The 142,374-nt window shown below is 39.1% G+C and overlaps 5 protein-coding genes and 2 long non-coding RNA genes across 13 annotated transcripts; 4 read left to right on the top strand and 3 right to left on the bottom strand.

Moving 5' to 3' along the window:
- The first annotated feature begins 13,079 nt into the window (after positions 1-13,079).
- On the top strand, positions 13,080-36,049 carry tmod4 (tropomodulin 4 (muscle)). The gene is made up of 10 exons (XM_042425221.1): positions 13,080-13,162; positions 25,429-25,605; positions 26,572-26,728; positions 27,802-27,921; positions 32,708-32,800; positions 33,374-33,504; positions 33,771-33,878; positions 33,974-34,117; positions 34,417-34,561; positions 34,674-36,049. The coding sequence occupies exons 2-10, from the start codon at positions 25,504-25,506 to the stop codon at positions 34,694-34,696; spliced, it is 1,023 nt and encodes a 340-aa protein (XP_042281155.1). The 5' UTR covers positions 13,080-13,162; positions 25,429-25,503; the 3' UTR covers positions 34,697-36,049.
- Positions 36,050-37,376: 1,327 nt separating this feature from the next.
- On the bottom strand, positions 37,377-40,235 carry scnm1 (sodium channel modifier 1). 3 transcript variants are annotated; one of them, XM_042424433.1, is made up of 8 exons: positions 40,073-40,235; positions 39,825-39,895; positions 39,605-39,693; positions 38,755-38,849; positions 38,318-38,418; positions 38,083-38,231; positions 37,865-37,952; positions 37,377-37,730 (listed from the first exon to the last, which is right to left on the bottom strand). In XM_042424433.1, exons 1-8 carry the CDS (start codon positions 40,121-40,123, stop codon positions 37,619-37,621), a joined length of 756 nt encoding a protein of 251 aa, XP_042280367.1. In that variant the 5' UTR covers positions 40,124-40,235; the 3' UTR covers positions 37,377-37,618. The 3 variants fall into 3 exon arrangements, with proteins under 3 accessions (XP_042280367.1, XP_042280366.1, XP_042280364.1); XM_042424432.1 differs by having other exon boundaries at positions 37,865-37,976; XM_042424430.1 differs by having other exon boundaries at positions 37,865-37,985.
- A 1,006-nt stretch (positions 40,236-41,241) lies between these two features.
- On the top strand, positions 41,242-44,654 carry lysmd1 (LysM, putative peptidoglycan-binding, domain containing 1). The gene is made up of 4 exons (XM_042422772.1): positions 41,242-41,378; positions 41,647-41,876; positions 42,482-42,798; positions 43,790-44,654. Exons 2-4 carry the CDS (start codon positions 41,697-41,699, stop codon positions 43,971-43,973), a joined length of 681 nt encoding a protein of 226 aa, XP_042278706.1. The 5' UTR covers positions 41,242-41,378; positions 41,647-41,696; the 3' UTR covers positions 43,974-44,654.
- A 130-nt stretch (positions 44,655-44,784) lies between these two features.
- Positions 44,785-51,550, bottom strand: tnfaip8l2b (tumor necrosis factor, alpha-induced protein 8-like 2b). The gene is made up of 3 exons (XM_042422773.1): positions 51,135-51,550; positions 46,193-46,516; positions 44,785-45,897 (listed from the first exon to the last, which is right to left on the bottom strand). Exons 2-3 carry the CDS (start codon positions 46,508-46,510, stop codon positions 45,655-45,657), a joined length of 561 nt encoding a protein of 186 aa, XP_042278707.1. The 5' UTR covers positions 46,511-46,516; positions 51,135-51,550; the 3' UTR covers positions 44,785-45,654.
- Positions 51,551-54,753: 3,203 nt separating this feature from the next.
- On the bottom strand, positions 54,754-73,486 carry LOC121904940 (soluble guanylate cyclase 88E-like). 3 transcript variants are annotated; one of them, XM_042422769.1, is made up of 18 exons: positions 71,140-73,486; positions 70,785-70,841; positions 70,443-70,620; positions 69,762-69,894; positions 69,279-69,453; positions 67,136-67,227; positions 65,692-65,949; positions 65,388-65,532; positions 64,543-64,668; positions 64,169-64,289; positions 62,111-62,240; positions 61,565-61,711; positions 60,421-60,567; positions 59,680-59,836; positions 57,808-57,917; positions 57,233-57,322; positions 56,724-56,842; positions 54,754-55,983 (listed from the first exon to the last, which is right to left on the bottom strand). In XM_042422769.1, exons 3-18 carry the CDS (start codon positions 70,568-70,570, stop codon positions 55,614-55,616), a joined length of 2,448 nt encoding a protein of 815 aa, XP_042278703.1. In that variant the 5' UTR covers positions 70,571-70,620; positions 70,785-70,841; positions 71,140-73,486; the 3' UTR covers positions 54,754-55,613. The 3 variants fall into 3 exon arrangements, with proteins under 3 accessions (XP_042278703.1, XP_042278702.1, XP_042278704.1); XM_042422768.1 differs by having other exon boundaries at positions 70,443-70,660; XM_042422770.1 differs by lacking the exon at positions 71,140-73,486 and having other exon boundaries at positions 70,785-71,120.
- Positions 73,487-77,629: 4,143 nt separating this feature from the next.
- On the top strand, positions 77,630-80,281 carry LOC121904944. 2 transcript variants are annotated; one of them, XR_006098319.1, is made up of 4 exons: positions 77,630-77,746; positions 79,072-79,123; positions 79,300-79,552; positions 79,709-80,281. It is a non-coding gene; the product is annotated as an uncharacterized LOC121904944 (long non-coding RNA). The 2 variants fall into 2 exon arrangements; XR_006098318.1 differs by having other exon boundaries at positions 79,300-80,281.
- A 28,652-nt stretch (positions 80,282-108,933) lies between these two features.
- LOC121904943 lies at positions 108,934-118,627 on the top strand. Of its 2 annotated transcripts, XR_006098317.1 has the most exons (5): positions 108,934-110,086; positions 110,158-111,899; positions 113,876-114,898; positions 115,383-115,700; positions 115,968-118,627. It is a non-coding gene; the product is annotated as an uncharacterized LOC121904943 (long non-coding RNA). The 2 variants fall into 2 exon arrangements; XR_006098316.1 differs by having other exon boundaries at positions 108,934-111,899.
- The last annotated feature ends 23,747 nt before the right edge of the window (positions 118,628-142,374 follow it).

Consider the following 142,374-nt stretch of genomic DNA (forward strand, 5'->3'; position numbering starts at 1 on the left):
ATAACTGAAGATAGAGGATCTTCCCAACTGTCATCTACCAACTTTAATAGTTCTAATGTTTTCACTGACATATTTTAAAATGGAAGTCATAAAATATGTTTGTGAGGCTGAAGGTTTATTCTGTTGTTCATCTTTATGTCAAACTGAAGGTTTAAACTAACCACAGACACAGGAGGTCAGGCTGATGAGCAGAAGGATCCTGCAGATCATCTTCTCCCTGTGAGAGGAGACAGAGGAGAGGAGTCATCAACACATGAGGTCAAAGTTCAGTCATCACACTTGTGAAAAGATAAGTCAGGTTTCATTCATGCATCACAACATGTGCTCATGTTCATCTTCCTTATTCTACATGACTGAGCAAAGGACTTTTAGTCAGATCTCAGTCAGTCTACAGTTTGTTCTTCTATGAATTCAGTTCAAGTAACATGTTTTTAAAAGCCTTTCTCAGGTGTCTGTGTGCAGTAATGTAACTGTGCTACAAGATGCTGCAGGTTAAGTTGATTACAATATCTGAAGGTGCAGTTAATATTTCAGGGTTCTTCATGTGGTAGGGAGCACTAGGAAACACTTCCCCCAAACTGATGTTGAACGCAGCCCTTGTCTGTTCACTTGCCCATCCCTTCCTATCAATCAGGTTCTGATTATTGTTGATTGTTGATTATTGTTTTAGCTTCCTTGCTAGTGCTCCCTGAGTCTTACCTTTGCATACCACAGTGGTAAGTAGGGCCTGGACAACTATTGATTATATTGTGTATGAACAGGGCTGTACAGAGACCTTTAGAGGGGCAGGTGCTCAAACACCAAACCACCAACATAATTTACAGCATGATCTGCTGAATTATAGCAACACATATTCAAACAGAATGTAACATGAAATCTTACAACAAACCAAATCAAACTACATCATTGTTCCCCACCTGATGAAATCAGAGGGGAGACTATGATTTGCTCTGTGGTGTGTGTGTGTGTGTGTGTGTGTGTGTGTGTGTGTGTGTGTGTGTGTGTGTGTGTGTGTGTGTGTGCGTGTGCTGTTGTCACCTAATAAACATCACACAGCCAAAAGCAACATTCTCTGCAGGCTGGATGATATATATATGTTCAGACGCAGCGCTAGAGCAGATCAATAGACGGGATATTTGTTCATCTTGTTATTGAACGAGTGGAACACAGCTTTGGACCCCCGGTCCTCCCGCCGATTAAAAACAACAACACATTTGGTCTTTGCAAACAGAAATTATGTACGTGTTTATTTGCATATAAAGCGGAGAAGTGAGATCCGATCACAAGCAGTCACTCAAGACGCATGTCAATGCCAGGTGTAAACTGTTTCTTTCTCTCCTTAAACTTTTTCTTTTTCTTGTTTCTTTAACCACTAATTTTCTTTTCAGACACATTTACCAGTTGTTTTATTTGATTTAATACTGTAGTTGTTGGGGGTAGATGGACGGAGTTCCCAGCATGTGAGACATTGTGTTTACGGACATAAGTTTAGGTAAATTGTGTTCTAAATCACCACAGATGTTATCTGGTACACAGTGATTAGTGTTACTGTTCTCCACACTAACTCTACGATGTTTCTAGTATTTAACAGTTTGCTGTTATGGAATAAAGCTTCTTCAACCATGAGTGAAGTTGTGCGCCCGGTTAGTTACTTTCCCCGAGACTTCCCCTTTCTCATGCAAGTTCCACCCTTTGTATGTCCTGTGATTGTTGACTTGAGAGTGAATATGTCTTGTGTAACAAATGTAATGACTCACCACGAGAATCTTACCATACGTCATAGCGTTGACATGTACAAAATTCCTAATATCAAGGCTGACATGTATTCCAACTAACAATACAATTAATTCTAATATAATATCTCATTCACGATGAGAATCTCTTCAAAAATATAAACAAATCCTATAGAAGTGTAATACCGTGGTGGAGATGCATATAGTAAACAAACACGGCTCCCATGAGAGAAAGAGCAGCGACGATACACTGCAGAGTGTACTTTATACACCAGATCTCTCAATATTAACGCTCATCGTTAAGTTGAGACATGAAAACATCACCCATTGGAAAAAGTGAAATCAAACGTGCCTTACCCGAGAGTTTTTCCTCACGTTTCTGTGCAAATAATCCAACACTTAATTAAAATCCAGGAATTGACGGGATTACTCCATGAAACATCACCGTGTTGGGATATTCTCTACTCTACTCCTGTGTATTCGGTAAAGTACCGGTATGGACCTCCTGAATGACAGCTGTGGTACTATAATGCAGTCTGCGAAGACCCGCCCCTACTCTGCTTCCGATTGGCTCTGACTCTGATATTCTTACCACATGACTCACATGGGTGGAGGAGAACAGGATAACATGAGCCAATTTTTAAATTTGATGAGTTTACTGCGAAATAAAAGTGTATTTGTTTCAAATAATATTTAATATATATACCTCAGGTTGTTGTGTATCCATGGAAATGAAAACAAGTTATCTAATTATTATGATTTTAGATCAATCACCCATCAAAAAAGTTAGTCCAATAACACAATTTACCCTAAGGTAAGGGTAAAATGAGCGCTCTAGTGGTAATTAGTGCCACCATTAAATACTGATATAAAAATGACACAAAATCAAACAATTTTGAGATAATCTTGAACTTTATTAGTGCCATCAATTTAACAAAGGCAAAAAGTCATAGTTTTAAGTAAATGTTTGTGTCCTGTTGTTCAAAATGTTACCTAAACATTTTCAGTAAAGATTAAACTGTGATCTTTGTGTGTTACTGTAGATACAGAAAGAATGTGTGTGTAAATGTGCTTTTGTGTCTACAGACAGGTGACAAATTAAAGGAAAAACTGGTCCAGGTCTGAATGCTTGACCCCCACAGTGGGGGGGTCTGGTAGCTCTGTTATGCTGTTGGGGGCATTTTGCTGGCATGGTTTGGGTCCACTTGACCCCTTAGAGGGAAGAATCACTGCTAATCAATACAAAGTTGTTGTGAGTGATCACCTTTATCCTATGATGAAACATTTCTATCCTGATGGGAGTGGTCTCTTCCAGGATGTCCCCATCCATAGGACATGAGGGGTCACTGAATGGTCTGATGAGTATGAAGATGATGTGAATCATATGCTATGACCTTCACAGTCACCAGATCTCAAACCAATTGAAACCTATGAGAGATTTTGGACTGAGGTGTTAGACAGCGCTCTCCACCACTATCATCAAAACACCACATGAGGGAATATCTTTTTGAAGAATAGTGTTCATCGCTCCAGAAGAGTTTCAGAGACTTGTAGAATCAATGCCAAGGTGTATTGAAGCTGTTCTGGTGACACATGGTGGCCCAACACCTTACTAAAACACTTTATGTTGGTTTTTCCTTTAATCTGTCACCCGTCTGTATGTACAGCATGTTTGTGTTTGAACTTAACATTAGTCAACAATTAGGTATTTATTCATCAACATTGTAGCACTTGGCGACGCATGGTGTCTTGTATCGCAAGATAGTCAGTTATAACTCTCAAATTAAGCCTTACCTGGTATTTTGCAATTAAATTGTTCTCTCTGAGTTTAGACTCTAAATAGACAGTGACTTTTGTTACTTGTGTGTGTTTATATGTTTTTTTTTTTTGTGTCTTTCTAAGCTGGTGAATGGAGGAGAGTGTAAGTGAGAGAATGAGACAGAGACAGAAGCTGCGGATGTGGTCATGTTGAAATATAAAGGTAAAGTGTGTGTTTACCTTTTTATCATCTACAGGATGATAGGGGCAATCCGGGGGGACCATATAATAAAGAGAGTGTTCCCAAGTTACCAGAGGGTTACATAGACTCAGACTCCTTCAGGAAGTGGTTCTCTCTATTCATTCCCTTAACACTCATCTAATTTTCATTTTTTCTTACGTCCAACATTGCCTGTAAAAAGTCCAAAACCATCTAATGCGTTTCCAACACTCACCAGCTTCTACTATTTCTTCTCTTCCCTGTTTTCCTTACGTTCAGGGAGTCATTGGATCCTGTTTTCTGAATATATTCATAACTGCTCAGAGAAATATTGCTGCCTTGACTAGCATAATCCATAAATGTGATCAGGACATGTATCACATTTATTGATAAGGTCACTTTATAATGCAGCAAGTATTTGTTTAATAGGAGCTGTTTTCACTTTATAATTACTGCACTTTTTGACAGCAGGTGGCAGTAAAGAGGCAAAACAAAATCCTATGATTTCCCCCTAAACACAAATGATTTCTTCACACTAAAATGTAGACTGGTCAACATGGAACAATATCAAACAGGTCCACCACAAATACTTTTCCCAAACTGATATAACACATTAATTATGTCTCTAGTCTCTACTTGCATGTACACAGTCCTTTCTATTGCTCTGACTGTGTGTTGTAGAGCTCTGGTCAGGGTGGACAGAGAGCAGTTGCTGGCTGAAAACAGCAAGATCCTGCAGCAACAGCCAGGACCCAAACAGCAAGGTCCCCAGTCACCTCCTGAACCTCACATGGAGGCTCTCTCCCTCCCCAGCCACAGAGGACTGTCCCCCATAGCTGCTCCTACCACCAACTCCCCTCCATCATCTGTCTCTCAGCTCCCTCTTCACCCTCCCACAGTCGGCTGCCTGCCTGCACACACTCCCCTGTCAAAGTATTCATATAGACAGTAAAGTTATAGATATTTTTTATATTCCACCCTTGCATTACATGGATTTATTTATTTATATATATTTAGAAATACAGCTAAGTGTTTAAGGATACAAGAGTATAAAAAGGTAATGCATGATGCCAATAATTAATACAATCTAATCAATAACTGAAGATAGAGGATCTTCCCAACTGTCATCTACCAGCTTTAATAGTTCTAATGTTTTCACTGACATATTTTAAAATGGAAGTCATAAAATATGTTTGTGAGGCTGAACGTTTATTCTGTCGTTCATCTTTATGTCAAACTGAAGGTTTAAACTAACCACAGACACAGGAGGTCAGGCTGATGAGCAGAAGGATCCTGCAGATCATCTTCTCCCTGTGAGAGGAGACAGAGGAGAGGAGTCATCAACACATGAGGTCAAAGTTCAGTCATCACACTTGTGAAAAGATAAGTCAGGTTTCATTCATGCATCACAACATGTGCTCATGTTCATCTTCCTTATTCTACATGACTGAGCAAAGGACTTTTAGTCAGATCTCAGTCAGTCTACAGTTTGTTCTTCTATGAATTCAGTTCAAGTAACATGTTTTTAAAAGCCTTTCTCAGGTGTCTGTGTGCAGTAATGTAACTGTGCTACAAGATGCTGCAGGTTAAGTTGATTACAATATCTGAAGGTGCAGTTAATATTTCAGGGTTCTTCGTGTGGTAGGGAGCACTAGGAAACATTATTATAGCAACACATATTCAAACAGAATGTAACAAGAAATCTTACAACAAACCAAATCAAACTACATCATTGTTCCCCACCCGATGAAATCAGAGGGGAGACTATGATTTGCTCTGTGGTGTGTGTGTGTGTGTGTGTGAGTGTGTGATTGTGTGTGTGTGTGTGTGTGTGTATGGTTATGTGTGTGTGAGAGAGAGTGTGTGTGTGTGTGTGTGTTCAATAGACGGGATATTTGTTCATCTTGTTATTGAACAAGTGGAACACAGCTTTGGACCCCCGGGACCTCCTCTTACTCACACAAATTCCACTTGTGGGCGTTATGCTTAAAGTAAAAAGCGCCTGATTGCTGAATGTTGTTAAAGCTGCTTAGCAGCCCTGCGAACGATACAGCGTTGACATGTATGATATATACATTACTGCATACAGACACCTGAGAAAGGCTTTTAAAAACATGTTACGTGAACTGAATTCATAGAAGAACAAACTGTAGACTGACTGAGATCTGACTAAAAGTCCTTTGCTCAGTCATGTAGAATAAGGAAGATGAACATGAGCACATGTTGTGATGCATGAATGAAACCTGACTTATCTTTTCACAAGTGTGATGACTGAACTTTGACCTCATGTGTTGATGATTCCTCTCCTCTGTCTTCTCTCACAGGGAGAAGATGATCTGCAGGATCCTTCTGCTCATCAGCCTGACCTCCTGTGTCTGTGGTTAGTTTAAACCTTCAGTTTGACATAAAGATGAACAACAGAATAAACCTTCAGCCTCACAAACATATTTTATGACTTCCATTTTAAAATATGTCAGTGAAAACATTAGAACTATTAAAGTTGGTAGATGACAGTTGGGAAGATCCTCTATCTTCAGTTATTGATTAGATTGTATTAATTATCGGCATCATGCATTACCTTTTTATACTCTTGTATCTTTAAACACTTAGCTGTATTTCTAAATATATATAGGTGGAGTTTAAGTGTTCAAATGTTAAAGTTCTTAGTTTGTCTGGTCCTCACTTTCCCTCTCTGTCTCCTCAACAGGAACATTTGTATTGAACGTGACAGAGACCTCCTACCAGGCAGAGGAGAACCACAACATCACACTGGAATGGATGTTTACAACCAAAACTGACAGTTCCTCCACCTCACTTAACATCTACTGTGAACTGTTAACTGATGTTAAACCCTTGGTCCTGTATTATCTATATGAGGGTGTTGAGGTCTCAGAGTTTCAGGATGGACAGTTTGCAGGACGAGTTCAGTGTGACAAAGACGCCCTCAGAGAAGGACGAATCAGACTTCATGTGTCCAGAATCAGGACTGATGACTCGGGTCTGTACGTGTGTGAAGTGAGAACAAATTATGGTGGGAACACAGGAAAAGGCCGGCTCAATGTCACTGGTAAGATGATTCAGTAAAACTCAGCAGAACTATGAAATATGTTCCAACTTAATGTGTTGTGGTTATTTAGTTTTCTTTAGTGAAATGTTGTTTCTTCACATGAATGACACAGATGTGTTTGGTGTCTTTACAGCAGCGAGGGATTGGCCTGAACCTGAGAGACCAAACACAGCGAGTCGGGAAAGGATCGGCCTCTACTGTGTACTGGGACTGACGGCAGCAGCTATATCTGTACTGGCTGTTTATTCATTCACTCTCTGCCTGTTAAACAAGATTTATACTCGGTCCAGTGGTGGATTTCAGAAAACTTACAGCTCAGCAGATGGATCAGAGGAAACAGTTTGATTCAATTTTATACCAAAGACACAGAACATACTAGTTTCCCATTGGCTGTCAGGTAACCATAGCAACAACACTGACGCTTCGCGCACTTACAAACTGTAAAAACTAACTTCTCAACATTGATCTTTGTTGTTTTATTGTAATGTGCATTTATTTAAATATTATTTATGTCTTTTTTTTTGTTACATTTTTTTTTTTTTTTTTTTGACATTTTTTGTTGTTACAATACGCCCGCAAGAGGGGCATGTAAACACATGAAGCAGGAGAAGTAAAAAAAACTTAGAAGTTGTTAAGTTCAAGAAGAGCAACATTGTTGCATTGTTGAAGATTTATGTTTCTGTTTCAAGAAAGATATTTTATGAAAGACTATATTTTTGTTTCTCAAGATTTTATTTGGTCAAGTGGACTCATTCCCTCTCGGTTGTGTGCAGCCAGCGAGGTTTGTTTGTTTACATGTTGTGTTGCGTCAAGCAGATGAATTTGCAGTCTGTGTGTGATGAGAATGTGTCTTTATTCTGTACAAATGTTTATTTGAACAGTTCGAGGGTGGCTCATAGCGATTTATGGTGGTGATGAGGAGGAGAAATAAAGCCATCTATAACTGAAGAACCGTGGTCCCGTGTATTTCCTGGAGAGAGTGATAGTGTAATTGACACTGAGATTTACTGTTGTTTACTGTTGTTACTGTTTTTAATCCTGCTTGTAAACCTTTGAACTGGAAACACTGGTATTAAGGATAAAGACCAGCAGAGGGAGCTCTTCACTGGAAGTCAGCTCATCTTGTTTAGAGATCCTCACCTGGCTGCAGGTTACAGCTGTGTGCTCATTTACACCTTTAGGCTCATTGAAACATAACAGATGTATGACAGAGATCTGCTGCTGTTATGTGTTTTATCTGTGATATTTGCTTACAATTTATGCTTCAGTGTGATCTGACTTATGATCTTGCAGATTATTTTTTTGAATATAAAATGTTACTTGTGTATTTATATGTATTGCAACATATTAAAATAATAAATTCAGATGTACAAATTGAGGAATGCACTGTTGTTTTAAGTTTTTTCCAACTTTAAGAAATTAAAGTAAATTCTCTTTATCAATAGTGCAACACTTAACGTTAATCACCAAACAGCAACAAAAAGGTGAGTTAACATTATGATTAAGTGTTAACTGACTTACAACTGGTCTACAGCTACAGCTAGTGAAAAATAACAACGGTGACATCGAGTGGTGAAACCGTTAACTACAGCATAGGGTAACATAACGGTACACTGTTTGAGATGAAATTGTGATGTAACACACACATAATGATAGCCCACACTGGCAAAAACTGTTATAAATTAGTAGCTGTTAATTAGAAAGTTATCTAACCCTGTATATTTGCTCGCCAACACTATAACGTCAATCTTTCAAGTTCAGTGCTAGTGCTATCACATAGTGTAATAAATTACTATGTTGACATTACTTTGTGTACTGTTTCAGGGATTTGGCCATGTCTGATCGTACACCAAGAAAAAAAAACTTCACACATGAAGAAATAATCATCCTGCTCTCAAAATATGAACAAAACAAAGAATGTGAAAGAAGTGAGGAAGAAGTGGAGCGACCTTAAAATGCAGGCAGTTGAGGATTTCTATGACATGTCCTAACAGGAGGTGGACCAAAGCCAGATATGGGGCCATACTCTTCACTGGTTTTGGACACTGTTGGAGAGGACTCCCCCTCAGTAATTGGGATTTCATTTGGGATTGAAAGCGGCACAGCAGAAGAAGCTCCAGAGCCTTTCAGAAGCATCTCTCCCACCAGCAGCAACAGCAGCACCACCCTTCCTTCATGCTCCTGAACAACCCCCACCCACCCCCACCTGCAGAAGCATGTCTACCACCATCCCACCAACCTCCAGAGCCCACCTTTACTGGACTGGATGCAGACAGTCAGCCTACACAGTCCCCTGAGGATCGGTCCTGCAGCCACCCACCACCTGTTTTCATATAGATGCGAACTTCCTCCCATGTTATTATAGGGCTGTTATATTAAATTGCAAGACACGCTCTGCATAGCATTCAAGCACTAGGATTGGCCAGGCGTCCATGCTATGTACTATTTGTATGTTCAATACTGTATTATGTACAGCTTTGAGGTAGTTCATTGAGTATTTCCATTTTATTTGACAGTGAAACTCGCTTTTGTTTTTACATCACAACATTTATTTGACAGCATATTGACTTAGTCAGATTAGGATTTTACTTACAAACACAAATGATTAGTCAATAACATATGATAGATTAATCTACCCAACAGTATGTAAAGTTATTATTATTATTTTATTTTGACACAGAGAATATTTTGTGGGTAATTATTTGCCAATGTGCCACTTTCTATCCAAAGCGTCACAAGGAAAAAAATGTATTATTATAAGTCAGACATTAGCATTTTTTTAAATAAATACATAAAATTGACAAATAAAATCATAACATAACAGATAAACTGATCACAAGGCCGCTTCCATATTTCAAAAGCAGTTAAGTTGGACTTCCAGCCTTGTTCAGGATAATAAATTTGTGATATACCAGAGAGACTTTGTAGATTAGTGTCCAGAAATTATTCACAGCCAAGGAATGTCATCATACAGATCACAATGTTGGGACAAGGTGTGGTAATTCTCAGCCAGAGCACCATGAGAAACTGAAGCAAAAGAGTTGTCAGTTCAAAGAGTATCCAGCTATACCTAAAGGAGTAGTTCGACATTTTTTTTTTTGGAACTATTCTTATTTGCTTTCTTGCCCAGAGTCAGATAAGAAGAGCCATACCACTCTCATAAAGATGTGAAGCTACGATCAGCAGCAGAAGATTAGCCTAGCTTAGCATGGAAAGACTGGAAACAGAGGGAAACAGCTAGCTAAAGGTTTACATAAATGGTTTTGCTGGTTGCATTGCAACCTCATGGTGACAACAAGACTCCAGGATGTCACTGCTCCCAAAATGTTTCTTGAAGTACATTTTGCTGATAAAACTTTGTACTTTTACTTAAGTATAAGTTTGCATACAGAACTTCCTCTTGTAATTGAGTAATTATGCATTCTAGTATTACTTCTTTTGCTTAAAGATCCCCTCCAGACAATATGTACAAATACTCTGCTTGGGACAATGATGGGTGTCTGATATGGTTATTCCACAAAAAAGTATAATTACCACTTTAAATGTCCCCTTCATTAAAAATCCAGAATATATGAATATGCATGTATATTTCATTTTGGAAGTTTAACTGTTGGACATAAGATGTCTCCTACTTCACTGAAAAGTCCATTCCTGTCTTTCCACATCACACTTGTAAGTGTAAACTAATTGTGATGTCACAAATCACAATCGTAGGCCCACCCCTACAAATCAGGTTTTCATGAGCCAAGAGAAAATTTCCACTTTCAGCAGACAAATGTGAAAACAGCCTTCAAGTGTCAAACTCTGGATATATGTACACCGATCTGCACAGTGAAGCTCAAACATCTAACTGTAAGACCAAGAAGAAAAACATATTTTTGAGTGGAGGTGGACTGTTCCCACCGCTTCAACTACAACATTTACTTGTGCCAGCTTGCACTTGTACCTCATCATTAGATTAACAGTTGCCTGTTTGAGGGCAATGATTTGAAGAACTTCAGAGCTTCTGCATTTACATTGTTCGTGTCTACATGCTGCCATCTAGTGGCGGCAGGGGAGAGTGGTTTGTGTAGATGTAAACAACATACATCTACAAGTATATAAAATGACTCAAACATTTGTGATTTGGAAATGTAAGATGATGTATTGTATACAAATGTCCTAACCCAGAAATTTAAATTAGGATATACTTAAACAAAGCTTTGAGACTGCAACTTACAATGCTCTTATCAAAGGGTTATTCAGGGAAAACAGTGGAATTACAATGTTACAAAGTTTTGGTAAAGTGAAATAGTCTCTCATTTTACTCTCACAGATGAATTCATCATCTTGTGCTAGTTCTCAAATGACAAGCCTGTAAATTACTGTAAGTACTTTTGCTTCTGTAAAATGATAAAAGAGATTTGACAGTTGTATATCTGAGCTCAAAAAACGAGTAGGCTCAATAAAATTGTAAAGTGGTGAATAAAAGACTTGTAGATGTTATGAGAGAGGAAAGTAGACATACACGTGTCAAACCAACAACTTAACCACAGCATTGTATTCAAAAGTGAAATGACAAGAGAGGAGATATTAGGTGGGGAAGCTTTTACTGAGACTGTTAAACATTAAATACAAGGAAGGTGTCAAGAACGAGGAAACAGTGAAAGAACTCCAAGAGAAGAAACTCGGAAAGCACCAACAAAAAGAAGATTTCAAAGTTGACCATTGAGCAAAAATATTATGAATGTTAAAAAATGAAAGGATGAAAAGATGAAACTGAAATATGACCCAGGATTAGGTTGTGACAACTATTCCTAAATTTATTACTTACTAAGTTTGTGTGTAAAATCCTTCCTTCAACTACTAGTTTTAAACTAGTGATGTCAGACTGCATCATTAAAACGTAGCTATAATGTCTTAGCTAGTAAAGAGTTTAGTATGCTAATATGTAAATCTAATGCTAGGAAACATCTGTAGCCATCCAATCAAAAGCAATGAATTATAAACTATAACTATAAAATCGCATCATGAGCTGTAACATCACTTCCAAAAATAACAGTTTTAGGGGAGCAAAACAGTATATTAATTACAAATCCCCAGAATGAGAGGGACATATGCTAACGATGTGCTAACCGAACAACAGATGTTACTTGGCATTTGTAATTGGAGGTATACTGTGTCCTTTTTGTACAAAGTAGTTTAAAAAGTAATTTAAAAACTTCCCAGTTAATATAACCTAATTACTAAACAGCATTTCAATCAAGTGTCAGCTATGTCAACCATAAACTTCTTTTATGCTTCATTGTAAGCTAACGTTAGTTTTGTTAGTTATCTATGTGACAGTTACATCTGGCAGTTATTGGATGTAAGTATTCAGTACCTCTAACGTTACACATGAGCTAGTTTGTGTCTTGCAACCTATTTTAATTTAGTGATGTGTAAATCCCCATTTAGTAAACAAATTATAACTTAGGCTAAGTTTGAACTTACTGGTGCAAAATACTACAACTACTGCAATGGTCTTTTATTGTAAAGCATGTTGTGATATCTACTCTAGAAATTTGCGACAACTTTTACCTCAAGGAAAATTTGGGAAATACACTTATTCAATTTCTTGCTGAGAGTGAGATAACAAGATTGTCTGTACTGTAAATATGAAGCTACAGCCAGCAGCCTTTTAGCTTAGCTTAGTATAACAACTGAAAGCAGGGGGAAACAGCTAGCCTGGCGCTGATGGAAGGTAAATCCGCCTAACAGCACCTATAAAGCTGACTAACATTATTATATCTTGATGCGTTATCTGTCCAATAAAGCAAAATGTAAAAAGTTAATCCACAAATATGGTAGCATTGTTCTCATTTAACTCTAAAAAAGTGTTCCCAAAATGTTGTTCCTTAAAAGGCTTCTGTTAGCATGAGATTAGAGTAAAAGAAACCCAAAAACTTTGAGAAGGGAATCACACTCGTGCAGAGGAGTTAAAAAGTGTCTCATTCTTATGGTGCAACTCAACTAAAAACCACTAGATGTCAGCCCTTCTCTTTATGTCTTCACTAAGTTTTAATTGAATGACTGACGAGCACATGCTCCACTTCTCCTTCCCTCTCTCTCTCTCTCTCTCTCCCCCTCCCTATGCAACTCTCTACCACCCCCCTCCAATCTCTCTCAGCCAAAATAATAAAATGCTGACATCTCAAAGTGCCGTCTGTGTGCCTGTCTCAGCGCAGCAGAGCTGAGAGCTGAAGCCTGACACAGAGAGAGAGAGAGAGAGAGAGACAGAGAGAGAGAGAGAGAGAGGAGGGGGGGTGTTGGGAGGTGGAGTGGGGGGTGGGGGTACAACTCTCTCCGATCTCTAACTGTAGGTTCTGCCTTGCCGAGGGGCTTCAGCACTGCGCTTCTGTGAAGGTAGGTGTGAGGCTGCTTCCTTCTTTCTCTGTCGCTGTGTGTGTGTTTTGGGGGGATCTCGCCAGCACGCCGGGGTTGACCAACACTTTAATCTTTCCCTCTGGCTTGCCTGTTTGGGGGGCTTCATTTCTTCAAGCCAGAGCTTCTTGTGAGATTCTGGGTTTGTGGAATAGGACAAAGTTGCAGCATGAATGTGGGACATATGAGTTAATTGCTGTCCAAAACTCAAGTCTTTCTGTGCAGAAGTTTGGTGACTTGATAGTGAACTTTTCAGGCTGAAATGATCAATTTATGTCACTTTATGGAAGGCTTTTTTTCCCAGCTGCAGCTTCTGCAAAGGGCCAGCCAAAAGAACGAAATACTGTCACTCAAATGAAGCTATCAGTATGGTATGTGGAGGGGTTAAGCTTTCAAATAGCTGTCCATCGTTGTGCAGTTAATTCGTCACAGGGGATTTGGAGATGTTGTCTCAGTGGGCTGTAGAGTTTAGAGACCGGGAGGGTTAAGTTTGCCCTCTGCCTGTACATCCCCTCCAGCTAAGACCCATTAGTGCCTGACATTTGTATATCTGAATTGATCAAATTGTCTTTTTGTGGTACAAAAATAAGGTGGGTGGCCTTGTGACAATGTGACAAATATGTCTCTGTGTCTTAAAAAACATTTCCACGTATTGCCTCTTTTGAGTATTTGCATCAGGGGCTTGCAGGAGGTGCAAACTGGCGCTGTCTTTTGTTAAAATATTATGAAATCAAACTTGTAAACTTCTCGTTGGGTGCAAAGTCTATGCAGTCAAGATGTTCACGGGGGCCTCAAAATGGTTCCTCTGACACAATCTGAAGGAACCTAAGGCGGGGAGGATTCACACGGCTGGAAGTAGCTGACTTGTGAAGCTAAAATTAAGCTGAGGGCTGATATGGAATGTTACACTTGGGCGGTAAGACGTGGAGAAGGCGACCTGTGGATGGTGACAAATCTGGTGGCAGGAAGAAGACTTGGTCTGGTCATTTAAAAAGCCTCTCCACCCCTGCTACTATTACAGAAGAAATACACCTCTGCCCAAAGAAAAAAAAAAGAAAGAGCAGTAAAACTAAGAGGGATGACTTCAAAGTTTATTTTCTGCCCTAGTTAATACAAATGCCCTGGAACAGGAGCCGAGTGTAAATCATTTTAGAGCATTTATGAGAGTATAACCTTTGTCACTGTGAAATCTAAACTCTTGTAATGGTCTTGGTCTACTTATTAAACTAAAGGGTAAATCCTCACTGTTGCTCGCCTCAATGCAGTGCTTTTCAAATGGAGTTACCCAATCTCCTTCCCATTAATGTTTAATGGATGAGAACAATACAAAACTATACAAGCTCACATGCCCTTAATCATGGTTTTACTGCACGAATCTCCAAAATAAGTCCCCCTTTTTCCCAGACTTCCACCCATCTTTGCTAAAAATAAAAAAAAATAACTGTCAGCGTGTTCTTCAAATGACTTTGTTAACTGACAAACTGAATCAAACTGAGGCACTAAGCCATGAAATAATTTTGTAACTTTACCCTTTACCCTATCAACAGATTGTTGAGAATGGAAAACCAATAATGGTTGCAATAATCATGCCATGTTAGTTGTAATTTTTGACAACGCAATCCACACCTCATGCAGTTAAAGTGTGATTACATTAGCCCTCTTTTGAACTAAATTGCCTCTTCATTCATTACAAATACTGTGCACTGACAATATAACACTATATTCATTAAATGGAGGTTTAATCTGCTTGAATGATGGACTTTGGCTGATGTGAGACGTCCCTATTTGCTTGACTTCCAGACCCTTCCGTATTATGAAGTGCCAAGTCGGATATGTTGGAGCTTCCTTTGGAAAAAATGAAGTGAAAATGTTCTATAGTCTATCTGGCCACTTGAGCTTTAGTTCTTTGGATATCCGTCTTGATTTTAGTTTTTATATGACATTATTAATCATTTTTAAAAGTTTGGCTCATTGTCTCGGTCGTTCAGACAAAAAAAAAAAAAAAGATTAAAGGATGACCTCTTGTCCTACTTTCAGAAATTGTATACACTAAACAAATAATCCTCTCACCAAAAAAAAGCAAAACCTACAAAGATATAAAAAAATATATATTTGAAAGGATTTATATTATATTCAATAGACTCAGATTTGATCAAATGCAACTGAACTTCAGCCTCACATGGAAGTGTAAATTATAAAGAAGCTCAATGTAAACTTTATATCTTAAAGCTGTGGTCACACCAGACTTTTATTTTCTGCATTTTCTGCAAATTCACTAATCTGTTTTTATACATACATATCCCTTACTCACCAATATGTGAAACATAAACCGCTCCGTTGTCAGTATTCTATTCTAAAGTCGTGACTGTTATGTGAGCCACTGAAGCGCTCAGCCTGTTTGCAAGAAAAAGTGGATGAAGATTTCAACAACAAAGAGAGATTATACTTTATTTATACTTTATTATAATTTATTTTGAAGGAGACGGAGGTCATATGACAAAAACAAGATGACGAGGAATTAATACATTTGTGCATCAACTGTACTGAGATAAACCATCGTGTCTAATCATCCAGTAAATTAAAAGACAGTACTTAAATTCAATTAAATTCATTTTCAGTTGTTGTTCACATTGTCAGACAGGTGATAATTCTACTTATTTATTACTGAGGTTGTAGTGGGTGGTAGTGGTGCGCTGGAGTGCATTATATTGGAAAGAGTTTCTAATATTAGGTTTAAATAAAGACGTAGCAGTGCATAAAGAAAATAAATGACTATGAGCTTAATCTTTCCTCTTCACTTTGATGGTGTGAACAGCGTAGGAATTATAGCTTTAGTTGTTACTTGTGACTAAAGGTCTCCAATTTTAGTGGATCAAAGATCATTTGACCAAATAAAACAAACTTTAGTAATGATATATAATATTTGGTGTCAAACTGTTTTCAGTCATTGATTGATTGATCCCAGAGGACACTTATATCTCTCCTGGTGATTCTATGCCAGACCTGAACTGGAAACTGGACTTTTGCCTTTGGTCTGATTTTCGGTGAGTGACACACCTGCTCAGCTGGACTGAGGTCAGGTGAATGACATTGCCAGTGGAGAACATCCCACTGCTGGGTCATAAAAAAACTCCCTGGCAGCATTTGCAGTACATTTAGGATAATCCTCCTCCTGCATTGTCCTAAAATGACCTAAAAAGGGGGGCTACAGTTGCTTCACTGTTTACCCAGTATGGATGTGAACACAAAACTACTTAAAACCAAGTCAGCACTCTCAGTTTCAGTCATTGTTTTATTTCAAATGAAACATGCTGGTGCCAAAACAACATAAATGTGTCACTGTCTAAATGATGGACTCTACTCTCTATTTGCCATCTGATAGTTTCCCCCTGGCTGTTTACAGGTTATCCTGGTGCAGTCAGAGGGTGAGTTTATGCATCAACCTACCAATGGAGGTCTCACACCTGTCAAATAGGGACACATGACATCCATTACATTATTTAGAACATTTCTTTACTTTGTAGTCTGCATGCACAAACCCATTGCTGGTAATATAAACATTTGTGAACACACAGACCACACTAGATCTTAATAAACCAACAATGCATGTCAAAACACCTCTAATTCTTACATATATGACTGAAGAGGGTCCAGTTAACTCACTTATACCATGAATGTAAACACAATACAACATAGCATTAAATCTACCTTGAAGACAAGCAATTGCACCATAAATTGAAGTCTCTAGTGACACAAAGTTTAGCTAACAAGTAAGCCTGACTAGCTAACGTTAGCTGCTTCCACGCTAGCCTCAAACTGAAAGGTTGGTTTTGGAGTGAAAAGCACAAAAATACAATGTTACACGACGAAAGCTGTGAAACATCCAATGCACAACACAATATAGCATTAAATCTACCTTTGAATCTAGATAAATTGGACTTTCTTGGCAGATGCCGTTGCCGTTGAAATGTTCCATGCATGAAGGTCCTTCTTCTCTGAAGAAAAGCGTTTCTTGTCCGAAGGACAAATCTGTGGGCACATTTTACAAATCCGTGTGCATGGTTTACAAATCTGTGGGCACGAATAATGAATCCGAGAGCACGGTTCATAAAATGTGCGCACAGATTTACGCTTGGATCTTTTTTTTTCCCCAGCAAACCCCAGGGGGGCTCTGTAGTATTCAGTATTAATTTTATTCACTGCATTTTCGTCACAGCTTTAGCTCTCAGGTTTTGTATGAATTGAGGCTTCTCATTAAATCTGAGTTGTCTGTCTCTCTGTCCCTTCTTGTTCCTCACTGTCCTGGATAGTTGTGATTATGACATTAATCTCAGGAGAATAACATTTGCTCATTGTTGGAGTAATGAAGAGAAATTCTAATCTGACTTGTTAAGGAGTCACATGTAGGTTGAATGTCTCCGACTGTACAACTTGTTCCAGGTCAGAACTTGTTTGTTTGTTCTTGTCAGACCCGACATCAGACCTGTGTCACATGTGAGGAACTAGCATACTTTCAGTTACAGTTTGAACATAGTAAAAGTGGTTGAGATGCAATAAGCTGTCGTTAATCAAAACTCAATAAAAGTTAGACATACCAGGCTCAACTCATGTCACCGCTTCCATAAAGAGAGCAGCTGCAGGTGCAGGAGATGGTTGAGATTTTGACTGGAAAAAGAAGCATTCAGAGCCAGCTGGCAGCGGCAGGTGACAGCCACCACCATCCTCCACTCCCAGTTTGTTTTGGTTCATATAGAATTCCCACTGGGACTGCTGGGGACAGATGCACATTCAGTCCAGTCTGTTTCCAGTGTGGTCGGAGGCTTCCTGGAATGTGCCAAATTAAATGTCAAAACAAATGAAAACACAAAGTTCACTCTTGCTGTTCAGTTTTCAAGAGTGTATTATCTGCTAGTCTTTGTATTTGTTCATGTCTTACCTATTGTATATTTCAAAGCTGACAACAAATATTCCCCAGGACTGTAAATATGTAAAATATTGATTTAATTTGGATTCATACCTCTCTGTAAAATTCTAAAACAGGAAATATAATTTCATGGAATCCCAAATCAAAGTCAACATGAACCTTTGATAAAACTGTGTATAAAAGTATTAAGCTTTTCGAGTCTTTAACTGGCAGGCTGATATGCAGTCTGTAGCCCTCACTGTAAGCTCAGAACAATGAGCGAGGCTCAAAGGATTGTCTGCGGGCAAACCACAGACTGTTCTTTGCATTAAAGCTTCTATATGTAAGAATCAGAAATTCCTTCTCATTAGTGACACCGGTGACTGAGCTGCAGTCAGCATCTTGTTGCTCACGCTTGTGCTTACTCTGAGAGCCAATCCGCACCACCCAACCTGCAAAAATATGTGTTAATCAACCACCTGAACCTGACCCAACCCGCAAACCGCCAACTTTTTTTTACCAACTGTGTTTACCAAACACCGGTAAACCGGTAGACTCACTCCCGGCCAATCCAAAATGGGCAAATAGGTGAGCCAAATGGCTGAAACAGGCCACCAAGCAGCTGGCGGACCTGTCACTCAAAGCAGCCATGTCCATCATTATGCATAACTTTACAGCTCAATAAAATTTAAACGGGTGAGTTATAAAAAAATTCACCCCCTGTACAGTTGTCATGAAAAATTAGCTATAGAGACCAAAACCATTTTTTGTACCAGGCTGTAAACATGTTTATTTCTGCTGTAAAGTTAGGCATTTTAACATGGGGGTCTATGGGGATTGACTCACTTTTTGAGCCTCAAGTGGCCATTCAAGGAACTGCAGTTTTTGGCACTTCCGCATTGGCTTCATTTTTCAGCCCCAGAGGTTGCTGCTTGGTGGTGATTTACGGAGGCAGCTAGCTGTCTCATTAGCTGGAGAACTAATATCTGCAGGGTGTTTCTAGTCAGATAGGACCATTTTTGTTGTGTTGTGTTTTGTCGTTATGCTGGTTGTTTGTTGATGTTAGTGGGAGAGAGGTAAGGCTCACAGAAAACCGTCCTTCACACAGAAATCAGTCCACAGGCTGTTACAGACAACAAAGAAAGTAGGGGAAGGTATTACTCATTGGCAATAAAAAAAAGATTAATACATGTAAATTGATTCACAATTCTTATATATAGGACCTTTAAATGAAGTATAAACACTGAGAAACTATAAAAGGAAAGGTTTAGGTTATGGCTGATATTAATTATTACTCATTTTCAACATTTAAATGCCAAAACTAGATTTGGGATAGAGAATTCCAGACAAATGTTTCTGCAATACTAGCTCAAATCTGCGAAAACAATGGCATCTAGTGTCAGGGAGAAAACTCCAATATACTGACAGTGATAAGAGATAAAGATAAACAAAGAGAGAGAGATAAACAAAAAAATTATATAGTATTGGTCCGATTGAAAAAGGTTTGTTTTTAACTTGTCTCATGATATATGACTAGAGTCTCCTCTTTCTTTAAGGTCACTTATGAAACCAGTTTGGAAATCACAAATTACTGCAGGCACAAGAGGTATCTGTTCTGCTCTTTTCATTTATCCTAATGGACACAAGACTATCACAGTTTGACTGATGCCACTTCAAAATAACCTTGTAAAAATATAGTATAATGTATGATTGACAACCAGTGTTGGGCAGTAATGCATTACTTTGTAACATGTTCCAGTAATGTTATTACTTTTTTCAGTAATGAGTACTGTAAAGCCCATGGCACATCAATCAAACATTCTCCAACAACAGGGAACATTCTAATGTTGGCAGTTGTCTAAAATGTTTCTTTGAAAACTAGCTGCTCATGGCACCCTGATCGAACAAAACAAACAAAACAGTTGACCAAACTTAACAGGTCAAACAGTTAACAAAAAGTCAAAATGGAAAGTGAAGAGGACATCTACTGTAATTTAGAGCAAGACATATTGGAAGAAGATCTGGAGCAGGACAACACAAGGGAGCTTTTCATCTTTGTCGTGAGCTGGAAAATGAAGACGGATTTTGTTTTGTAATCTTCTCTTGATTCGCACCAGAGCAGTACTACAGGCTGTTGGAAATGGTTACACCACTTATAAGATGTCAAAATACTAATCACAGGGACTTCATCTGTACAGGGAAGCAACTGATGGTCACTTTGAGGTTTTTGGCAACAGGTGAGTACCAACTAGGCTAGCTTAATCGCGGCGCTGTGGCGGCAGTGTGTTTTCAGCTTAAGAGTCTTCCAGCTTGAAAATGGTGGTAAAACCTTTCATCCCGCACAAAAAGTGAGTTGAGTCTACATAGATTTATCCTCCACCTTGTCCTGAGCCTCCTTCAGGCCATAACCACCACAAAACAGTGCGTGTCAAAACACCTGCCCCTATTCTCTATCTACAACCCCCACACCGGCGGCTAGGCACACATTGATGTGCTGCCCCCTAAAAAAACATATTTTTTTTCCACAGAAAAAGCTGTTTTATACTTCAATACAATGTTGGCCAAACTACAGTGGTTACTAGTTGGTTGCTTGCTTTTCACTGTAGTTTAAACTATTACATGGATGTAGGAATGCTACACGACCATTGTTTGGTTCACAGAGCGTATTCAGTGTATACGACTGCATGCACTGAACCGTAACGTCCGTACCATGATGGTTCGGGACAAATACACATAACATTACACCCCTACAACTCACCCATTGGCATTTCATTGTCCTGTGCTGTACTCATAGAACTTGAGTTACATCTAGGTAACTACTATATTGACCAGCTGCAGCGTGATGCTTCTTATTGGTGCCAGGGGTGGCACTTGATGTGTTGAGGTGGTGTGTTTTCAGCTTCCCCTCATCCTTTAAATCTCCTCCATCTTCCTCAACACTCAGTGTGATCCCGTGTTTGTGTCATTGGCTTTACACATTAGAGCCACACAGAGCAGATAAGAAGCTGTTAGGCATTAAGGAACATGTTTTTAACAGGTGTTTTTTTATAGTTTTAGTTCTTACTGTAGTTAAATAAGGAGTTTGCATTCTCTTTTTATATCTCTGCCAAGCTTTGCATTTCTGTCATTCATATTAGTTGGTTTGTATTCCAGCAAATAAAGTTAAAAGAAGCCCTGATACAGGAATACTTTTTTCTCTGCTAATGTGATCAAAGATGTTTAGAATTTAAATCAACTGGAGCGTTGCTGAAAGCTGAAACATGATGCTGCCCTTTTGTGTCCATATTCTAATCTAGAGTGAGTATCTACTACTGTACTGGATAGGAAAAGTTGAGCATCTTATTATAATTTATTTCTAACAAAGAAACTGCCTTGAACTGTAGACTTGTTACTTGACAACAGTACAGATGCTTGGTCGCCATGGAAAATGATTCCAGTACCTGTAATGACCTTGCAGTTACTAAACATAACATGATTTTTGTAATTTTCGGACATTTTTATACTGTAATACTGTTGAATGTCTATGTTAAACATGGTCAAAATTCTTGAGGTGAGAATATGTAGAATTTAGCCTTCAAATCAAAATCCAGGGCTTCAGTTTGCTATGAACGCTATGTTAGCAAAGTTACCTCTACTTCCCCAGTCTTTGTTGCTAAGGTTATTCATGTTCTCCACTCACATATTTTGGATCAGATTCGAGTTTGAACATGTACAGATGTATTTGAGAAGTTTATTTCAAGTACAGAAAGAGAAAAAGAAGCAAAATCCGACTACTATTGTTTAATTTCGTAGCCTCTGGAGCTGGTGGAAGTTTCCTGAAGCTGACCAATCAGAACAGAGTGTGCTCATCGGGATGGGGGGGGGGTCTTAAAGAGACAGGAGCTAAAAACTGCTTTTTTGAACTGTAAATAATGATGAAAGATATTCCAGTAGAGCCCCAGAGTAAAAATACCTGGAACCTGACCTGGAAATGAGCATGATGTGTCCTCTTTAAAAGTGTTTCTCTGATATAAATTCAGAGTACACGTCTCAAAATTTTAGGCTCAGAGAAAAATACTGCATATCTTAAATATCCACATGATTCATTGAAGGTATTGTTTCACCAGCCATACAGTGTTAAGCATGTGAGTACAGACAGTCATGGGGAGTATCTACATTATGCATGTGTGTGTGTGTCTGTGTGTGTCCTCTCTAATATAATGTAATCTGATCTGTGAATCCAACCAAACAGACGTTACCTTAAAACGAACAAGGTTATGATTACATGGTGTTTGTGTCACTGGAGCAAAGCAATGCAAGGTACACAGAACAGAACAGAGTAGAATAGAATAGAGTGTCCAAGCCTAGCATGTCTGATAACATTCATTAATTGCAGGGTTATCATAGGTCCTGGAATCGTTTTGGAGTACCATTCCCATGGCGACCGAGCTTCTGTACTGTTGTCAAGGAAACCTGATCATTTGGTTGTGGTATGTCAGGACCTTATGCTCTACTGTATAAGTCTTTGACTTGATCTGTTGACACCACAACCTCAAAGTAACAACACCTGCTGTCTTGATTCACTTTTACTTTACATTCAGTTTTTCATTTGAAGGGCCACAGACAGGACACAGAAATTTCAGTATTAGTATAATATATCTGCAGGGGGGATAATTGCCAGGTTTGCGGTCATACCAGTTACTCCTTGATTACTATATCAGATGCTGAAATTTGCTCTTTATATAATAAAGCAGCATTCATGTGGAAAGCTGAGAGACTGACAGCAGAGAGACAGGTTGTAGTTCTGATTCACATCTGGAAGACCTACATTCAAATTAACTTAATTTGAATGGAAAATCTCAAACAAAACTTCTGACTCACATGGCCGACCTCTAAGTCAATGTCAGTGGAGCTGATGATGCTCTCATATCTGGCTAAGAGATTTTATTCATGTCCATATACATCCATAACTCTACTGTGCAGAGTCACTGGAATAGCACAAAATAAATTCTGTTGCAGTGGAAATTCCAATATTTTGGAAAGTTTTCAGTAGCTTTAAGACAGCTGTGTATTACCATTTCATGAGACACTTTTCTGGGCTTTCTGTCCTGATGAGAATAGCTCTCTCCTCTTTATTGAGAATTGCCTCTTCAATACTAAATCCAGTTACTAGATAATATTATTGAGGTTGTTGTAGGGGCTGGCGGAGGTAACAAATGTTTATGTAGTAGAAGAAAAGTTGTACTGATGGAATTCCTACTTGTTGTACACATTAAACATGACTCAAAATCCCTTTAATCAATCCAATATACGCATGATTATATACTGATGCAGAAAGCCATCTTCTGTAAAGTTCTTGAACTCTTGTTGCCATCACAGATGTTAACTGTTACTGACATTGTACAAGCAGATTGGCTGCATGAAACCACATTCTGACCCGGACCGTGATGGGTTTTCTTCTCTGGCCAAGTTGGGATGAAATTTGGACTGAAAATGAAAACATTGGACCTCAAACCTGATAGCTGCATTACTCATACTTTGACCCAGAGGTATATGTATGCTATCGTTGTGGTATTTCCTCATTTGAGGGCCCTGCGGTGTAGTTTGAACTCGCTGCTCTTTGCTGTATCAAGAGACTGTTTTTATATTTGTCTTTAGGTGTTTGTGGCTTTTCATCACTGGGTGTAGATAAGCTTCGGGTGGGTCCACTACTGTATGAACGAGTGTCCGTCAATGATAAATAAGGGATCGCACTTTCCACCCTTCTCTTCTCTCATTCTGCTATTCTTAGTTGCTGTGTGGTGAGCTAAGGGTTTAGAGTTACAAAGACCTTGCTCTCTCTCTCTCTCGCTCTCTCTCCTTCACTTTCTTCACTTCTCCGCCTCTTCGCCTTTCAAACCGCAGGGCATCAGCGGTTTGTTGTTCACCTCTCATGTGTTTTTAAGATGAAAATAAGGCTCACGTAAGCATGTGATGGAAGCTGCTGCAGCATGTTTATACAGACTTTCTCCTTCTGAGTTTTGCAGATGTATTATTGGAAATGCATCTATTATTATCGTCACCACATTATTGAAGTGCTCTGGATAGAGCAGCTGATAAGCTCAATAAAACTATTTGGCAAGGACGGCGATTCACAGTCAGGGAGCCCCAGTGGTCCATGAGAGGATTCCAGGGGGTTCCCAGGTAAAATATCATTGAGTGTGCATAAAAAGGTTTGGTTTTTGAATATTCTAATCGGAGGTTTCATGTTTTCCATCTGCTGTGTTATCTGTTTACTAGAAATTTCCTAGGACTGTGTGTTATCAAGCAGCAGTCTGTTGCTCAAACTTCTTCTATTTACGATACGATACAAACTTGATATGATATGATATGATGTGATACGATACAGTACGATGCTGTACATTAAGCATAGAAACAATAACATACGGTATAATATAATATGACACAAGATTATACGACAAGATATTGTGTGTTCTGTTATGATGTGATATACAATATGAAACAACTGTGATAGGAAATTAAATGAAACAATATGATACAATATGATAAAATACTGTATGTAACAATACAATATAATACAATACAGAAAATACAAAACAATACAATACGAAATAATCCAATATGATGCTGTACAAAAAATGCAATAAAATATGTACAATATCATAAATGATAAACACGATAAGATATCATATAACATGATTCTGTACAATGTGATGTGATTACATATAATACTTTATGATATGGTACAAGATAATATTGTTATGTAATGATACAATATACAATATTATACAATAAAATAGTGTACATTATCATACAATGCGATTTAAAAAATGGTATGAAACAAATATTATACAGTACTATACCTTTCAGTACAATACAAAACAATACTGTACATTACGAGGCAATTTTATACTGCAGAATATGGTATATGATGCTCATATGGTATGAAATGAAACAAAACAATACTGTACAATACAATGTGAAGTGCTACAATATGTAGATATGTCAGCTTTTTGTCTTGCATCAACAGGTGCCACAGTTTGTCTAAAGCAAATATACTGTTAATGTATGAAATGTATAAAATATCACTATAATTACATTAAATTGTTCCAAATACATTCAAACTTTAGGGGTTTTTGACATGAAAAAAAAAATACAGCAACTCACTAGTCACAAGTCATGATGAATTTTGATACATGAACAGAGGTTAGGGTGCAGATTCAGTTCAGTCCTTAAGTACTAAATGATCAGGGATGTTTTGGATGTCACACCAAGAACACAAGAAGAAAGAAAGAAACAAACAAACAAAAAATCATTCTCATTTTGAATCACCCCTCCTCTCTGTCTCCCCTGTCTTCTCTCACAGTGCCATCCCACCCAAGGGTGCGTAGCAGTGTGTATGAGTGAGTGTGTGTGTATGTGAGCCAGAGCCTCACGAGCCATGTCGGATCCCAGGGATATTGACGAGGATGCCATCCTCAAGGGCCTCAGCGCCGAGGAGCTGGATCAGCTGGAGTATGAGCTGCAGGAGATGGACCCCGAGGTACGGTGGAGTGCTCGATTAGTCTTAACCTGCCAGGCAGTTGACTTGTGATCACTTTCTCTAATGCCACAAGGCCTTAGTGGTCAGATCAGATGCCTGAGGTCCTTAAATCCTTCATGTTTTTGTTCCTCCAGGTGGTCAATCAGTCTGTTCTGCAGCTACTTGATACTACTGTCTGAGGAACAAAAACCTGCAGGATACAGAAAATCAAAAACAAGAAGTTTCAGTTAGACTTTCCTGCAATGATGTCTTCCTTTCAGTGAACCCACCAGTGATTACATTTGTAATGGACACAAGAAGTGAGCAAAGAAAGGCCCCTGCAGCCAGTAAAAGGAAGTGTTGCCACTACAAACTTTCTGTAATTAAAATAATGAAAGAAAGTGCTTCAGGCCTTTCTTCCTTTCAACGACAACCTGTCCAGCAGAAGTTCTTCAATTACATCTTAGATTTCAGTGTTTTTAATTCTGAAACTTAAAAATCAGCTCACATTTGTCGCCAGTGTTCTCGCAAAGTGCACCTACAGCGTGTGACCTATGTGATGTAATGTTGCTGTGCATTGTGGGACACTCAGACTATGTCTGATTACTCTGGGAAACCAAGTGCCACAGAGAGCTGGGAGAGAAACCAAAACTTATTGTGTATAATATGCACATAACGAAATGAAAAACCACAGATTTAAAAAATTACCTCACAGTTATGTACATAGCTTAAACTGGTATACCCACTGCAGAGTGGTGTTACTTGGTTATTGCAGTCAAATAAAAACTAATTTCAGTAATCAAAGAAATTATTGCCAAAGTGTTTTCCATCTTCTAATGATAGATGAAAAGATCTGGATGTGGCAACACTTTGCTCACTTTCTACTCTCATTTAATCCACCCGGGCACTAAAACGATGATCCCGTCTCTCCCTGTTCTCCAGTCTTAATGCCACATCAACATAACATTTGACCTCCTGTTCTCCCAGAATGCCATGCTGCCAGCTGGTCTGCGGCAGCGTGACCAGACGAAGAAGAGCCCGACGGGGCCATATGACCGTGACGCTCTGACCCAGTACCTGGAGAAGGAGGCCCTGGAGCACCCGGACAGGGAAGACCTGGTGCCCTTCACTGGGGAGAAGAAAGGTGGGAAGAACTGTCACATAATATTTAACATAGCAAATTTAATTTTGCATTAATTCTTCTTGAAGGCAGGATTTTTATGAGTAACACATACAGAAATATAAACCACATGATCCTGTAATGGTGGAAAAAACAATTTTGTACTTTTTGTGCACAAGCAGACAACATTAGAGGCATGTTATTAAAGAATTACAGTATATATGTATTGAATGGTCACAATAGCTGTTGACCTGTTTACATAAATCTCCACAGGTCTTTTCTTTGTCATCAGATAGCTGTTACAGTATTGCACTTTGCGATGCACCGCTGCACAGCTGCACTGGCTCCTAGTTTCAGATCTGTGCAGGGTTTTTGCAGCTCATTGAGTTTTGAGGCCATTTCCATCATAGTCGCACAGGCTGACATGTCCGATCTATACCAGGAAAATGACTTAATTGAGAATATTTGTACTGCAGTTCCTGTGCAACTCATCTAATGAATGGAAACTGATAATAATAGAACGGGCATATGTAGGTTCTGTCTAAAATTAGGGTTTTTCAGAACAAAAACTTTGAAGATGAATGAGCACAGCACAAAGAAAAAAAAAAAGATAAGAAAGCACAATCTGGCTCCAGTGGAAAATTAAGTTTATTAGAGTTGCTCCACAAATCCGTGATAAGCCCGGGCTTACTCGTGTTTTGGGAAACATGATCCGAACAGAGCTTTTACCAAAACAGAGACAAATTTATGGCTTGAGACTTTCAGCTTGCAGAAATCCCATTAAGATCTTTAATTCTATGTCAGATGTCACTTTCGGAAATTTTGGTTTGCAGACTACACATGAATACAAACATCAAAAATGTCAATCATCACTGCAAAATTACTTTTTTTTAAAATACTGGAACAACAAACTAAATCCTCTCTTCTCTCACTCTGTCTGGCTTTTTCAAATGCTTATTTCTATCCAGCTCTCACTTCTCTCCATCATCTATTTACAACAAAACTTCTCTTCCTTCCTGTCTCATTCCTGATCGTCTCTGTCTGTTTTGCCCTACTTTTCATCTCTTTACTCATCTGTTCTTTATTTCTATCTCCAGGAAAAACCTTTGTGCCCAAGGCAGCGGCGGAGATCCCTGAGCATGAGCAGGTGACACTGGAGCCGGAGCTCGAGGAGGCTCTGAAAAACGCCACAGACGCAGAGATGTGTGATATCGCAGGTTAGACAACCACCATAACTACTAGTAATAGTAATAGCAGCGGTGGTAGTTCTCCGTTCATCTAGTCATTTCACTTTTTCAGATTCACTCAGTGCCCCATTGCCACATCAGACACATTCTAAATATCAAAAAGCCTATATCTTGCTTTGGAGTTTATTTGCACACAAGAAACATGCAGTTCATGTTCTCAGTAATGTTATTTCATTCAACTTGTATTTGATGCTCATAGGTACAAATTTTAAACTCTCGCCACTTTCAGCAGACTAATGCAAAAACAGCTTTCTAGATTCAAGATTCAAGCTTTGTCATTTTCTTGTGTACTTGCATACACACACAAAAACCAAAATACTGTTCCTTCCAGGCCACAGCAGTGCAAAAACAACAAAAAGGATTAAAATATGTATCTAAAAAATCCCTTAAAAATGATAAAAACATATAAATCCCAAGAGTGAAAAAGAAAGAACAGTTAGCAGCACAGTGCATTTAGAGAGAAAGTGCATGTTTTAGTTCGATGTTGACAGCTGCTGCATGTGAATGACCAGCACTGATAGTAGGGTTATATAATCCATTTTGCTGTCTAGAGAACAAACATTAGCCAGCATGATTGTTGGAACTGCTGGTTTGTATGGATTAGCAGTTTTTAGCCTAGCTCGCCCCGCTTCCGCATCCTGTCGCACTGCTTTTGGTGTTTCCTCTCTGGCGCAGCTCGGCCGTGGTCTCCTTTGGGCCCACAGGGCGTAGCAGACCAAGCTCACTCAACTGATTTAGCTCTCCAAGCTACTATTTTGGCCACTCTTCATTTTGGAGTGGTTATTAGAGATTGGAGAGTAGACTCTCAAAGGGCTAAGCCCCCAAGTGGAAGTGGAGTCACCCACCAGATTGACTCACTGCCACAATGGCCATCAGCGATGTAACGATGATATTCAAGCTGAAATGAAGACCAGGTTTCATTGTCACACTGGGATTTGATTGACTCTTCTTCCTGTCATCTGTTTGTCCTCATGCTGCTTCACAGCAACAGGTGCTTATTAACCCATTATGACATACACTGCATAGTGTGACCTCAGTGACTCTGTGACCCAGATAATTCTATTTTACAGAAGTTATACAGTCTCTCTGCTGTTAGCTTCACATTGTTTGCCTCAACACTGAGACAGCTCAGTAGTCCCAGGCTAACAGACATGGTCAGACATGCGATGGGCTCCAATTCCCCACGCTCAGCAACACAAAAATAAATAAGCCTGGACTGAGGCCACCAAAGGAAGGGTGGAGTGGACGTGGGGATGGCGGGGGCAAAGATACAGTATCTGTTTGTAACAGACAAGTGGGCAGCAACTTTGTTCACAGATAGAAAAGCCACAGCTTTTCATGTTTCCTGAACCTGAAAATCATATTACTGACGCTTAGAATCAACAGTGTGATGAGAGAAGCATCTTGTTTGGAGTCATTTGGAAACAGTTCTTTATTGAAACGTCATTTAATCAATACAGGAGGTGTAGATTTGACAATTTATTCATGTACTGGAGCTGATCTTTAAGTAGTACGCGCTATAGTAGAATAATTCCTTGATCACAAGTATTACAAGCAAACATTAAATTACATTACAGGGTGTTGTCTGCCCATCAACTGTACATGACAATTTGCCATTTGGCTAAATCAGACACAATTACATCATAATTATGGTAATTAAAGTGCCTTTTCCCATATATTTCCCCTATGTATTTAGCTACGACAGCTAATCCAGGGGGCGTAAGTCTGTGTTGGATTAAAAATTATTTCTTTAAAACTGAAGTTTATTTGCAAAGCTTTAGGAGGCGTATGTTGCTTGTTCCAGTAAACACAATGTTTGGATTTTGTCTGTCTTTCCTGAATCTCCACATTAGAGGTGATGAGCACAAAGTAAGAATGAACTATACTCAGAATGGACACAATTATAAGAGTGAGACCTAGTTTGAAAAAAATAACTTAATTTCCCTTTAAGTTACAGTAACTGATGTATCAGACTTACTGATTCACCTGAAAGCCATAAATATTATGAAACCTTCTACATGTGTATAATCGTTACGCTGAATAAATGCTAATGATATTATAATTGAGATTCAATTGAATCATAAACCATGTTTTCTTTATTGAGTGTGATCCTTTGACCACCCTGAAAACCCGGCCACACTCCTCTGACAAGCCAAACAGGCAGGCAGGCATCCGGAAAGGCAGAGTAGGGGAGCCTGTTTGTCCGGCTCCATCAGCCTGTCAAAGAGACCGTTCTAACCCTGGACAGAGTCCAGATGAAGATTAAACCTCAGTTAGCCTGTGTCAGTCTTTTGTTTGGGCTTTTTGGCAAACAGACTAAAAGGGGATGAATAGCTTGGCCGACCTGCTCCATGAGGCCAGAGAGAGAGAGTTAAGTCACCGTGAAGACTTAATTTTCACGTTTTATTCATGATATTAACACGTTGCTATATTGGGCTTTCTAGTTATCTGCAGTCTAGTTTGTGCTGCAAAGCTACTGTGGGTTATTCTCAGGGCCAAACTGATGACGTGAGGGTGTTCATGGCCAGTAACGCCCATCTGAGCAGGCAGCTGTCTCACTGGCCTCCCTCTCCTCACAAGGCCCTTCCCATGGTTCCCCACACCGGGTCAGGAGGCTGGTGGGTGGGAAGGTGGAGGGGTGGCTCCTGTCACGGCAGTTGGTGTGTGACACAGTTTGGTGCCGGCGGGTTACAACAAGAGCATGAAAAGAATCAGCATGTCTGCCTCCTCGTGGTCATAAACAGTAAAAACAGGAGAAATCTCAACATTACCAGTTTAGTGAACGTAATGTGGAAAATATTCACTCATTCATTCATTCTGGGTTTAAGTGTAAAAATGTAGGAGACATTTTGAAGAAATTATTCTGTTTTCTTTCAACATATGTTAACACTAATTAGTCTACTACTAATAAATCAAATTTCAAATTTTAAATAAAGTTAAAATACTTAAAATAGTGAAAATAAATCAGCTAGTTGGTTGAAAGTAAAATATGATACCAGTGGTAGAAAGTACCTTCTTTACTACATTTGGGAGATAATACTGTTTATTTACAGATTTAGATTTTACATATTCAGTTTATATAATATAATGCTATAGATTGAACTACCCAATAGTATACTGAATAAAATCATATAAATTGGCGCCATTTTGACCAATTTTGGCATCAAAATGCATCATTAATTCAATGAAATAATTTAGCACTCTGAAAGGGGCCATTCTGCTTAATAACTACTCTTACTTTTGATACTTAAAGCTACTGTAATCAATATTTATATATTAATAATGGATCAAGTGACTACCTGTATGTGAATGGGGTCGTCATCACTCGACACTGCGGTTCCCTACAACTCTGTCAAGCTTTTTAGCGTCCTTTAGCTCACTGTTTTGGTTTTTACAAACTGCAAACTTTCTGTTTTGGATCACTTTCCAGACGCAGCTGTTTTCAGTTCAAAAAAGCCTCGATAAACCCTCTGTGTGCTTCCTGTCAAGCACTAAACAGCAGACAAAGTTAGCATTTAGCGGCTCTAGAAACACATATTTCTCCAAGGGGTTGGTGGACACCAAAACGGAGAAAAATTTAGAGTAAATATTACACTTTTATCCACCAGGTGGCACATGACTTCAAATCAATATCAATGTTCCTTTGTGTCTGTTAAGTGTGTAGATAAGCCACTTTGTTCTAGCGAGTTCACCAAATCAACTTAAGAGGTGATAATATATCAGACTTGTGTTTACAGCTTGTTGTGCTGCCCCCAAGTGGCCAAAAATTAGTTAATGCACGTAACTTTACTTGAGCAAAATTTTTAAATCAGAACTTTTACTTGCAATGGAATATTTTTACACCGTGGTATTAATACTGCGTGATTAATTACCTTGCTACCTTGTGCTTTTAGTGTGTTTTTGTAGTTTAGGATCTTTTTAACTTGTGTAAAGCGTCTTTGAGTATCTTTAAAAACACTCTGTAAATTAAATATATTATTATTAGTATTAGTATTAGCTAATAACCAAAGGATATGAATAGATTCTCCACTATGGCCAATTCTATGACAGAATGACGCATTGAGAGGATTTTTTTCTACTGTGTATTTTAAGAGCAGTTACAAAGTAAGAATTCAACATAGTGTATAAAGTTCATATTCTATCTCAGATAAGAAATAGTTTTGTATTGTATGTCATGAAAAATGCACCAAAAATGTACAGAAAGTCTCTGAGACTTAAGGGTCAAATCTATCTTCCCAGTTCATTCTCTATAGACCAACGCTGACTCTTCTTTCTCCAAACTGTGTGTGGTCTTTAAACATGAACATGATATCAACAGATGATATCACAGAGAAAGTTATTTCCACCCTCTCAGCCAGAAACATGTGTATTAAGTATGTAAATATGTGGTATCATTATTTCCTCCGGGCCCCTGGAAACTGTGCGATCACAGCCTGTGACCGAGTTTCCTGCTGAGCTCAGACAACAACAATATCCTTATCTCGTCAAACAGACACACAGAGTTGAGCCACACATGAGCTGAGGGAACACCTAACTCTTTTTGTTCAAAATCTCTTTTTTTTGTCAAAGTCAGAAAGTTGCAAATGCAGCAATGGAGATGATGCATAAATCGGTGCTGCCGCACAGCAACGGCACAGATTGGAAAAACAAACATGACAATTAAGAGTACAACCCGGGACATACAGTATAATCTCACTCAAGCATCACAGATATTTTTATCTTGTCTTCATAGTGACTGTTTTTCTTGTACTTGCAGCTATCCTTGGAATGTACACCCTGATGAGCAACAAGCAGTACTACGACGCTTTGGGCACCCAAGGAACCATCGCCAACACAGAGGGCATCAACAGTACGTATGACCCGGTTTTATAAACATTTTTCCTTTTTTTTTTTTAATGGCAAAGATATTTTATGATCTACTATTGACACTGATAAGATGATAAGTTAAAAAGTTCACCACTGGTCAGATTCTTCATCTTGTTTACTTATTATTTGATCACAAAATGTCCTTATTTCAATCATCATTTCGCTTATTTTACTGTACTTAACATTACAAAGTCCTTGCACATCTGTTTTATTTGAAGACTATATTAAACACATGCATTTGTGCACACAATAAGACATTGGAAAAAAAGCATTGTTTTGTAATCGGTACTGAAACTCAGGTATGGTATTAAATGGCTTTAAATGTTCTGGACAGTAAGTGATTGGAAGTTGTTGTATATAAACTATGTGAAGAAAAAGAAAAAACTAAATATCAAAGGAAAATTTCATTGTCATTTCAATGAAGGATGGAATGCATCCGTTGAACTCGATTACAGGCCGATCACGATCCATGAAAAAACATTCAGATATAGTATAGTGACCATAACATTGCACTACAGTTTGTCACTCTGTAGCCTAAGCTGTTACGCTGTGTTAGGTGTCGTGAAGGCGGATCCGTTCAAAGTCTTCCCCGATGAGCCGCCCAACACCACCAATGTGGAGGAAACCTTGGAGAGAATCCACAGTAACGACAGCAGCTTGACTGAAGTCAACCTCAACAACATCAAGGTCAGCCCAGCAAGAAGAAACGGATCAAATGACCAGTGTGTCTTGTGTTCCCAAATCGCTTTTTAGACCCACACAGTTTTACTTTTTGCCGTTCACAAACTCTGAAAGTGACAATCATGCTTCCTGATTAACAAATATTTAAAAAAGAGTAAAGGGTTTAATCAGTGAAATAAGCTGCTGTAGCGATCAGTTGATTGGTAAAACCTGCAGATCTGTGAGCCTCAGCCAAAGCTCGTAAAGGTGAAGCCCCTTTGTTTGTGTTGCAGGACATTCCCATCCCAACGCTGAAAGAGATCTTTGAGGCGATGAAGGGAAACTCTCTCGTGGAGTCTCTTAGCATCGCCGCAACCCGTAGCAACGACCCTGTGGCCTACGTGAGTACATCGTTTTGTACGACAGCCGACGAACACTATTTATCGTCATTGTTTTGTTCTTTATAGCCTATATTTTCTATGTCTCTGTGTGTCAGGCATGTGCTGAGATGCTGCAGGAGAACACCAGCTTGCAGAGTCTTAATATCGAATCCAACTTCATCACTTCAGACGGCATGATGGCGATCATCAAGGCCATGGCCAACAATGCCACACTGGTGGAGCTCAAGATCGACAACCAGGTATGAAATAAAACATTACAACTGCACACGTTCTGCACAGTAACTAATGCGGTGACACATAAATAATAAATATGTCAGATTTAATGTATTTTGAGGTGTAATCACCTTGTGTTAGTCAAGCATTATGAGCATGTGTGCAAAACTGAAAATCATCACTTTCATCTTGAAAAATGTTTAATAATTGATTTTTATCCAATTATACATTCATACGATGTAGCCAAAGTAATTTTTTATGCACTTTCCTGATATGGTTGACACTCTTTTTGAATGAGCTGCTTCTCGTCTTCTCTCCGGTGCAGAGGCAGAAGTTGGGAGACTCAGTTGAGATGGAGATCGCCTCCATGTTGGAGAACAACTCCAGCATCCTCAAGTTCGGCTATCACTTCACCCAGCAGGGTCCCCGCGCCAGAGCCGCCATGGCCATCACACGAAACAACGACATGAGTAAGAAACGGATCTTCTTGCCTGCTTAGAAAATCAATTTTTAATGTGCATGTAGAGTTCTGGAAAGATAGAGGTAAATATTTATTTAATCTGATCTTTCTTCTCTCTGCAGTTCGCCAGCAGAGATTAAGATGAAAGCAACAAAGAGCGAACAGAAGAACAACCCCTTCAAGCGCCTGGAGCCTGCAAACAGACCGCCGTCGACAACCTTCTGCTAGCTTGTCAGTGTGGAGCACAAGAGCTGAATGAACTGCCAAACATCCATTTCATTTCATTTCATTTCATTTCATTTCATTTACCGCAGCCAGCTTTGTGTAGACTGCTGAATTCATCATAAAGGAATGTATAGGTCACAAGCAAAATGTGAAGTGTCTTTTTTTGTGCTTTTTAGTTTTGTGCGTCGCCTAAAAAATCATCCAAAACAAAAGGTTAACCCTTTTCATTCACGAAAACATTTTCAATATGGTGCTATCTGTGGGAAGAAAACTGTAAATACTTTAAATAAAATATATATTCAAATATTTTTTGTAAATGTTTGGCAAGTTTAATTTCATTGTTTCTACACCTTATTTTGACATGAGTATTTTATATTGGATATATGAGTATTACTCTTAACCGAAGCAGCACATACTTTGGTGCATTTCAGTGTCTGCTGCTACAACTAGACATAATTGTTTAGCAGAAGCTCACAACAGGTGATCTTCTAATTCTTCACCATAATTAATCTGTATTAGATCCAGATGATGTGTCTAGTGAATAATAAACATTAAATGATGATATTCCCCAAGACTGATGTATACTGCAGCATTTTAAGGATGAACTCTTCATGTTAAGAAATGCAGCGCTTTAATCCCTTAATGTCTCTCCTGATCCTCTGACTTCCCCCAAGCACCTGAGCTATTTTTACCACCCCAACCCCGATGTGAAACATAACCTAGTCCACTGGTCTTGAGTTACCTTGTTCCAAATATAAGAACCAACTTTAAGAGGGTCGGACGAATGGTAGAGGAGGGGGGGCACCCGTGTGCGCCCGTAGAGATTTATGAACAGAAACAGCTGCTAACCTCTGAGGATTTTGACAGCATTGCTTAGGTTCCTGCCTTCCCTCCGTCCCTTATTTTTTAAAACTTATTTCTTCATTTCTTTAAAACACTCTGACTTAATGTCAAGTCTGACATGACCAAGTAATAAACAAAAGGTCATGTTCAAAGCCAAGCAGGCTTCACGGACATTTGGTACCTTATAATGATTTAAAGTCAGCGTCACAGTCTATTCTGGGGGTTTTCCTTTTTGATCATTGTTTGGCAGTAAAACACAAGTGTATTTTTGGATTGTAATGCTGGGTGCCATGCATGCTGTGACAGATGTGTTTACCATATTGTGTTCCTTTATTTTCCTTTATTTGTCATATTTGCATCAGAGGACTATGTAAGTTGTAATGCTGTAAGAGCAAATATGATATTAAAAGGTAAAAAAAAAAAAAGATTATTTTGACTTCAAAAGATTGTACTTCTCTCATCATAACAAGTGTTTACACGCATACTGCCAAGTCTCCATGACGTGTGGGAAAGATCTTCAACATATCAAGAGCCTCCCCATGAGGCGGTGATGCTGTGAGCCCCAAAATAATGAAGTGAGCTTGCTTTAGACACGCATTAGTGGTGTCATCAGAAAGTAACCCATGCTAAGTCCTTCTGCCCCCTTTCACTAACCCTGACGGTGTTATCCAATTTATACCAACTCTACAGGAAGAGGCACCGAACGAACACCCTGTGAAGAACACTAACCGGTGGCTTCACTACCCAAATTAGCACCAATACCGCCCATCTGCTGCTGATTTACGGTTAAGCTGACTAAGGATTAGTCCTACCAGAAAGAGGTGATGGAACTAAATTGAAAGGCACGAGACAGGAAATAAAGGGGGATGAAAATAGTCTCACCCCTTCTATAGGTGACGAGAGTCAAGGGTTTGTTCAGTTTTCATTTCTGCTTTTCTGTTCCTGAGGGGTCCATGAACAAGACATATTGACGCTGATGCTGGTGAGGTTAACATACTCAAGTCTGTAACACTGTGTAAAGTCACAAGAGAGCAGCGTTCAAGTGACATCTTGCCTCCAAGGTGGAACAATTTTTAATTATACAGCCAAATGTCACAATTTTGCTTCAGGGGGTTTACAAGCTGACAAGCATATCACATCCTCTATCCTAAGGCCCTTCAAGTGATTATAAAAATTATAGTGATAATAAAAATTGGTGTTGCTTTAAAGCACCAGTGTGTGAGATTTAGTGGCATCTAGCGGTGAGTTTGTAGATTGCAACCAAATGAATACCCCTCCCCTCACATTCACCTTCCAAGTGTGTAGGAGAACCTACAGTGACCACAAACCTTGCGAAAAAGGCGAAAGTGTGTGGTTTGTCCATTCTGGGCTACTATAGAACTATGGCGGTGCAACATGACGGGCTCCGTGGAGGGGGAGCTGCTCCCTACGTAGATATAAAGGGCTCATTCTAAGGTAACAAAAGCACCATGATTCTTATTTTTGTGGGATTAAACACTAATTAAAACGTACTTATGAATATTATATTCCATTTCTGCAAAGTGTGTTCTGTTAGATGCCACTAAATTCTACACACTGCACCTTTAATGTGCTGAAAGCGAAAGCGGCACAAGTGTCTTTTCTGATAGTGTCAGTGTGAGGTCTCTGTTGGGATTTTTGAAGTTCTACACATAGTGGCTTTAAAATAATGGGAATTTGATCTAAAAGCATACAAGCATAAAAATCATTTTCTGAGCTAAGAAAGTAAAAAAAGTCACTTTTCATGTAATTGTGAATTTAATAGCACAGTAAAAGGACCAACAGATGCCACTGATGATCAGTGGTGACTAACAGGATTCTCTTACAACTTATCAGCAAAGTGAAAGATTTCTGGATTGTAAAAATCTGTTAAAAAAAACAGTCCTTGCACATGCAGCTGTTTCAAAACAGCGCTGTGGCCTCTAAACGTACCACTGTGGTACAAGTTAATCTGTGTTTTTCCGCACATTTCTCAGTCCTCTCAGTGACTTGCAGGTGGAGGGGCGAGCGAAGGAGGCTCCTCCTCATCTGAATCAAACTCCACATTCTCATCTTTAACCCACTGGCCGCTTCGGTCTTGCAGCCATCCGTCACTACAAAAGCACAAAGCACGATAAAATGCACTGAGAATTATGAGACTGACATTGAACTGACATCCAATAGTGAGAATGTACAACTTTAGCCATCGTTGCTACGTTTCAGGTCAAATAAGACAACAGTCCTGTACCTTTTCAATTTGAGGTAATGCTCCAGCTCTCTTCTCCTCTGGGGTGTTATAGGCTCTGCCTCCTGTGTCGCTGCAGGCTGAGATCCTTCTGTGTGTTTTGATGGATACGACTCTTTATTGGCTACGGAAGACAAACCGTGTCCAGACTTAAAGCACGACCAGTCCTTGATCTTTGTCAACACAAAGTTAACTAAAAGATTTCCTGTGACAGACTTTACCTGCTGTGCAGCTACTAGAACTGCTTGGTGATAAGTTGTTTGAAACTTCAGTTGTCCGACATGCTTTTTCTTGTGCAGATGGTGTTTTGCCGCAAGCGCCCCCACTGGGATCTGAGCCGATGCTCGCTGGTCCTTTTTCAGGTTTTGTACTTAAAAAGAATGATAGAATTTTATTATGTGTTTTTCCTTTTCTAAGATTTAAAATATACGTGGACGTGTACAACATCTCACTCACCTGGTTTTTCTATGGCAGCTATTATATGGTACAGTCTTCAGTAAAGCATGATGGGTGAGCTTCCGTGTTTGTTCCAGTAAAGGGGCTGAAGTGGAGGGCTCCTATAAAAAACAACAAGCTGTATATGGACTTGTAGAAGTGTCTCGATGACTAATGAACACTCACTTAGTATTAGTACTCGCTCAAGTGTTGTTTCTCTGACATAAACCCCACAACAAACAGTTGGCAGGATATAAAATGTCAGAGTCATACGGTAGTCACAAGGGCACCACCCAAAGCCTTTGACGCAAGATAACAACACGGATCAACAGCCTCAGTTAGTCAAAGAGCTAAGACCAAGTTCATTTTGCTGAATTATCTGACTAACTCTGTCTGTCTGTTGTTACTGTTTTCCAGAAGCAACTTTTCTGTACATGTATCATCATGTTCTTACCAACCTCTTTCCTGTCTTCAGCTTGGACAAAGTTTTCCTGTTGCCTTTTTGTTATTTCATTCTTCAGCCGTGCTTTCTTGCCATAGAATGACTTTAATCCTGAAAAAACAGAACGTATAAAAAGTTTATTTTCATAGTCATGCATAATTACTTTAATTTTATGAATTTGTCAACCTCAGAGATTTTGGCATTATACCATGGTAGCTATCGTTGTTATATGGCTGGGAGTATTATGCCACTGTGGGTAATTTAAATGGTTTTGCACCATTGAGATTAAGTGACTAAATTAATCAGATATTCAATTTATTTGTTGAATTAGCCAAAAACAGACTCTCTTGTTATTTTATGCATACACAGTCTCTCAATTGATGTATCTCAGTCATGATGTAGACATAATGGTTCAGTTGAAACTTGTATAAATAATAAGGAACACAGTACTTTTAACAGTAAAAATACATCTTATAACTCAACAACTATGCTGAACATCAGCTATTACTGGTGAACTGCAAACTTGGGTTAATTTTGATGGTTGTCAGTATGTTTTTTATACTTCTACAGTCCACATACTTCATACAGTAAAACTATAATTTTACTTGGAAATAAAACAGTGATCTAAATCATTCATACTGCTAAACATCAATTCTCTAGAGCAGCATTTTAACACTCAGACCAGATACAGAGATACATTTTACACCTAAAGTAGACCAGAATACAATGCTACTACACGACAGGCTGCACAGTGAGAAAGTTGCAATATCGGTAATCTTAGGAAAGATGTGATATTACGAATTAAAACAATAACTCTCTCACCAACATTTGAGTCTGATTTGATATCATAGCGTTTAATGTGTCACCTTCTAGATGCCTTTTCCCGTTCCGGTGGACTGTCAGCATGTCAACGGTATCAAACACCGGCCGGTAGGAGCACACAAGACAAGTGTATCTACAGAGTGAATTAACAGATAAAAATGTAACTTAATGCCCTCAATTATTTATGTGTTTAACAACCTCAAGTTACACGAGTGCCCACCCAAACGTGGCGTTATACAATCTTTGTTTTTAAGTTCAATTCACCTTCCATTTTTCATAAGTGCTGCTTCATCTTCTGGAATAAAGTTAGACAGAAGATCGGCAACACGACGTTTCTGAAACAAACGACAACAACTCTGAGTAACAAACCACAGGACAAGAGGTTATAATTCAGTTTCAAACAAGCATCACTCGTTCATTCAGGTAGCTGGTCAGCTAACAAGATGCTAACAACAACAATAGGCATAATCTCAGCTATAAAAGGAGATTTAAGCTATAAAATAAAGATTTACCTTCAGGATGTTTAACTGACTCTTGTCATCACCTTCCCTTTTAAAAGACATTATTATGAATGATCATCTGAAAAAGAAATGTCAGTAAAGATTTAGCTAACTAGCTAGCTACTTCACGACTATGTGCGAGCTACTTTTCTCATAGCAATGATGCCTTTATGTAAAAGGGAAAAAATGGGAAGAACGAGTTTCCTATTTGAAAATACCGTTCAGCCCAGCTTTCCGGTGGTGAATTGTTTTTTGACCTCAAACAGTTGTCACCTGTTTTTACTTGTTTGCTTAATTTAATTTGGAAAGTCCACATAACCGTTAAAACGTCATGATAAGGAACAGCCACTTGTGTATTTTGCATTTCTTTGGTTTGGAGATGTTCGTTGTACATTAGCTACAATATACGTTCAGAAAATTGTACAATAGGAAGTCATGATGTTGCAATGGACTCAGTGGAAGAAGAAGCATTCAGATCCATCATGTAAATAAAAGTACCATTACAGCAATGTAAAAATACTCCATTACAAGTAAAAGTCCTGCATGAAAAATCCAACTTAAGTAAACATACATAAGTATTAGCGACAAAATGTAGTTACAGTCTTACATTAAAAGTACTGGTTTGGTCCCTCTCACTGATATATTATTATATATGACACCATTAGATTATTAATACTGAAGCATCAGTGTGTAAGCAGCCTGTTACTGTTGTAGCTGCTAGAGGTGGACCTAGTTTGAACTACTTTATATACAGTTGGCTAGTTTAGTCCAGTGATTCCCAACCTAGGGCTCGGGCCCCTCCAAAGGGTCACCAGATAAATCTGAGAAGGTTGTGAGATGATTAATGGGAGAGGAAAGAAGAAAAAACAAAGTTCTGATACAGAAATTTGTTATATTATCCATTGTGTCAGATCTTCATCTGAGAAGTAACTAAAGCTGTCAAATAAATGTAGTGGAGTAGAAAGTACAATATTTCCCTCTGAAATGTAATGGAGTGGAAGCATGAAGTAATTAAATTGAATGGAAATACTCAAGCAAAGTACAAATACCTGAAAATTGTACTTAAGTACAGTACTACTACTGAGTTACTTTCCATCACTGAATGGATTTGACAATTTAATTTCAAATCAGACAGCCTCAAAGTAGTGCTGGTTATTCCGGGGGTCATGAAAGCAGCACCTGTGAGGGATCATGGGACTCGTCACTGAACACGGCAGCCATGGCAACATATGGCAGCGGAGCAGACAGCTGACCACCGCGGAAACATACACATCACAACTTTGACAACGAGTCATCAGGTGTTTGTTTGAGGGGTAAGGTAGGTTAAATTTGTAGTTAAGTAAATAAGTAATTGTCACCAGCTGTGACAAAGTTTCGTCAGGCAACGCTAACAAGATAAAGTCACAGTTTGACACGCGAGAAAAAGAGCGAGCGTCAACGTTAATTAACGCTAAATTGATCTTTAGCTCGCAGGCTAACTAAGCTGCTAGTTTGATAACTAAAACTCACATGTAATTTAGGGTGAGTTAGCTGCATTGCCATGACGTGAACAATATTAACATTTGCTGGTAACCGCAATTTACCAGCGTTTGGTCGGTTGACAACGTTATAAACACCAGCGAAGTGGTTCAGGGCCATGTCCGGGGAGCGGGCTCCTTTACCGGCCGGTAGGAACGGCCTGCTCCGCGGGGGCCGGACGAGGTCTTACGGCAGTTTGGTCCGGTCTCCGCTCTCTCCGGTTCGCCAGAGACAAATTGAACACAAAATACAGCCAGGAGACACACTTCAAGGCCTGTCCCTGAAATATGGAGTGTCTGTAAGTATGAACCAGCTACTTATTAACAATTACCACTGAATTTATTATTCGTCAGTTAATTTTAAACTGCCTGAAATATCACTTTTGCCTACTGGTATGCACAAAACAAGCATATTTAATTATTTACAGTTTGACTATGACTTCATAAAGTAAAATAATATGTTTTAGTAATGCTAGTTTTCCTCATTGTTGTATTTATTTTGTGTTATTTGTTTTATAAATCAGGTTATGGTATTCATTTGTACAATTTTGAACTGTAATATCATTTTACTAACTCAATGTTCCAGTGTAATTAAGTTGATAGTGAATGAACACGCTCAACTCCTCTATATGTAATAGGGTGCTCAATCCTCAAAAGCTAAAATAAAAAAAAATCACAAACAGATTAGCAGTGGAATTAAATTGTTTGTTGAGTTTGCACGCTGAGGAAGGGCGTCTGCCCAAACTGTCCGTGCATGAAGTAACAACATAATTGGAGTCCTGCTAATGGTTTCAGTGAAGTAAAGCAAAAAGTGTGAACTAACTTTTTAGAATTAAAATAGACTAGCTTCAGTCAACCTTAAATTAAGTCTATAAAAGGCTCACAAGGTAATCCTCTATTACAGATGGAGCAAATTAAAAGAGCGAACAGACTGTACACCAATGACTCGATATTCCTGAAGAAGTCCTTGTCCATTCCTGTGCTGTCAGACTTAGACGACTGCAGTAACGGTGTAGATTTGGCAGAAGAGGACTCAGAAGAGGGTGCTGGCGGTGCTTCTGGTCAAAATGGGCACACGGCAAGGTCTTCTCAGATGAAGCAAGACGATGGAAAAGAAAGGGCGTCAGACCTTACTCCAGTGGATTTTTTGAAAAGGTTGGATGGTTTGATAAACCAGTCCAAGCAGGCTGCTGTCAAAGGATGCCGGGAAGCAGAGAAAAGGTATGATTGATTTTTTTTTTTTTTTTCTTTCATGGTTCCCACTGAAGGCATGTTTATACTGGTTGTTCAGACACAATCATGTTTGTGTTGTGACAAACATGGAGTCTTAAAGCCTTACTTTTTGTTGTGTTAGTCATCTCTGTATCCCCCATCTGTAAATTTTATGTCACTCCCAAAGACCCACCTGGTTACGGACATTTTTTTCACCTGGCTGACCAATAAAAGTATTGGTGTACTGTAAGTATATAAGCCTACCTTCTTAGACATCAATGTGCAATCTCCACTATGCATCAAGACCTTTTAACTTTTGTGTTGTCTTCTTCTTTTGTTTGCATGAACAACACATACAGCTATATCACCTTTTACACTATTATATTTTACACCTCTTTGTATTTGTTTACCAGAGTTTTTCTCATAAATGTTTTTTTCTCACCTTTTTGACCTACCACATCTTTTCAGTTGTGGCACATTATGTTTATATGCACTTTGCATTACAGAAATACATTTTTGGGGTAATGTCACCTAGATTACATTTTTTTTATTTCCATCGGATAGAAAGTTCACATTCTAAATTGTATCTGCACAATGTATACTGGCATGTATTTTGCAAATACTGTGTGTTCAGGTTGGTTCACTTGGTGAGGTGTAGAAAAAGATTGTGGTCATGCTGAAATAATATAAATTTTGATGCTGATTTCTGGTATGAGAGGCTACATGAACCTGACTCTCAAAGTCAAACATTTTATAAACCCTTCCACCTCCCTGGCCTCCTCACACATATTTATCACTTCCTACTTTGGCACTAAATATTGCCATTGAAAGTAGAAGTGTTAATGCATAATATTTGTTTGTGAGTGTACTTCATGTGAGACTTATTCTCTCATAGCAACAGTCAGTCTCTTAAAATATGACCAAAAGCTGTCGGGGATAAATGCAGACTGATTGTGTGACTTCAGACTCGCTGTATCTTCTCATCTCTTTTTACTCACAGGGTTGCCGATCTAGAAGCGGCTTGCACCAGCAGGACATCAGACTGGCGGCCGCTCACAAGGTCGCAGAGTGTCATTACATCTTCCAGGATGCAGCAGCAGGCAGCACATGGGGCAGTACCCCTCACTATCACCAAATTCACCAAGAAACTGAGAGACAGAGAAGATGAGATCTTCGAGCTGTGACACGTTGTTTCTGCTTTCTCACTCTGATCATTAAAGAAACTTTCCCAGAACTCCATGTCGCAGGGTTTGACCTCCAGGATAATGGAGCATTACTGATAAAGGAATATTTCTCAATATCCCCCAGCTGCTGTATGGACTTGAAACTATGACAAGAAGTGTCATACTGCCATTTAATTTAGACCTTTACAATGGGATGGTTTAAAAAAATATTTACACATATTGCATTTTGTAGCCTTGTTATTTATTTGTTGAGACAGATTGTAGATTATGAAAAAGCTTTCATATAGCCCATAGCTGTGTTTGGCTTGCTTTCACATGCAGAAAATAGGCAGTCACATGTTACTTTAGTCATGTGAGTGTTCAGATGGTCAACTCAGCCAGTGATTTGTGTGTAATGCTACCTCACATCCTGATTATGCAAAGCTGGCCAAGGTTTCTGACTAGAACATTTAGCCATCGCATATAAAGTATATAAATCATTTTCACTGTAATATTAAGAACACAAAATGACTTGGAAATGCGTCTCTTGTCAGTTACTGCTGAATAATTAGATCTCTAATGTAGCCAAAGGTCGTGTGTTTTAGAATATATTTTTTACAGCAATTTTTTTTTGTTGTTGTTTAGTATGGGTATGTTTTTGATTAAGTTTTGTATAGTTCATTAAAAAATGTTTTAATACCATTTGTGCAGGTCTGAATATTCTCCTGGCCCTCATAAAGGGAACTGCAGAAAGTCACTTGATATCTAAAAACCACTTTCTGTAATTTAAGAGCTTAATGGACTTCATCTTTTCTCCAAGTTAATGCCTACAAGAAGAAGTCAAAGTTTTAGTACTTAGTTGCTGAATCGCAGTATTTGACTACTATATGAGGTGGAGTGTCCCGTCAGGATGATATCTGGTGTCTTTATGATGTAAAACCAAGAATAGCACCTGTTTTAATATCAGCTAGCTACTATGAGCCAATTCTCAGAAAAAAACATGAATTATAGGATTAACATTCAAGCTTGTGCATTCAACATCATTTAAGAGTCAGTCTTTTTGTTGATGTTTCTAACCATGTTTTGAAGCAGAGACTACAAAGTGTCGGTACGAGTAATTGTCCACTGTGGGGTTATTTGCTTTATTATTAGCTGCATTGTCTTGTGGACACTTCTGTTGATACAGTGTGTTGAGCTGCTGAAGCATCATCTTGACCACTAGATGGCAGTCTTGTATTACAGCATTGTTCCCTGTCTGCTCTCTTTATGCATTCTGTCCAGCTGTTTTGACTCCTCCTCTCCAGAATACATGACATCAGTAGTTCTAAATGAAACATTTCAAGGTCTCAAATATTAAACATTTGGATGACATTTCAAATACTAATAAAACCGCCGATTTAGTATGAACCAGTTTATATTCAAGTCTGGTTTCTGTGATCTTTGCCTTTGTAGACAAGCATATATCACAATTATACAGTATATACCACCTCTAAACATTAAAAACTTGAGGAAGGACTCAAACAACCTATTAGCCCACATGTTTTTTGAGAACTATGAGGCAACGGTTGTGCTCTCAAATCAAGTCTTACAGTGCCAGTCCTCAACAGCAGTAAGACTAATTTGTCCAACAATTCTGAGTCTTAGGTGAGTCTGCCTGTTGATCTCCCAGTGTCTGTCGGATACTTTTTCTATTACTTCTGCATCATATTGTCCCATCCTCAACCAGTTTGTTGAGTCCTTTGCAGATCTTGGTGAGATTGGGTCGGAATGCGCCGCTGGGTTCATACAGTTTGGTCAGGAGCTCAGGGTTGGAGTAATGGTTGAAGACGTGGTTGATGCGACCGTGGGATTTAGGGGTCAGGTGGGTGTTGACCAACTTCAGCAGCAGATCCCTGCAGCTGGTCAAGAGGTCTTCCATCACTCCCTTGTCAAAGGTGAAGTCCACCTGCGTCAGTCAGGAGATACATTTATGTTAGAAAATTGACTAGAGTGTGATACAATAAATGAGCAAAGTCCAGAGGCAAAATCATGTATCATGGACTAATGAAGTCCTGGATCAGGCTATTTCTTTTTAAGTCCTTAAAAAGAAAAATAAATAAGATATTAAATACACTTAAATACAAGTGCATGATGTTTATAGAGGTAAGGCATTTTTTATCTAGTAATGAGCCACATACAATACAAGTTGACTCTTGAATAAAAAAAATAGAAGTACTATATACTGATATGTGGAAATGTACCTCATAGAAGCTGATGGCCGTCATGGCGCCCTGGTGCAGCTTCTTCTTAAACTCTTGGGCCACTGCCAGCTCTTCTGTGCTGAAACGGTTGTTTCTGAACAGCACGCCAATCTTCACAGCAATCTTGACCAGGTCTTTGATCACCTTTTGGGCCTCACTTTTATTACCCGAGTACTCTTTGGAGACGCGGTAGAGTTCATCCAAGATCTCACTAGAGGTGTCGTCAATGAACATTTGCACCGAGCTCTTGGTGGCCATGCTGCTGAGGATCTTCTTCTGTGCCTTTAAGGCCATGTCCTTGGAGCTGAAGGCGTCCATGGTTGCCTGAATTGTCGGGAAAAAGTATATTTCACATTAATTACAATGTTGATGAATTCAAATGTTGGTATTCTAATAAACATGTTACTGCTCACAAAATTCTCACATTGTGCCCAGAGACTAACAGTCAATTGATTAAAACATGGTAACTGTGTAACTAATTGTTCCAAATTAGTGGCCTTTAACAGTGATGACAACTAAAACATTGGATTTTATGCCCATAAATCCTCCACCATGACACCAGTAGACTACACATAATACTCCCAATCACAAAGATAAAAAGATCAAACTTTGTCCATTTTTCCCTGAGTGGTTTGATTTCTCACAGATGTTTGTATTTCACACAAGAGTTAGGATTATCACTTTTCTGTGTCCATAATGTCCATAATTGAAAACAGATTACAAACAATTGAATAAAGAATAGGAATGGTTACACACTCCCTTCTCTCCATTACACGAATAAGAAGAAAAGTGCTAAATGTAAGAGGAGTTCCCACTCTACTAAAAATAAATAAGATATTTATAGATGCAAGAGGAAGTACAAGTTCATCCTTGCACCTGGTTGCCACTCGGCACAACTTCAGTCGTTTACTTCCAGACAACGAGCAGCTCCAGTGGAGTAGTTTGAGGTTAAGTGCCATGTTCAAGGGTAAACGGTTTGTTGTTATGGAGACTGGAGAGGCCAACACATGTTCACCTCTCCCTTCCAAATTTCCCAGATCATCTGGGGATTTTGGACTGGCGACTCTCCAGTCATTACTTTGACTCTCTACCCTTCATATTGTCCTCCATCCTGACACTTCTAAACGCACATCATCGAGGTCCATGTCGGCATCACCATTGCAATCTATTTAAGTTCAGATATTACACTATTTTTAGAATTAAATGTAAACATGTATCACCACAATGCTAAATTAACAAACACTGAATACACAGTGTCAAATTTGAAATGTGCTTTTATGCAATGTTAGTTCCAGTGTTTGTTTTTGTATCCAACATGCACATATGAAGCCAAAAGGGAAATGCACCATGGAAGAGACTCCACTGAGGCTTTTAATTTCTCCACTGAGGTTTCAACCATACCTAGCGTCATCCATCACAGAGAACCCCCCGAGAGGTCATCAGCATGCATACAGCACACCATGACACAACCACAAAATCCACTGTTTGTTTTTGATTGTCAACACAGTTTGAATTAAGTCCTTTTTAATTCCATTTAATGATTCCTTAATCTCTAACATGAAAGGAGGCAGATTCGGAGTGGATAATTCACAGAGGGAAAGGTCCATTTACATTTTAGCTATTTAGCTGATGTCGGTATTAGAGAAGTGTAGAGAGACTGGGCAAGCAAAAATAAGGTTAAATTCCCACATCAACAAAATAACAAAAAAATGAAAAGATCAGAATAACATGATTTACAATAGATTAAGCAAATGTGTGTCCTTGTAAAAATACTTATGCTTGGTAGATAAGTCCTAGATACATGCCCAGTTCCACAAACACACACAAAGAAATACTTGAGTCCTATCTAAATGCTTTACTCTCAATTCATCTTTATTCGAAAGTATTTGTGATGATTGAAACAGAATCAGCAAAGACATACAGTATCTCTAGCAGGCGTTGGTGCTACGAGACCGCTGTATATCCTCTCCTACTTCCTGTGTCATTTGGCCTTATATTCACAAATTTACAGAACCTGATTGTGCAAACAGGCCTGAAATTTGAAGAACAGCCACTGAGTATGTTTCAGTGTATTTTTCCGCACTGAATCCCACTTGTGGCCTGTGCAGACAAGCATTTGAGGTAAGCAGGTAGGCTGCATAGCTTAGGCAGGTCCATGCCTGCTGTTTCCAGATTGCATCGTTGCTGGGGCCACAACAGAGAATGAGCACTCTGAACTCAATAGCTACCTTAATTACTGGCCTAGAATCTGCCTTTCATCACTGACTCTATTATTACAACATCCTGCGCATTAACAGCTACATCTGACATGTTGTTCATAAACATGTCAGTTGAATGTCTGCCTGATTTGTGGTATTTTCATGCCTATTTGTGCATATTAGACAGAATTATTCAAATGACGATGTTCTCATTGTCAGACACCAATGATGCACAGTCAGCACTGTGAGCAAACGACTGCACAGCTCACTAATAAACGAAAAAGTGATCCAGTCGCATTAACGATCATATAATGCAAAACGGCAGCGCTCGCTGTGATTCTCCCCATCCCTGCCGTGCACGCCGATCCCAGCTGCAACATCCATAATAAGCAAACAGTCACTTTTATAGGATATCTCACTAGGTCCATTTACATGCACAACCATTCATTTTGAGTGTGTCACATTTCTAATAGCCCGCTTCGTTACAAAAGCTTCGGGTTCCCTGTGGGGAATTAAAGAACATTCATTAGATTAATTTCCCTTAACAGTGATAATGGAAGTGGAACAGCGTGATAGCTATTTCAGATTCATGCTTCAATCTCATTTATTTGCTAAAAAGACTACAGGGATTTGAGGGACGTCCACAGTGTGTAGTCATCAGCCGGTATTCCACATAGTGAAATGTAACTCCACAGCTGGAGACTGCTCGCTGCTTGGCTTTTTGTGTGTCTATATTGTTTATTTTATGCTGATCTACCAGGGGGTTCAGACTGTTAGGAGAGCGTTGAAACATTTCTATGTTGCAGCATATTGCCATGAATCCACTTATATGTAATGGACGTCGTTTCGGTGGGTCACATCAAGGACACTTTCACTGTTGAGCATCCATTTTTCTGGTACAGATGGATTGAAGAGGGCCTTTAAGCGTTAGTTTGTTGTTGACATCCACCAGGGAGTGACAGTGTTGCACGTTCAAGTGTTTGTTCTCTCCCAAATGGCTGCTTGAATTGACAACACCTGTACACTGTGGGGGATCTAATACCGTCAGGAGGGGAAAAAAAAAAAAAAAGGAAAAGTAACGCAGAGCAGACGGGGTACTATCACAGTACAGAGTTACCGTAACGGCCAGGTGGTGAGGAACCTTTAAACGGTTAATGGACAGACAAACAGAGAGTGCTGATTGGTGGAGCCACCCAGGCAGGCAGGAGAGGTAAATATTTAGCATTCCTCAGATGACTTCAGCATGGAGTGTTTGTGTACATGTATGAACTTGTGTGCATGTGGATGCGCATTTTTGAGTAGAAGTGGTTTCCGGTTGGTTTTGTTTTGAGGTATTTTTGCAAATAAAAGAATGTGTTGGATTTTGAATGTGTATTTTTGTGCTGTTGTCATTGCTCAATCTGCATGTGCTACTGTGTGTGTGTGTGTGAGTGTGTGAGTATGGATATAAATCCTCTCACAGGGCTTTGAAAGGGGATGCATGAAGCCCCCTTTTGACTCATCTGATCAAAACGAGCCTTGTACTGTTATTAGAGTGGAGCGGGGCCTTGTTACTCTGAGCTCGGCAGATAGACATCCTCACTGATTTTCATCACCAGGCCTGGGGTTGTGTAGACTGAGTTGTAGCTGGTGAGACTGAGAGGAGGGGTTAGGTCTCTTTTAGCTGTCCGCTGCCTTTGATCAGATTGAACAATGAGAATGTTCCAGAAAAAAAACACACAGAAAAGCCATGCCAGTCAATCAGATGAAAACAAGGAGGCCATTGTAGAAAGGTCATCACTGAGCTTCAAGGCTTGTTTTGAATTGAACTAGAATTTTTTTTTTTTTTCTCTCCTGGTGATGATTCAGAGACAATAAACAATACCAGTAAAACTACAGTACAGTAATTATGTGTCTCTACACAGCAACTTTCTGCAAGATGAGTATTGCAGCAGGATGAAATGTCACTTCCGTTGTGTGTTTTGAAAGGGTGGCAGTAGTACTGTTGTAAGATGATTTAATTGTAAGATCTTGTTTTTAACTTTTTAACTTATCACTACTGATTGCATAATAAATTCTAAGATATAAGTCTGTCTCTTATTTATTTTACTAACTGCCTTCTTCATTTAATAAATCCTTTATTTCCACAAAATTTCCCCTTAAAATTTTTAGTTATAGACGAGAAAGCCTTTTGAAATTCTCAAAAAGTACATATTGCAGTTTCTGTTTCAACATTGCACAACTCTTATGAATTGCTGTTGCTCAAGCCTGCCACCCATCTGCGATGCCTCAAAAGGGAAGCGAAACAGACAGCAGTTGGGTCTGTAGAGGGGATTCGTCTGCAAAGGCCCACAACTTGTATTTGTCCCTTGACATCACGACCTTTCACTGTCTTTGGCTCTGACTTTACATACTTCATATCAAGTGCAGGAGGGAAAGTCCACTGCCTTGAGATTTGAGTTGAGCAACTCCCAGTCTGTGCAAACAAAAGTGTGAGCTCTACATCTGTGCATGTCACTGTACTTGTTCCAGCATGATCGAGCATACATGCATATCTCCCGACTCGCGCTCAAGATGGGGAAGTGGAGAGAAGTCACACAATTTGTTCCAATCATCCCTCAACTGAGCTTCCCTCTGCTGGGCGCCAACAACAGATACTCTTAATTTTTTCCAAGAACAAAAAAAAAAGGGGACATAACACTAATCTGGGTCCAGAGGATCTTTTTTTAAAATGGCACATGAACATGGCAGATTGTGTGTCTTACCTGTGGGTGCTCTGTCCCCCTCCCTCCTCGTCTGTGTGTCAGATATCTCTCTCTCTCTCCCTTTGCTCTGTGTCTCACGTTGACAGCAAAGGCCGCTTGATTTAATGAGATCCCTTCATCTTCACCACGAGTAGAACCAAAACACAAAAAAACAGCCCTCCTGCTGCGCTTCTGTCAGTGCTTGCCACCCTGTCTTAAGATAATGTTGAGTTGTACTTCCTTGAGGAACTAAATTGCTATGACACACCCCTCAGCGTGTGAGTGTGTCTCTCTCTCTCTCTCCCTCCCTCTCTCTCTCTCTCTCTAGCCTATCTTCTATTTCCCCCTGAAATTCAAATTCAAACCCTTCAAAAACAACTGTATTTTCTCTCTTGCCCTCACTCATCACACTTTGGCACTCTCTCTGAATCTCTCCGCCTCTCTCACTGCTCTTCTCTGTATTGCTGACGTTGTGCCTCTGCTTGTTCTGACAAGTGAAAACCCCAGAAAGAATTTAGCAATAATCCAGTGATGCAGCCGGTTGAAAGGGGAGCGGCTTAACCCTTTTTTTTGTGTTCACCTTCGCTGGAATGCGGCTCCTGTCAGTGCTGAGCGTGACATCCCTCCCCGTGTGTCTCTTATTGAAGGTAGAATCAAAACAATGAGTAGCCAGAAGTGTCTCAGTCTGACACACGTGCACACAATCACAGCTCACCAACTACTGAAACTTAACACATGTAGCAATCAATAGAATATTTGATATAAAGTTTAGGAACAAACAGCAATGCTAACATGGTATGTGACAATACAAAAGTCTTTTATTTGCCTCATTTGCCTGTTGAATGTAGTCTCCTCAGTTGTTTTAAAGTTACATAATTGTCATATGTGCTTAGTTAATTTTTTTTGTAAGACTGACTGTTATTTATCTTTATGTATCTTAAAGTTTTTAAACCCTGGTGCTGTGATTTGTTGTCCTTTAAATGACAAATAAACTCAGCTGAAGATTAAAACTAGCCACATGGCTAAATCTGGCACATTGACATAATAATGGTGTAACTTAGTGCACTTTGTCCCTGGTGAATAATCAGTCACGGTGAGAAATAAACTTCATAAAGGAATTTCCCCCAGAGTGGCGAGTTTAATTGTAGTAGCAAAGGCTAATAAAACCTGAGGGCTTGCTCTCTTATGAATTATGCTTTGTTTGAGGCGGTTGCCATAAAGCTTGTCAACCTTTTAGAACCTTATCTTGAATGAGTTAGATATAAATACACATGAGACAGGATACAACCCACCCAGGATACAACCCAGTGTAACTAATATTTAGCCTGGATTTGTTCACAACAGAATAATCAGTCTTTGGGAGTACAGCGAACATGTCTGCAGCTCTTAAGTCATGAATCCAACGATTCATTTAGAATGAGGAAGTCCCCTGATGCTAAAGCTGTGTGTTTATCTGTAGGTTTTATCTGAATGGTAACCAGCTGTGCTGAAGGGCAGTTGGCTAAAGCTCAGGCCATTCAGAAACAACCGTCCAATGAACACTCATAAATTTTAATTGTTGTCAGATGTCGGGGTTAAAGGTTACACTGAGACCCAGCTGGACTAAGAGGAGTGTTTGACAGTGCCTGGACGGGATACCGGCCCTCTAGTGTGTGGCGCAGACCGAAGCACACCTGCCTCTTTGTTTTGCCTCCCACTCAGCCCTTCTGCAAGAAATTAACTTGGTAAAGACACGGGTAAACTTTGCAACTGCAGAATGAGGTCTGTCACCGTGGCAACAGACAGGAAGTAGTGCTTAAGCGGTTTCCTGATGGCTTCCTCTTTATCGTGTAATGACATCTCACAAGGAAACATCAACAGGGAGCACTCGGCTGAATATCTTTACGTGTGAGTGTGCAGGCTTGTGCACATGTGTTTGTGTGTGTGAAGAAGCGCACTTGACCTGAAATGAGCTCTTACCTGTGTCACCTTCATACTGTACACAGGTTCACACATTTGCCTTTTTTGGTTATGAGATAATAAGAGGAACTTCAATTATGCCACTTATCTTTCATTAAAAGATCACACACATACAGTCACTCACATAATGGCAGTGTGTTATCACTGGATGACTAAGGCAGGAATAACCGACCTCATAACCGCTGAGGTCAGGGAATTGCACTGGAGATTTGGAGCCTGAATTGGATGTAGGATTTGGTGAGCTTAGGTGCTTTCTGCACTCGTGCTGTCTGTTCGCTCACAGTGTTACACGATAGATGGTGAGCACAAATCAAGATGAACAGATGCTGGTTCAGAGGAGGCCAGAGATTTAATTTGATCAGCTAACAGGGATTCACTTTCTCCCCACAGCATGATCAGACTAAAACCCTTCCATCTCACTTGTTTTTTAGATCTGAAGAACCTCAGGGAACAAAGGAATGACTCACTCATTGTTCCTGGTCCCTGATTTATGGAGTCATTTATTTATTATTTAACTTGTGGTTAGCCTATCACCTCCTAGTGGCTGTTAAAAGGCATAGCAGTGTCTATAGATGACCTGTCAGTTGGTAATGATCCTTACAGCAGTGGTTCTCAAAGTGGGGGTCTTTGGGTGGGGTTTCCAGGGGGTCCTCAGCAAAAAGGGGAATCATTTATTTTCACTATAATCTATCCATAAGTAACACAAATAGAAGGTATGACTTTTTTGGTCATGGGTTTCATACACTTTCTGTAATAAAGTATCTAAAAGTAAAATTCTTATCAGATGGGGGAACTCTGGGACAAAATCTTATCAAATTGGGGTCCGTGGTCTAATTTGTGTCAGTCTGACAATTGGGGTCGTTGATGTGAAAAGAGAACTGCTGCCTTACAGGATCCTCACAGGATCATTCACTCACATCCTCTTTGCAGCTCTGAGGAACTGTGTGGGCTGCTGTATGTATGTAACAGCTTCACAAATGTGGAGATTTGCTGCATATTTCTGTTGATATGATTGTAAATTGAGTCTTTATATAAATGAATTGAAAAAAAATGATCGAATGTGAAGGTGATAATCAGTAGTTGCAGTTGAAATTTCAGAATAATTTTATAGGAAATGCTCTGTAAAGAACTGTGTAATATGTCAAATAGAGATGGTGTTTGATTGGTTCACTTCCAGTTTGTTTCCCAATCTATTAGTCTTTTAGTCTCTTTGCCCAGTAGGTCAGTTGAGCATGCAGAAATGTGAACTTTGTCCAAAGGTAAGCATAATATTCAACATAGTATATGGAGAGTAGGTTTCAAATATGAATGAATGAATATTTACTCGGGGTTTAATCAGGAGGAAATGGCTATTTTCCCTATCATTAGTACCAAATTACACAGTTCTTTCAAGAAACTGCTTAGGAAATTATTAGAAAATCATGCCCTCATAAAATATAGCATTACCCATATTTCATGCTTAGCAAACAGGATGGAAAGTTTACAGTAGCCACAACCCAAAAGCGGCTGTATGTCGGTTGCACCTGATAACAGGCTGGTGAATAAATAGGTTTGTTTTTGAGTGTTTTCGAATGTTTAAATATGAATGTTTTTTGAAACCACCCACCACTTCAACCTGTATGTAAGTATGAGGGTCATGACCTAGTAAAAAATTAAAAACATGAGAGTTTTAGTGGCTGTACATACAGTTTTATATAAATAAACACTATCATACAGTGAAACAAATTCAGTCAATTACATACAGAAAGTAGAACCAGAAGTCTTTAAGAAAATGTTGTGAATATCTAGTCAAATGCCTACAAAATAACAATACACCTAGTTTAAACAAAATAAAAGGCAACCTCTGATGATGTCTACTCTCAGTGAATTTAATGAAGCATCCATAGAAGTAGTTTTAGACATAATTCCTGTAGCAGTGACTTCATGGATGAATTATACAGCTGTAAAATAATACAGCACATAGCATAAAGAAAATCAGAAATAAACCCATTGTCATGGCTGTCATTGCCTTTAGCACAGTTGTGAAGTTCTGTGTTTCTCTGTGCATGTTCTTTTTGTGTGTAGAGGACATTGTACTTCCTTTTTTTTATAAACAGTCGACATAAGGAAGACATGTTGTGAAACCTGTACATTTTCAGTATTCAGGGTGGTGATAAAACTGATCTTAAAAACAAACTTTCCTGATCTCTAAACCAGACATCCTTTGATGCACAAAATCAATGAAACAAAAGTAACAGCACTTGGAGTCGTGACTGTTGCACAAGTTTTACCTTACTTCAAGTGGACTTTAACTTTTAAACATGTTGGTTTTCAGTTTCATTTTCCACATAAATCTTATTTTACTCAAAATGTCACATAAAGCCTTCATCTCTCAAAAACCCTTGGCATTCAAAATGAATTGAAATGCTGATCATCAGTAACCATAAATGTTGAAAATGTTCTGTCTGTCTTGCCTCTTACTACACTTCCATGACATTTTTTAATATCAAACCCTCGTCATATGTTGGAGTCATCTTGTATTCTCACACGACAACCATCCGCTCACAGAATGGAGCAGGCGGTGCTTCGCATGGGCAGGTTGGTGGGCAGCTTGGCGTACTGCTGCCTGAAGCTGTTTCTCTTGTTGTTAAGTAAAGGACCTGGGTTCTCCAGCCCATCAGCCGGCGACAAACTCTCCGGCATTGCGTTTCCCTGGGGAACATCCAACTTTGCCCCCTTGTTGTTCTTAGTCTTTTTGGCTTTCTCCTTTTCCTGAGGCTCAGTTGAAATGACAGGGAACTCATTAGCAGCCTCTGGTGGAGGCATGGTGTCCAGTGGAAGGTCGCTGGGGCTTGGCTTCCCCTCTGCTTGCTCCTCGCTGCTGGTGATGTGGAGGTTGGAGGCCATGCGCTTGGCATTGGTGCTTGTGGAACTAGTGCAGTTACACATTAGTACAATTTCACAGTGATTCACAATAGAGAGAGACATCAGAGACAGTATACCTGTAATTTTGCAGTCTGAAAAAACATTGTTTCCATGATAGGAATGATAGTTGTACAAATCTTGGTTTCTTGGAATCATTTAGTCTGTAATTAAGCCCTAAAAGCAAATAAATCTGTCGGTGGAGTTATGTTATTTCAGCTATTTTCGATCAAATCAATACATTTAAAGTCCCCTTCCACTAAAAAAATGTGTTTTGCTTGTTGTTAATTAACTTGGATGTTTGACCTTCACTCTGCAGAATGATGCATTTACACAGATTAATAGGTGGTTCTCACTTTCATCTGTTAAAAGAGGAAACAGTGCTTTCCTTAAACCGCAACGCAGGGCATCATTTTAGGACAGAACTATTTCTTGTTGTAAATGAATTGTGGAAAGTTTTTGCAGTGCAGTGTATCTTGTCTGTTTTGTTTCACAATGTTCTTGTGCTGCTTCAGTAACCCTAGAGGTTACACTGCCCCATATGGGTAAAAATGTTGTTTTCGGTGGTCAGCATGACTCCCTCAAACAAACAAAACGCCTGAAACAGCCGTTCAGTTTGCTTGCTGTCTGGTGCTGCGGGGGGCAATAAGCGCAGCTCTGACTGAATCAACAGAGGACATGCTGAGTCTACACTGTGTATAGAAGAAAAGTGATTCTTTGGTGCTGACTGCTCTCCCCCTGTCTACTCACCCATTAGAGCTCTTATCCTCAGAGTCTTTCTGTTCACTGCTGTAGCGCAGCTCTGCCGGGGTCTTGAATGATAGGTCTTTCTTTCCTTTCAGCCAGTACGTCTTCATGTAGCCTTTACCCTGGAAAATGTTGGGGATAGATAGAATGTTTTGATCAAAAATTCTCTATATATATGTGTTGGAAAGAACATTTCATCTAAAATTCATTGATCAATATTATAAGACTTGGAATGTCAGGTTCAAAACGTCTCTCAGCTGGCTCAAGATAATGAGTATCTTCATTAATACTCAACAGGAAGTCTCCAAGGGACGGCAGGTATCATATTTTTAGAATTATACACCTTATCTTGGAAATAAAATATGTTGAGTATTATAACTACAAGACTGATGAAAAGCAAAGTACTAATCATAACGCACATCTCAATCAGTGGATAAGAAAAGCCATCATTTGCAGAAAAAAAATGACAGATAGTAGAAGGTATCCGTCTTTAGCTGGTATTAACCACTCACCTTTACAAAGATTTTGCCCCTCTCCTCAATGATATAGGGCTCATGTTCCAGGTGGTCTTTGGTGGTCTGACTGATGTGTATCTGCATGCCCTGCTCAGACAGACACACATACAGACAACTACTGCTATGGCTGGGTATTGAAATACAAACCCCTTTTTTTTTTTTTACTGAAACTTTTTAAATCATCAAAAGGCAGTGAAAAATATTTAACTTATTAGACACTTAAAATGAGAGTTCATTCAGAGGTTTCGTCCTTTGGAGGAAATTAAGCCTAAACAAACTGCTTCCTTTTTCATTTATTTTCTGTTCATCATAGAACAGATTTCCCACTCAACATGACATTAACTTCTATTACTGTAAGTAATGGAAAGCAAATGAAGTGATTAGCCTGTTGCATTAACTAAGAAGCAGCATGCACAATAGCACCATTAAACAGAAAATGGTTTTCTATACCAATCTACATGAATTTGACTGAGGGAAATTGTTAATGTTATTGCAGTTCTTTACACCATCGCTGTGGGTTATTTAGCACATTTTGCTGGGCTATGGGTTGTTAAGTATGTTAGTGTAGTCACCACTCCGTTGCTCTCCATCCTCGAGGCTGTGTTCACAGTGTCGCCGAACAAACAGTAGCGAGGCATCTTCAGGCCCACCACGCCAGCCACCACCATACCTGAGTGGATACCTGAGAGAGGAAAAACACTTCAGCATGATCTGATTTATTCATAAACTGCCTGAATCTATTTTTATTGCAGCTACTGTCAAATTTCCCAACAAAAACTGGTTTACATCCCATCATTTAGCTTGCACTCATCACCTAGCCAACATTTATCCAGACACTTAAATTCCAAGCTTGTCATTATACAGTAAGCAACCAACAGCGACTGCAGCAAGGGTCAAAATAATACATTGTTTCTCTACTGTGTTAAGAGTGGAAAGTACAGTTGCATCATCATCGCTTCATGTGCTGCACCTCATATTTCACGTTGAAGGTGCAGCGGTTTGAAAAGGTTATTGTTACTGCTTGTCAACATAACCGTAATATATTGGTGGTTGGTTCGTTGTCTGATGCTAATGATTCAATTGTTGCTTTCCAGCCTGGACTTTAAGGAGATTTTTCCTGCTGTTGAGAGTTTGAAGGTGTTTAGCATTGAGACCATGCTACATTTTAGCTCTATGCATGCTGGGATAGGCTACAGCCCCCCATAGACACTGATATGGAATAAGTAATTTACAGAATGGATTGATGAATGGATGTTTAGAACACATCGCTTTGTCACTTTCACTTACTATCACTTACAGACGATAAGATCGTTATATGTCCTACAGATAATGTCAATGTTCTAACATGAATGATAGTCATAAATTATTTAATCCTCCTTTAATTCAAAATATTAAGTCACTAAATTACATACCCCTAATTTCCAGTTGCCTGGTGGTCTGAAGACACCAAGTAAAATAATCAAAATAATTAAAAACTTCCATATCCAAATTGGGAAAATCTTTTTTTTTTCTTTTTTATAAACAAAACATGACAGCACAAGACAAGCAGGAGAACTAGACTAAACTAGAAAAAAAAGCAAAACAGCAGCAACAATAACGACAGCAACAGAAAAAAAGCATAATGTTTGGCTCAGATTTTCTTATTGTAGTACACGTGTGTGTGTGAGTTTGTGTGGGCAAAAGGGGGAGATGGTATTAACTAAAAGAAGAAAGAAAGAGAAATAAGAAAAACAAAATATTTATCTTCCCTTCCTTTTTTTTTTACTTCTTATTTTTGTTCATTTGCTTGCTTGTTGTTGCTTGCTTGTATCCTTTTTTTATTCTTAATTTTAAATTTTTAGCTCTTTCTCCCCTTCTCCTCTTCCTTCCTTTCTTCTTCTTCTCTCACCTGCTTTAGGCCGCCACCAGGCTCGAAGGATGTGGCTGGCCTGTTCCGGGTCAGATCCTCTTTATAACAGCCCCCATTCCTACTGGAGGGGTCTGTTCAACTGTGTCTGAGGAGCAGCTTTCTATTTGAAGAAGGGCTTAGCAGGGACCAGGTCCTCTGACTCCAAACATATTTGGAAAATCTTGTTTGCTCCAAAAAAATGTGAGTGGTCAGGGTTGATTTCAGAACGGCGACCCTTTGAGGCGGTAGGAAAGTGGTGTCTTGATTTACCCGAGCCCTCTGTTTGAAGGAAAATCCTTCTATTGTGCCCCAAGATCTTAAGATTGTATTTTTTGGATCCATTACTTAAAGGTGGCAGTGGTTGAGTGGATAAATAGCCCGACCTCTAACTGTCTGAAGTACATGGATGAAGACACTGAATCCCTACCAGTTCAGAGGCAGTCATGTGTGGCCTACCTTGAGCCATGGCTTCCCCATAGACAGCAACAGGCAAACCTCAAAACATCAAAAGAATCCGGATGCTTTATCACAGTTGAGCCACTAAAGTGCTACTCACCGACTCTGATCTGGATGTTATCCCCGGTGGAGGGGTCTTTAAGGTGGTCGATGGAGCTGAGCATATCCAGGGCCATATCGCAGATGTGGTGTGCATGAAAAGTGGTCTTGTTGGGAACGCCCGCCACCACCATGTAGGCGTCACGGATCGTCTCCACCTGGACACAATTTACAATTTACAATTTCATTTAGCAGACGCTCTTATCCAAAGCGACACATGGACACAAAGGAGAGTGACAATTTCTAAACTGTGATTATATTGTGAATAGATCTTTTTGACTTATTTTAACTCTACTCCTTCATCACTCTTCCCCTTCTTGATGTATTTTCCAGGTGTTTTTGCATTTTTAATTTCTTACTCAGACTAAAACACACCAGAATGGGTTGTGTTTGTATTTTTAAATAAGTACATTTACTGTATATTATACAGTTAGACTGATAAATGGTTTGCAAATAGCCCTTCAACTGCAGATTTGCCTTTTTGAACATAGCCACGTAAGTATGGCATGTAGAACCTTCAATTCAATTTTTGTATTTATTTATTTATTGGTTTCATTTTCACCTAGGTTTTAGTGAAATGTGTATGCACCATGGTGTTGAAAATGATATGTCAGACATTTCTCTTAACAAGAAACAGGAAAATTAGGTCAGTATCATTTTAGATTCTGAAAATATAATTAATAGGCTTCAAAAACCAACTGAATGCAGATGCAGCTGATGTGTGCTGCTTTCCTGTACTGACCTTGTAAACATTATGTTTCTCGCTGAGTGTGTCGAAGACAATGTAGATCTCATTGAGCATGTCCACCACCTGCATGGGTGTGATGTGGATGCAGATCTCGTTAAACTTGACCACATCGCTGAATAGGATGGTCACATCTGGGAAGACCTGGGACACAGAGACGTACGTGAAGTTGTTATAATCTCACACTGAGAGCAAAGACCAGTATATTCGTTGGGTACCCACGCCAGAAAGAGATGCTTGTGAGTCATTCGAGCACAGTCAGTTACAGGTTACTTGAGTCATCAACTGGATGTTTGTATTTTAATGTAGGTGGATATTTGTTCAGGGTTAGTTTATATTGATGTAATTTGGGGTTTGGAAATCAGTTTTCTCAGCTTTCTTTTTCATGTGATGAATTTTATATATAAGTAAATGAAATCACACCACATTGTTGAGAAGTTGTAACTTCTGCAGTTGAATTCAAATCCAATTATTCAAACTTTACAAAGGTGTCGTTTGCTTGTGAGAAAATGTCAGTTCCATTTCCTGTGGAGTTCACGGCTAAGCTGAGGCTACTGTTGCATGGCTAACCTCAGACTTCCTTGTGGCAAAGCTTGACGGAACAAAAAGTACTCGAGATGCAAGACGTGTGTTTCCTGTGAGTGAACTGGGTGCTTTAGTCACAACTTGTTAACTAGAATAGCAGAACTCCATAAGCACAAAAAATCTCTGGCCTTGATGAGGGCTGCAACTGATATTATTTTTATCGATTCATTTGCAGATTGTTTGTTTTCTCAATTAATAGATTCATCTTTGAGTCTATAAAATGTCAGAAAAAAGGAAAAGATCCCATCAAAATTTCCCCAAAGCCTCAGTTAAGTGTTGTTTTATTTGAACAAAAGTCTAAACCCCTAAGATATTCAGTTTATTTTCATATACAGTATGACAAACAAATGCATCAAATAGTCAAATTTGACCGGCGAATTTAAGCATTTTTGCTGAAAAAATGGCTGAAATGATTATTCCATTATCAAAATAGTTGCCGATTTATTTTCTGACAACCGACTGATGGATGAAATGTTTCAGCTTTAACCTCAATTAAACTAAAGTCAGATTATTGAGAGATATTTGGCGGTTTTGGAGAAAAAGCGTTGTCATGTACCTGGCATGTTTCCAGTGCGGTGATTCCCTTCCTGAGGCGGTCGGCCACAGCTTTAGGGATCATGGCGTACAGCAAGGAATCTCCTCTCTTCTTCTCTTCGTCCAACTTCTTGATGATTTCCTGCAGCTGAGCGTACTTTTGTTGCTCCTAGAGGGTCAGAAAAAAATGGACGGAAAAGTCTACAGTTACATTCTCACCTCTCTTAAAGCTCAAAAATCCCTCTTTGCCTTCTATAATCCTCTTAATCCACATCTCTCCTGCATGACTGAAGTGGATTTAATGGGTGAAATCAATAAGGGAGCAGAGCTTCCATCTGAGCTCACCTGGTCAGGCTGTTTCATGCTGAGCAGTTCTTACATTGTGTGCACTTAGCGTATCATATACTGTAATATGACCTCTGCTGAATAATATGAGTATTATAACAGAAGAAGAGAATATGTACAACCTTAAACTGTCTTCTTTGTCCATGGTTTTACTGGGAGTTCCCTCTGTTGAACAAAACTCATGACTTTATTAGTATAATACTTTTTTTTTTTCTTTTTTTACCTGATCGAGCGCCAGCTGTAGCTCAGCTGATTGCTGCGTGCCAGCTAAAATCAGCTCTCTGCTGGAGTCATGCAGGTTCAGATCGTTCACATACACACCCATCTTTATCATGTCCTCCACTGTCTCAATACTGCAAGAATAGAAACGAAGAAACTGATGTAAGATAAGATAAATGTACAATGACAGAAAAGCAAGAGGATGTAAACTGATGCACTAAATAGTCACACAAAAGCCTAATCTCCAATCTGATTTCAGTGATGAAAAAGTACATTTCAGATTAAGTGTCAACACACACAGATGAAGGCCAGGGTAGAATATGGATTGTTTTTTTTCCTGCAATGGGAATAAAGTGACCTGCTGCTTTGCAGCACTGTTACAGTTAATAACACTAAATTGCAATTGTCTTTAAAATACCCTAAATTCTCAAAAAAAAAAGGCCAGTATTCACAAAATAGCCCAGCTGGTGTTGTTGTCTGTAGCAGCAACAGATAATGGCTTGTCCTCAATATACTGTGGGCTTGGAAAAACAGAACAATCTACTAATCTGTTTCCACAGTAATAACTCTGTCGTGGTTCCGTCCCAGTCTGGCTCTCTGTTCCTCCACCAGTCCATCAGATGCTCTCTGAGTTTTTCCCTGTTTGTTGAACTGGACTGAGTGACAGTTGGCCCTTGAAGTTGAAATTGAAGTTTGCTTTCACACCAGTTGTGAAACGTGACTGCGGAGTTTGAAACACCTTGAAGATGCACCACACGTCTTCTGTATTTACATTTATGGCATCTAGCGGACGTTCTTATCCAGAGACTGACAGGTGTTTGTTCAATGGCTGGACTGTCTTTAACTCATCCTCAACACATTATGAAAAAGTTTGTTAAACATTTGTTTCTGTAGATTTGGATCATTTGCATTTACAGCCTCTGTGTGCCATGTTAGAAGAACTACATCATCATGACATTATAAATACCAGTTTGCAGGTTATAGTGTACTTGTGTATTTAAGTTTATTCATGCATATTCTTAGATGGGCTTATTGGATATCTAAGAGGATTGTGTTTTGGGGTTTTTTGGTTTTCTGTTTGCACTGTGTTTTTCCTCCTGTGTCTTCAGCCTGTTTTTCTTTCCACACTTCGCTTCACACCTGCCCTGCATCAGTCTCATAAGGCCTGCTTTGCTCCTTGTGTCTTCCCCAGCCTATCAGCTCCTTTCCCATTCTCCTGTTCCACCTGCTTCTCATCCCCGTGTCAGTTTAGTTTGTATTTAAATCCTGGTTTTCAGTTTAGCGTTGTTGAATCCTTTGTTCAGTATTGTTCAGTTCGGTTTCGCTTTGCCTGCACTCTTGAGTTCTGTTCTCGAGTTAAGTAAATAAGTTATTCTTCAGCCTTGCTCTGCCTACAGTTTACTGCATTTGGGTCCACCTGCTGCGCTCAGCATAACAACAACAACAGCTACTAATGCTCACAGCGAAAACCAGCAAAGGAAGTAAAAGAAACACACCCTGTCAACCTCTAAAAATATTTGGGTGTGAAACAGATGAAGGAAATGTTCAGTTCACAGAGACGTTGCACAGCAACAGCAAATTAGAGCAGATAAAAAAAAAAAATACCCAAAATATACCAAAATATCAAATACACTTAGAAACAGGGAAAACCAGAACGAGAGGTCTTTCTCTTCTCTCCTAAATAACAATAACAAAAACACAGAAGGTCCCACTCTGAGGTAGACCTGAGAATAATTCACCTAAACTGACCCTAATAGAGAGAACACCAACTCTGGCAGTGTCATGATGTAACTCCTATTTACCAAGCGTCTTGAAAAGAGAAGCAACACCGGTAATTCACCTCAAAAAACACCTTTTTTTTTCCTGCGATGAGTATGATGCACCTCATGATCAGAGCTGATAGCGAGTCAGCTCGGATTCATTCAGCTATTAGACCCACAGACCCAACGCACAGGACCCTTCCTGACCTGATCAGATGAAATTTAATTTGGATTCGGGTGCCCGGCTGGGTTTCGGTTACTGGGAGTGGTGTATATAGTCAAAGCATAGGCTGTTGTCTTACATGGGTGTCCCCAAGAAGATGAGGGAGTCCCACTGGGGGACATACTTCATCTGGCCCTTGAGGTGGAGAGGCTTCTTTGGTGGCTCCCGCATGTCCTCAAAGATTGTCTCACTACATTTTCCTGAGAAGAACCATGAAGGACAGGTTATCATGATTGTGGAAGTTCAAAAAACATGGTAACAAGACATTAAATTATTATTGGATAGGGCATCTTAAAACAGTTGACCTGTGCATACATGGTTTTGACACATAATGTCCATGTTAAAACCAAAACCAGTCACATGATAGGAATGTAAGAGACGTTTTTTAAAAAAAGAGTTAACTCATAAATACTTTTTCGCAAAGGTTAGAAAGTAAATGTAAAATGTTCTGACCGGTGACGGTCTGGAATGCCAGCAGTTCAATATCCTCCCCTCCAGAGTTGGCAGAGCTGTTGTATTGGGTGAGAGCACTGCTGTACTCTTGGTCCGTGCCCTTCATCTCCTCCACTGCCTTCGGCTCTGATGGAGGGCAGACAGCAGAAACGGTGAGAGGACGGATGACCGAACGAACCGAGATGTGAGTTAACCATGTGAGTTAATGAGGGCTTAAATGTGTGAGGACGGCGCGGTGAATTCCAATCACATTCCGGTCGGTCGATGGCAGAATAACAATATTCAAAAGGAGAATATATTAAAAATTCATCACTTTATTATAAGTTCTGTTCTACTGTGTTCTTCATAGTTATGTTCCACATTATGTCCAAATCAAAATGTGTTTCATTCATACGCATAACATTAAAATACAAATTATGATTGTCATCTTCTCTTGAAATGATTACATCCTTAGCAATATACTTCAAATCTTGTATTTCTTCTCTTCTCCTTTTATTCTGGCCACAAAATTAGTACAAAAGTTCTATTCAGACTGTTGGCATCTTGTTTTGTTAACGTACTTTGCATGCAAAATGTATTTCAATTTACACTGTATGTATAAGAGCTGTGAAGACACTTGCATTTAATTTTATAGTTATATGGACGATAGTGGTTTGGCTTTTCAGTTTGATATGCATCCCCCCTGAATATATTGTAGATATTTTATTTTGTTCTCCCCACATAAAATAACAAGACAAAAATGAAGGCTGATGACTTGATGGACATATAGAAATTCCTTCCATTCGACATGTACTTTTTTTCATACATTATGCATCTGAAATGCAGAAAAATAATTGCATCGGTACCTCTTTCTTCTTCCCTCTTTGCTTTCTCATTCTCCTCCTTCTCCTCTGGTTCCTCTTTGCTCAGTTTGGGGATGTTGACCTTTTGCTTGCTCTCCACCACTGCTTTAGACAACAGCTCAAACACATTGTTCAAATGGGTGTAGATCTGATGAGAGTAAGCAAGAGATTTTTGTGTTGCTGAGCAGTGACGACAAATAAAGCAAAGGCGAGTTAATGTACCTTTCAGTCAGTGAGTCAACACGTCTTTGATTTAGGTCACACGACAAATATGAGAACTAAATTGCAGAGCTGTCTCCAAACTCACATTGTCCCAGCTGAACTCCAGCATCGGCCTGACCAGAGTGAACTCCTCGTTGACCTTCTTGCCCTGGAGGTCAGAGAAGACCTCTTTGAGGCCGTCACCGATTCGATACATGGTCATGTCACGGCGGAAGATAACGCTGAAGGGGAACATGTCAAAAAAGATACCTCGCTTCATCGGTAGCTTCTCGTAGCTCGGCGCTGTCTTCTGTTGGGGCATGCGATGCTTGAAGGCGGCATTGTCAAAGTTCATCTTGTAAACCTGGACAAGTAAAGGAAAGATATTGAAACCTGTGAGATATAAGTCAATGAGTATTAATAGTTTGTGGTGGGATGTTTTTCTTACTACAGTTGACTGAGTTTACATGGTCACTGATGTAATAAAGCCCACGTGTATCATTTTAATGGGTTCTCAGTAGGGAAATTACTCAGAATATTTTCGGGGCTTTCCTCTTGCTATTGCTGTGCACTATTTGCCCTTAAGGGTAGAACATAACATTGAATGACATAATTTATTTCCTCTTGTGACATTATGTGTAAAGAAATCTTTTGCTACATGTAGCTTTTCTCATCAGAAAGTTATACTGCTGAAAATCGATTGAAAATCTTAAAATACCGTGTTTTTGGTTGATCAGAATGAAGACACAAATCTTGTTTCTATACATTATTCCACACGTATTTCTAAAGAAAGTAAAAGGTGCCATTTTCTAATAAGGCATACTTTAAAACTAGTCTATTAGTTGTAACTAATTGTAGTTATAGATTAGTAATAAGCTATTAATAAGGACAACTTTTGGGCTGTCAGGTCACTGGAAAAAAGCCCCCACCAAAATATTTTTATTAACACCTTGTTAAGATGTAGATTTCCTGAACCGATGGATTATATGGGAAAAAGCCTTTATTAATGACTTATTCGTCTTCTAATAAGCCATCAAATTTGATGTTATACATATTAGTAAGTCACTGATAAAGGGTTTTCCACTCTAGAGCTCATCAAGTCTGCAATTAAACAATTTCGGTAAAAGTAAAAGTAGTCCTTATTAGAAAGTGGACCCCATTAGTTGCTATATAAGTGCAACTTGGGTTTGTTTCTTCATAGCAAATTAAATATGGTTTCTTAATTTAGATTTTTGAATAGTGAAGGAATCAAACCAGTGACTGTCAGTTTAAGGGACAAACTCTGGAAACAATGGCATTGACACTGATGTTAGTTGATGCTAGACAGTATAACAACACACGGTTGCACATTTCAGATTTACTCTGCTGTAAATTATGAGTTTACCCAGGGTCCCTTCCCAATAAACACTTCATCTCCATCCAGTAAACACTTGCTGTCTGGCGTCTCATTGAGTATGATGGAATCATTTCTATGCTGATAGAACTGATACACGGTCAAGGTCAGATGCCCCATAGTTTGACTGATACTTGACCTAAGGCCGAGTACATACCACATATGTCATTTTTTCGGTTTCCTCTTTAGACAAGATTTCCACTTCAATGTCTGTGTTGTAGAATTGGCGCCCCACTTGAGAGAGCTGCCCTGCGGGAGTCAATAACACACACCGGTCATGGATGTGTAGAGGTCAACTTGGCTTATAAGGGATTCAGTCAAAATGGTCTTGTGTAAGCTTAATTTCAGATCAAACTGTGGAGGTAAGTGGAACCTCTGTTATTATTTTGTATCAGCACTTTGCCCTGATGGATTAATCCTCTTTCATTTTTGCCAATTTTCACAAAACCCAGACTTTTTAAAATGACAGGAGAAATTGAAGAGGAAAATGGGCAGAAAACACCAACGCTAGAGCTTCTGATTATGCACCAGAGTCCAAATAATAAAGAAAAGTGAAAACGGTCTATTGATAATGATACTCACCTGTTATTTAATATTGCAAAATAATACAATTATAACTGAATATGATCAGCTCGAAAAGTACAGTGCAAGTCTTTTTTTGCATGTTTTAGTCCATTTTCTACAAATTATATATAATCAAATATAATTTACATTGCAGCAGACTATTTTGTACAGCACACTCTAGTGTTATAAATGTGTCTTTCGGCCTTTCAATTGATTTACATCAGTATGAACTACATTTGCAAAGAGTTGGAAATTGTTAGATTGTCCATCTCAGTGAATATAATTTTACTTTTTATGCCTGTATGTCACTGAAGTTAAATCATCTTTTTGTGCTAATGTAGCTGAAAGTGCAGATTATTTTTTACCATAAAGCATTACAACTTAACAATAAAACTTTGCCCTTGCATTGTCTGTCTCAAGTTAAAATGCTCTGGAGGTTTTGATTTTCGTACTCTAATGAATGGAAACCTGTAGCTGCCTGGAAGGTAGGAAAAATTTATAATAACATTTAAAATTAAGGCATGTTTTGGAACGTGGTGTGCTGTAATCAAGTATGTGTAATTTGTATTAAATGAGCTAAAACAACCTGGGCCTTTATATTGTTTCTGTTCCTGTGTGAATGTTTCCAAAACTAGCCAAAGACTTGAACTGAAAAAAAAAAACTTTTCCATGAGCAAAATGCATCCCCCCTTGTTAACATGCCATCACCTAGTAGCAGGGAGAGAGACTGCAGGGGCAGAAGGGTTGTTTAGTAGAATATGAATAAAGTCTAGTCTGCGACTGAGGTTTGTGCAAGTTAGAATCTGTGGCCCCGACCATGGCTCTGAAATATCAGTAGCCTAACTGTGCTGTGTATTGATAAATCCATGGAAAAAGGCACAATTACAAATCCGACTGCTATTTCCGTGGTGCTGAAGTTGCAGACAGATTTGTAATTGCACTTTTTTCTCTCAGTCCCGCCCTTTTGTCAGTTTCATCTTAGATCTATAATATTCTCTAAACTATATACTATAAATACTCAAGTCTATACTATAGTGTCACCTTCATGATCAAAGTGACAAGTAGCAACATGTAATGTTGCTGAAGAGCAAGAGGATCATAGAGACACACTGCTGCCTGTAGTATTCCTATAATATTCCTGTAATATTTCTATGATCATTCAGTAGCATCTGTGCTGTTGAAAATACACCTCCAGACAAAGCCACTTCTGTAACAAAATATTTAAGGGGAGACATGACTACAGATATAGTTTTTACTATAGATGTTAGGTGTAACCTGGGAGTGGAGCAGGTAATGTGACTGAAGAAATTAACCTGCACTGACTGCTCCACGCTCAGCTGCTACAGTTACGAAATTTAAGGTAAAGTTTTTACCGTCTAGTTTATTACAGTTTATTAAAATGCTTAATGTCCACATAGGCCTACACAAAACATGTATTTAGCCTAATAGTAGTTGTTAAATCAAAATTATAATTGCAATTATAATATCAAGAATTAGCTTAGGCCTGTATGATAATCCTGAAGTCCTAGGGTCAGGGTACCCTCCCATTGGGCAATCCCCCTTGTTAAAAATAAACAAATCATACTGCCTATCCCAGCATGCAAATGGCAGAAACCCACATAACCACAGAGTGAATATGTAATTGGGTTGGGGTTGAGGACCAAACCTGGTTTCCTGTTGATGTGGTAAACTGTTTAACCCCTAGTGTTTCCACCGCTGTGCCTTTGACTTGTTACCTTTGACAAACTGTGTGAAGCCCTTGCGGGTGCTGCGGTAGTGCAGTGTTAGGCTCGTCTCACATTCCTCCTCCACACAGAAGCTTGGTGGCTGCACTTTGGGGAAGGAGAAGCGAAAGTACTCGTGCAGGTTGTCCAACTCATTGATGAAGTCACGCACGTTTCGCCCCAACACCTGAAAGACATGGAGCATGGGGATATTTAAACAGTAAACAAGAGTTGTAGTTTATAATATTAATAATATTCATTGGAAAAGTATTTTTCATGTTGTCAGAATACTACTACAAGTCTTTTTAATCTATGTTAATGTGGATTAATGATATAGTGTAAGTGCCAGGGGGAAAAGGTCAGATGAACTTGATATGGATTGAATCACACATATATTATTGATCATGTTTAATCAGTCAACAATAGAGAGAAAAAAGGAGGACTTTTATTTATTGCTGTTAGCTAAAGACAATCGAATGAAGGTCACTTAATCACCTTCAAGATCCGCTCATATCCATAGTTTCCAATCCTCTTGACCATATAGACCCCGAAGGCGTACATCAGCTCATCATGGGTCTTTCCCAGGACCTCGCCTGCTGCCTTTGCCAACCGCAGGATCAGATTGTCACTGTAGAGACAATTATTTGTTTTTTTGTATTGAGTTAGCTGCTATTTGTTCCGATGAGATTAACAAAAGCCAAAAACTTAAATAAGTACAATTAATCAAAACCAAAAGCAGGAGTGAACATAACATCATAGAGTCTCTAAACAGTCTCCAAATATCTGCAATAAAAATATAACATTACAAGCTTCACAGATGTGTAATTATTACTGTATTATATTGCATTGTATTGCACAGCTGTTTATGATATTGTGTCGACATTGTGTAGTTAACTATTTCAACTCTCGATAGTCAGCAGTCCACCTACAGACTAAGACATTGGACACTAAATAGAGCTTTGTCTAATTAAAACAATTATTTCCTGAATGCAAGTGGCAGCCGTTGTTTTGCACTTTTTTCAGTTTTTAAACAATGCAATCCAACAATCAGAGCACTGACAGTTTGTTGTGCTAATATACAGTATGCTTGATAGTTCTCAATCTGTGCCTAGACAGTCTTTTTCCAATTAATACATCTGTTCATTGCTGTTCAAGCTAAAAAAAATCAAGACTCACTTGTACATCTGATGTCTGACAAACTTGAGGTGGGGTATCTCCGCTCGGTTCTCAATCAGTCTCCACACATCCTCTCCGTAGGATTCATTAATGTAATCGTTCACTGCTTCCAAATACAGGCCGTACATCTTCAGAGGGTTGGGAGACCTCCAGACTGCTGCCCAAGTTAACTGCTTAACTGAGGAGAAACAATATCCAGTTGTTGTTCCTGTGGTCGTCTTCTGAGATTAAAATTAAACATTATGCTCATGTACACAGATTAATTTCAGTGCCAAAAACAAAGTTAATGGCGTACTATTCTATCCGCCTGCATACGTTGAAGGAAATAAATATAATTTTTACCTGTGTCACACACAACCTCATGAAACCTCAGGTAACCTCCTCAGACACCAGCTACATCTAAGAAAAGAGCAAGATTCTCAATAACTGAAGAACTTTTTAAGGAAAAAAAAAAAAAACACACCAACTGAGGCTGTTGTGCATGTATACTGCTGCTTGCTCTAAACTTACTGTTAGATTTCACCAAGCAAATACTAAGCTACTGAAAAAAACATCACAGGAAAATCAAGCAGCGTGTAATGCTCTCATCTCATCAGTTAACTACACTGGATAACAAATAAATAAATAAATAAATAAATAAATAAAACCGAAATGTTAAAAAAAAAGGGTGCAAAGGTGAAAAGAGAAGTCCCCTTACCTGCAGTCCCTCAGTGCTTTGTTGTCCTGGGCTCCAACTGCCACGGCATTGCTCCCTGCTGAGAGTGTCCACCTGCAGCTGACATGTGCGCTCTCCCTTGACACTCGTCTGTCAGGTCAACAGGTGACCTCGGGCCAAAATAGCAGCACCAAGGCATGTTTGTGGCAGGTAGCAAAGAAAAGACTAAAGAAAATGTTTTTCAGTCTCTCAGCTGCATGTACTGTCAACCATACTGGGTCTAATTTGTAAAGTATTTGTATGGAGATAAAGTCTGTGGGTGGCTGTTACTGTATTCAGGAATCCCTTCGAAAAAAGACACTTAGTTTCTGTGTAATGTAAACCGCAGCGCTCTATGTGAGGCTCATTATCTGAAATTAGCTTGTACCTCTTTTGCAACAACTCATTAGGGCTACCAGGTTTCTTTGCTAATTACTTCAAATTTGAATAATTACAGTCAGGTGCACATTTAACTGACAGCCTTTGTGCTAAGATTGGCATATGAAAGGTTTTGTATTGTTTATTTGTGAAGTGAAGCTGAATGAATCCTTTCCAAACATTCAGGTCTCCTGTCAAGGCTGCCACTACCTAACGCCAATCAGCAAAGGTTGAAATGTGATAAACATTCATGTTTTGACTCACTATGATCTCTGTCTTGAACTGTGAAAACTATTATTTTCATTGCTAAAAGACTCTCAACCAGTGTGGCTGATGCACAGTCTTAAAGTGAAGTGAAATACATACTGAGCACAGGATAATTCAAGGTAAATGCTCCACTTTTCTCAGAGTATCCACTAGGGGGCAATGTTACAACACTCTTGATTTATCACTGGTCTATCCAATGCTTCCACTGGGCAAATGAGCTTGAAAATTAGAAGACGTGTGACTCTGGCCTTTTGGCAAGTCCAGACAAGGAAGATAAGGCATTCTGTTATTTTATGACATTTGTGGCCTTTTATATCTCTCATGCTGCAAAATATACAGACCTGACTCAAAACATAATTTCCCTTCATAAATAGGCAACATAAGGCATGAACAATGAAAATGACTCAACTTTTTCCTTTTTTTTTTTCATATTCTGACCTGGAAGGTTAGAGGGCTCACACCTATCATGTAGAGACCTAATTAGGAAAACGCTTTCAGCCAGAATTGCTTTATCCAGCCACCACTTTCCCCCTCACACCTACACTCCACCAGGGAACCAAAGGTGTGCCGACAGCCAGCCTGTAATACCAGCTCTGAGCGATAATGAGCCGCTCGCTGTTCCATTTCTTGTGTGGCTTTTTTTGCTTCTTCTTCCTCCATTTCCTCAGCCTCCCCAGTGTTCCCCTATTTGCCAGGTGCTGCTGTCTGTCTTTAATGGCCTCTAGTACGACTGTGCCACACAGCGGCCTGGGAGGTCTGCCGCTGCCTCTTAGCCGGGGAACAGAGGTAGATAACAATGTGCTGATGGTGCCAACCATAACTCCACACAGATGCCGCGGGCTCTTTCATTAAAGATGACATGACTCATCTTCTTTCACTCCGCCAATATTACACCCTGCCTTCCTTCCTTCCCACAAAGAAAGAGGTGCTGCTGTTTCAAAAGGTGTCCATTCATGTCATTTTTCAAACGCTAACAGGGAGCCAAGGAACACCTCCCTCCCATTGTCTGATGTGAACAACACAAACACACACAGATACACACATGCATAAACGGACACGCAGCCCCTGTTTTCCTGTCCCTCCACCATATGTGCAGGTGTCATATATGTTTCCTGTCTGTCCCTGCTTGTTATCTTTTAAAGGAGTTATCAGGCTCAGCCAGCCTAACAGAGGGATGATCCAATCTCTGAGGAATATCAGGGTCACTGGAGGAAACCATGCATAGTCTGGCCTATTGAGCTCCTGCAAAAAGTGAGTTGATATCATTTTTATATTGTCAAAGCAGGAAAAGAGCTCACCATTCAAACACGGGCCATTGATCAAAGCGTCAGCACGGAGCACACACAGGTTTTTGAAACATGTTGACTGAGTCAGACCGTGAAAGTTATTGGGTGACAAACTCACACCATAAAGCAATTCTAATTGTTAACAACCAGCAGGTCCTCCAGATACAAGTGTAAATCCCTTCGCTGTAGCAGGAAGCTACAGGGATGAATCCTAGGATGTGGCAAAATGGAAATGTCTGCCTCCATGGAGGAGCTGTAACTGTTGTGACCTTGCGGTTGAATACTTAAAGGCATACTATGTACTCCACCCTGGCTCAACGACACCAGGGTGAGCTGAGTGCATGAACGAGCGGTGGTTGAGCAAGCTAGAGAGTGAATGAAAAGGAAGAGGAAGTAGCAGCAGTGAAAACAAAAAACAAAAAAACAAAGCAGTGAATCAGAGAAACAAAACATTATTTTCTGATTGTTTCATGGCAGTTATGTTCTAAAGCACACATACAAATAAACACGCCCACACCTCCGCACAACCCTGAGGGAAGGTGCCGCATTACCAGATTTTGGCCTCTCTGCTCTGTGTGTGTGTTTGTGTGTGTGTGTGTGTGTGTGTGTGTGTTTGTATGTATGTGTGTGGAGCTCAACCCCACCCTTGGGTGAACAGACACAGACAGAGAGCAGAGGAGAGAGACGAAGAAGTAAACATCCCATTTGCACCGCTGTTTAAAGCCTTTAAGGGAACCAGTGAGGCACATAAAAAAACACAGTGATGTAACCAGGTTGCTTCGTTTTTATAGAGTCCCGACCTCACACCCTGCGTGCTGTTATTGGCTGGGGGCTACACACCCACTTCCCAAAGTTTGACACCCAGAAACGTCTCAAACTCACTTCTAGAGGGTCATAAGTGATGATTGGTTTTTTTTCAGGAAAATCCTACATAGTATGCCTTTAATGGGAGTCTTTATTTATCCCACCTATCCTATCTCTCTATCCCCTCTCTCAGCGCCCAACTCTTACCTCCCCTCCTCCCTACTGCAAAAGAATATGCCATATATATTTCCCCTGCACAATCCCATGATACCTCCCTCTTATTGGTTTTACTGTAGACACAGCAGGAGCTGGGCTATAACACTACACTAGCTGAATGCTAACGATGTCGGGGCATCTTATTGTGGTTTTATGCAGCAACCAAGGGCCTTTCTCTCGCTGTATTTATAGCTCCTCTGTGAGTTCTCCCCCATCTCTCTCCCTCCCTTGCTGCTTCCTCTCACTGTTTCTTTTCAGTTTCACCTGTCAGCATCTCTATCTTTACCCCAGTATCCTTTACTACATCTGCTACTTTTCTCTTTCTCACTTTCTCTCAGCAGACCTGCTCTCAATCTCCTGTAATGCCGGCTGTCTCCAGCTCTCCGTCATTATTAAATGCAGCATTTTGGCGTTATCAGTCCAGATTATTGTTATGGTTTGTCACATCCCTGAACAGCCATGTCCGCCCTCTCTGTCTCTCTCTGCATTTGCTTAATTAAATCTTCCACCGCTGTTTAAAAAAGTACAGTACGTGATGCGGGGGTCGTTCGTTGTTCCTCCTTTTTGCATTGATTTCTACGTGGCATAGTCTGGTGAAGCTAATAGCACCTGACCATAGGCAGCTTCACATTCACTCTGCCTCTCTATAGGCCCTTTCAACTGTAGCCAATGATATACAGCGCTTTTGGAGGTGTAAAAATAGTGTCAAATCCCAACAAAGGCAATTCTAGAACGAAAGATACGAGAAATGTAGACGGGGGTTGCATGCTGTTTGGAAAAGAAAGGAAACTTAGGGTTCCACAGTCTGCATATAAATATTCCATTAACTTCAGCTGGCTCCATAACGGTATGGCAGTGCAGTTATGCATTCAGTGCCTAGAATTTGAAATGAAATTATTGTGGAGGTGGAGGTGGAGAGGGAGGTAGTGGTGGTGAAATAGCCGTTTCCTTTCTTCTAATTTTCTCCTCTTCCCTCTTTCACCCCTTTGCCTTATCACGGGTGACACTAATCCAATTTCAGCTCTGCTTGTGACAGCTCTAACGTGGTTTTGTGTACCCATTCCACCCCCCCTGTGTGCACTCACACACACAAACACACGTATAATGCATGCACACTCTGAAAAGGTCACATACAGTTTCCAGACATACACACAGTGTGTGCACACAGATGTGCATGCATGCTCATATGTCCAAACGTACACATGCACATATGCAAAACCTCAGTCCATTACTGCACACAGTACACAGACTAGTGACACACAATCTCCTTGTAGCTGTCATTTGCCAACACCAACTAGCAAGCAAGATATTAGCTCTATGATCTGTGATTTTACAGTCAAACCTCATCTGAAACCAGACAAATCCAGCAGATCTGCTCAGCACTGAGAGGATTCAGATTCTGATCCAGGCTCAGGATGAATACAGAACTTAAAGGGACAGACATAATATATATATTATATTATTATTATTAATATATATTATTATATATATTATATATAATAATTATATATATATATATATATATATAGGATATATATATTATATTTATCATATGCCCGCTTTTCAGCAGGCATAGGGTGTCCAGTAGGGGCTGTTAGCCGAGGTGCTGCTAACGTTTGCTCAGCTTGTTTCTGTAATAACTTAAGATTCAGACATTCAGCAGGTTTTTACCGGGAACCGAATTATCTGAGGTTTCCACTTCTCCAGAACAAACAAACCCAGTGATTGAAACCAGTAAAAACACTGAATAAAACAGTTTCATGTAAAAAAATTAATGTTTCTCTGATGCTATTCAGCTGGTACCGGACTTCCAGCAGGGGCTGCTAGCTGAGCTGCTGCTAACATTTGCTCAGCTTGTTTCTCTGATAACTTAAGATTAAGACGTCCGATAACTAAAATCCTTCATCTGGTTAAAATATTTAGTTGAAAACGACCAAGATCTAAAAACTTTATCATAAAAATGTGGCTTAAAACTGAATAAAAGTCAATTTATAACAGTTTCTGTTGAACAACCACAACACCAACGTATTATCTTGTATGCGTTTACTCTTTGGTAGACGCCATTGTGGAAAACAGTCACAACGCCGATGTATTATCTTGTAGGCGTATGATCTTGGTGGATGCCATTGTAGCGGACAACCACAACACCGACGCATGCACATTGCATTTCGTCAAATTCCTGCTTTGAATCGCGACCCTCTGGAGGTAAAGAAAATGGATGGATGGATGGATTACACAAAAGTTATTAATGAATATTACATTTATACATTTTTTCCCCTCACAGCACCACATCTCAGCTCTTCATGAGTTTGTGGTGTGGTGTGACAACTCCTGATTGGAAGTGACCCTCTCCAAAAAGCAGAAGGAACTAGCTACGGCAGTCATGACCACTATCCACGGGAGGCCTGTAGAAATTGTTGAGGAATATAAGTACATGGGCACAATCTTTGATAACCTGCTGCAAATTGCCTCCAACACAGAGGAGATCCTCAGGAAACGCCAGCAGCAGCAGCAGCACCTCCTGAGGAAGCTCAACTCCTTTGGGGTCAGCAAGGACATCCTCACATTTTTACTACTCCTTCATTGAAAGTATCATGACATTCTCCTTCACCTGCTGGTTCCACTCCATCAGCCTCCAGAACAGAAACTGCCTGCAGAGCACAGTCAAAGTCTACTCCAAAATTATTGGACTCCCTGTCAGAGCCCTCTCCGACCTATGCGAGCAGCAGATGCTAAGGTCAGCTGGCAGGATCCTACAGGACCCCTCACACATCTTGTACCCTGTGCCTGAGTGGCTCCCCTCAGGTCACTGGCTTCGTTGCCCAGGCTGCGGGACACAGAGGAGAAGGGCAACCTTTGTCCCCAAGGCTGTCCAGCTCCTCAACTCCCAGCCATCCCTGTCCCTCTGCTCTGCCCCCTGCCCCTCCCCTCCGATGGTTTATGCACTGAACCACTTCTCCTACACACACACTCCAACTGGCTCGGACTGATGCTGCTGTCATTGAATTACTATGCAACTATATATTATGGAGCTACCCATCAATACATACACTGTGTATGCTATTATACTATTATTCTCATGTCATTATAATTATCATGTGTACAGCATTGTGCCACATCATACCGCTTTATACTTGTTATTGCACTAATATTTATGTGTTATTATTATATATATATTGATATTAATTGCACTAATTTATATCGATATTGATTGCACTATTATTATCATTCTCACATTATCATTATTATCATTATGTGTACTGCATTATACTGTTTTATACTTTTACTGTACTATTATCAGTCTCATATCATAATTATCATGATGTACAGCTTATTTTTGCATTTTTACGTATGATACTAATGTCATATTTCATATCATATCATATATTGTCATATTTTTTACATATTTTATTTTCTTGATATAATTTTTGAATTATAAATGTGCCTTTGATTGGCATTTTACAAATCTCTGTGTAAACGTAAAAAAAAAAGAGAAAAAAATCACACAATCAGTGTTGCTGGTTATCAGCCTAAAGAAATGTATAAATGTTTTACTAAAAGTTTCTTTCTCTCACCTTATATTTCATCTCCACCTCATCACATCACCTTCAGATCGCTTTAGAAAGACATATGGATGTCTGGTCTGAAGAATGCATGAGGTGCGCACATTCTGTGTTTATAAATACCAGTTTATGTGCAGGAAATGGAGTGTGCGTGATTTTTGTGTGTATGCATCATTTATGCATCTGGCCCCAGGAGTGACTGTGTCCTTGTACTCCCAACACAACATGCGGCTGTGTTGCATTCAGTCTCTTGGGGCTGCTGTTGGTGGAGAAATTAAGTCTCTGTGTGCCTTATATGATGGATTTCTCCCTGTTTGATTATTGAACGTCGGTGCAAAATTGTGAGATTAGAAATAAGCCTTTGGCTTTTTGATTCTGAGTGACTGACATCACAGCCTAATGTTTGCCACTGATGTTTTAGAAACTCCATTGTAGCTGCAAGACATGAGAAAAATACACCTTCAAATAACAAAACTGGCCCAAAATGGGAAGTATAAACCTTAAATTGTTCTTTAAAGGTACAAAATAAATGTCAACAATGTTGTTTTCACATTTTTTTAACATCAGAAATGTTACAAAAAGTAAAACAGGCCTATACTTTTAATTATGATCTGTTGGAAAATACAGAAGTGCTAATTTTTCATGTACAGTTTAAACTCTTGCAACTGTCACATAGAAAATGTGTCATTTGTTCAGATGCTAACTAAGAAAAAACTAAGGACCATGTAACCATGTAACTTGGGCACAGGTTGCTGTTTATTTCCAGTTTCTTACCAACAGTCCTTGCTGTTTGCATAATCAAGTAGTTTATGTGCCTGAAAAAAAATACTTACAACTTAATAGCAGATCAGAAAATGCTCATATGTCATGTACCTGACAAACAGTATCCTGATGGTGATATAGTCATCAGTACAAGCAAAATATTTTTTCATTTAGTTTGGTGAAAATTGTAGATATACTTCTTATTTACATTGTTAAAAACTGACAGATCCTGTCTTTAACAGGATTTTCAGTGAATTTTCACTTTAAATCGTGAGTCAATGCATTCATCGCTATCCGATAAGCAAAGACAATCTTTACAGGCACTGTGTAAACAAAAGTTGCCAAGAAAGCATTTTCTTTCCAACCAAGGCATTAGTTAAATGTATTTATTACCGGAGTAACTCCAGGCTGCTGACAGATGCTGCAGCTCTGTGTTTATTTCACAGATCGTGATCGTGTTATTAGCAGGCAGGAGACATCGCATCACTGCAGAGGGTGAAGTGAGGACACTCATTGCGGTCTCATAATTGCTAAATGAATTGTGATAATAGTGATCAGAACTTTATTAATTTGCTCCTTTTATCTGCTTTCTGTCTGTGGGTTTGAGCATTAACTGGCTCTTTATATGTAATTTACTGATCCATCATCTGCCCACACAGATTTTTATGGGCCAAACAGCCCACACTGGACTGAATGAAGCTAAAAAAGCAGGTAATTGTGCCCATTGTTAGTCATGCTGGCAACAACTGTGTTTTGATTTTATGCTAAAATCAGGACGTAACATCACATGTAATCTCATGAATGACAAACATTTGGCACGATAGACACAATATGATTCATATAATAATAAATTCACAAATCTTGATTTGTAAATTCCTGTGTTCTAGGCTCCAAAAGTGGAAGACCTAGTTCCAGTCATGGGAGAGTCTCTTCTTCTGTGAGGTAGCAGACAAAGAGTGTGCAACTGAGAGAGTCTCTGTGAAGTGAAGCAGAAGAAGTTTTCAGTTTATTTCAGTAACTTGAACAAGTGCTGAAGGAAGCAGTTCTCCTGCCGCTTCTCCTACAAACGTGCGATTCTTACAGTGACCACGCCTAAAAGACGTTGAGCAGTCTATGCTTCCTCCTCGTCATCCTGTCTAAGTTTGTTACTGCCACACGCTGGCACAGAAATGATCTACGTACACACACTCAACTCGCACACACACACCCTTCAGCACATCAGTGAACATCCCACTCCTCACTCCTATTTCCCAACTTTCCTTCTTCAATTGTTTTTTTTTGTTTCCCCCTCCTCAGAGTAGCGCATTTGGATTTTGCGCGGCTGGGCAGCAATATCTAAATGGGAGACGAGGTCATGGAGTCTTTGTCGGGATACTCCGCAGAGATCACACAGAGAAAACAAATGGCGATGAAACAAAAAGCCAACATCACCCTCCGCAGCAAGGGAGGTAATTGCATCAGAAAATGGTAATTTAAAAACAGGGTCGTGGGAAGGCCGTGATAGGCTGGCTTCTGTGTGTGTGTGTGTGTATGTACGTGTGGTTGTGTTGTATATTGTTACAAAAACACAAGCCTCCAATGGTGAAGCAATTCAGTCAGCATTGTGTCTTGTAAATCATTTACATAACAATGCGGCAGAATCTTGGAGATCATGGCTGAAGTATTGTTTACACTGTAATAATGGATGGATTTAACTCTCAGTCATAACCACATTTGTCACAAACTGTCATCTAACACAGCCTGAAACCTAAGAATTCATACTAAGCGGGTCGATGATGGCGGTAATGAAATGCTTTGTGGGTAATAATGAGCTCTGCTAGGTCCTCAGCCGCTCTGTTATTATTTCGAAGATACCATCAGAAAGTATTAAAGCATTAGGACATCTACATTTAGTCTGTTTAGTTATGTTGTTCAATAGGTTTGTTTTGATGATAGAAAATAGGATTATTTTCTGAATCCATCAAAAGTACCTAATCATTCAGTTTATAGTTTGGTCCAGAATAATGCATTTCACAATCACCTGTCAATACATCTTGTGCATTTAAAGATATCTTGTATTTTAAACCTATTAACAGTCACAATACTGGTCTCTGATTGGTTGACAGCAGCTCCCCTAACTAAAGAAAACCTGTTGAGTGAAGGGTTTCCAGTTGAAATACAGCAAAGTGGCCTTAACAGACATATTTCTGGAGTTTTCTCTTTTAAGCCGAGCCGTCATGCTTCAGGGGCCACCTGAAATCACATCATTTCTATCAGAGATATTGGTGTATCTTGTTTTTTTTTTAGGCTCATGTTGTTTGGTGTATTGCTGTAGATAAGACACAAAACATGGATAATGTGACATATCCATATATTTCCTTTTAGATACAAAAGGGAGCTTAGGGGGAAAGATTTTTCAGTGATCTAAAACACAATAAATATCAGATTGTGGTGTTTGTCCCTCACAATAAAAGAGCAAAAATATCTTTGACCATTTTCCCACTACAGCCAACAATGATACAGAGAGAAATCTATTAGAGAAAACTCAAAAAGACCATTTTCTACACTCACAGTAGTCTCAATAGACCAGAATGCAATGGAGCCATTAGACAGTTTGTGTTTTAAGAGATCAGCAAATCTGACTTTTTATGGAAATGTGTGCTCTTTTTGCTCTCGCTAAAGTTGTTGGTGTCATTACAGCTGATGCAAATAAGTCCACGCACAATCTCTGTGGACAGTCAAAAGTAATTCAGGGAAAAGTAAGAAACAAATGGAGGAGTAGAGGTTGAGAGAAAAGGGGTCCTTAAAAAAGTAAATCACTGCACTTGATCACAGAATAACTGGAATACATTGAATATCAAACAGCTAAGAGAGTCTAAAGTGGGAGTTGTCCTTTAATCCTGCAGCACAGGACTGGTCATCTGGCAGCTGAAGAGTCCCGGTGGCACTCCTGAGCAGGATGAGCTGGTTAAACACCCCCTGCTGGATAAACCAGCTCAGTGCTTCTGTCTGAAAGCTCTTGAAATGGTCTGAGTCTCAGTGGGTCCTCTGCAAGCTCCCTCCCCTCCCCAGCACAGCGGCTGGTGGTGAAGCCCAGCAGCGTGAGTTGGGACCGGGTCCATAATCCTGCATCTCTCTAAAGATGCTTTCTGGAGAGCAAACGATACAAAAACTTGAACTTGACTCACACTGTCCCTCTGCAGTGTGAGGTCTTTTTTTTATCATTCATGACAGTGTGTATCAGCATCTTCTGGCAACAGTCAGTTGGCAACACATCTCTGCAGCAATGTCACTTTTCTTTAAGAAGTTTGATGTTTTAGGGCAAATCAACTTAAGATAGAGTTAGAGAAGAAGAAAGATATCTTGTTTGATTTGTTTCTACTCTGTTGCCACCAGGACAAAGTTATGCGCATTCATGGTAGAGTATGTATTTTATTTATATCATATAATTAGGATTGATCTGATTTTCCTTTCCATACGCTTTTAGAAAAGCAATATCTCTTTGATCTCTCTGAGTATGGTACAGAAACTGAGATAAAAACTACAACTAAAGTGTTTTTTGATGGGATAATTCCTAACTTGAATTATTGACATGGTACATTTGACATCAAAATACTGCATTAAAACCAGGTAGGCTGTAACCTTTGAAGCGGTTTGTACAAATTTCACCGTCTGTGAACGATGTTTACTTGCAACCCATCAAAAATTCAATTGCTTTGAACTTTTTTCTTAAAAGATTGGGTGTGATATTAGTACTCACTGTGCTCCAGCAATCCATGTCATCCTTCTATGCAGAGGTCTGATATTTTTCTGTTTTTTTTTGTGTATGGTAATTTTAACAGAAACGGTGCACACTGTTTGGGTGAAAACTCATCAAACTTGTGTGATACACTGTTGACTATAAAATGAGTAAGTCAGCTAGGATGGTTTTTCCCTTGTAATGTGTGGATTTGTTTGCATGCAAGTGTAGATAACATGATGCTGCGTGTTTTGCCAGTGTGTTCAATATATCACTGTGCGGCTGGTTTTGGATGCTGCGATGCCGGGTCTCTGCCAAGTGATTGGGTCTTAGCAGGAATCTCCACATAGGGGGTGAATGGATACCAGAGTGTCGGTCTCATACGTTAAACTTGTTAATGAGATAGATGCCTGCCAAAATACCAACATGCTTGTCTATGTAAAGGCTCTACAGTAGTGATTTACTGTGTTTTTTTCATATACATTAGTACTTTTTAATAACAACATTGGTAAATATGCTGAATGTTCCTTTATTAAACATGTACTGATCAATTCATCACATTTTAGAAGCTGAAGCCAGCAAATATATGGTATTTTGCTTAAAAAGTGACTAAAAAGATGATGTGATTATCAAAATTGTTGCTGATTAGTGTCAATTGTCGATGGTCTAATCAGTTAATCGACTAATCGTTGCAGCTCTACTCAGTATAAAGTCTGGGAGCAAACAGAAACAGATAGCCTCTGCCAAAAGACAAAATATTTCCCTCACAACAAAATTGTCTTACTTGTTAATCAGCAAGCTAATCACCATTCAACAAAGAATCACCAGGGCTTTGTTCAGACTTATGAAAGTGTGAAAAGACGGCAACCTCACCATGAGGACAGGACTTAAAAGATGCTACATGTGACACTGGACCCAGCAGATGTTTCAGAGTAAATAGTTCCAATGCACAAGCTAACTGCTTTATAAAACACAACATCCTGTCTCATCTTTTATGCGCTTGTTAGATACACAAGGTAGAGAGCCTTGGGGTTGTTGGAAGGTACCTTTTGATAGAGCTAAGTTAGCGGTTTCCCCTGCTTCCCAGCTTTGCTAAGCTAGGCTAACCACTTCATGGAGCTACCTCAAATTGAGCACTGGGAGGTGAAATTGATATCAACCTTGTACAACTGCTGGTAAGCCAGCGAACAAGTGTTTTTCACAAAATGTTAATCTTATTTTAGTAACATGCTATGTTAGGCTTTATGTGGGTATGAAACATTTCAGGCTGGTTCATTTCCTCGCAGGGAGCTTGCACTGTAATGAGTTCTGTTTGTTGTCTGTGTATGTAAAACATGAGAGGGAGTATGACTCATGCTTCCTACTTGCTGCCTCTCAATATATCTTCAGTTCAAGTACGTAGCTGTAAGTTTCATTAATTTATTTGTGAATCTATTTTCTATATCTCTCTAGTCTCTTTTTGTCTTTGTCTCTAGCTGTGGTGCGTCTCAATCACTGTGGCGGAGGAAGTGTTCAGATGAGTACCACAATCATTATGTAAAACAATACATTATTACAAGTGGAAGTCTAGCATGATAATCAGACTTGAACTGCCATTTTGTTTACACTTCAGCTGCTGAATAAATCTGAGATGTGGTGGCCATTCAGAGGTCTGAACCAGGCCAGTGTAGGTGCTACAAGTTTTTACTTAAGTAGAAGTAGCAACAGGGGGTATTAGGATAAAAAATATAAAAAGTAAAAGTACTGTAAGTGGCCCTTTGAAAATGTTATTATATTATAAATACTGTGTAAGCAATAATGTGGATGGTTAAGGTGGAGAGCTTTTATTTTAACCATTACAGCTTCTTCAAAGAATCAAGTTTGAGCAAATCAGAACTAGCTTCTATTTTGTTTGAATTAATTTAAGTATAACCAACGTAGTTTAATTGTAATGACTATATGCTGCAGAGTTAATTCAATACTATCATGGCGCCTATACTGCCAATAACATGAGTGACAAGCTAACATTACTCACAGTTAAGGCAGCTGCATTTTGCAACTTTGGCAAACAGTCTTACCTCAGTCTACATTTTTTACATTTACGGTGTTGAATCCAAAATATTTCCAGACAACATTTTTCAAATAATTTGGCAGCATGATTATCTTATATTGCTTTAGCAAAGATAACAATAATAGCCGAGTTTACAGATAGGACAACAGCGATGGTCAGATGAACAGAGCGTTTTACGGACGCCCTCTCTCGGAGCACACGGCATGGCCTGTTGCACTCGTAAAATGAGAATTTTAGATTTGAACAGATAATATCAGATCATTTAGTTTTTCTTCAAGGCTGGAACAGTTGTTTGAATTTGAAATAAAAAAAATCACTCTGTTGGGTCCCATCTATATCTATGCATTATATTTTATAAAATCATCTTGGGTTATATATATAGCTATGTAGCTGTCTGTAAATGTTATATAGTACAAAGCACAATATTTGTGGGGTAGAACTGTTAAGTAGCATAAAATGCAAGTACTCCAGTAAAGTACAGTAAAGCTACCATAGAGTTGTACTTAAGGACAGTGCTTGAGTACATGTAGTGTTTTAAATTCAACCATTGTTCAATCAGTTAATCCCCTGTGGATTAGTCAATTATTATCTTTGTCAGGAGCATTGGAGATCCGTTGCAAAGATCTAAAATTTTGTGTTCAGAGCTCAAACAGAAATCGAAACCTGCTCATTTGTTCCCTGTCTTTTGTGCATTTGAGATTGAGAAATAACAACGTTACAGCCATCATTTCAAGATCTACAATAGAAGACCAGGAAACAGTTTTGTAATTACAGTCATTACGACCGACAAGGTCTGCATGAGCAAGATGAACCATGAAGTGTGCAAGGGGTTACCACTGGGGAGCTCACTGTGTACAGCTTCATTAGTTCATTCAAGGGAAGGCTGCGCTGCAGGAGTAAGGTTTCCATCTTGTCAACAAAACCTCTCATTTACTGCAGCTACATCTCTCCTCGCTGCTCCTCTTGCCTTTGACCACCCAACCCTGCGTAACACTGTCAGTCTTGGGATGAGATTACCGTAAACCGTCCACATTCATAGCACAAACAGAGAGGCCCCCGCAGTGAGGGGACACACAAGCTGGATTTTCACAGCCCTATTGTCTTCCTGGATGCTGGGTGGTGAGATAAACCAAATATAGAGGAGGGAGGTGGGGTTGTTGTCAGCGACAGTGGTGTTGTGAGGATGTGCGTTTTTCCTGTGCCACCGGTGCCAGATGCTTGCAGTGTGCCAAAGACAGCCACGTGCCACCCCCCCATACCCACCGTCCTTTGCCAGCTTGACACAACCATCTGTGCGTTCGCTTGGCAGCTTTTTCCCTCCAGTCAATTTACATTCTTGCATGATTCTCATTCATTCCCATTTGAGCCCTCGAGGGAACGTGTCAAGGTGTTAGAGTCCAAGAAGTCCCTTGAGTATGCCTGCAAATAAGCTCAGCAATTTGTAATTCCTAAACTCTACCTCGAGCACTAGTATTCTATTAACATTTATTAAAGCATATCAAAGGCCTGAGAGGAAGCACTGAGAAAATACTTTGTTGATGCCGTGCACTGACAGTGCTCAGATTTTAAGGAGGTATGCAGCTCTATCTCTCTACCCCCATCCTGAGTTCAACATCACCTCGAGCCAAAGTTGGCCACTTTCCTTTTTTTTCTTGAAGTGTGATTACATTTTTCTGTGAGGGCTGCAGATAGACTCATTCCATTCTGGGTCGGGAGAAAATGTATCTGGGTAGAAATAGGCCTTTTGTTCATTTCATTTTTTTCATCTTGTAGAAATTGAGGTACAGTTAGACAATCTTGGACACTGTAAGAGCGAAGAGCAACATAAGAGAACAATTCAGTCTGAAAAACAACAGATGGCGAGGCGTATGGAGCAGGAGGGAAAACCTTGGCATATTGTTTTTGTGTGAGATGGAATCAGAGGTAATAAAGGAAATGTAATGCAAACTAATACGTGACCCACATGCCTTCTGTCCTCTCTAAACTTTCTCATTGTGTCCCCCCCCCCCTCCTGCCATGCCTCATTGTCTTCCCCATCCCAATTAGCACAGTTTCAAATTGTTCAAGTGTTTTTATAGCCAATCAGATAGCCGTCATGCTCCAGAGATCTCGGTTTAATATCTTATCTGCACCTGTGTGGATACCATCAGAAGAGATTTCCCATTCCTCTCATTTCATTTTAAGCGTTCATTTAAACTCCGCTGCTCGGAATAGAGGTATCAAAACCCGGTCTAAATAACGATGATGTCATTAACATGACTAATTGATGCTATGGTACCGTCAGGGCTTGTTCTTTGGAAAACACACAAGTAATGGAGAGCACAAATCCGTGCTGATGTAGGGATCAGAATCATACAAATTTAGAACAGTGGTATTAGCCAGAGGGGATATACGGTAACTAAATATTCTTTGGGGATACGTTGTCAGTCGTTTCAGTCGGTTATTTCAATAAAGATGTGAGGGTGCATGCTTAATGGGTAGTAGAAACCAGGATTTTACTTCATTTCATATTTTACAGCATATATTTCAGCTCTTCCTCTTGCAATCAGTCATGGATGGACAGGAACGGTTCACTATGTTACTCATAATCAATGTGAAAAGGATCCTTCCCTCCCTGGTGGATGGACGGGTCAACAAAACTTTCCAACTGCAAGTTTCCCATTTCCTACTGTGAGTCAACAATGTTTTTTTTAAACTATGACCAGACTCGTCCCGATCATTATTATTATTATAGCCAAGGTCTCCTGACCTTAAAGCAGCTATAATCAATATATTTCACAGTAATAATGTATCAAATGACATTGAGCCTCATTCACAAACATACATACAGGTCTAAAAGGACAGAACTCCTCATGCACAGCCAGTATTTACAGTCAGGTGCTGGTCGGTCGCAGGAACATGTAAGGTGAAAATCAAAGTTAACAACCGCACACTGTAATGACTTTACTGTGACTTTATTAAGAGCGAACAACGTGTTTCGCCTGTAGCTTCTTCAGGTTCGCTCAGTACAACTGCTGAGTACTCACAGGTGTGATAAATACATCTGAGTCACATGACTAATTATCACAGTCTCGAACATTTTACAAAGGGCACGAAAATGAAAATATACATGGTACAAAAAACATGATGTGATTAATGTTGCACAGTTACAAGAATTACACCATTTTATATAATTAAACATCATTACATCCCGTAAACAACTGACTGAATATGATGAATAAAATTCCCTCAGCAGAACGGACTACAGGTCCTACAGCTGTCCCTCTACATCACTAAATGGGAAGGGTGAGTGCCAGGGGACCTAGTGGCTCATCTCTCCCTAAGAGTCCAAATAGCCTGTAGAATGAATTTTGATTTTCAAATTTAGAACTGCCTTAGACCATGTGTATGCACAAATCAGTATATTAGAACCACAATTATTTAAAAAATGATTGGGCCTAAATATACAACATTGAAATTGTGAAATCGCTAACGATACACAATTTATTCACTCATTTTAAAATTAATAGCTAAGACATGATGTTAGCATCAGATCAGAAAATGCTTGTATATGTTGCTCTGGAGTGCAGAGAACAGAAACTTATTTTGTTGTTTATTTTTGGAGCACTTGTTGTCTTGTTTACAAGTGACCGCAGCAATGACTTCTTGTCTACTTTTGCCCACAACCTGGATTGGTCTATAGAATAAGATCTCCAACCAACCAATCAAACAGATAGCTGCTAACATGAAACCCTAGTGAGCTTTATCAAGGTTTCTACATTACTCTCATGGATAGAAGAGAGAGAGACGAGCCTCAAAGGTATTTTGATGTTGAATGTATCTGATTGGTTCCATCTGCAGAATTTGTAAAAAGCTGCAGTGGCTGTTTGCAGTGTGTGTGAAGGCCAGTTAGAGGATGGAGGATTCATCATGTTTGCTAGGTCTTAATGATACATGAAAAGCATTTTGATGAGAAAGGCCGAACACAAACAAAAACATATTAATGAAAGCCGCTCAGGGTAACCTCTAAGCAGGGCACTCCAATCCCAACTCCTCCTCTGATTCAGTTGCTCATCGGCCAACAGCAGAAATCTGTAGCTGCACAGGCTCCCAGATGTGCATAAGAGAGTGAATGTGAAATGATGATGAAAAAAAAAAAAAACCTTCTTAGAAAGTATATGAAAAGCTAGAACTTCTTTAGCTTTCTACCTGGATGACAGCACACAGACAATCCACTGTTACTTAGAGTTACTGAACAATTTTCTAAGACCTGCAGAGGTTGTTGTTGATGTTTTTGGCACTTAATTAGAGAAGTTGATGTCGCCTCTGAAATTCAGTGATAAAAAGTTGATGGCTTTTATTCACATAAAGCTTTCTCACAAGCCTGTATATATTGCAGTAATTTACCTCTCCCCACTCTCTGGTCTGTCATCCAGCTCACCAGCCACAGCTTTGTTTTATGTCTGTAAAGCTCTCTTATATCACATCACAGAGCGTACAGAATAGCAAAGAGCATTGTTCTCTCTCTCTTTCTATCCATATCTATTTATGAATATATCACACTTTGTACTCACACACGCATCCTCGCCTCCTCTCTCCTACAGTTCTTTATCCGAGCCTCATGCAGAACTCCTCTACCCAAGCATGACCTGGACATTTCTCACCGTTTAGACTTGTAACGGTATTGATCCACATGTAAACAGGGTGTGGCTCTTGTCCAATGGTGCAGTTTCTCCTTAACTCGTGCATCAATACGTCACTGCTCTCTTCTCAGACTTCTCCATTACATACTCACAAATTGAAACCCTGCACAGGCTAAATGAACACCTATTAAGGTAAATTCACGTTCGTACATGCACGAAATGTACAAAAACATGCACAACTGGTCCTTTTTTTCTCCTCTATGGCTAATTATGGTTTCACTCCTCATTTGAATTCTCAATCCAGTTACATCAAACAAAAAGGTGTTTGTGAAAGAGAGTAACAAACACATTGTAGAACAGATCACTACGTGGGAAAAATAAAGAGTTAAATCTCACCCAAAAGCTGCTTATGTTTGATACAAAGCGCTGCACGTGTATCTTAGCCGCTTGGACCCCTGATATGAGCATTATCAAGCCATTGAATAGGTGTTATAATCCACATCTGTCCCATATACACACAGGCCAAAAGGGGTCTCGGGTGGTTTGAGGTGACCCAAATGCTGTGGTGTAGATGAGAATATTGGTTTGAAAATATAAAATATGAAATATAGCCCTGCTGTTCTTCCTGTTTTTTTAAAAAAATAATTTAAAATTGTACTTAAAAATGCATGTTATAACAGTGTTAAGGGATATGGTGATTTTCTATATGTTTCTTATTGTAAACAATCTCATGTGCAGAGCCAAACCAAGTATTGTGTGCGTATCCAGAGCCTGATATATAAGTCTGAGGCAGTCCTGGTCCAGTATTATACAAGCCCTAAACTAATTTATACAAGTGTGATGTGGAAACTTGAAGCCAGTGTACATACACTGAGAATGGACTTTACAGTGAAGTAGGAGACATGAGTTAAACTTCTGAATTGAAATATACTTTCATATTTATAGATTCTGGCATTTTTAATGTGGGAGAAGGAGTAATTGTAATTGTAAGGTTTTTAAAAGATAATTGAACTATGAAAAATATTGATTATAGCTGCTTTAAGGTTATAAGACCTTGGCTACAATAATAATCGGAACGATTGTGCTCATAGTTTAAAAAAAACATTGTTAACTCACAGTTTTTGTGGAAAAAAAAACATATCAGACACAAATTATTATTCCAAACAGAGTATTTTATATACATCTTAAAACATGTCTGGAGGGGATCTTTAAGCATATCAGTACGTCTACAAACCGTGGACATATGGATGTGTGTATGTGAAGAGAGATGGATATGATGACAACCTTTATGTGACGTCCCCTCAGTGTAAAGTTCATAGGACAAGCATGTGGCTTCGTGCAGGGTCAGGGATGAGAGAGTCATGTGCAACGAAGAAGCAAACCTGGAAGAGAAAAAAAGTTTTTATTACTGCTGTACTATTTCTGCTGTAGAACTGCTGGATATCTAAAAAAAAAAGAAAGAAATGAATACAAAGCAGTAGCCGCCTATAGAAAATCAAAAAAGTATTTCAGCAGACACCAGGATACTCAACCCAACCGCCAGAACAAAACGTTGGCATTGAACATTTCTGCAAAGCACAGAAACGTTGAATATCTACCTTTCAAACATTTAATACATATCATACCAATATTTCTACAAATGTAGCATATTAACATTTCTAGACGTTGAATAATGATGTTTTATGATGTGAGAACGCTGTGGTTAAGGTCTGGTTAGGTTTAGGCCACTTGGTTAGGGTTAGGGAAAGATCATGGTTTTGAATAAAAATAAAAAATAAAATAAAAACAGCCGACATCCCGCTAAAAACACCCGCTTTTGTCGGTTGAAGCGGGAAGCGGGCATTGGTTTGGAGGTGGTCTCGAACTGTGTTCTCTGCTGATTTACAACTTGCTGGAAAGATCAGCTCATAAAGATCACATGTGAACTACGTCACTTTAGAAATGTTGATATGATACATTTTGTTGAAATGTTAATATGCTATGTATTACACGTGTTGAAACGTAGATATTCACAATTCTGTGGTTTGCAGAAATGTAAACTGCCAACGTTTTATTCTGGCGACCAGGCTGGGATATTAGGATAGACACTGTTTTATTGGGAAATTACATTAAAAAACAAAAGGAGTGAACTACGCGTTTCCCATGTTGCTTCCGCAGATTTGTTCTGTAGCAGCCTATTGTTTGTTGGTGCTGCATTAACAACAGACATTAGCTTATGTTGCTAACATTAGCTGCATTATAGGTTCTTTCAAAAAAAATGGTAATGCCAACACAGCATCAATATTTAAGTTTTCTCTTGTCTGAAACCCTTGTGTGACTGCAGCTTTAAAATATTTAAGTCATACATTTGTTGAAAACATTCGAGATGATTTATGGTTTAATAGATAAACTCTTACCTCCAGTTATTTGAATCCAAGTTGGAACGAATAACCTCTAACCAGGCAATTATTGTCACATTATTGTGCTGCAGTAAACTGTGTTAAATGTCTTGTAATCTTATCTGGGGAAACAGACTGTGTGTGCATGTGCCATATCTGTCTCTCTGTTTTATGATGCCCCCTTCCTTTTAAAGAGATTTATATCTTTAACAGATTTTCCAGACATTGTTGGGTGATGTCTGGGTGTCAGCAGACACAGTGTTTCAAGAACTTAGATGATAAGGCCTTTTAATTGTTGTTGCTGTTCTTGCATCCCTCTACTCACACACAGATTACTGCAACTAACGACTATTTTATTATCCATTAATCTGTCAATTATTTCTGCGGTTGCTTGATCTTCTGTTTTGTTTATAAAATGGCAGAAAATAGTGAAAAATATCCAACACAAGTTCCCAGACACCAATGTGACTTCTGTCAATGTCTTATTGTGTCCTCAAATCCTCACATGAACCAGAGCATGATTAGCATTTTGACTTGATAGAAAAGCTCTAGTTCTTAGACGATCGGCTATAATCAACTAATCGTTATGACTCTGATTAAGATTATATATATTCCCTGCTTTCACTCCCTCCAGGAAATACACAACACCGTGGTTCCTCTCTTACTGATGTATTTTTCCCTCTTAACTGCACTTCATCACCATCATCGAATCCACCGTCAAACTGCTCAAATACACAACAATATACAGAATAAGCATTCGTATCACACACGAACTGAAGAAACCTAATTATAAATATGCACGACGAAACATAAAACACGTAAATAAACATGCCTTGTTGGCTGCACACAACCAAGAGGGAATGAGTCCACTTGAACGAACATAAATCCTCAAAAAAACAGCCAAAGCAATGTGACTGTTAAACTCTTTAACATTTAGTATTATTCCTGCTTCACGTCCTCTAGGAGGAGTTTGCAACAACTAAACGTGTCCCTGCACAACATGGAACATAAACATACATCCTGCATAGTGTTAATACAAAACAAATCAATGTTCATTAAAACAAATCAGGTAAATACTATATGTTAACAAAACATATTGAATAATAACATAAATAATATTTATCAACTACTTAAGGCAGTTACCTTCTTGGTCTGGACAGAACTCATTTTGAGACTTGAAGCTTTGTTCTCGCTGCTTTCAGTCTTTTCAGCTCCTCCAGATGCTCAAGCTCTCTTTTCGAGTCTCTTTCTCTTCTTGTTGTTTCTTTGAGAGAGCAGCCTCTCGTCTCTGTTTTTCTTCTGTCTTACATCCGGTCTCTTCCTTCTCTCCTTGAAGACGGCGAGTTAATGCAGCTGCTTCTCGGTCTTGCAGCTATCAGCTTATCCTCAGCTTCTCTCGGTGGCGCTCTTGCTCAGCCGTGATCTTCAATACGGTTTGCGTAGCGTCATACTCAGCAGCAGCTTCTTGTCTTTTGACTGAGGATACATTTGAACGAGTGGAATTAGCCTTAGAGCAATTGGACGTGAGTTGAAAATGCAAATACAGAGCTGACATCAGGCCGAATCACTTCCTCCTTTGTTCCTTGAATTTGAGACTAAGCATCCTGTGCAACAATCCAGTTGACTGATATATAGTTGTCCAGCTTGCGGCGCATGTCGTGAGCAAAATAAACAATATTCAGTTCAAATAATTCCTTTTGAATAGAGCTGATGTGTTCTTGTTGGATGTTACTGGAATCCTGTTTTATTACAGATTTTTTAGCCATCTCAGTCGGAGCTTCCCAGCGCTCATAAAAACTATCAAAGCGAAGCAGTAGCCCTTTTGTGTTTTCTTTCTGAAATTCCTCTTCCCTTTCCTGTTAACGTGCACGCTCTCTCACCTTTACGAGGCTCCTCACACTGTACCGCTTGTTGTACAAACGCTAGAATTATCTGTCTGCTCTGGCACTGCTGCTTGTTCTGCGGCAGCTACCGCACACTGAGTCTCTTTACTTGTTTGTGACATTTTTAATTATTTGGAAATTAACTGAACACAATTAAGTCGTCTCACACAAGCGGTGTAGTTAACAACAGACATTTTCACAAAAAATACCCAAGTGAATAGGCTAAACTAAATAGATCACACAAACCATAGTGTCTGGCTTATGGCACAAGCAGGTTAGTGAAAGTTCATGCAGGTTACGGGTCAGACTTTCACTCCCTCCAGGAAACACACAACATCATGGTTTTCCTGTTACTGATGGATTTATGCCTCTTAAGTGCACTTCATCATCCACGGTCAAACTGTTCAAATACATGACAATGTACAGAAAAGGCACACATTCGTATCACACACAAACCGTAGAAACCTCACTATAAATATGCACGACGAAACATAAAACACGTAAATAAACATACTTCGCTGGCTGCACACGACCAAGAGGGAACGAGTCCACTTGAAGGAACATAAATCTCACATAAATCTTTAAGCAGAATATAAAACTTCTCCTGCTTCACGTGTCTTCTTGGAGGAGATTGCAACGACTACTTGCTCAACATGGAAACGTACTTCCTGCATAGCGTTAATACAAAAAAACAAATCAATATTCATAACAATAAATCATATAAGTAATATATCTAAATAAAACATGTCAGATCATATTTATGGCAGTTAAACTTGCAAAAGGGTTATGTAGCAATAGCATGACAGTTTTACTTGTTCACTATAGTTTAAGCTACAGAAGTTTAGGCACTAAAAATAACTTGGTAAGCTTGATTAAATGAATAAAACCTAATTAACATTTCCAATTTTCCAACATTTCCTGGAATGAATTCAGCCAATACCACTGGATGAATACAGTATATCTACCCAGCAGCCAACACACTGACCTCAACACTGTTTCAATATCAAACACCTACCTTTTAAATGTATATCTACTCCTACCTTTTATGGTGATGAAACCTCTCACTTGTCCAGCTTGGTGCATGTTTTTTTTTTTACATGTGAGACATGGTGCTCATTACACAAAGTCTTCTCATACTGTAACTGGGCTGTAGTTGTCCCAGATACAGCGTTTTTTCTGTTAAACTGTAAGTCATTCACTGCATGTTTTACTGCAGCCAAACAGCTTCATCTAACTATGCAGAGACCACTCACACTGCTGTTGCTCTGCTACGGTGGATTGCTCGGCAATTCTGATGCTTATCATCAATTTCAGTTTGGAGCGTTTTAATGGCCCAGTCTTATTTCGTTCTGAAAAGGTGGATTATATGCATTATTCACATTGTAATATTGTGGTGCTATTACACCCCCGCCCCACACACACACACACACACACACACACACACACACACACCCCACCCCCACCTCTCCACCACATGTACACGCATCCACATACACCCACACACACACGCATATTCTTGCCTCGCAGTGATGAAATATGTGCATACTGTTTACAGCCTCATAAATTGAGGATGCAGACTCAGACATAAAAGATTTCATAAAGCAATTACTTGTGGTTATTTTTCTCGGTTCATTTTTTCCTCACATGGAAATGAACTGCAGAATTTTTCCTCTCTGAGTCTCGGAGTCCCCCGGTGCGACTGCACGAACCTCCAACTCGCCTGCCGAGCCGCAGCACAAAAACTATTACAAACAGGAAAGCAGAGCGAAGCGCCGTGGGCAGGGAAGTCAGTTTTGCCTGTTCATGTGATGTGTAAAGAGAGGTGCGGTACAGTAGCCTTGTAACTGGAGGCCTTGGAGGCCCCCCAAAGCAAGAGGAAGACTTGACTAGCTGACCACAATCTATTATTAAGCACCGGATCAAAGCTGAAGAAAGATGAGGGCATATACAGGACTGCTGGGGTCGACAGGGTTTCATATTGAGGATATAAAAGCACCATGTTGGGTTTACATCCTCAACATATGTGAAGTGTGTTTTAGAGTATTTGGTGGTTTGTTGCAAGAACACACAGCAACTTTTCTGACCTTTCAACTTGGTCAAAAGAGCATGGTAGGCAGAAAAAGTCTTTTATAAAGCTGTAGTGGTTTAGTCGACTCAAAACAAGTCATTGTGTTTTTATGTTGTTTTTTTTTTCTTTGTCTTCAGACTTAAACTTAAGTAGAGCTGGAAATCCACCTCTTAATGTGTGTTGCATGTTTACTCTGAGAAGAGACCCTGTTAAATTCCAAGAGCAGGTTACTCTGCAAAAATGTGTTATTCAAAAATGTTCAGTCTGTGCTCAACACCTCCTTTACAAATAAGAAAAAAGACTACGTACAAGTGCAATAGTTCTGCAACCCGTACCATATTAAGATGTTACATAAATCCAACAACTAAACAAGATGCATAAGAACGGCTCAGCTCCAAATGTAAGTGCTGGCTGAAAGTGCAGCAAAAAACACTACACAGAGAGCCTCCAGCAACAAATTGAGTTTTTCTTGATTTGCATTCAGTCTGAATGCCAGATTTCCTAATGTTATCCACATTTAAAGCAAGGAAACTACAAGGTGTTATCCCGACATGAGACCTCACCATGAAATGATAGAGAGATAGAAATGTGTTAAAATATAGGATAGAATAATACATATAGCCTGTAATTTTAGCAGAAATAAACTGAAAAATATGGAGTGTTTATCTTAGCTTGATCATATGAGGCCTGTGGTTTTGCGTGAAAAGAAAGAACAGTTTTACTGATTATTGAGCACTGTGATGATCATAAAAAAAGAACTAACTGCAATTTGGTGGCTTTCACTATGTACAAAGTCAGTTTATATCTTGATTGATATGTCCTTTAGGCGTCTAAATCCTTAAAAAACAGACTGCCGCTGCCAAAAGCAATACAATCAATGAAAAATAGACAGCAGAAACACTGTATGCATCTCCCAGCATTCTGCATGAACATCTGGCCAACACCTGTAACTGCTTCACTGCATCTCTTAATTATAATACTCTGCAGAGAAAAGTCTCCATCTTAGGTTACGATAAGTCAAAAGCAGCTTTGAAAAGAAGTAAACAACAATGCCCTGTTTTGTGACTTACCAGCAAAAAAAAAAAAGATAGATCTGCACTTTGATCTTTTATTGCAATGTTTACCTTACTTGCCCTCTCCAAGGTAAAATATCCATTTTTGGAATGAATCAGATAAATAGTTTCAGATGATTTCTGTTAGGAGGACTGCCAATATTCCATTATAGGAAGAACAGCGTATATGGGCTTGTTTATGGGCATATTTTCCCAGCTGAATATTAGTTTTGGCTCCTTTTACAGCCAGGCAAAATGTCTCCAGACTAGCTGCATAGTTAATAAGGCAGGGGTGCAGAGATAGCACACTCGGCTGTAACCTTTATGCTTCCCTCATTGATGTAACTGGATCGATAAGTTAATACAAAATACAAGAAATATAAGTGCAAGAAGTCACAGTCCACCTGCCTGTGACCTTTTAAAAGAAATCCTGGAATGCTACATCTGAAAACATCTCATGCCGCCTTACAATGTAAAAGTACGGGACAGACAAGGCTTTTGCTGAAGTACTGTGGATAGAGCTGCACAAAGTCAGAATCTAACAAAAAGGATCAGATTGGAGCAGAACAACAACAAAATGTTGCATCACAGTGCTTTTGGCTTCCTAAAACACCCTTTTTTGCTAAATGGTCTTGTTTGTCTGCCGGGGGGTCCTGTCAGGGGCTCTGATGTCATTAATATTTGATGGAGCTCGATGGAGGTAACCTTTAAGGCATCCCACTGCTGTACGCTCCCAGGTGACCTTTTCTTTTTAGCTGGACTCCTTCCTTCAGTAACTAACTTGTCCTGATGCTGGCTGGACAAGGTGTACACAACAAGAAGAAGAAGAATCAGACTCCTTTTAGATTTTCATTTTCACCAACATGTTAGAAGAGATTATTGTGTCAGCAGAATGACCTTGTTATTACAAATATAACACAAGGAAACCTTTTCTCTTCTTCATTTTCTTTAACGTCCAGCTGAAATCACATTCAATGATCCCTCTTTGCGGTCAAAAATAATGTCAACATGTTTTAAAAATGTATTGTTAATAGTTTTGCATTATTAGAATGAAGGAAAAGGTCTTTAGAAAAATATCAGAGGGAAACAAAGTAAAAGAAAAAAACAAACTGCTGTAGCTCAAAGTCATGAACAGAGAGCATGTTGCTAACAGGGATTTTGAAGAGCCAGCATCTAAAGGGTCCAAAGTGACATTTTCAGGTATGTTTACATGCTGTTTAATATGCTGCAGCTAAACAGCTAATTAGCTATCTAGCTTGCTAACTGAAGTTAGCTTTGCACTTTTCGCCTGTGAATGTTTGTTTGGTGGCTCATTCAACAAGCTGAGCTGTAGGACAAGACGTGTGTTCATGTTTGTAAGGTAGATAAAAAGGAGACTTTAGCAGGAAAGCTGATGATGTGGGTTGTTCAGAGTCTGTGGCTCATGTGTTGTGTAGCAGGATGCAATCAGGCTCTGTGTGACTGTCTGCTCTGCCTATGATTGAACGCCACGTTATTGCTTTATTCAAGGGTTTGATTTTCTGTATGGAAATAAGGACTCCAGTTACATAAGCAGATGGTGCAACGGTATTTAATCGATTCATCAAATCAAAGCATTTAAAATATTTATTCCTCCCTTTTGGTTTCTGATTTTCTCTGGAAGGACAACATAGGACAACTGATTTACTGAGCAGATTTGTATGCTAGTAGACAAAAAAAAAGGCAATTTAATTTCACTCAGACTTTAAAAGGAAATCAATTACGCGGCAATTCTCTGTTGCAGGAGTGCTCTTGAATGCATCACCAAGGAGAGTTACAGAACCACATGATAGTGTTGTAACTTTGACAAAAAAAAGAAAAGTGATCTCAGGTTTGAAATCTCTGCAAGTTGACTTTTGTGCGGTGGTGAAACAAATCCAAATCTAAAATCAAACTAAACCTGTAAAATATCAATTTAAAAACGTGAAAAGTTTTGGAAAATGGTCAGCAATAATGTATGTGTTTGCATTTCATAGCTGCTGGGCTAAAAAATGAAAACTCAACAGTAAAATGAACCATCTCCTGTTCCTTTAATGAATCTTGTCGTGTCTATACTGGACTTATTTTGTCCATATCACTAACTGCAGTTTGACGTGAACACAGCATTGATAGCTCACAGCAACCCTAAGGGCTTTTCTTTAGAAAATGCACTTTCTACTACTACAGTATTTCCGCACTAATAAACATAATAGCATACATAAACCTCAATACAAAACATTAATGGACAATATGAGCTCCTCGTCTCGGCAATTCAAGTTCATGTTCATACTCATGTTCATAACCTTTATTTAATCTCGAGAGTAATTGAGGTTGCCCTCATTTACAATGACATTGAGATAACAATAGCACAATAAATAACAATAAGATAGAAAAGCATACACACACACAAATATGTAAATAGTTGATGAAACACAGGCTATTAAATCAATTTAAACAATTACAACTTGAAATACAGGGATCCAGGGTCATGGTTTTAAACTGCCCAGTGCTGAAATTTATTCCAGGTGCTTGAGACACAAGAACTGTAATAGGAAAGCCAACTTTCCTATTTCAGAATAGACACGTGGAACCTGGAGAATAGGCCAATCAAAAGAACGTGTATGATAAGGACCAAGCTTCCAGTCCAGCAATGATATAATGTAGGGTGGTAGTTTCCCAAGAAGTGCATTATAGATAAACAGATACCGATGCTTGTTGAGACAGAGACCAGCTGACCTTGTTGTATAGGATACAATGATGAGTATGATAACTATCACCTGTAATAAATCAGAGGGCTGAGTGGTATACAGAGTCCAGGGGCTTAAGTGAGGAGGCAGAGGCATGCCTGTAGATTACATCACCATAATCCAGAACCAGCATAAAAACTGCTTCGATCAGCCTCTTCTTCATTGAGAAGGTGTCTCTGTTTCTGTAAAGGAAGCAGGCTTTTTGCCGTAGTTTACCACCATGATTGTGCACATGATATTAAAATGTAAATTTCTCATCTAGCCAAATGCCAAAGTATTTATAGTCTATCACTCTATCAATGTTATATCCGTTCATATGAGCAATATTTCTGTCTCTAGAGAAAACAATGAATTTTGTTTTTGTTCGCATTAAGAACTAATCTGAGATTAATGAGTGCATCTGAAGGATATTAAAGGAGAGCTGCAAGTTTTTTAGTGGCTAATTTTACAGAGTCAGCTAATCAGTACAATATGGTATAATCTGCGTATAAATGAACATGACAACCATCAAGAGAAGAGGAAATATTATTGCTATAAATCAAAAATAGCACAGGGCCTAAAACGGATCCCTGAGGGACACCTTTTACAATTGGCAAGAATTCAGACTCAGTATTTCCCATTTTTACACGCTGTGATCTGCCAGATAAATAGCTATGAAACCAATTACATGCATTTGTATCAAAGCCAATACTGTATAGTCTTTCCAGAAAGAGAGAATGATCAACTGTATCAAAAGTTTTTCACAAATCTACAAAAACGAGCAGCACAATGTTTCTTTATTTCCAGGGCAGATACTATATCATTTATACCTAGTGTGGTGATCGTAATAGTGCTATGCTTTGCTCTGAAGCCAGATTGGGCTTAATACAGAGTGCATTGAGAGGTATGCTTAAAGATGATCATTTAATAATGATTCCAAGATCTTTGCCAGGCAGGATAGCTTAGAGATTGGTCGATAATTATTGAGGTTACGTCTGTCACCACCCTTATATAAGGGAATGACGTGCTGATTTCCAGGCACAAGGGATTGTGAAACAGAAAGATTAAAAAGATGTGTTATTTGATCAGTAATGATTAGAGCAGCTAGTCTCAGGAAGAAAGGCTCCAATTTATCCTCTCCTGTTGATTTCCTAGTATCAATGGATTGAAGTGCTTCAAACACATCTGTGGAAGAGAAAGGCTGAGAGGTGAACTTGGAGGTGTGACTCATATCCAGCAGACAATCATTTTCTACAGGGGGCCCTAAGTGTGCCCTGTCAGACAGATGACCGGTGTTGACAAAGTGTTTGGAAAAAGCTAGACAGATCTCTGTCTCATCAAAAATTGTAGCATCATCAACACTGACATGTAGGGGTAAGGAAACCGCAGTTTTTATTTTGTTTGAATTTACTGCCTTCAAAAATGTACCAGGGTTAGAATATGAGTTAGTAATCAAATCCAGATAATATTTAGCTTTTGCATTTCTCACAGATGTGTACACCTGTTTCTGATTCTTCTGAAAGCAATGAGAAATGATAGCAGTTAGTTCATCAAAGGGGCTAGCATCAGCAGAAGGGGCTCTATAAACACCAACAAAAATGTGAGCATTATTAGAAGCAATGTTGATTTTCAAAACAGTGCATTCAAAATTTTTTGGCAAACTGACAGAGTGCAGGATGGAGGCAGAAAAAAATAGATTTGATGTAGACAGCCACACCGCCTCCTCTACCCACCCTGTCAATTCTAAATAAGGTATAGTTATTAATAGCCACCTCTGCATCACTAATACTTTTCTTTAGCCAGGATTCAGTAAGAACAAGGATATCTGGCTCAGTCTGAGATGTTAAAATGCTTTTTTTTTTTTGTAATAAGCTTCTTATATTTAAATGCATCAAGCTCAAGCCTTTCCGTGACTTAAAAGAGTGAAGGTCTGTTTGGTTTGGGGTGGTGCTAGATATACTTGGAGCAGGAGGATGATGCCCAGATATGAAAACAGGTCTTACTGGGATTAAATTATTAGGATTTCTGCAGTAATTCAGACTATTCAATGCGGAAGATGGTCTGTTGGATCTGTCTTGAGATGCCCTCTTGTGCTCGGGCAGCTGCAGAGGAAGGACCGCAACAGCCATGAGCAGACTTTTACTGTTTTATCTCCCTGTTTTCCCACTTCTTGAAGTTAGGTGTGCAACCTAAAACAACCATATGCAACTTCAACAGACATCTCTGTTGTTAAGTTCTTACTGGACACCCTGCAGCAGACCAGTTCCTAGTTAACCAGTTTTAAGTAGTTTTTACACCACACACTCAATATCTACAATACAAAAAACACTATATTCATTTATATTTACTCCAACATCCAGCATACAGGTGTTTCTCTAAGTTACACAATCCATATATGAGTGCAGGTGGTGAAGATGTGCCGGTGAGGTGACTGGAGAGGGCAGAGTGTGTGTGGCAGCCACCAGCGTGCTCTGTGTGCCTGACAGCGCAGTCGTGTGTTCGCTGCAGCAATTTTATACACAAAAACTATGTGAAAACTAAAATCATAACTGGTGATATATGCACAGCACTCTGTTCTGCAATTATTTTTAAGTTTAAGTTTGTTTAAGATTAAGTTATTTGATGTCATCTTGGATTTCTATAACTGATGATAATAAGTTAATCTGTTAACGTGGTTGAGGTAAAAATGAATCAGTATAGGTTAATATAGGAGAAAGGCAAGCCAGACTTTCCAGAGTCCTGCTACCTGCCACATCCCGACATCATTCATTTCAGCAGCTCCTGTGCTGCTCCACAACTGTCCGTCTCCTCTGCGCTCTGGGTGAGACAGCGCTGATGAAATGTTGAGCGGACTTTGATTTAAGATTTGAGTCAGCTTATAACTTTTCACATCGAAAGGTGCAATACAAGCAATACAAGTACAGATGACACTGCTGCTTTGAATGTTTATGACACACGTGGATCTATAATTAATGTTTGATATGAAGTGAAATTAAATGTGTGAGAGGAATCATTATACAATCTGGCTTGAATTAGCCACCTCACCATTCCTTGTCTCCAAAATGTTCATACGCATGGGTCAGAGTTTACGCTTTATAGATCAGGGCCAGTAAGAGTTCCAGATTGAGTAGAAGAAATTTTAGTTAAGGATATGTGCAGCAACAAATGTACTGACTCTGTTTATATATTGATATTTACTGGACTGATGCATTTGTAACTATTTGTAGACTGCGACAGTAAAATGTGTTTTTTGAGTAGTGCTGTGTTACCATGGTTTTTTTTAAATCTATGAGTCCATTTTTCAAACAACATAGCACTCTCTGCTTCAGAATCCTTGTTTGATTTCCCAAGAGACACTTAACACCTTACCAACTGATGTGAACACAATTACCTCAAGATTAACGTGAAGAAAACAAAGACATGATCACAACACTCAACTGAGATGTTACCAGACTTGCACCACTGAAAAGTCCCCTCATTTTAATATGTTGGTCTTTAAAACAACGGTGTATTTTAGTTAAGTATACAGAAACAAAAGTTAACACAATGCAGCTCACCAGACATTTTTACTGTAAAGCTGCGGTGTTTTGTATTAAGACTGACATGCACTGAACACTACTGTGGCTACTGTTTCACTTCAGCTGCAGTCAGACTCTAAAATAAGTCCTTCAGAAATTAAATTCAGCTCAACAGCTGTACAGCACTCCACTTTTTTTTTTTTTTTATCACCAGCAGCATCACCTGTTGAGTCCTACTGAAGTGTCCTTTTCAGACTTAAGGGACTGAGGCAGCACAGAAGGATATTGAGTTTCTTTTCTTGTGGCAAAGAAACTGATTATGTTTTTCATTGTGAAAGGGGGAGGGGTGGAAAGGATGGCAAGGCTGTTCACAGCTGAGCTTAGATATCATCTTGTAGTGTGTTTTTAAGGTGGTAAGACAGACACAAGAGAATTACACAAACCTACCCAGAAAACGTTATTACTCTCTAAAAGAACATTTCCACAGAGACCTGCTAAAACTTATGATAATGATAAAAAACACAGGGGTTTGACATATTTGCATGTCAATTATTTCCTCTAATAATATTAATTTATTTGCTTGCTCCCCATGAGATGTACCTCATTGTATTACTTTTCTATTATACAGCCTGAATAATTGCCTCATTTTTACTTTGCAAATTTGGGATAATTCAGGTAACCTACCTGTGTTCCTCTGGCTGAATGATCAGAATAATTGATTAACGCAGTAGGCAGGAGTCGTACATTTGTTTTTTTTTCTATTCAGTATTCACCATTTCTCTTTGAAAAATTAACAGTTTTTCCTCCTCTTGCAGTATATACAGGAACTGGCTTGTTTTGCACAAGTTTTTCTTTTACGCTTGTAAAACATTTTGTAATCTCTGGTCTTATAAGTGCAATATAAACAAGACAGAGAGTCTATAGCCATACTAGCATCTGTGTAAGGCAGTAATGCTCATTTTAAAGAAAACCAAACTGTCAGATAAACCAACATATTGGACAAATTGAGAGGAATCCAGATTTCACAAATAAAATGAACGTCTGCATCAAATTGCATAGTAATCCCTCCAACAGTTGTCTCGGAAACACAAAAATTTCACTAAAAACCCAGATTATAAAACAGGTTAAAATCTCAGGTAACACTTTCTATGATGCCCATGTCTGTAATGCATTATAAATATACTTAAAGTGCGTTATAATCTGCTTATAGCACTGTATTATTATAGTTATAAGCACTCATGAATATTCATAATGTTTTATAACAATAATCATAACACACTATAAAGCATTTTATAATGACTTTTATAATACATGATAATTTCTGGTCACTCACTGACTTTTTTTTGCAAGTATTATAATTGTAATACAATATAATCATTTTATAATGCATTATAATCACTGTGATAATACATTATAATTTACTCTAAGTGGTCACTGGGTGCTTTAAGTAAAGTAATGAAATTCCTGAGATATAGGCAGATATAATACATTACAAGCTGGTTATAAGTCACTATAAGTCGTCATTATTTGCTTTAAGCGATGTCAGAAAAAAATGATTAAATCTATGAGTAGCGAAGGAGGGTTCCCACAGTGGTTCTTGAACCCCAGTTTCCCAGACCACAGACACTGTGCTAACCAGTCAACCAAAAGATCATCTCATTGGCTTAGGGCCAGCGCGTCTAGTCATCCGTGTTCATCACTCTCTAGAGGTCACGGGCCTGCACCATGACACTATGCAAGAACGACACACAAAACATTGTAAAATTAATTCATTTTTTAACGGGTCATAACAGAAATTGAGAAGCCTAATCCAATTTAACGTTTTAATGATGAACAGCAGAACTCAAACTGTATATAATAACTGCAATCTGTGTCTTTACAGGTTTATGACCTTTGATCAATATAAGCAGATCTGGTCAATTTGTTGTAGGTTTTGGGTGTGCTGTGTGCTGTGTGGTTACCATGGTTACCTGCTGCTTTGCTGGAGGAAAGATTCTAAACATTCTGTTAGTTGACAGTTGGTCAAACTACACCTCAAGGGCCAAACACACTGAAAGCGATAATTTACCCGCGTCATTTGGTGCTCATATGGTGCACTGCGGGCATCAGTTTTGAAATGCCAACTGTTGTTCTTTGTATTTACTGCTGCGTTAGTCGGATGCGATGAATGAATGAAAAGGAGTAATGCAGAGGAGGAACTAAGAACATCTGTTTCCACGGTAAATCATCTGTTGAGTGTTTGATGGTTATTTACTTGTGATTGAGAATGTAACCGACGTGAAACAATCAGAATATAACATTTTATTTCTCTCCTTCACCGGTTTGTTTCTCACTACTGCTCACTGACTAGCTTGAACTTTAGTTTAGCAGGTAATTAACGTTTCATAGCAACCGCAGGCAGCCCGGAACTACTTTCTTGTAAATGACTCTTGTAATGTAATTGGTATTTAATAAAACCAATTTTATTAGATAGATAGATATAGATAATAAACTGTATTTGTATAGCATGTTCCCAAAACAAGGTTTGAAAGGTGTTTTACAGGGCAAAAACAACAAAAAGGGAGTTGTAATAGTCTAGCTGTGACAAAATAAAAGCATGAATGACTGTTTCAAGGTTTTTGGAAGACAGAAATTGCTTCATTTTACAGATTTTTTCAATTTGGAAAAAAGCTGTATGACGGATTTGATGGCTGTTCAAGGTGAGGTTGCTGTCAATTAACACCAAGGTTTCCACATTGCGGAGTAACAAGATGAGAGTATGAACCTGGTAGGTTTGTAATTTGAGTGTTAGAGGAGTCAGTTGATAGAATTAAAGGCAGAACTGAAGTCTATGAACAGGATGTGTGTTTAGATGTTTGGTGGCTCCAGGTGTTGCAGGGCGTAGTGGAGTGGAGTGCTGACTGCATCCTCAACAAACCAATTGGCTCGGTAAGCAAACTGCTATCGGTCCATCAGTGATGAAGCACAGGATTTCATGTATGACAGAATGATGCGCTCAAATGCTTTCATGGCCACAGATGTTCGGGTAACTGGTGTGAAGTCATTGAGGCAGATGATCTTTGACGACTTTGGCGCAGAAATGATAGTAGAGTTTGAAGCACTGAGGGACTGTACATCGCCTTATAGAGGTGTTAAATATGTTGGAAAACACTGGGGCCAATTGAGCTGCACAGTGGCTCAGCAGAGCAGAACTGATTCTGTCTGGCCCTCTCTGACCCTGCTGCATTCCTAATGTGTGTACAATTTCTATGTTGTAATATTTGGTAACCGTTTTATGAAAGCAATATCTCACTACTGACGGTGGTATATTGTGATTATATCACAGCAAAGGGGGTTGTCAGCGCCCCTTAGCTGCAGATATTGCTTAAAGGTATAATATGTAATTATTCCACATTAAAATGTCTAAAAACAACTAGACCTATGTTATATATTTTGTTGAATTATGTACTTACATTATCCCAAATGTTTCCAACAATTTTCAAACCCAGAGAAATCTGTAATTTTAATCAAAGTAACGGACCGTTTCATTTGGTCGCCTGTCAATGGCGTCATACCTCCTCTACCAAAGAGAACACACGCACAAGATGCATACGGCGGTGCTGTGTTTGTCCGCTACAATGGCGTCTACCAAAGAGTAACTTACACACATACAAGATAATACATCAACATTGTACTTGTTTCACAGAAACTGTTATAAATTGACTTTTATTCAGTGTTAAGCCACATTTTCATGATAAATTTAGGTCGCTTTTTACTATATCTTTTAGCCGGAAGAAGGATTTTAGTCATTGGACGTCTGGATCTTAAGTTATAAGAGAAATAAACTGGGCAAACGTTAGCAGCAGCTCGGCTGCTAACAGCCCCTCCAGGAAGTCCGGTGGTCACCAAACATTGTCGGAGAAACACTGATTTTTTTAGGTAAAACAGCTTTAATTAGTATTTTAACGATTTTAATCTGCGTGTACGTTTGTTTTTGGAGACCTCTGCGGATAATTCGGCTCCCAGGAGAAACTGACCAAACGTCTGGATCTTACGTTATAAGAGAAATAAACCGAACAAGTGTTAGCAGCAGCTCGGCTAACAGCCCATACCGGACGTCCGGGGGTCGCCGTACATCTAGAGCAAAAGTCAGGGACTAAAGAAATTTAATAGGATTCATCCTCTGAGGACCATGAATGTCTGTATAAAATTTCATTTCAGTCTATTCACTACTTGAGATATTTCAATTTCTACCAAAGTAGTGGACAGTAAGACAGACTGATCTTGCACAGCACTTGCATGGCTAAAAACTTTATTATTATTACGCTTAACAATAACTAAACCATGAGTACCTATATTTATTGGAAACCGGCAGTAGAGAGTATTAATTAGTAGTACTCAGTTGGGCAGAAGTCTAACATGCCAGAACTCTACTGGTGAGCGATTTCCCAATTCTAACACTGATAAAAAAGAAACAATGTATGCTTTGGACGGGTAACTGTAATTTTATTTAGATGAATCAATTTACTACACTAAAGTACTTATTGATATAAAAAAGTAATATGATCTCAGACATACTGTTCATCCATATTATCAACATTTTTATCACTAAAGACATCTGAAAAAAAAAGATTCTGTCTTGTTTTTATGTCAAGTGTCACCTTGTTTTCAAGTTTTGAGATTGTCTTCAAACAAGAATATTAGTCTTCTTAAACAGGTCAATGGATGTTTCTCTTTACGCCGTGTGAGATTCAGAAGATGAATGGGTGTAAAATAGCACCGGGAGCTGCAGGATAATGATTTTATTTCATTCTCAGTGCAGTGTCCAGCAATACTCTGGCAGATTGTTCAGGGAACGGATGTGTTTGTGCCATTGATCTTGGCCATCTGATAAGGAAGCCCAGCGACAGGCTGTTAACCTCAAACGGTGGGAGCATTAATCCATTTCAAAACATCCTGCCGCTTTTCGCTTTGCGCTGCTCGATTTCTCCTGACAGACACATAGAGAAGAGGCAGGACTAAACTACAGCTGTCTGCCTCATAACTGATTTTTTATTTTGTCCTAAAAAGCAGCTTGTTTGCGGTTTTATGAAAAACAATCACAACGAACGAAATTTCAGAAATACGTTATCAGTCAGTGAAAAGGAATAGGGTTGTTTCTCTACAATCCAGGAAATTAGATTTGTTAGAGCCTACAAGCTTTTCATCTGACTGCAACTTTATACTGGTGGCAGATTTAATAGAGAGAATTATTTAGCCCTACAGCAGTTTACAGGCTCTTTGAGTTAACAGGTCATCCTGTTTCAAATGTTTACCACTGTAATCAGAAACGGTAGCTCTGAAAACCATTTCGCTTGGGGCGCGCCTGAAGAAATATACAGGATTGGGCACTAACAGATTTGTTATAGGAAGTTGCATTGAGGGAATTTTATCGTTAATGGGTGTGTTTTAAAAAGAGCTGAAGGTTAATGGAAAGTGCCTGAAGGCAGAACACCATATCACTTAACATCGAGGGATGGTTACTAATGAATTCTGTGACTGATAGCTGCTTTGAGATTATTGTATGTCGTTATAGTTGTGTGCCACGTTCCAGTACACAGAATCTGATGTAACCATTTCCAATTAAACTAAAGTCAATGGAAAGTCAACAGGGTGACAGTCCAGATGAGAATTGTGGGATTCTGAAAACTGATTGAAAGCTTCAACAGATGAATAAGTGACAATGAGAAAATGATTCAGTAAACTCATACACTGACATGAAATTAGCTTGTCTAATGAAACTTCTAAATTTGTTTTTATCTGCTGTATTTGGATCTGAGCCAACCAACCAGTCTCCCTCTGGTTTATATGCCTAAAGGCTTAGTTCACTAAAATCACTGAGGTGGCTGCAGAAATAAATACATAAACAGACATGCATGCATATATGCAATAGGGGTGTGCCTGAATACAAATACATTATTCAGCAAAGCAGAATAGCATAGTGGGTTTTATACAAATATTTGTTTCATACAAATATTTTAAAAATTATTTGTTTTTGGGAAGAAAAAAAAAACATGTCAAATACCAGTTCATAGGTCTTTCTCCTCTGCTCTGCTGTTACATCTATCAGGGGTAAGTCCCAACCTGTTGTTCCCTGTTTCCTTTGCACAAGGTTGTAAAAGATAAAGGCAATAAATGAAAAGTGCAAAGCAAGAATCACTTTTGAAGTTCTTCTACATGTTACATGGTGTGCTGTCTCTGTGTTATGGGTGTATAAATAGGTAGAGGTCTGCCTGCAATGAGTCAATGAATAAAGCTTTAGCTCAGTAGGCAGTGCAGTCATCTATGATCCAGGAGACTCCAGTTCGAGACCTGGTGTGGGGACCTGCTTCATAAGGTAGTTTACTCATGAACACTTATTGTAACATTTTAATTTTCTAAAATTAAAAGTGTCATAAAAACAAAAACAGGATTTTTAAGCCTCTTTCCACTTTTATTCGAATACAAATACAAATACAAATAATTTTGCTGCCTCAACAAATACAGATACAAATACAAATACTGGGATCTTTGCACATCCCTAGTATGCAATGACAAGAATCTACATGTACATCATTTATAGTGTTTGCAGAAATACAACCGAAAACACAGAATTTTAAGGGAAACAAACTTAAGTGTTAGTTTATTCTACATATCCAAGAAATCAGGTGTAGAATTTGGGAACCACAGACCCATAAAAAACGCTAGAAGCTACAGATTTAAAGCAGTGTATGTCTTATAACAACATACTCTCACTTTTTTTTCCTGTGTTGTTTGCTTGTTGCAAGTCTGACAGCGATGCAGTAATTATCTTACGCTGCATATTTACATCCTGCCTTATCCTGTCAGTTCAACTGGCTTCTCTGGGTTTCAGTGAGCCAGCATAAGTAAGTAGGTTTACCTGCAAATATTTGGAGTATCGGGAGCAAAATAGCTGGTGAAGCACTCCTTATGTCCTCGAGGCTTGGCAGGACATCAAACATGTTCTTCAGTTTTCGCCAGACATCATGTTTGCTCCTCAAATGCTCGCTGCTCTACTTGAGGCCGGACATTCAAGCGATTGTCTGAGGAGAGAATAAATCGTTACAGTACGTTTCTCTGCAGAGGGAAAAATCTTCCTGGGATTGTATGCATGTGTGAGTGAAGTCTCGTTTACCTTTCACTGACACCCATTTTCTGTGTGCTGTGGACAAGCCTGCCTGTTTGGCCATAACGATTGGGGTGTCTGAGCATAATGCAATTTGACCCGTTGCTAATGATGTCCTGACACTTGCTTAGCGGACCTCTACGTTTGGATAGCTGGCATCTAATTGGAAGTGACAGGACAGCACCTGTAGCTTGCCCTGCACAGTGTTTACTAGGAAAATGTTAGAGGTGACTGTGAGGGAAAGAAGACTGAAATGATCTGTGGTGGATTTTCTTCTGCACTTCATTCTTTTGCACTCACACTGCCCAGTACAGCCACAGTTCGTCACTGTCGGTTACTGAGCAGCTTGAGTAGAATAACAAAGGGATTATTCACGTTTTTGTGCTGTGTGTTACTCACTAGTAGTGATAGTCATGCATGGACAGCCAGTTCATGCTCAGGGTCCAGTAGCTAAAGATATCCTAGTAACAAATGTAGACATTTAAACAGGATTTTAAACCGCAGTAGCTCTTAGAAAGGTGTTGCTGGAGCTTGGAAGTGAAGTCAGCTGTTGACCATGATGCAGTGTAACCTAGATGTCTAAAATAAGGTTAGATTATTTGACAGTCACACAGTTATCAGTGCAGTTGACCCAGCGGCCAGAGATTGTAGTGCTGTTTTTTTTATCTTGGAAAAACAACAAACACTAAAGCCAATGAGGTAAACTAACTTGGCACTGAGTACACCAAATAGAGCTATGACTGCTATCTGGGAAAGTCAGACTAGAAAGGCAAACTCAAGACTCAGCCACCATGAAAACTCTGGCAGAGATACAGATAGGTGACAGTCAAAGGAGAGCCTAAATAAATGAGTGGAGAAACATAACAAATACAGGTGCTTATACAATATATAGGGCATTAGGGCTTAGTGAATGGTTCAATAAGTATGAAAATGTGAGTCACATAATGTCACCTTAGCAGTTACCAGATCTCAACCCAACATATCACCTATGGGAGACTTTGGAGCAACATGCTGCATTTCAGCTGTGTTTTTCAGTCATCCGTCACACACGCATCTGTAGAAACAGATACAGTTATATTTTAATCAATACAGCTGTCTACACAGGTCTCAATATGTAACCCAAAGTATCTTTTTAGGCTTGAAGTCCATTTTCTTCCCTTTTAGGCACCTACAGTGATTTTATATTGGGCCAAAACACAGTTGACCACACAGTACTGTAGCTGAACACCTCATGGGCAGAGGACTGGAGCTCTTCTAGAGACTTGTAGTGGGTCAACACCTTACTAAGACATTTTATGTTGTTGTTTTTTCCTTTCATTTGTCACCCATCCGTATCTGTGTGTGTACAGGCTCAGTGAAAGGTTACCATCCAACCCAGTGTGACATTATTTCACTGCCGTTGCTGATACAGTTTGGCCTCTGAACTGCTGATTGGGCGCTCAAAAAGCCATGAAGCATAGTCATCACCTTTAGGATGTGATTTTTGGATCAGTTTCAGTTCCTCAGTGTTTCAGACCTGCAAGTCAATGTGTTTTGACACTGAGGTCAAAGTTCATGTGGAGAGGTGCTTTCAGAAGCAGATTTATAGCTGAGGTTTCTGGATTTTGTAAGCCAAAAACAACTAAACTATGGTGATATCTGTGACAAGCCCTTTCCTGTGATTGTTTAATCTTTTTTAAGTTACAAAATATTGTGTTCTGTCTTCCAAATGCTCTCAAACTTTTTTAAAGTATTCTGTTTTTAAGAGCTTGTCACCGGACAAATTTCTGCCCTGTTCAATAAATTAATCTGGTTTTAAATTTTGAAGGTTTAGAGCAGACAGGGCAACCGGAGCAGGATTCATTTAAATAAAACAAAGGAATGAGAAAACTAGCAGAGGGGTGAAAGGCAAATCTGTGTGAGAAAATGAAGCAGCAAACTCTTCACTTAAAGTCAGGCGGACAGTTTTACTTGATCAATAACAGCAGCGAAGCAGCTGAAGGTTGTTCCAACACATTTGTCCATCAGTGCAGACGACAGCACCTTTAAACTTTTCTATTTCTGGAAGCTTCCATCTCTGCTGCAGCCAGCTCCATAAAATGAACACCATTTTTTCTCACTCTCTTTATCACCCCTGCCCAGGCATCTCAAGGAGTTAAGAAGGAAAAGAAAAGACTCCATATTTTTTCTTATCCTCATTAGGCGCTCGCATAGAGCCCCCTTTTTTTCTTGCGGCCATCCCGCTTGCCTTTGTCTCTTAAATCTTTCTCCAGGCCAGGCAGCAGGAGTTGTGATGGAGCTGGTGCCATACAGGGTGTGATCTTCTCCGGCGATACTGATGCTCTGAAAAAGGTACTTCAGGAGGAGGAGGGGAAACAAATGTGCTTTTTGAGCTCACACATCCTGCGGCTTGGTATTCACAGTCGCAGCCAACTTAATTTCAGTAGGAATGGCTACTAATCAAGTAGCGAAGGCGTCATTTCACATTTTAAAGCTCATTTCAGTATCTAACATGCCTATAAATTCTGCAAGGGTGGTTACAGTTCTCTCATTTCAAAACGTCAGTATTTAGTTTGGCTATTGTGAAGTCACAGCCATCTGGATGCAGCAGAAATTGGCAACATAACAAAGGTGAAAAATGGAGGTGTTTATCATGTTTAAGCCACAGTAGGTACGATTTTAGAATAGAATTGAATTTATGCCACCCGTTCAGCCTAAATAATTTTTAGCTGCAGGACTTTTCTTAGATGTTCCATTTTGGGAGACTTTTACTCCACCACAATTCATAGAAAAATACTGTACATACTATTCTGTCATATATATCTGTTAGATATAATTAATAGTGAGCTTTACATGCAAACACATGATATAGTTAACATGACTACATAAAAATAGTCCTCACAGTTTTAAGCCATGATTACATAAAACAGGATTTGCTCAAATGTAAGGAGCAGGTATGAGGAAGTTGAGCCTACTTAAAGGCCAAATTGAGCTCCATAATGTACTGTGAAGTAATAATGGGCTTGAAAAGAACATTGGCTGCAATGAGTACATATATTAACTTTCTCACATTTTACTGAGAGTTGTTTAATGCGCAGCTTATTTAATGAAATATTGTGGTGCTGCTTTAATTGAACCTTGATTAACTAATTGTTGAATCATGATGATCACTACTGAATCAAATGACTGCATGGTTTGCTTGTTGTGCTGAAATTCTGCAAAATATCACCCACCGCTGCAGCTCTACAGGCCTTTTTGGCCTTTTTGAGCATAGCAGGAGTTTCGATGAAACATGCTCTCATAAATCCGCTGTGCTCTTCTTGAACATCATCAAGCGGCAGACAGAAGTCAGCAACTAGCTGGTCAAGACAGTCGAACATCTGGTAGGTATATTTTGCTCAGGAGCTGGTGGAGATCAAGCCAGAGCTAAAAGAAGAGTGAAGATCGGGCTTAAATTCATCAAGCGGACAGAAACATGACTACAAATGAGTGCTAATGTTGTCCCATATCTGCTGGTTGTGAGAATTAGCAGCTATTGGGAGTGTATCTATGTTCCCCGGTTCAATATTCTGTTAACACATGTTAAGTAAACTTCAAAAGATTTTATGTTGTCGGGATTCATTTTCCCAGGACCTTATATTCAACTCCATGATATGTTCCCTGAACATGCCCGCGCATACAAACACCCATTCTGATTTTCTGATATAAGTTCATAATATCTGTAATCTTTTGTGCATAATTTGATTCCAGGTAATGTAGATTCCCATGCTGATGCACATTTGAGTCAAGGGCTTAATTCCACTGGGGAAAAATGACAATCTACACCATACCCAATATCTAATTATTATTATTTATTATAGTCAAATGTATGCACCAAAATGAAGAAAAGGCCATACCGTAGCCTATAAAAAAGAAAAATTGTTTGGTTTTGGTATGAATCTTTCTCAGTAAACAGCAAAAAACAAACAAAAAAAAAACAGAGAAAACATTGGGATAGAATGAAAATAATAACCTGATAGGCAGGATCTCATTATTATGATTGTATTTGAACATCAGTGCCATGCCATACTGTAGACTATAAAACACAGTAAATGGTCAAAAGGAACAAAATGTTTAATATGAACATGTCCCGGAGATAAATTGGGTTTAGTGAATGTGACAGGGAGAGCTAGTAGCGACATGGATGAAAGTGAACCAGCCAACACTGCCGATGGAGCAGATTCATATATATAATATAATTTATAAAACAATTATAATTCTGTTGGCTGAATTGTATCGATCTCTGTGTGTATCTGTCTGTGGTTTGTATGTGCATATTGTCACTCGAGAAAGCATATGAATCACCTGGAGAGGTACAAAAACCTCACTTCACCTGCTGTGAAAAGGAGATCAATGTCAGAGGAAGGCCCTTCACCGAAGCAACTTAAATTCTGGGAAACTAAGAGAGTGTCACAGAAAAGTGTTGATGATGCCATCATTAACTTTGTCATTCAAGATATGCATCCCCTCAGTATTGTCAAACAGGAGGGTTTTTATGCATCACCTACAACTAGATGTGGTTGTAATGTCTCATGGTACAGTTAAAAACAAAGTTGAGAAAGCAACACTGGCAATGAAGAATAATCTAAAGGCTGCCATGATTGCTGGACAGCACACAGATGGTGTTTCATTGGTGTCACAGCACATTGGATAGAGCCTGAAACTCTGGAGAGACGCTCTGCTGCTCTAGCATGCAAATAACTCAAAGGATCTCATACCTTTTCTGCACTAGCTGGTGCCATGAATGACATTCATGCAGAGTACAACATCCGTGAGAAGACTGTACACACAGTGTAATGGCTCAAATTTTATAAAAGCATTTCCAGTCTATGGTGAGATGGATGAAAACAATGATACAGAAACACTTGAGGGGGCCAAGTCAAACAGGAGAAGGAGATAACAGTGAAGAAGAGGAAGAGGGGGGAAAACATTGTGGGCGTTGAGTTTGTTGACGCTTGAACCATGTTGGATGAGGATGATGGCCTGGAATACTAACTGCCAAAGCACCATCACTGTGCCTGCCACCTTCTAAACCTGGTGTCAACAGTTGATGTCTTAGAAGCAACTGCCAATACAGTCTATAAGAGGCTCTCGCTTTCAGTGTTTTCAAAGTGCTGGACTCTCTGAAACAAGAGCGGCAGATCCACCACAGCTGTAGGGATAATCAAAGAAAAAGGCAAACTCCAGCTCTTGAGGCCAAATGAGACAAGGTGGAATAATCATTTCCTGGCTGTGGAGAGTATTGTAAGGATCATGAGAGAACAAAGAGAAGGAGCCATTATAACTATGTGCAGTGCGCTAAAAATTCCCATGTATGTACCACTTTATTTTCAAAATGTATTCACTGCAATCTGAGGTAATATTATTTATTAATATATGTTTAACAGTTAAGGATAGATTGAAATGGGCTTTTTTGTAATTAACAATTTTCCACTATGTATGAAAAGTGCTATATGTATATGTATTCACCTAAGGCAACTAACATTACAAAACAAAATTACCTTGAGATTTGGCTTCACCTGAAATACATGCAGATATTGATGAAATAATACTATCCAGAAAAAAAGACACACATCTATCTATCTATCTATCTATCTATCTATCTGTCTATCTGTCTATCTATCTATCTATCTATCTATCTATAGTAGTATCGATAGTCACTAACTACTAGTCACTGATGTCAATCTCCTTTTAAAAAGACACAGCTTTAGTTGTAGCTGGGCAGTCATGTGTAAAAATGTTTGACTTTTTGTAGCCATTGATAGTTTTGATAGGGGGGGTTTCTGTTTTTGACAGGTTCACTCCTGCTGAGATTGTGTTTCTCACAGAATATGTGAAGAATATGTGAAGCATTTGCAAAGGCGGTCGATGTTCTTCAGGGAGAGACAAGTGTGCAGATGGGATCACTGGTACCTACTGTAACACTACTCAAGGCTAAGCTCCAGCACCCTCACATTTCATCCATGTTCTGTGGGCCTTTGGTGGATGCTCTTCAAGCAGGATTTGAAAGGTGTTTTGGACAGATGGTTACTGATCCAGAACTTATTGCTGCTGCCATTCTTGTCCCCAAGTTCAGGACATGTTGGCCATGTGGCGAAGGCATCTGAAAACTTGGTAAGTGTTCCACCATCTGCTTTATGCTTTACATTTATTGAAGATAATGGAGGAAATTTTGGCATTTGAAGTATCTATAACATACTGAGCAATTGTTTTTCATGCAATAGCAACTAAAGGTCACATTCACTTGTGCAAACAAAATTACAAACCTTTTCTAATTCTCATGAATTGTGTATCAAAAATCATTTTACAAAACAAAATTTAATTCCATTATCTATTTTTTATGGGGGGAATGGTAAAATCCTTTGGTTTTGTATTGCATAGGTATTAAATCAAAAGCCGTCTGAAGGAGCAACCCATGGTGCATCCAGTCGACACTTCCCATTCTTCAGAGGAGGACTTCTTTCTGCCCATCAAGTAGTGCAATGCTCAAGAAAACACCAAGCAGCTTGAGTTCTACCTGGTCTGGCCAGCTGATACCATGGATGTCCTGAAATCTTTCCCCAGCAGTGTGCAAATTTGTCTCTCAAGCTCAACACACTTCTACCTGCCTCAGCTGCGTGTTAGAGGCTTTTTAGCACTGTAGGACTGATTTTTAGACCCAAAGGGCACACCTTGATTCAAAGAACTGTGAGAACCAGCTTCTGCTGAGGTTGAACAAAAGGTTTTTGTAGTCATGTAGGGATGAGAGAATTTTTAACAAAAGAGTTTAAGGCTTAATTAGACCTTAAGAGTGTTCTCATGTTCATGTTTCGAGTTCTGCTGCTGACATTGAAAACTGTGAATGGTGAACAGTACATGTAGAAAGTATAAGCGGGGAAAAAAAGGTTCATTCTTGGTTTCAGGGGGGCCGGTTGACCCCCAAACCTGCCTTGTAAAAAGCTGTCAGCCACAGAAAAGGTTACAGGTTACAGAGAAGTGAGAGAAGTGACCATCATCAGGAGTCTGATTTGTACTAAATGTTTATCCAGCTGCTGAATGAGGGAATTTATCTTTAGGTGAAAAGTGTTTTATTTTCTAATCCTGATTATAGTTGAAATTTCTTTTTTTTTTTTGACATATGTTTTTTGGAGCAAAGTTAATGTTCATTATTTTAAGTATATTGTTTTTTATTTTATTTCAAGTTAGAATGATTTAACTTTAACAGTATTCAAATTATATTAATATGACATGAGGTTCAATTAGCTTTGCACAGAAACAGCCTGTAGAAATGTCCTTCAGACAGCCACTTTTATACTTTTGAATACATGTCAGAGAATGTGTATACTTTTGCCACCTCTGTCTCTATCATTTAACTTAGTACTCTTAAAAATTAAAAAATTACAATTATCCATACAGAAAAATGTCAAAACCTGACAATTTTAGCTTAATGCTCAAGTCAACATGTCAGCTTTGTTTATGTGGCTTACTATTTACAATGACATTGACTGAAGAGATTGGCTACAAATCAGAAGTGAAAGGTCAAGGTGTCATTGTTCCTAAGTGGCACCATGTAGATTGTATTGTATCTTCCTTTTGTTGTGTTTGTTCTGTTTTCATATGACCGTTGGCCTTGTGAAATAAATCTTTTGGACGTTCCATTGATTGATAGGAAAGCAGCCTGTTGAGATGCGATTAACTGTGTATAACACATCAGATACAGGCTGTTTGCCCGCAGAGTCCTCATGTTGTGTTGAGTGTCGTTGTCAATACTGTGGATTAATGCATGGAGATAATCAGTATGTGTGAGTGTGTGTGAGCTGAGGAGTCGTTCTCTTTTCTATTACAGCCTATGGTGTGGATGGTACCCATCCATCAGTTCAAAGAGCAGAATAACCAAGAGTGACATTCAATTACGGTATGCTAATTTGTGTTCTTTATATATTTATTTGTGCTTCACCATTCATTTACTTAATTAACAATTTTGGACGTGAGCTATCATGAGCAGATTGCAATATTCTTTCCAATAACGGGCCATAATGAAATATATTATTAGCAATAAAGTTAATGGAACAAGCGAAGTGAGACTCCTCATCACCATTGGATGGATGGCAAATTAAGGATAATAAAGGGAACAAACAAAGAACACAGACTTTGGAAAATAGCTCCTGTAAATTATTGTTAAAGATTTCTCTCAAACATCTATAGGATGTGCACTGTGATCTACACTTGCGTTGTATCATTGTGACACACAATGGCACCTACATTGTCCACCTGTCACTGGAAGGCCTAAAGAGAACCTTTTCCCTGGGTGGTTATTGCATATTGGACCTTGTTCTCAATTAAAATATAATTAAAGGGCTAAAAGAGAGGGCTGGATGTTTTGACAGGTCCAATAGAACTCAAGACGCTTGAAGTTAATTAAAAATATTTAGCTGCACTGTTCAATGTCTGCCATTCACTTGGAAATTTTCACTTAAGGCTTGATTGTTATTGTCACTAGCTCCATTTTACAGCAATTTATCTAATTTTATAAAAGAACATCTTCCAAAAGAAATATTTCTTTGTTTTGATGAACATGGAGCTGAATCATGATGACATAAAATATAGGATCCACCTGAAACCTGAAATGGGTATGTAAATGATGGCAGGATGTTTAGCAGTTTTCAACCCATACGACAACCCAGACTTTATATTTAAATATGATGGCAAAGTGAAACTTAATATATAAGTCTTGTGACTGTTTGATCATTGTGAGTCTTACCATGTAACCTTTAACTGAGATAACTTTAGCCTGATTACATAGTAAGGTACAATCAATGTAACAGAAGGGTTTGTTGAATATGTATGTTGGTCTTTAGGGGTATGAACAGAAAATTTGCTAACTGTTAAGTGTTTAGAAAGGCCAAGGCTGAAATGATGTGTTAGAGGGTAGCAAGATTGCCACAATACCTTAGAGGGGAACAAAACCAGATAAGGATGTTTACTGGAGGAAGCAGTCTTGACAAGAGGGAAGAGTTGTACGGTGTGCATACCACAAACTAACTTTGTGCTGTGTACCATGCTCTGAGCATTAATAAAGTGTGACAATACTGTAAGACATTTTTGCCTCATTCCTCTTTGTCCGAGTGGAATTACAAAATTGCTACAAATTTGGGGACTCATCCAGGATGCCTAATTCATTCTTTCCTCAATCCACCTTCCACACGGGTTGATCTGCGCACTGCTGGTGAGGGGATTCAAAAACACCCAAGACCCAGGAAGTCTACCTCCCCTGAGGGTGGCTCATAACAACTTCCAGGGTGAGAAGAGACTGGTTGTGAGTTTGTGTATCCCATCAGTAGAGAATACAGTGTTGAAGACCATAAAAGGCACCTTAAGCTAAAGAGTAATGAACAATCTGTAGGGGTGATGATCCCTAAATGGAATAATGAATAATATCAATGAATGTCAGGTCTAGGAGATTTTTGTTTGCTGGTTAAGTGAATGACTACAAAATAACAAGAAAATGGGAGAAAGTTATGGCAAACCTTTGACTGACAAGTCTGATCTAATGGTATGTGCAAAATTATGCGTGAGAAATACTCCTGTAAACAGCTATCTTTGTGGTTAAAGCAATTTGGTTTTCCTGAAAATGGTAGTTTGAGTGTGGGTCAGATACAGAAACTACAAGATAAATTGGAGAAATATTAGAAAATGAAATGTAAAAGTAAAATAGACTGGAAAGATAGAGATGAGCGAATTAACTACCACATACGCCAACTTTGCATATGCTGGGATGGGGTGCCTGTCACTTGTCCAAGATCACACCATCCATACTGAGCAGAAACTGAGAATGTCAGAGAAAAAAGAAACAGCAGAGTAAAACTTATCTTAATGACAAGCTCTAGTTGGCACAGGTCCAATCTCTACAAGGACCAAACAGAAGGAGAGGCAGAGGGCACGGTGGTCCACCTCTGAGCAGAGATCGAGCTCCGAGCAGATGATCACGCAATGCATGCCCTCAGGACGACAGATGCTGGAATTGTGGAGACCCTGACCAAGTCCAGTCCCTGTCAAGAGACTGTCCCAAACCAAGGAGAGAAAGGGGACCCACTGGACCCCCACGTGGTGTGACTGTCACTTACCCAAGAGGCTACAGAGAGGATGAGGCATGAAAGGCAGTAGAGGTGGAGGAGACTCCAGAGTCTGGTGAATGCACCCCAAACACCACACACACACACTGATACACAGATACAAAGAAGTACTTAATATGACAAAAATAAGTAGTTTTTAAGTTTTTAAGTTTCTGGTAACAGACAAAAATATTGAATTTCTGGTTGAATCTGGGGCTACTGTTTGGGTGCATCAGGCACCACAGTAAAAGCATTATACACCATGCCACTAGGAAAAAAAAACATTCCTTCCTCTTTTTCAAATGTTGTCCTGTAAATCTCATAGCTCAAGACCTAATGGGTGCTTTAGGCTTGATCTTGTATTGTATCAGACTACCCCGGTCAATATGTAGAATTAAGGTGTGGTACGTCACTGTACATGTACCAATAGGACCTGTTACCTTGGGGCCCAGGTCAGTAATCTCTGATCTGCTTGAGAAAGCACGTACACACATGACATCACAGCACATGTGCATGCAGACATCTGATTTGCACTGAACAGTCACAGTTAGTGAAGGAGCAGACACAGCGTTGAGAAACACTGGTTTCAGGAAGGGAAAGAAGCCGACTTCATGACTAGTGATTGGATGTATTACACAAATACACAAATTTGTACATTGACAGTTGTGCCAACACCTACTATAGCCAAATTCTTTAATGTACATAACTAAATACCACACGTGTCTCTGTCTAGAGCATGTGATGTGCAGTGGAAAGATTTTGGACCATTGGTGGCTCAGTGTTCACAAGATTGTACATGGGAGGATAGGGGAGAAGGAGTTCAGTATTCAGATTGAATGAAAATACACAGACACCCATTTCAGAGCACTTGCACTGCATTTAGCACAAACTACTAAATTTAAACAAGAGCAATGCCATTTTTAGGAGTGACAGGCTACTGTAGACAGTGGATCTGTGATTATGCATCCCTGGAGGCTCCACTTTTGTCTATTATGCATGGCCATGGACTGAGACCAACTGACAATGTGATGTGGGCAAAAGACGCTGACACAGGATTCACTTGACTAAAACAGACTCTGACTACCACACCTATACTGGGACTACCAGACCCAATCAGACCATTTACACAGACTGTAGATGAGAAAGGGGGTTTTATGATGTCTGTAGTGCTACAAGACCATGGCGGAAAACAACGACAGGTAGCATATTTTTCCTCAAAATATGACAGTGTAGCATCAGGTCTGCATCTCTGTCTGAGAGCAGTAGGTGCAGCAGGAAAAGCAATAATTGCTTCATGTGATACTGTGAGATATCAGACGGTCATGTTGTTAGTGCCACATTCTGTAGCTTCCATTCTGCTAGAGCAAAAAACAGCCCATTTGTCTCCAGCACACCGACTGAGATACAATAAAATGCTTTTTATCTTTGACTAATGTCAAGGTTAAATGTAGCACAGAACTAAAACCTGCTATTCTGCTCCCCACCACAGCTGATGGAGAGCCACATGATTGCTTAGCAGTCATAACACAAGTTTGCAGCCCAAGAGTAGATTTACAGGAAACACCTTTCCCTAACTGAGTATGTGTGGTATGTTGATGGTTCTGTCAGAGAGAAGGCAATCACAGCAGGAAATGAAGTTTGATATGCAGTAGAGAGTGATAATAACATCACTGAAAGTGCTCTGCACTAGCAACTGAATTGTATTCTTTAACCAGAGCTTGCATTTTAGCAGAAGGAAAAACATTAACTGTTTTTACTGACAGCAAATATGCCTCTGGAGTTGTTCATGATTTTAGCACACTTTGGAAACTAAGAAGATTTTTAATATCAGCTGGCAAGCCCATTTCACATGGACCTCTAATATACAATTTACTAAAAGCCAATCTACTCCCTACACCAATATCAGTCTGCAAATGTGAAGCTCAGACTATAAATATTGATCCTGTTTCTCTAGGTAATGCTCGAGTTGATGCAGCTGCAAAGGAAGCAGCCCAACAAACCAACATACTGCAAATGTCACAACTCACTGATGCTCCTCTTACAGATTTAGCTGAAGCATGGAGCCATGCTGATAACATGGAGACAGCAGCCTGGAAAAGGGCTGGGTGTACATATGTAAACAATATATGGCAGTCTGAGGATGGATGTCCCTGCCTGCCCAAATGTTTGTTTCCTTTTTATACAATATTGTCACATGGCAAAGACCATGTGACAAAAGGGGGGGTGGTGAATGCAGTAGCCACACACTGGTTCACTAGAGGCTTCAAAAATGAATCAGAAATTTTTTATTCAAAATGTTTAATAAGTTTGACAAACAATGCCACAAGAGGGCGGGACTAGCCTCCAGCCATCCTCCCCCTGACCAACCGTTTGATCACTCACAAATGGATTTCATTGAACTAACACCATGTGAGGGAAAGAAATATTGTCTTGTGGTTGTGTTTTCTAAATGGGTTTGTTTCCCCCACAGGCAAAGCAAATGCCTCAGCAGTGGCAAAGGTGTTAGTGAGAAAAATCATTCCCAGATAGGGAATTCTACTAAGGATCAGCAGTGATAATGGAACTCATTTTGTAAATAATGCTATTAATCAACTTTCAACATTTCTGAGTATCAATGTGAAACAGCATTGTGCCTATCACCCACAGAGCAGTGGAGCAGTTGAAAAAGAAAATGGGACAAAAATTGAGACAGGACTCACACGGATAAAATCGGGAAGAGTAAGGGCCAAAACAGGTCTGCCACCATTTTAGATTCTCATTGGCAGACCTATGAACACAGGAATGACCCTCCTCTATGAAAATCAAGTCCTCAGCTCAAACCTCCTGGAAGATGTAAAGCTTAATTACTGTGTGCACTTAATCAAAATTTCGAGCTCCAGCATGTAGGAGAACGTATGATGGCTACAAAACATGCAAAAAACACAAGAGGCCCTCTCTAGAGCCAGTGTTTGGTTTGTCCATTCTGGGCTACTGCAGAAACATGGCAGTGCAACATGACAACATGACTCTGTGGAAGAGGACCTTTTCCCTAAGTACAGATAGGTGACAAATGAACAGAAAAACCAGAATAAATGAGTGGATAAACATAATGAATGCAGATGCTTCCACACAGGTGCATTGCATGGCACAATTAAGCAATTAACATCCTATCATGGTCTTTGGCATGTATAAAAATGCTGAGCAGGCCCAGTTGATTCTGATTTTGTATCAAGATGACAAGAGGATCTAGATGACTTTTGAAAGAGGGTTCATTGTTTGGGCACGAATAGCAGGAGCTTCAGTAACAAAGATTGCTCAAATGGCTAGTGTTTCACTAGGAACAGTGACTAAAGTGACATCTGCATTTTGATCTGTCAGATCATCAGTAAATAGGGTCGGAAATTGTGGTTGACCTTGCACATTCAATGCCCATGATGCTTGTGCGTTAGTGCGATGTATAAGGAAAAACAGAAGAGCAACTCTTCATTGGTTGACTGAGAATGTCAATCCAGGATGTGATCAGACTGTGTCAGCAAGAACAGTCCAGAGGGGGATATTATAATAGGATTTCGGTGCATAAACCCCTCAATACAAAGATGAATGCACATTTTAGAGTTCAGTGGTGTAAAAACCATAGGCACTGGTCTACAGAGATGTGGAAAAAAGTGATATGGTCAAATGAGTCATCCCTCACCATATTCTCAACAAGTGGGTGAGTGCATGTGTGGTGTATATCAAGAGAATGGTACAGTGAGGGGATCCGATGGCTCTGTTATACTATGGGGGGTATTTTGCTGACATTATTTGGGTCCACTTGTCCCCTTAGAGGGAAGGGTCACTGTAAATCAATACAAAGTTGTTCTGAGTGGTCACCTTTATCCTATGATGAAACATTTCTATCCTGATGGGTGTGGTCTCTTCCAGGATGACAATGCCCAAATTCACAGGGCACAAGGGGTCACTGAATGGTTTGATGACTATGAAAATGATGTGAATCATATGCTATGGCCTTCGCAGTCACCAGATCTCAACCCAACTGAACACCTATGAGAGATTTTGGACCGACGTGTTAGACAGCGCTCTCTACCACCTCAATCACAACACCAAATGAGGGAATATCTTTTGTAAGACTGGTGTTCATCCCTCCAGAAGAGTTCCAGAGACTTGTAGAATCAATGCAAAGGCACATTGCTGCTGTTTTGATGGCATGTGGTGGCCCAACACTTTACTAAAACGTTGTTTTTTTCTTTAATTTGTCACCTGTCTGGATATAAAGGGCTCATTCTAAGGTAATAAAAACATAACAATTCTTATTTTCAGGTGATTATACACTAATTCAAACATACATATGAATATTATATTCCATTTCTGCCAATAGATCCCCCTAAATCTATTTGGACAACAGATAAGAACATTTTTGATTTAAAACACTGACTTGTAATATTGTACAGACAATGCCTGATGACAGGCCCTGGCATCCTTTCAGGATGACAGGCTGTAGTCTCAGGGGGCCAACATGTTGTCTTATGATCTTAGTCCATGCAATTGTCCCAATTGTATTATTTCTTGAGCCAAAGAACAGTGACAATGTCAGTACAACCACCTCACTCCGTTTTCAACATAGACAATTTTTTGAGTTTTATGGTTGATTAAGAACAATAAAAAAAAGGGGGGATTGTGAATACAGTTACTGCACATGCAATCATGTTTAATTTTCACTATCTTTGACCATTCTTAATTTTACCATATACCCTTTAACTGAGAGAACTTTAACCTGATTATGTACAGTATTAAGGTGCTATGTAACGTAACAGAAGGGTTCATAGAATGTGTATCTTGGTCTTGTGAGCATTGAATTTGCTAACTGTTAACTGTTTAGAAAGTCCAAGGCTGAAATGATGTGTCAGAGGGTAGCAAGAGTGCCAAAACCAGATAGGGATATTTACTGGAAGACGCAGCCTTGACAAGAGGGAAGAGATTTTTGTTTTGTTGCTCTTTGTCAGAGTGGAATTGCAAAATTGCCACAACAGACTATTATGAGAAAGATACTTGAATATACAAAAACATTAAGGTAACAATTTGCAATGTCTAAATTTTAATTTAGCTTCAATATTTAGACAGGTTTTCAGTGATTCCTTATTAATCATCATCACGTCTGAAGTGTATTGGCCAGTCTGGATTCTCAACAATATGACCTAAATCACATTTACTAAAATTGTCATCTCTTGAAACAGCCTGAAAAGCATTAAACAGTATTTTTTCCCCTCTAAGTGCAAGTCGTACTACACTAATTGGATGGGAAGAAACCAAGCTGCAGTGGATGTGCTGACCTTTGAAACCAAGTTGGACGTACAGTACAGTGAGGAGGAACTGTCTTTGATGTTAGGATGTTGAAGTTCTGAAAATGAAAGCAGATTTTCACTTTGAGTTAAACCTGTGTTTTTTCCTATATTTAATTTATTAGGTGTCATCCCACAATTCCCAATTGGTTTAGACCAATCATTGACTTTGTACATAATGCACCTCATTTTGTGGTGGGCATGGGTAGGCCTGTGTGTTGTTTTTATATGTATATACTCAAATGTTTCATCTGGAAAAAAAAACTGTTTGCTTATGATTTACCATTTTAGATTTTTAAGCATCTACTGTTATTTCTGGCTTCTGCATATTCTATTTTGTAACAACTCTCCACCAACTGGGATTTATCTGATGATTTGGTGGTTCAGAGATGTGCAGATATGTATGTAGGTTAAAACTTGAGTAAATTTGGTTAAAAAGTGAATATTCTTTGGACCTCTACCTCACATATGAATTACATATATTTCAATATCAATCAGGTCTTCTCTACACGTTGCAACATAGTCATTGATTTAGCCCAGTTTTTGTCAAGGTGTCTTCATACTTCGAAATCACCACACCGAGGCTTACTGGGAACCTGCCTGCTGAGTGAATGAGTTACAGACATGTCCCGTAATTTACAACTTGCAGAGCATTTCCTGGAAATGGATATTGAGGCATTCATCAGAGAAATAGCCGACCATGATATATCTGCTCTTGACATAAAACCTGATGTGAAAGTGTTGAGACTTGGAAAATGTGATATAAAACTAAAGTAAAAATCACTGCATTAACTTACTAATGACACAAATGTATAGCCTGTGCGTCGACCGCAGACGCCACTGATTTTTTTAATGAACTGGCCCAGACTAACCTCCTCCCCTGGTTAATTTAGCATTCTATTATAATATTCGAATGACAAAAACTACATTTTGCTATCATTGCCTCTCCGCTCATCACCTTGTCCGAAAGCCTGAGCCCTGCAGTATGAATAATGAAAGCACTGATTTCCGAGTCTTGCTGGCTCTCCAGCAGCAACCAGGAGCAGCTCCATTAAAGAATGAAAAGGCAGGTCTCTTTTGTTACTCCCAGATCTCCCCATTATTGAAGAATCCCATTAAACTACAGAAGAAGGTGACTTTTCCTTTCAGTGTGATGACACATGGAAAGAGGCCCCTGTCAGGTCAGAGATGGGGGCCGCTGATGAGGCCGGTGAGGAGGTTTAGGCCTGAGAGGGAAGGAGTTATTGATTGACTGAGCCAGCACTGCGTCTCCTGCACTCTGTCAATCACCTGCGGACCCTTTCCTTTGTTGCTCTCTTTTCTTCCGGCCACTGGTGATCACCCATTTCCAGAACGTTCTCTGCTGAGTCTGTGCCCTCATTTAACTTCATTACTGCAGGGCTGACAACCAGGCAGCAAGGGGGACAAATAGCATCCTTCGACCCTGCATGGTCGCCATCTCCTGGAGACACCTTTCCTGCCACCATCCATCCTCAGTCCCCTCCGTCTTTTCACTTTCTTCTTCTTTGTGGTTATTCTATCACTGTCTCTGCCTTCTTTTGCTGCCCTCCCCGTTGCGCCCACAAATGCAGCTCAGCGTCATTGATAACAGTCTGACAGACCACAGTGGAGGGCTGGCGTCAGCTCCTCACCCCCGTCCCATCTTCCCCTTAACTCGACACCTTGCCTTTCTCATCAAGGTCACCCTGCTGCCTGTCGCTGCAGAGAGGGGGAGACTGTCAGGTTGTGAATGGGAGGCTTTCACCTGTCACTACTTGTTTCCTTGCAGTGGTTTCTTACTCCTACAAAAACCATAGCAGTAATTTGATTTAGCACTGTGCAGCCTGTCCGTCAGCATAAAATAACAGCTGACAGAATTCACTTCAGACTCGATGTTCACTGTGATGGATTCATTGCTCAAACAAATTTGAAGAATCTGCTAATTGATTTTCATATTTTCCAGAAATGAATGTAAGCCAATAGCTGCCTGGAGTGGTAGAAAAAGTCCATACATTTTTTTAAACAGGGTTGCAGGTTTGCAGTGATGTAAGCTATACAAAATTTAGAGATGGACTTACACCATACCAGCATGAAATCTGAAAGAGTCTATGGTGTTGAGGCTGTGTATGTGTGTGTGTGTGTGTGTGTGTGTGTGTGTGTGTGTGTGTGTGTTCCACTGCAGCTGACTTGCACCTCTTCAAACATGTAACTACACATCAAGCTAAGGTGGTGACGAGGATAACGCATGGAGACTGCAAGGATTGTGTTTGCTCACCTTGGCTTCTTGTGTTTTTCTTTTACATTTGTTCAACTCTTGATAGTGAACACAATATCAAGCCAGTTAAAGATGCTCAGTAATCTGCTGCTTTTTAGTTTCTTCCTTTAACCATTTCATCTGCAAACCTTCTGCACATCGCTTTCCATCACAAATAGAATGAAAGTATGGAAACATGATTATCTTTGGTATTAATGATTGTACACCCTTTGTCTTCTATTCAGTAGTGAGACAATGCAGTTCCTTCCATTGTCTTGCTATATCACAAAGTGGATTGACACCATAATAAGGGCGTTTTCAGGCCTGTGCTGTTTAGTCCAATTGAATTTTCCACTTTGGTGCAATTTGTTTGGGAAGATCTGAACACAGCAATCATACTTGGGTGCAGACCAAAACAATTGTACCGAGACCCTTTGAGGAAGTGGTCTCAGTCCGGTCCCAAATGAACTCTATAGCGCTTTGTTTGTGGTGAGAAGGTGATCCAACCTCAATTTTAGCTAAATTAACAATCCATGCAGTTGCTTTTTGCAGTCTTGTTTGTCTCATTCAGTAACAATTTATAACAATATCCACTTTCTTCAGGTACGCTGTGCTAACCGTCCTTGGAGCTCAAGATGCCTGTACCATCGTATCCCCAACATGACCTCCTTAATTAGGATGTGTGGCAGGAAAAGGAACAAGTCCCAAGCAAACTCTGTTGTGTTTACTTCTCTAGAAGCTGTAGACTCTCTGCCCTCTGTGGAGTATCTGCGCTGCTGTCATATATTTAGCACCTAACTTCAAACCAAAGTGTCTTGCACCTTCAGTTGTAACTGGCAAAAGGAAAGTAACACTTGAGGCGATGTGAAAATTCTGTCTCTCTCATAAATGCACAGCGACACACAGTGCACTTCAGCGTGGCTCAGCGATGATGAATCACAACATACATATACACAGTAGACCTGCACACACATACAGAACAGTGTTTGAAGATTTTTTTTCAGAGTGCTACATATCCTTTGGGAAGACAAGTGAAAACTACTGGAGCTACAAGTACTGGTTTTCTGTTTGTCACCTGTTTTGTTTGTGAATTTGACCAAAATAACAGCTTATTATGAAGATATACATGTATAAATAAATCATTTTATAAATCTGAGGCTCTCCCTTATCATAAAGAAAACAAGTCACCTCAGATGATGGAGGCCTACAGTTCAAAGTCTCTATGTCAGAAGATGCGGGTGGCTTTCCTGCACAAGAGGATATGACTAATGTAGATTCATTTAGTGCACTTCAGTGCACTTCAGTGCACTTATGATGTATTTCCTTGCAATTCAGTTGTGTGAAAAGCATGTAGGCCTATATATGAAGTAATTGCTAGTTGCTCAAAATGATGATTATAATTAACGGTCTGTGTGGCCATTTGGAAATGAAGTGATTTTAAGAAACTTATTTTTAGTGCCCATCCACACAGATCATCATCATCATCATCAGTCTGATCTAAAAAAGTCACAGTAATGTAGGGTCTCTGTCACAGCAGAAAAATAAAGAAAACATTTTTTGATCAAAAATTAGTTTAAATTTTAATTTTAACTTTAATCCATTTACTAAATTAAACTGCTCAGATGAAGATGATAATTAATCATTTTGAATTCACTGATATTTGGAAATTATTACCTCAGTATAGTTAATCAGTATTTTGGATATACTGTGTGTCCTGGTCATGAGTAAGATTTGTAATTAGCTTTTGATAGTTCAGGGATCAATAGTTCTGTCCAACCTCTACTTGAATTAGTGGTTACTCGGCTGTGATAGGCCTTAGCACATTGGGAAATGTTCCTCCATTTCCTCTGAAGTTAATGAAGTGATGCCTGTGAGGTGGTTCAAGTAGCCCGACTAGAGCTTTTCTCAATCTAACGTATATCCAACGCACCCTTATGAACATGGCAGCGCATTTAAGTCACCAGTGCTCTGCTGACACTTTGCTGCATAACTGCTGCCACATGCTTGCTTGCTGACATTACTGCTGCTGCTGCTGTTCATATAGCATTTTCAAAAGCTCCACCTCCACCCCAGCATCCACCTGTAGGCTCTGAGTCCATCTTCCTCTGGGGGGAGTAAGTATTGTTGCTCCACCATCCCTGCTATGTGAGATCAGAGCGACCAGGTCAGAACCTAGACTCCCAACACTAATGACTGACTGAACTATCATAATGTATATAATGAACACCCAGAAGAAAAGTTACAGTCAGCATCATTACAAAATGATAAGAAAATAAATACAAAAAAATAATTCTTTTGATTGGAAACACACTGAATATGGCTTCACGCTCAGAGAAGGTGCTTTGTATCGAAGCGTGACACCATATCGTCTCACACATTTTCATGTTAATGTTTTTTTCTTCACAAAATGTACGGTTAATGAAGTGCTTCAGCCATTATTATCAAGTCTGGTTTGTTCGGCGTGCTGTTTGGGAGGAGGCGGTGGTTTTGAATTTCAGTTTGTTTACTATGTGTGAAAATATTCAGAGAGAAAACAGGCAAGGAGTCCACGTTGATTAAGATTTAATAGACTTAGAAAAAAAACATCTACATGTCATCACGGCTGTCATTTTGATTTGAAGTGCTAAAATGAAGCAGTATTTTTACATATTGTGATGAGGACACTTCTACTGATTTAGGATTGGACTCCTTTAACATGGCTCATGATGGACCCTAACCCTAAGTATCAAAATCAATGCAGCAGAAGCAGAGATATCTTTTTTATTCCATACATTTATCTTCCCTGTCAAAACTTGGAACCTACATTACCCACAATGCAACTTGACAGCCGGCAGTCTGTTGGAGATTCGGGTGTATTATGCTAGTAGCCACTAATATAGCTAAGTTCAAACAAGTAGACTTCAGCTCCAACTGAATTTTATCAGACTTTGGGCAGCTCCCTCTTGAGACACAAAAGGCTTTATACTTTTTTTTTACCCAAAGACCTGAAAAGAGACTTTAATGTATAAAATTATTGACATTCTCCTTTAAGTAGTATGCACTAACTGGAACTTGCACACCTGCTGATCATCACACTAATGACCAGAGGCTCAACACATCCCTGAACAGTTGTGTATACAAGCTGCCACTAACTGCAAAAAATAATAATAGTAATGATAATTATTTGGGCAAATTGGCAGAGGGATATAGGAAATTACAGACACTATTTGCAGCTATTCTGGTCTAATTAGGGTATATTTTTACATAATCATATTGTATAGTGTGAAAATACATACTAGTTTTTACCAGTAAGAGGTAGATCACGTCTTATAGTTATACAACTACACTGTGTGGGGACAATACTTGAATTTTTTTCTGGTGAAATAAATATAAACTTTTTTAGTGATTCAAAAAGGAAGCAGAGCAAGTAGAACATTTTCTAAAAAGCTTGGTGATGGACCTTTTTCACTTCATCATATTTACATGCAGTATAATAATAGTTCATCATAAAGGTACATGTTGTTATTTTGTCTACAGTGACGTCAAACGATTTCTGCATCTTTTTGGAGCCTCTTCAATAAGAGACGGCAAAGTTTCGTCTCCAAACTGAATTTCTTATTTTCATCTCACCCATGTCTTTCTGCCTCATTAGCAGACCTCATATGGTTCATCACATATTTCATTCAGTGTTGACTCAGTCATATCACACTGATTCATATGTTAATATGTTCCTGAGACGACCCCCCATGGCTCGCGCAGAGAGCTCAAGATATTCCTTCTTGCGCCATGCTCTGTTTGTCTTCTCCTTTCACAGCAACCAAACTCACCGTGAAAACCGAGCTTTATCATTCCTCCCACCCACCAGATTCTGTTGACCTATCTTGTTTTTTTTTTTCAAGCTGTAGTAAAGGCATTTCTGGGATAAACAATCCATTGAAATGTCACCAGATTCCATGGAGTCCCAGAGAGCTGCGTCCCCCAGCCGGAGGGACTGGCATGTAGACATTAGACATTAAGCAGCATTTCATATCATATTATGGTGTGACAACAGCATCATACATCTCCAGCTTTCAGAAATGCCATTCTCAAATGGTGGGCTATGAAGCATATCATATTGATATTATATACTGTAGATCACAGCCTGAGTCCACAGGCAGCTGCAGGGAGCCACAGACGGTGTTGTGCTTTGTGTCAGCTGCACAAGTTTCATTCAAATCATTATGTGAATGTTACAGTGAGGCAGAGACAAAGGCACTTGACACTGTGTGCCTCTGATTTAAAGCTAAGCCTCTGCTGAGAAATTTACTTGCACATTTAATGAGACCTTGACGAAAGGCGGAAAAATATCGGACTTTTCTTCTCTTCTGTATTCTATTTCGAGTGTGTTCCCTCTGCCAGCATCCAGGACAGTCTAATATCAGGTTGCTTGTAAACAAAAGCTCTGTTTGCGTCCGTCTCTGCATTGTAAATGTGCCATCTGGAAGGAAAAGGGAATGCATTTTTCTCTAAGAATAGTTTTCATATGAGCTTATGTATGAATCACACAGAGATCTGGATCTTCTGAAGGACGGTGGTCCACCTGAAGTCTGCTGAACTTTCACCTCCTTCCCAAACCACATGGAGAAAGATGCAGTGTCTCAATTCCATGCTACATACTTATTATACTGTATATGTGCTACAGTATGTACTAATCTTTAAGGTACACTGTTTTTGCAGCATACTTAACAGGAAATGATACAGTGTGTATGCAGTCAGACACCTATCAAACTGTGATGTTAGAACACCACTCCCGATTACACTAAATACTAATAAAACCTGCTTAAAATGATTATGTTTTATGGAATTGGGACACAGTTAAAAACTAATAGTGTGTTCAGGTTCTCTATGTTAAGTTATAAAGTAAATATCCAAGTTCATCACCAGGAGTTTTGTCATACATAGCTAATAAAATGGAAATATCAGTGAGAATCTGCTCTACAAAACGTCTCTCTTGTCATTTTGTCCTTCAGTCTTACAATTTTAATTCCAATTATCAAAAAAATTTGGAAATATTGTATTGGAAATATTGAAATATTCTAAACAAGTGAAGACTTTTCACTTATTTAAAAAAAAAAAAAGTAATATTCAATCATTATTGGATGAAGATATTTTGCAGTGTGGAACAAGTTTCATGATACAAGTTATGGTGTTTCAGAAGAGGAATGACAACAAAAGGATAAAGTGTTGTTTGTAGCCACCGTAGGGTTTTACAAGGGTGAATGCATGGTAAGAATAAAAAATACCATTCATTTTACACCTGGAACTTACTAACTACAGGTTTGGCCCCTCATCCTCACTTACTGTTTGGACCATCATTTCTTTCCCTTGTATAAGAAGTAACCTCATGCTCAGTCCAGGAGGCACAGGGAAACTGGCAGATGTGTTTGTTTCCTACTGTTATATTGGCAGACTCTTCTGTCTGTGGATGGAAAACCACAGGTGTGCACTACACAGGGATATTTTGTCATCTGCTGTACTCATGGCAACAGAGACACTGGATCTCATGGTGTGATGGGTTCGTATAAACACTGTAATCCAAATAAGACCTTAACTGGGCGCTGTAAATAACACCGAATCCCATTTGTGCATGTAAATGTAGCTACTAAACTTTCTCCCTCTCCCTTTTTTTGACACATTGGAAATGCTCACACTGCATTTTCTTCTTTGTTGTAAAGCAGATGTAGTGGTTAGATCAAATATGGGATCTCATACAGAGGAATTTAGGTAGAAAGCCGAAGCACCGTAGTAGCTGGATTACTCCAAAATTGACCCAGAATCTAAAAGTAAATTGATTTAACCTGCAGATTGTATTGTCAATTTTTAAGCCACAGAATTTTTTAAACTCAATGATTGGATTTTTCTTGCTCAAATGCACCTTAACTTCTCCCCTTAAGTTTTTATTTATGATGATTCAACCAGGAGAGTTGTGGAAATGCTCCAACTGTGAGTCAAGTAACATTGTCTAAACTGTTCAAAATGATCGTGGCTTATAGTTTCAGAACTGGGATCACCCCAAATAGCTTCTCCCAAATCACAACTCTGTTATCATTATAAACTGCGTACAAGCCACATGAGAACTGAACTCCTGACAGTAACTGAGTAAATTTACTCAAATGCTATAATTAAGTACAATTTTTAGGTACTTTACTTTTATTTTCATTTTCTGCTACTTTATACTTCCATTCCGCTACATTTCAGAGGGAAATATTTATATATATTATATACTTGTTACTCCACTACTTTTATTTGACAGCTTTTGTTACATTTCAGGATAAAAATTTACATTAAATAATAAATGATAAGCTTATGAAATACAAAAAAAAAAAAAGCTAAAGATTAAACCTGTACTTCCCAAACTTTTTGGCTTGTAACCCCTGTGTGTAGTTGTATTTCATTGTCATGTTACAGATGTTTGAGTTGTTAGCAGTTCCACCAAAGAGGTAAAACTTTCCAACATTTCACAATAAAGCAAAGTTTAGAGATAAGTCAAAAAAATTAACAGTAACTATTAGGGCTAGTCTTAGCATATGACACAGACACAATCTAGTAATTCTGGTAGCAGTCTGCATCCTGTTCCAGAGTCTAAACCAAACGTGGAGAGGCAGTATTGTGTTTTTTTTGCTCAACAAAGCTGGAATAGAGTTTCAGCAGCAGATTGAAGACTTCCTCCGACTTTGACCACCTTTAAATCCTGACATCTAAAACACCTCCCTTCTGCTGTTGGCTAAAATCCGAGCTCTCCACATCTACTTGTAGTTATTTTCTCTGTCTCTTACATTTCTGTGAGTCTTAATTTGTGTTTTATGCTGTATTACTTATTTAATGTATTCAATGCGTTATGTAAAGAACTGCTACATAAATGTTTATTAGTTTCACATACTGCAACTGCGTCTGTGCTGTGTGGTGAAACACAATTTTTAACACTGTGCACAATAAAGTCACTAACTTACTAACCTGCCTTGCCTATATAGAGTATTTCTATTTTAGCATTGAGCTTTTTATTAGTCACCTAACTCCTGATATATTCTTAACTTAATTGCCTCACCTCAAGACAAAATCTAACAGCCTCACTGTCATAAAAATTATGATTACACTGTGTATGTGTGTTACTGTTTTACCTAGATCATGATGAATTGTTACTGTATTGTACTGCAACTCTGCAACATCAACAGACTCATTAGCTGAGGTTAAAGGAAGTTCAGCATTATATTTGTAAAGAGGAAGGTGTATAAAAACTCATTGTAGGCGCCTTTTTCTTTGTAACCTCATCCTGTGTGTTGCACTGTGAAACGCTCCTTCTTGTACAAGAAAATAAATTCTGTTAAATTTTGATACTTCGGCTCCAGTCTCTATTGTTTAATGGTCATTACTAAGAAATTCACTCACAAATATCTATTTTTCAGTGTTTAAAACATCCTTTTTGGTATTAATATTGATAGGAGTTTTTTTTTTTTATGTTAAGTCGATATCATCCCCATTGGCCCCTTCAGCCTGTTCTAACCCGATTCAGAGATACATGGATGTTAATGAGAAAATATCCAACAACAGAGATGTTTGACTTCCCTGCATGCAGCCTAATTCCTGCAGCAACATTTCATCTGACCTTCACGCACTTTATCTGTATTGTCCTTGAAGTCGGTTCGTTTCGCCCTCATACTGTCTCTGCCTGGCTGCAGCTTCATTGTCCTGAGCGAGTCTAAGTGGTTGGGGGTTGAGCTAGTTTCATCTTAGGTCACCTCGCCTCCATCCAAGGCTTCTGTTCCCTAAGAGAAACCATTGGATCCTGCAAAGAGCTGCCCTGGGGTTTTGATTAGTGCTGGCTCCGCCTTCACAGCATCTCCTGTAGGGGAGAGAACCAACCGTGAGAATAAAAGCCCTGTCCAACACTGGCAACAATGAATATCATCAAAGAAACATGGACAGACTCAGAGAGCGAGAATGAATTTTTTCTCCTCATATAACCCCGAAGCTACAACCCTGATCGAAATGGTGACCATAATGCACAGACAGTTCATAATGCTGAAAAGCCAGTGGGCGGATTTTAAGCTGCAGGACTATTTCTAAAAGCCATGGTAGGGTGCCAATCATACTTACAGCTTTGAAAATCAGCTGAATTGCTATTTATAGAGGATAATAAACTGTCATGACCTGGTGCTTTGCTATATTTTCTTGGTTTTCAAGAGTTGGAAACACGTCGGGACTGCCAGACATCAGTAACTCAAAGGAGAACTTCATGTTTTACAGGCTTGACTGTATTTAAAGCAGCAGGGAAAAGACTCACAAGGAGACACCCCTCTATACAAACCATTATCAACCAGCATTATAACACAGATACAGGCTGCTGCTTTTATTGTAGCAGTTAGTAAGGATCAACCTCGTGCTCAAAGTGGAAAGAGTACCAGGTGGTAAGAAAGTCCTGTACCTGAAAAGTCACAGGTTTCATCTCTTCCTGGGTGAGGAGTTAGCAGGCTGGGGTTGATCCTTCTCCATCAAAAAGATTCTTATCTGTGTTTTCTCAGTGTTTAGCGCTTACCTTCAATTACTCTGATTGGTCTCACCTGCCTGTATGTCACAGAAAAAAAAAACTGATGCTGCTGGTCCAACATCGTCTCCTAAAACCTTCTTTCATACACAAATAATGTGCACTATGAAGTTAGTAGGAAACATAACGATGGCCGAAGAGCAAAATCTCCTATCTGAAAATGCACTTTTTTGAGAAAACTAAAAAAAATTTTTTTTTATGCAGAATGTTATTTGTTAAGGATACCCAGTACATAAGACACTGTTTTTGGATTATATTATTATATTATGTGTTAACAATACCGACTAGATACTAATGCCTCGCAAAGTGCAGATAGGAGCTTTTGCACTTGTTGCAAGTTGGAAGAGGTTCTACAAAACGATGCTCTAAATTCAGTTAATAATTAAAATTAAATTAAAAATAAGATTAAATTAGTTTTCAGGTAAAAAGATGTAGTAAATGTAATAGTTACTACATTGTAGTATACTAGAATCCTTAAATTCAGTGTATTTGCTTCCTGGTCCACTGGAAATGAATGTTCAGTGATTGTGTAACTCACTCGTGCTGTAGCCTCTCTACACATCCAGGGACTCTGTGTTGTGTTTTTGTTTTGTTGTGTGACTTTTCTGTCACAACGAAGGGTGGGATTATCTTGCAGACAGACTGAATATGAGCAGCCTTCATTGTTCTCATCGTCCAAAGTGAAAACAGCCAATCAGAAAATTCTGCAGATATGAGGTTTTGCATTTTGACCATCGATAATGCTTTTCAGATTATGTTTTTTATCAACAGAACAAAGTCATGCTATCATTCAGCATATTTGAAAAACTGGCAACTGAAGCATGTTTAGGGAACTGAAAGCACTTGTTTAATGTTAAGGAAAGATTGTGGTCTTTATGTATAGAAAAAGTCGGTTCTGACTTGAACCAGATGTTTTAGTGGCCCAAATCTAACAAAACATGGAACAAACAACACAAACCCTGGTCTGTCCAAGTCCTGACGTCTCTGTATCAGGTCAATATGTACAGTATGTCGGTGTAAATAATGTCCCTGCACTCTTGGGATACATTCCTGTATGTATAACTTTTGTCTTTTATATTTATATTGTATGTAGAATATGTAGAATATTCATCTCAATGATTTTCTTTTATTTTTATACTCATATCTTGTTTTTATCTTGCTTCCTGCAGTTTTGATCACTTCATGTAAAGCATATTTTAAATATTGTTCTGGGAAGATGCTAAATGTTTATTATTATCATGATCATCATCCTAACTACTACTATCAGTGACAGTATTAGTAGTTTTAGTAAGAAACATTACTCTGATTGTCATTCATCTTCTGTGTAATGAACTGACTGTCAAACATCACCTTCCATCGGTGGTTTTATTCACTTCTGACTAACAATGTCTTCACTGACGTCTGCTGTAGATTAATTACTTTCAGGCTTATAATCTTTAAAATACAGATTGCTGTAGAGCCATTTCAAGTCCTTTATGTATTACAGTTGTGTGGCATTCGGAGGTCTGTTTCTGTAGCTTATCTATTAAGTAAATTAGATGCCAATGGTAAATAGTTTTAGTTTACAAATGACAAATGACCTGAGTGTGCAGGCTCTTTACAAAGCCACTGCACTGGGTAACACAAGATGATAAAGGAGGCTGTTCTTGAACGGTACCCAGCTTCTAAATGGCCAGCCTGGTCGAGTGCATCATGCCCATGTCAGGGAACAAACAAATAAGATGAAGTGCTCTCTCAAAGTCAGTGGAAAGGACAACCACACTGGCTCCCAACAAACAATGATAGATGAGCAATACATGATGGTGTGGGCAGAGAAACGGGGGAGCGTTCAATTAGTACAAGGAGAAATGGCAGTTTAACGGTACAGGGAGAGAAGCTGGCAGACATTAAGAAATGCCAAATTGAAAACGCATACATCTCAGATGGCTGACAACCTCATTCCCTTTTCTAAATTGGTCACAAATTTATGATTTTCCATAATTGTTCATGTTTTGACACCTCATATTTCAATCTTGAAAATGAATGAGAGAAAAGTACGCTCTGGGGATTTTTTAAAAAGAGTTTTGGGTGCTCCCATGTGAAAAACTTACTCTAAATGCTAAGAGGTTGAATTCAACCACACACTCCTCTCCCTCACCTCTCAACTTTGCCACTCGGCTGCAGGATTTGTGGCACACGGGAGGCTGCGAGCCAAGCTATTGTGAAGAGTTACACCTTCAAAAGCACCCTGAGCTGGACTCATGAATATTTATACACTGATTAGGTGCCTTGATTTATCAGGCTGCGACAGAAAGGAATGATGGGTCTTAAGCAGTTGAGGCACACACAAGAGACAAAGGTATGGCTCAGTTAATGCAGATCCTACACCTCGCATAATAGGCTGTCCATTAGAGAGAAAATTTCAACTTCAGTCTTGGGGGGTTTTAGTTCACTGGCACAGTGATAACACTGTATAGGACCAACGTGTACGTAAATGAAATACAATGCTCTCATTTTTATTTTCACTTGAATTTAAACTTTATATTATTTGTGTTTACACAGTTAAATCAAACCTGCTAAAACATCATAATTTCAAACATTAGCATCAATGAATTCCTCAAAACTAAACTGTGAAACACTGGGTATTACTGTACTGTGCTCTATACACTGTTTCCTTTCACACTCATATTTACAACAGCAAATACATTTTCAAATGAACATAATGCCAGATTATGTTTTTAATCAACATAATTAGGAAACATTATTAATGACTGTGTCTGCAAAGTTGTATAATGTTCATACTAAACAGATCTAAAAAGCGTTTAATCACAACTAATTTAATTTATTTTCCCAATAATATCCGCTCATAACATGATGAATGTTTTTATTAATTGAAACAATATCCTTTAACTTCCTGGAACTTGTTACATAAAAGTTAAACATGTAAAAGCATGACTACATAATTATAATAGAACTTGTTGTTATAATTGAACCTGCACCTCTGTTAGGCCATACTGGCCAGTGGTGCTTTGAGCTAAAAGCTAATGTCAGTATGCTAACATGCTCACAATCACGATATTAACATGCTGATTAAGACCAACTACAGGTCTTCCTTGGGTAATGCATGCACACATTTGCCTGGAGAAGACCTGTAGTTGGTCAAAACGCTGCAAATAAAATTAAAGGGAGCTTTGATATAGTGCGCTGATACAGCACCCATCCCACTGAGCTGTTGTGAGTGTACAGATGACTGACTTACAATGTACAAATTTTTAGCAGGGTAATGTTTTCCATGTTCATCATCTTAGTTTAGCATGTTAGCGTGCTGACATTTGCTAGAACACAACAAAAGGAAGATCCGTATACTCATAATGTGGTTGATAAAAAGTGATGAGAAGCCCAAATATCTCAGTGAAAGCAGCGCACCACATCCAGAAAGCTCTATAGCTTTTAGTGGTTCTAATGAACATGACGACAAAATAAGTGTGTAACCTGGCTCGGCTCTTTCAGAGGTAATTATTATTTACAAGGGCTAGTTCTGAAATTAGGTTCCATTCTTAGCTTTGACTTAATTTGTCATAGATTTCTGATTAAATATCATGCTCAACTCAATTTTTATTGTGACATGAATTTTCCATGCCACTATGAGGAAATTATATTATAGAGTGAAAAATTCCAAGTAGGGAAAGAGGAGGTCTGGGTGAATGGGTGGGTCAGCAAAACATTGTTTTTTTCCATGACCATAGTCTTTCCTTGAACCTGACCTAGTTATTTTTGTGCCTTCATCGTAGTGTTGTCACATCATAAAACTATTTATTTTTGAAGAGTGATTTGTGACAGTTTTGGAAAGCACAGAAAAATGACATAACTGCGATAACTGCCGATATGTGGCGTCATAGGGAAAACTCAAGTGTTGCTCTGGATTGCATGGATATCCATTATTATTATTATTATTATTATTATTATTATTATTATTATTATTATTATTATTATTAATAACTAATGTATTTTGTCGTATTGACTCATTATAGCAGTTTTAAGGGATGAATTTTGCTGTACATGTGTTTGATTTGTTTTCTGGCATTTTAAATCTTCCATATATGAGAAAATATTCTGATAAAGAAAAGATGGTAACCACTTTGGAGAGCATAAACAAACTGAAGAGGGATCAGTTGGTAGACTGTATTGATATTGAAATGGTTTCCATTAGCATGCAACATCATTGGAAAAGTACCCCAGGAGGAGTAGCAGTTTCGCTAGCAACAGCTAATGGGGATCCAAATAAATGAATGCATTTTTTTTAATTGGCCCTTTTATGGTGATTATACCATTACTCAAGGTTATCTTCAGAAGAGCTACTTTAATACATTTGCTTGAGTGGTTTTTAAGACAGCTATTGTCATTTGGGCTTGATGGATATTTAACTGAAGTAGACTAACAGCAGTTTTTCGTTGTACTAATGACGCTCTCTCCACCTTTAAACCTTTTTGATTGCAGGGTGAAGAAAGACATATTTTACAAATGAATAGATGTAACATCCTCTTTAAAAAAAGCTGCCTGTTTAGATCATGAACAAGCCCCAGTTAAAAAGGAAGATCTGGAGTCTCATAGTTTTTTTCCAATACTTTGTAAAAGCTGCTTGATTACCCCCTGATCTATCCATGACCCCAATTGCATCGCTCGTTTTCTGCTGGCTTATTTACAACAGAGATATTTTTCTTCACACAGTCACTTACTTTTCTGTTAAAATATTTGCTTTTGGAAAGGCTCTATTTATCAGGCTGTTTTAAAATTCATGTTCTATGACAATGGATCTCAAAAGTGTATTTTTGAGATGGCTAAACTTTTGCAAAAATGTGTGACATCAGATCAGATCAGATATACTTGCCAAATAAATGGGTCAGTGAAAGGGTACAAACATGATAAAAGCCTTACATTAAACATGAAATCTGTTTTTGGAGACTATCTTCACCAGAAATGTAACAGCATTTGTCATTTGTTCAAACACTTTTATCTTCCTCATGTTTTCCTGACAAGCATGTGCTGTAGTCATGCAAAAAATGAGTGTCAGAAGCAAAGGATGGAGGAGGCCGGGTGGATGATTTGGTAGAAGGGGATTTTGAGTCTTGTGTTTGCATCCTTTCTCCTAGATCAGATCAGAAAACGCTAATTTTGGAAGTCCTTAAAAAAAAAAAGCATTTTATAATATATATATATATATATATATATATATACACACACACACACACACACACACACACACACATATATATACATATATATATATATATATATATATATATATATATATATATATATATATATACATATATTATAATTTAGGTTGGAGAAACTGTTACTTGAGTGAGATAATAATATATGGATGTAATGTAATCTATGATATTGGCTAGCACGTTAGCATGCTTGATTCTAACATATTGGACTCCAAGATGGTGGTCATTCGTTTCGAGAATTGCTCGCCAAGTGCATAAGCCAAAAAAGTTTTGATACCTCCTGATTTGGTGCTGTGTTGTGTGGCCCATTGCACATGCAAATGTTTATTTCTCCCTCTCTTCCCATCTGCTCGGTCCCGCTCACCCCGGAGACTTTACTTTGGTATGACATCATGCACATAAAATAGCTTTTCTAGGCTGCGTGAACGTTTTACAAATATCAAACCTTGCACACCTAAATGTGTTTTTTGAGCTGTAAACTAAATTTTATGACTAAACTGTAATGAAACACATCAATGCTGGCGTTAATATTAACAAAACCAAATTCATACAAATCGGCATTTCATGGGTTGAAATGGCTCAATCTGTCATCTGCTGTTTAAAATCCAGGGCCAATGCTGATGTAAAGTTAACCGTTTGGGAGTTCTCCACATCATGAAATTTATATAAATGGTTCACCTCCCCCAGCCCCCAGCCTTGAGTGTGAGTCTGTGAAACCGCCCACGCTCATTTTCAAATATGTGGTGATGGAGACAGTTTTAGCTTCAGGACCTAACAGCAGCACTGACCTGCTTGAAGAAATCTCCCCGTCTGTGACTGTCCGCAGGAGGTAATGCTGCTGGCAGGCACAAAAACAACAGAAATCCTCTTTGCATCCTCCTGTAGCTCTTTAACTCTCCGGCTGTCTGTTCCTGCAGTTATCAGATGGTAAAATCTTGTTTTAAAACGTTAAATTGCAGTCTAACCATGTAATCCTTACCGAACCTGTCCAATGCGGAGCAGCAGCAGATCGCAGCGGACCACAGTTCTACAGCTCTGCAGTGGACAGGTTCAGTAGCGGTGGAGCTCCGGACAAAATGTGAAGAGGATTTCTGTTGTTTTTGTGGCTGCCAGCAGCATTTCCTCCCGCGGACAGTCACATACGGAGAGATTTCCACCAGCAGATCAGTGCTGCTGTTAGCTGCTAAAGCCAAAACTGTCTTCATGTGAAAATAAACCAAGTTAAACACAGAAGGCTTCTTTAAAAATGACTTCTGGCTCATTTAAATTCTGTCACACTGTTTGTCTTCCTCTCACTATCATTATTATGATTATGATTATTGTTATTATTATTATTATTATTATTATTATTA

Source organism: Thunnus maccoyii, chromosome 10 (genome assembly GCF_910596095.1).
Source record: "Thunnus maccoyii chromosome 10, fThuMac1.1, whole genome shotgun sequence".
NCBI lineage: Eukaryota > Metazoa > Chordata > Actinopteri > Scombriformes > Scombridae > Thunnus > Thunnus maccoyii.

Excerpts from the sequence above, each read along its gene's own strand:
- lysmd1 (XM_042422772.1), top strand. The coding sequence starts at position 41,697 with ATGTCCGGGGAGCGGGCTCCTTTACCGGCCGGTAGGAACGGCCTGCTC. Across the intron at positions 41,877-42,481 it reads CCCTGAAATATGGAGTGTCT|ATGGAGCAAATTAAAAGAGC; the intron begins GTAAGTATGAAC and ends CCTCTATTACAG. Across the intron at positions 42,799-43,789 it reads TGCCGGGAAGCAGAGAAAAG|GGTTGCCGATCTAGAAGCGG; the intron begins GTATGATTGATT and ends TTTTACTCACAG.
- tmod4 (XM_042425221.1), top strand. The coding sequence starts at position 25,504 with ATGTCGGATCCCAGGGATATTGACGAGGATGCCATCCTCAAGGGCCTC. Across the intron at positions 26,729-27,801 it reads CTTCACTGGGGAGAAGAAAG|GAAAAACCTTTGTGCCCAAG; the intron begins GTGGGAAGAACT and ends TTCTATCTCCAG. Across the intron at positions 33,879-33,973 it reads GCAACGACCCTGTGGCCTAC|GCATGTGCTGAGATGCTGCA; the intron begins GTGAGTACATCG and ends TCTGTGTGTCAG.
- LOC121904940 (XM_042422768.1), bottom strand. The coding sequence starts at position 70,805 with ATGAGGTTGTGTGTGACACAG. Across the intron at positions 65,950-67,135 it reads CCGAAAAAATGACATATGTG|GTTTACAAGATGAACTTTGA; the intron begins GTATGTACTCGG and ends TTACTTGTCCAG. Across the intron at positions 57,918-59,679 it reads TAACATCCAGATCAGAGTCG|GTATCCACTCAGGTATGGTG; the intron begins GTGAGTAGCACT and ends TTCCTCTCTCAG.
- scnm1 (XM_042424430.1), bottom strand. The coding sequence starts at position 40,123 with ATGTCTTTTAAAAGGGAAGGTGATGACAAGAGTCAGTTAAACATCCTG. Across the intron at positions 38,850-39,604 it reads CGGGAAAAGGCATCTAGAAG|GATTAAAGTCATTCTATGGC; the intron begins GTGACACATTAA and ends CTGTTTTTTCAG. Across the intron at positions 37,986-38,082 it reads TTCTAGTAGCTGCACAGCAG|CCAATAAAGAGTCGTATCCA; the intron begins GTAAAGTCTGTC and ends TGTCTTCCGTAG.
- tnfaip8l2b (XM_042422773.1), bottom strand. The coding sequence starts at position 46,510 with ATGGACGCCTTCAGCTCCAAGGACATGGCCTTAAAGGCACAGAAGAAG. Across the intron at positions 45,898-46,192 it reads CGGCCATCAGCTTCTATGAG|GTGGACTTCACCTTTGACAA; the intron begins GTACATTTCCAC and ends TGACTGACGCAG.